This window comes from Neofelis nebulosa, chromosome 18, assembly GCF_028018385.1.
Source record: "Neofelis nebulosa isolate mNeoNeb1 chromosome 18, mNeoNeb1.pri, whole genome shotgun sequence".
NCBI classification, from domain to species: Eukaryota; Metazoa; Chordata; class Mammalia; order Carnivora; family Felidae; genus Neofelis; species Neofelis nebulosa.
The window spans coordinates 7,046,524-7,148,895 of NC_080799.1; the positions used below are offsets into that span (position 1 = coordinate 7,046,524).

Consider the following 102,372-nt stretch of genomic DNA (forward strand, 5'->3'; position numbering starts at 1 on the left):
CCTCCTCCCAGACCTTCCTCTCAAGCTCTCCAGACGCAACTTCAGCGTTGCTCGCGCGCCCCCTCGTGGTCCAAAGGCAAAGGTGCAGGCTGGCCGCGCGCACCTGGGCCGGGTCTCCTCCTGCCTAAGTACCAGGAAATGCGTTAGCTCCCTTGGAACCTAGGAAGCCAAGGTGGCTGGATGTAGATCCCCGACAGCAGGAGAGCTCCAGGAAGTGGAAATGCTTTCTACCTGAGAGGTGAACAATTGCTATCGACCATTCCTAAACGAAGAGCTGGCAGAGAGAAGAAGGAACCCCGGGTGGCCAAACTGAAAAGACCCGACTGAATGCTTCTCCTAAGCCCCGCTGGATCTGCTTCTCCCCCGTGGCTGCCCCAGAATTTCTTCATTGCTGACCCGATACTCCTAGCTCTCACCTGCTCTGGCTCAAGGGCTTGCATTTGGCTTTGAACTGCAACTCCCAGTGCCTACTTTAGGCAAAAACTCAGAATAAACTAGTGACAGAAGGAGGCTTCCTGCACAAATGTGTCATTTAGGAATGCCCCTCAGCTGCAAGGAATATTGTATTTGACTGCAGATGGCTCAAACGAGGGATTTTTCTCAGGGCACAACAGCCCCCCTTCTCTATGGGTTTGGGGTCGCCCCCTCCTGGTCACAATAATAACTGCAGCAGGTGTTAGGTGTTAGGAGACAGAAGCCTATTTCAGCTCAAAGTCAGGACTCACGGCCTTGAGATAATGGGCTAAATTCTTCCTCCCACAATTCATGCCTTTTATCACCGAGGAAAACCTTCCTAGGAAGACAGACCCACTCACCCCCAGCCGACCTCCCTTTACATCTCACCGACCAAAGTCAGTTTCATGCCACAGGCTGAGCCCCTGAGATTAAGAGTTTTCTGTCAATTCTTGTCAAAATCAGAGGGCATTTTTTAGCACAGAAGAAGGAGGAAGATTATTTGGAGGTAAGCGCCAACAGTTTCTGTTACCCTGGAAAAATATATACAATGTTAAAAAAAAAAAAAAAACACCAGCTCCCATACTTCTACGAAACATTAGCACATTCCCATTCATGTCAGGAATATCACGAATGCCTATTTCCACAATTATTCAATATTTTTCTAGAATTTCTAAGTTAATTCCTTAAGACAAGAGGAAGTGAGAAGTTCAAATATTGACAGTCATGAAATGAATGACACTTACTAGCAGAGGCTACATCTTCCTACCTAGAAAACTCAAGAAAATCAATGGCCACTTCACTAAAATAGAGTTCAAAAATGTGGGTGACAAGCAAATACATGAGATCAATAGATTTCCTACACACCAACAACAAATAGTGGGAAATAAAAAAAGAAACCCAGCCACATTAGCTTTAAACAGAATAAAAACAAAATAGCCAGGAATGAATACATGTTTTCCTGGGGGTTGAGCAGGATGTCCCAATTTATATAGCTTATTGTTTGCAGCAGAGTTTCCCACCTTTGACCTTGAATCTTGTACTTGCCACTCCTCTTTAGGAACTCTCCCAGCCCTTCTGTCTCCAGCTTTCAGGCATATCCCACATCCCATCCACACTTCCTCTCTACCCAGGCTGTGTAAGGGGTCTGGAGAACCAAACATGGGCCAGGCTGCAGTGGCCTGAGAACAATTTGTCTTTAGATATGGGCATAAGTTACTAATATAATACTAAATACCCCTCCAAAAATATATATAGACAAAACAGAGTACACTGAGTTAGTATGGCTTACTGGTTAAGCAAGCAGATTCTGGAATACAATTGAATGGTTTTGACTGGAATTTATAACTGCCATTTATAACTGTATGATCTCTCTACCTGTTTGCTTGTCTGTGAAATAGCACCAGTGTGGAAAATATCCCACTTGAAGAGGGTCAAGTGGGCTAACACAGGTAACGCTCTTTAGTAGCAGGTACATAGGAAGCATTCAAACATTATTAGCTATATTAAGTATTACTATCATGGTTGTTATTGAAAGAAAGGCATTCTTAAGCCAAGTGCTGTTCAAAACTCTATTAATTTATTCACTCCTCAAGACAACAGAAGTGTTCCATGCACTTCCCAGGTCAGGCCCTTACAGGGAAGGGGTGAGCCGTCCTCCCCCCTTTGGTCTTCCTCTTCCTGCTCCTTGGGAATGGATGTGGTACCTGGAGTTCAATCTTGGACTGTGACATTGAGAACCACACCCTGGGGATAGGAGAGCAGAAAGCTGGAAGGGATCAGGGTACCAGGTGCCAGTGGAACCACCAATCCAGCCCTGAACTTTACAAACGTGACAAAAATAATCCTCTGTCTTGCTTAAGCCGCTCTCATTTGGAATCTCATTCACTATAGTCAAACCTCATCCTGATACCGCCTACCACCGGGAGGTCTCTGCCATTTGGGACATTCTGGGTGTAGTATGAAATAAATGTGCAGGGGCGCCTGGGTGGCTCCGTCGGTTAAGCGGCCGACTTCGGCTCAGGTCGTGATCTCGTGGTCCGTGAGTTCGAGCCCCGTGTCGGGCTCTGTGCTGACGGCTCAGAGCCTGGAGCCTGTTTGGGATTCTGTGTGTCCCTCTCTCTGACCCTCCCTCGTTCATGCTCTGTCTCCCTCTGTCTCAAAAATAAATAAACGTTAAAAAAATTAAAAAAAAAAAAAAAAAGAAATGTGCAGACTTCTGAAATGACCTTTCCCTAACTGTGACAGGGCCAGTTAGAAGGAGATAAGAAGCACAAAGCACGGGGTTCCAGGCTGCCTCAGTCAGTGGAGCACACAGCTTTTGATCTCAGGGTTGTGAGTTCTAGCCTCACATTGAGTGTGGAGTGTACTAAAAACAAAATAAAAAAATAAAAAAATAAACAAGAAAGAAAGATTAAAAAAAAGAAAGAACCCCAAAGCAAAATGTTTTCCAGGTAGTTCTGTTTCTTAGGGACCACCCAGGCAGATAATTTATTCAAACTAAAGCTGCCTGGCTGGAAAATTAAATATTGATTGTTGTACATTAATAGTTGAAAGTAGGGGCACCTGGGTGGCTCAGTTAGTTGCGTCTGACTTAGACTCAGGTCATGATCTCACAGCTCATGAGTTCAAGCCTGGCATCGGCATGGGCCTCTCTGCTGACAGCTGAGAGCCTGGAACCTGCTTCCGATTCTGTGTCTCCCTCTTTCTCTGCCCCTCTCCTGCTCACGCTCTGTCTCTCTCCCTCAAAACTAAACATTAAAAAATTTTTTCGTAAAATAGTTGAAAGGAAATGTGGAACCATGAGGGTGACCCCAAAATAATTTCAATATACACACTGTTCTCATTTAACTACACCCCTTTGACCTTGCCTTTCTCCTCCATCTGTCCACGAACCATTCCTACTGTGCTCACAGGTGCCTCCTAGGCTCACAGCACTTACTGAGCGAGCAGTCAGCTTCCCTGGACCCTTGAGCACCCAGTGTTTACATGAGGATCTTAAAACAGTGTGTGAGTCAGTGTCAGATTTCCTTCAGCTAAGGGACAGAACTGCCGCCTTCAGGATTCCGAAAAACATTTCCTCCCTAGCTTGTAGGCTCAGCTGCAGTTGCACCTTATTGTCACGAGAGGACACTATGTACCATGCTAACGGATTTGGAGAGGTTCTCCCAGCAGCTTTAGGAAGTTGTAGGGGCTGGGGTCGCCTGAGTGGCTTAGTCAGTTAAGCCTCCCCACTCTTGGCTTATGCTCAGGTCATGATCTCACAGTTCGTGAGTTCGAAAGCCAGCTTGGAATTCTTTCTCTGCCCCTTCCCCGCAAGTGTGGGTGCACTCTCTCTCTCAAAATAAAAAACTGTAGGGCTGCCAGGAACCCTGGGTGGCATTTCCTTTCAACTGTGTTTGCTGATCCCTCTTATAATTATTGTGTCATCTCACACCGCTTTCACACCTGTCCCCCAGCATTTCCACCTGAATGTCCTGAAGACCCCTCAGAATCAAGAGTTCGGATTCCAGCTTGATTCCCCCCCACCCCCCGCCGACCCCATCCCCAAAGAAAACCAAAACAACCTCTCTTCCCTCTACCTCCTCTCCTTCCTTCAGATTTTTCTTTATCCTCCCAACCATCCAAAGCTAAATTATGCTCTCACTCTGGTCCTTTTCTCCACCCACATTGCTCCTGTCTAAATGTGTCTGCATCCAGTAGTGCACAGTCCTCCCAGGTCACCTGTCTTTCCAGTCATCCCTGATGCTCTGACAACACAGGTGAGATTATGCCATTTCCTTCTTTAAAGGTCAAGAAAAGTGAAATCAACCCAAGTGTTCATCCAAGCGTGAATAGATAAACGAAGTGTGGTCTATCCACACAATGCAATATTATTCAACCTTAAAAAGTAGGAAATTCTCGGGGCGCCTGGGTGGCGCAGTCGGTTAAGCGTCCGACTTCAGCCAGGTCACGGTCTCGCGGTCCGTGAGTTCGAGCCCCGCGTCAGGCTCTGGGCTGATGGCTCGGAGCCTGGAGCCTGTTTCCGATTCTGTGTCTCCCTCTCTCTCTGCCCCTCCCCCGTTCATGCTCTGTCTCTCTCTGTCCCAAAAATAAATAAAAAACGTTGAAAAAAATTAAAAAAAAAAAAAAAAAAGTAGGAAATTCTTTTTCTTTTTTTTTTTTCTTTTTTTTTTTGTAGGTAGGCTCTATGCCCAATGTGGGGCTTGAACTCACAACCTTGAAATCAAGAGTCACATGCTTTACTGACTAAGCCACCCAGGCACCCCAGAAAGGAAATTCTGACACATGCTACAACACAGATGAAGCTTGAGGTTATTATGCTAAGGGACAGGAGGGCTTGGATTCATCCAGAACTGACTGTTGGACCCAGATACTTGTATCAATAGGCCTGGCTTTTGAGACAAAATCCCAACACGTGGCAAATGGTATGACAGAGGGATCTACTTCTTTTTTTTTTTTTTTTTTTTTTTTTTTTTTTTTTTTTATTTTTGGGACAGAGAGAGACAGAGCATGAACGGGGGAGGGGCAGAGAGAGAGGGAGACACAGAACTGGAAACAGGCTCCAGGCTCCGAGCCATCAGCCCAGAGCCTGACGCGGGGCTCGAACTCACGGACCGCGAGATCGTGACCTGGCTGAAGTCGGACGCCTAACCGACTGCGCCACCCAGGCGCCCCGATCTACTTCTAACATATGAAGTAAACCTTTAAATCAGCTATTTCTTCAGTCTCTAATTTCCTTTTTTTTTCCTAAGTTTATTTTGAGAGAGAGAGAGAGAGAGAGAGAGAGAGGAGTGGGGGAGGGGCAGAGAGCAAGGGAGAGAGAATCCCAAGCAGGCCCCAAGCTGTCAGCACAGAGCCTGACACAGGGCTCAAACCCACAAACCATGAGATCTCTTGAAATCAAGAGTCAGATGCTTAACTTACTGAGCCACCCAGGCACCCCTCCAGAGCAGCCTTTCTAACATTTCTTTTGGCTTGAGTTAAACTGGAAGCATTTCCACCTTTGCTAGGATTTCTGACCAACATAAATTCTCAGATGTATAAGAAATCCTAATAAATGCCTTGGAGTTTGGCCACACTTACTACTTTCCGGAGGGTCCTGATTTGAGTGCCTCTTGTGAGACTAAACAAGATTTGGGCATTGCCTAAAATTTTTCCCAAATTAATTCCTGTCTTAGGGTTTTCCTCTAATGTGATTTTTTTTTTCTAATGTGATTATTTTTTATAGGCTCCACACCCAACATAGGGCTTGAACTCATGACTCTGAGATCAAGAGTCCCAGGCTCTACCAACTGAGACTGACAGGCATCCCTTTTGTGTGATTTTTTTTAAATAGAATAGATTCCCCTCTTTCGTTGAGGTATAATTAACATATAATACAATGTAAGTTTAAGGTGTACGGTGTGACCATTTGATACAATTACATATTGTAAAAGATTACCATAGTAGGATCAGTGTCAAACTTTCCCTTCCTTTTTAAGGTTGAATCATATTCCATAGTATGTATGTACTGTGTTTTGTTCATCCATTCATCAACGGACACTTGGCTTGCTTCTACTTTGGGGCTATCCTGAACAATGTTGCTATGAACAAACCCATACAGTATCTCTTCAGGTCCCTGCTTTAAATTCTCTGGGGTCTATACCCAGGAGTGAAATTGCTTGGATAACATGGTAATTTTCCTTTAAATTTTTTGAGGAGCTGCCATACTGTTTTCCACAGTGGCTGCACAGATTTTACATCCCCACCAGCCATGCTGGTGGACAAAGGTTCCAATTTCTCCACATCCTTTCCACCACTTGTTTGTTTTGGGTTTTTTTTTGTTAGTAGCCATTTTAACGGGTATGAGATGGTCTTCTCTGAACTCTTGCACACTCCACTTGATCGGTTTTTGACATTGTTTGAGGTTTCCTGCCATTTTGAACTCGTAGGTTTTAATTTTCAGTGTTCATTTCAGATGAGAGGGAGCCCCGGGCAATGGCAAGTGCACAGGCCACGGTGGCACAAGTCCTGGGTTCTGCCTTAAATCTGTCACCGGGAGACCCTGAGCAGGAGAGAACCTTCTCTAGGCCTCATTTCCTCCCCATCCTCCTCCCCCCCTTCCCCTCCCCCTCCTCCTCCTCCTGGGGCAGCCACCGTGATAAAGAATACACTGTGCTCCGACCCCTCAGCTGAAACTCAGGCCTGGATACAATTTAAGGGGACATTCGCTCTCACGAGTTGCTGGACTCGGTCTCCAGGTTTTTGTTGTCGTTGTTTTGTTTTGTTTTTCTTTTAATTCATTTTGCTGCCCCCGGAGTTGGGTACACGCCCTGGGAGTCCGGGTCTAGGGCATGGCGCTACCGGTACGCGTCCCGCTGGCCTAGAGAACCACCGAGAACTGGGGCCTCCTGAGTCCTAGAGAGGTCGCCTCCACAGGCCAGCTCGGGCGCACTTCCGGCCTTTGTGTGGCTGCGGGAGACGGGAGACTGCGGCCCGGGGCGGGCCGGAGCGTCAGTGCGCTCTTTACGTGACTTGGTGTTCTCCACCCCCACCCCAGGGCAGAGGCAGGGGTCACCCAGACCGCAGCGCGGCCTGTGGGGTCCGGAGAAGGCCCGGCAGTGCCCTGCGGGCACCGCGTCTCCACCTGTGCGCGCATTCGGGTCTCGCCTTCCCTTTGTGCCCCGGGCAGGCGAGGAACTTAACAAAGACTTGCGCGGGTTGGGGGGGGGGGGGGGGGGGGGGGGAGGGGGCGGTGTCCACGGTTACCCACGCACACCCACCCGTTCCGCCTGGCTGCAGAATTCAGGCCGACCGCGCTGCCTCCCAAATCCGTGTTGCTCCACAGGGAAAGTCCTTTTGAAAATGAAGTGGTGGGGGGCGCCTGGGTGGCGCAGTCGGTTAAGCGGCCGACTTCAGCCAGGTCACGATCTCGCGTCTGTGAGTTCGAGCCCCGCGTCGGGCTCTGTGCTGACAGCTCGGAGCCTGGAGCCTGTTTCCAATTCTGTGTCTCCCTCTCTCTCTGCCCCTCCCCCGTTCATGCTCTGTGTCTCTCTGTCCCAAAAATAAATAAAAAACATTGAAAAAAAAATTAAAAAAAAAAAAAAAAGAAAATGAAGTGGTGGTTGAACTGCGAAATGCGCCCCGGATCCGTCAGCTTTGCGTTTTCTTCTTCAGCGCACACAGTAACCCGAGCGCTGGGCTAGCAGTAGGGGGAGGGAGGATTCAGGCCAGATTCTCGCCTGCCCCACACGGGGACACTCGAGCAAGGTCGCTGACGGGTGTGCTCCTGACACAACGTGAGATACCCGAAGCACAGGTGAAGACCTCACCCCCCACCCCCCACCCCTCCCCGCCGGGCCCCGCCACTTGGCAGGGATCCGAACAGGGAAGACTTTGCAAGGGGGCTGCTACTGCAAGGAGGGGTAGGAGCTGGGTCTGGGGAAATGCCTACCAGCCTGGAACGTTCCAGATAGAGCTGGAGCAAAAGCACAAAGGTGAAAAGGTGGGGAGAGCTGCCGGGAGCGTGGTAAATATTTCAACACCATCCTGATAAATGTTTATTCTGTGCCGGGGTTGTGGAGATTAAAGAATTGTGTGTGACCACAGATCCCTGCCCTGGAGATTGTTTAACCACTTCTGCAAGAAATAGCCAAGCCCCTTTAAAAAAAAAAAAAAGGAAAAAAAAAAGTACAAAAAACCCTGGGTTTGTTTTCTAGAGATAATATAGCAAAATGATATCTGAATGCCACTTACCAGCTGTGTGACCTCGGGCAATTTCTTAACCTTTCTGACCCTCAGATTCTTTGTTTCTAAAGGAGGGATAATAGTAAGATTTAAAAGGGACAAGTGAATGAGGTAAAAGCACCCACCTCAATGTGTGTGGCAGGTACCACTGAGTCCTCTGAGGATAGGGTGGAATAGGTTATAGGATAGGTTAGGATGTGCAGGTATAGGATAGCGAAGTGTAGGATAGTATAGTCCCCCTGTATCTTTCTGCGCTTGATTTGAAGTGGTGTCACTCGTTACTTTTTTTTTTCTTTTGTATCGGCTCAGACATCTGGCACTTTTCTTGGTGTCTTCACTTGTCCTCAGTTTCCTCAGTTTAGATTTGTTTCTATTCTGCTTTTTAAGATTTTTGTTTGTTCCTGGGGCACCTGACTGGCTCAGTTGGTGGAACATGCGACTCTAAATCGTGGGGTTGTAAGTTCAGCCCCACGTTTGGTGTAGAGATTACTTAAAAATAAAATCTTTACAAAATAAAATAAAGCAAAATAATAGGGGGCCCCTGGCTGGCTCAGTTGGTGGAGCGTGTGACTCGTGCTATCAGGGTCATGAGTTCAAGCCCCACATTGGGCATAGAGATTACTTAAAAAAAAAACACAAAAAACTATAAGTAAATAAAAGGATAGACATACAAATGACCAACCGGTACGTGAAACGATGTTCAACAGCACTAATCATCAGGAAATGCAAATCAAAACGACAATGAGATGTCACCTCACACCTGTTAGAACGGCTGTCCTCAGAAACATAAGCAATAACAGATGCTGGTGAGGATGCGGAGAAAAGGGACCCCTTGTGCAATGTTAGTGGGAGTGTAAATCAGTGCAGCCACTATGAAGGACAGAGAAGTATGACGGTTTTCTCAAAAGACTTAAAATAGCTACCTACTTTTACTATATGATTCAGCAATTCCACTTCTGGATATTTATCTGACATTATTTACAATAGCCAAGACGCAGAAGCAACCCAGTGTCCATCTGTAGATGAATGGATGAAGAAAATGTGAGATATATAGATAATATATTTAAAATGGAATATTAATCAGCCATTAAAAAAAAAAAAAAGGAAATCCTGCCATTGGCAATAACATAGATGGACCTAGATAGAGGCATTATGCTAAATAAATCATACACAGAAAGGCAAATACCATATGATCTCACTTACATGTAAAACCCCCCAAAATCTCATAGAAACAGAGAACAGATTGGTGGTTGCCAGAGGCTTGGGATTGGGGAAAATGGGTCAAAGGTACAAACTTTCAGGTATAAGGTTAATTTCTGGGAATGTGATGTATATGTATAGTATGGTGCCTATAGTATTGTATATTTGAAAGTTGCTGAGGGCGTCAATCTTAAAAGTTCTTATCACAAGAAAAAAACTTGGGGGGCACCTGGGTGGCTCAGTCGGTCAAGCGTCTGACTCTTGCTTTTGGCTCAGGTCGTGATCTCACTATTCATGGGTTCAGATCTCTGTGCTAACAGTGCAAAGACTGCTTGGGTTTCTCTCTCCCTCTTTCTCTGTCCCTCCCTGGCTTATTCTCTTTCTCGCATTCGCTCTTGCTCTCTCGCTTTCAAAATAAATTTTAAAAATTTTTTAAAGAAAAGAAAAAAACTTGTTACTATGTATGGTGATGGATGTTAACTTATTGTGGTGACTATTTTGCAATATATACATATATCAAATCATTATGTTGTACACCTTAAACTAATACAATATGTCAATTATGTACCAATAAAACTGGGAAGACCATTTAAAGTAAAAGGAGCAGGTAGGGGATTCCTGGATGGCTGAATCGATAGACCATGTGACTCTTGATCTTGGGGTCGTGAGTTCAAGCCCACGATGGGCACAGAGCCTACTTAAAAAAAAAATTTTCTTTAAGTGTAAAATAAAAGGAGCAGGTAGCTGAGATGAAAGAGGGAGGCCTTTGAATTAGGGAAATATGGGCAAAGCACAAAGATTCAAGCCCACCGCGAAATAGCCTTTCCAAAATAAAGCCTGTAACCACCTGAGCTGCCAGAAAGAAAGAAGGGTGTTTGCTGTCCTCCAATGCCTCACAGCTCACTGAATTCAGCTTTGTTAGTGTGCTTTGCTTTGGGGGGCTGTTGCCTAGCAGCGCAAAACATTAACGTGCTGAGAAAACTTGTGTACAAAACAACGTGACTTCACATTCCAGTAATACCGTTCCCCCCGTCTACCAAGTGTCTATGCACCGTTCACACCCCAGGAACGTATTCTAGCTGAAGCAGACTATCTGGTCACCACTTTCTTCTGGACCTTTTATAACCTCTCAAGCTACATTTTTTCTTAACTTCTCAGGAGCGGGTATGATGGATAATAATTTCCACTTCTAAAGCAGAGGTGCACGGTTGTCAGAAACTGGGGAAACTTGGGGGAAAGCAGGGTGAGTGGAGGAGATTGAAGTGTATACAGTACAGGGTAATCCTTAAGTTACTAGGACCTACTTGACAAATGTTGTATAAGGACAGTAGCCAGATGCACCTGCCGCCTCCTTTCCCATCTGACCCCCAACCCCCCTTCACACACCCCTACCCCTTCCCATCCACAACCCCTGAAAGCTTTGACCAGGAAGCAGGAGTTGGGCCGGACATGTCTGAGCTGGCACGTCTTCCTCACCAACCAAGGGAAACCATGCACTCAGCACTACCCTTTTCTACCCGTCACTGCCCACCATTCAGGGGTGCCACATCAGGCAGTTCCCTCTCCATGTCCCTGCAATAGGGACATTTTTCATCACCTGGCTTTACCTTAGGAAAGTTACTGTCCTTTTCCATCTCACCCTTTTCATTCCACTTATGAGCCTAAGAACAACACTAATCATGGCTGATTTGAGTAACAGTTAATCAGAGATACAAGCATATTAAGAAAAGAAGAGACAATGGGGTGCCTGGGTGGCTCAGTCAGTTTGGAATCCGACTTCGGCTCAGGTTGTGATCTCACGGTTCATGAGTTCAAGCCCCATGTCCAGCTCTGTGCTGACAGCTCAGAGCCTGGAGCCTGCTTCGGATTCTGTGTCTCCCTCTCTCTCTGTCATTCCCCCACTCACACTCTGTCTCTCAAAATTAAATAAACATTAAAAATTTTAAAAAGAAGAAGAAGAGACAAGGCACACCTGGGTGGCTCAGCGGTTAAGTGTCCGACTTCAGCTCAGGTCATGATCTTGGAGTCCATGAGTTCAAGTCCCACGTCAGGCTGTGTGTTGACAGCTCGGAGCCTGGAGCCTGCTTCGGGTTCTGTGTCTCCCTCTCTCTCTGCCCCTCCCCCACTCATGCTCTGTGTGTGTGTCTCTCTCTCTCAAAAATAAATAAACAGGGGCGCCTGGGTGGCGCAGTCGGTTAAGCGTCCGACTTCAGCCAGGTCACGATCTCGCGGTCTGTGAGTTCGAGCCCCGCGTCAGGCTCTGGGCTGATGGCTCGGAGCCTGGAGCCTGTTTCCGATTCTGTGTCTCCCTCTCTCTCTGCCCCTCCCCCGTTCATGCTCTGTCTCTCTCTGTCCCAAAAATAAATTTTAAAAAATGTTAAAAAAATAAATAAATAAATAAATAAATAAACACTAAAAAATTAAAAAAAGGAAAAAGAGAGACCATATAACTCCCAAGTGAAATGACACGGGTGCTCACTCAGAACCTCTCCAGTTGTCTTGTTCGACTCCTCCAATACGAGACCCAAAATGAATACTGTTTCTAACCCAGCTGTATTGTTTTCCCTTTGTACTTAGATGCCAGAACTGCAATAACATCTTCTGCTATTTTCCACCGCAGGTATATGGCATTTTGGCTACATTCTGTTTTGGCTAAGCTTTTGTGAGAACATAACTGATGCTTACAGCACTGTTTCATTGGAAAAATAAGCTCCAAGTTCCCAAGAGCCAATCTATAAATGGACTATTGGAATGTATTTGTGTTGTTTATTAGAGATAACCATTTATATGTTAGTATTTTACTCTTGTAATATTTTACAGTTGTAAATAATTTTTCTGCTTCCAACCCTCATTTATTGGCTTCTTGCTAATGTTTTGAGAAATAATACTTCTTTTTTTTTAATGTTTATTTATTTATTTTGAGAGAGAGCACGCACTGCGTGGAGAGAGGCAGAGAGAAGGAGAGACAGAATCCCAAGCAGGCTCCATGCCATAAGCACAGAGCCCAACACGGGGCTGGAACTCACAAACCGTGAGACCAAGACCTGAGCTGAGATCAAGAGTCAGACTCTTAACCAACCCAGCCACCCAGGTGCCCCCGAGAAATAACACTTCTAATCACTCTGCATGGAAATCTTTCTAAAATGTATGACACTTGGGGCACCTGGGTGGCTCAGTTGGTTGAGCATCTGACTCGTTATCTCTGCTGAGGTAATGATCTCACAGTTCATAGGCTCAAGCCCCACCCCAGGCTCTGCACTAACAGCTCAGAGCCTGCTTGGGATTCTCTCTCTCTCTCTCTCTCTCTCTCAAAATAAATACATTAAAAAATGTTTAAAAAAATAAAATGTATGACACTTTCCTATGGGGATATGATTTAACTCATTTTTCCTGACTTGGTCAACATAATGAACATCCTTTACACAATGAAATGATCCTACCTAAGAAACCTCTCTTAGGTTTTCTGTACATTTCTTTTTCAAAGAAAAAGTAAACAGAAGCCTCATATACACCGATAATTTGCTCAATTAATGACATGAATCTTGCTTTCATGTCAGTTATTATAACAGTCTCTGAGGTTTTTAACATGATTTCTAAGTGACTCAAGTCTAAATTTGTTTAAAATTCCATCCTTGGAACAACCCATTCCATAGGCCATTTTAAAAACACGGTTTGACACAAATATTTACTTTGTAATGTTTAAAGAGGAACTCTAAGCCTCTTTAAAAATAAAAACAAACAAAATCTGTCCTTTGCTTGGACTAAGTCCTTATTTCTCAAACCTTATTGCAGACTACTACCCTGACATTTCTTACCCCATTTATGTAGTGATTTACAAGACTGAAGTGATTCATACACACTTGTTTTCCAATTTCTTTTTGGGCGATGGTTATACAAACATTATTTCATGGATCTACTCTGTCTCCTGTCATCACTTATCCCTCTGGTCCCACCTGGAACATTAAAATGCCCTCTTTCTGGGACCAGGTCCATAATCACAGTCTGTTTTCAACCACATGGTTTGCTGCTGTAAAGGTGGAACTGGAGGTAAAACCACTGGCAGATGATTGCTCTTTCAAGGAAGTTCACTTCCTAAGGGCTCTTTCTGTGTTAGAGCATTGCCCAATAATGCTATGCCCCAAAGGAGCCACCCCATAATACTAGCCTGATGCTGAGCTTTGGTTTGTCTGTTTTTATTATTTAAAAAAAATTTTTTTTAACGTTTATTTATTTTTGAGACAGAAAGAGACAGAGCATGAACGGGGGAGGGTCACAGAGAGGGAGACACAGAATCTGAAACAGGCTCCAGGCTCTGAGCTGTCAGCACAGAGCCTGACGCAGGGCTCGAACTCACGGACCGCGAGATCATGACCTGAGCTGAAGTCGGCCGCCCAACCGACTGAGCCACCCAGGCGCCCCATTTATTTTTTTAATGTTTATTTATTTTTGAGAGGTAGAGAACATGAGCAGGGAAGGTGCAGAGAGAGAGGGACAGAGGATCCAAAGAGCACAGAGCGTAACAAGGGGCTCGAACTCATGAACCATGAGATCATGACCTCAGCCAAAGTCAGATGCTTAACCAACTGAGCCACCCAGGCACCCCTGTCTGTCCTTAAGTAGGACATAATACTTGAAGGATCAATGAGCCAGGACAGAGGAAAGCCCTGGGAAACTATGGAACAGTAACACGTATAACAGCCACAAAGTGTCAAGCACCTGCTGGCAACCGTGGATGCTACTAGATATTTTGTATCCATGATGCCATCAATGTTTAAACTCATATCAGCTCCCCAAGTTTGGAATTACCATGCCTGAAACCTTAAGGAGGAAACAGAGGTAGAGACAGTTGCCAACGTTCGGCAGCTACAGAATGGCAGAGTCAAGTCCACTCAGGTTCAAAGCTCAGGCTCTTTTCACTAAAATCCTTCTCCAGATAGAGACTCTGCTTTTCCTCTCTGGAATGAAGACAACAGCTGTGTTTCAAGTTCTTAACCGCCAATGGATGGGACGACAGGACTAATTGGGCTTCAGCATGGCTGGCTAGAAGCACCCCAGCTCTCCCAGGCCTGCGCTTTGCATTTTATAATAGGCCCCAGGCCGACTGGAAAGCCCAGGAGCTCTGTGCATTTGGGGGAGTTTCACTACATAGTGTAAAAAAGGGAAAATAGAGTGTTTAAGACAAAGTAGTGTGATCTTGCATTCAGGGATAGCCAGAGATGGCAGAATATTCTTTACAGGAAGTTCTGTCTTCTTCCTATTACCAAATAGGTGCACGGATAACAAATGACATGGGAAACCATCAGGACTTGATTGCTTTTCCAAAACAGCCTCTTCGGGGCGCCTGGGTGGCGCAGTCGGTTGAGCGTCCGACTTCAGCCAGGTCACGATCTCGCGGTCCGTGAGTTCGAGCCCCGCGTCAGGCTTTGGGCTGATGGCTCGGAGCCTGGAGCCTGTTTCCGATTCTGTGTCTCCCTCTCTCTCTGCCCCTCCCCGTTCATGCTCTGTCTCTCTCTGTCCCAAAAATAAATAAAAAACGTTGAAAAAAAAATTAACAAAAACAAAACAGCCTCTTCAATCACCGCCTCTTCAAATGAACTAAACTGGCCTACCGTCAGGACCAAGACTTGCTCAAGGAGACCAACTATTTGCCAGCTCAACTTGTAACATGTGGAAGTTTCAGGAAAGTTCCAGATGGAGGAGTTGAAAGGGTGCAGGATGAGACACCCCAAAATGTGCCACTTTGGCATAAAGATTATTCCAAGTTAAAATTAATAAAAACCCAGCAGATGCAGAAAAAGCACTTTGCCTCCCCCATAACCGTGTAAATTCACATTGGAAAGGAAAACCTGCACTGAGCAGAGTATTAACAGCCACCCTCCCAACCTTTACCAATGGAGCTCATGTGCCCAAAAGAGCCATCTAGTTTTTCCAAACATCTCCTTTCACCTTCTTGCTGTTGACTTTTCTCCCCTTTGTGTCCTCAGACCCTTACCTCTTTCCTGAGCTCATATAAGCTTCATGTGGCCTCCCTGTCTTCAGAATTTCCTATCTGTGTGGATTCCCCATAAGTATACCTATTAAATTTGATTTTGTCTTGTTTTAAAAAAAAAATAAAACTGCCAAACAACAACAAAACAAAAAAAGGCGGTGGGGAATGGTTTAAGAAATGCAAAAGATCCTTTTCCATAGGAGCTAAAATGTCTTTTTTAGGTTTTGAGAACAGTTTGATCTATAACCTGAGGACAGCCATGTATGTTCCTCTTTAGAAAAATCCTGGAGGGGCGCCTGGGTGGCGCAGTCGGTTAAGCGTCCGACTTCAGCCAGGTCACGATCTCGCGGTCCGTAGTTCGAGCCCCGCGTCAGGCTCTGGGCTGATGGCTCAGAGCCTGGAGCCTGTTTCCGATTCTGTGTCTCCCTCTCTCTCTGACCCTCCCCCGTTCATGCTCTGTCTCTCTCTGTCCCAAAAATAAAAATAAAAAACGTTGAAAAAAAAAATTTAAAAAAAAAAAAAAAAAGAAAAATCCTGGAGCCCTTTTGGGGCACCTGGCTGGCTCAGTCAGCAGAGCATGTGACTCTTGATCTGGGGGTTGTAAGTTCAAGCATGCTGGGTGTAGAGATTATCTAAAAATAAAATCTTTTTTTTAATGTTTATTTATTTGGGGGGGGGCAGAGAGAGAGGAAGACAAAGGATCTGAAGTGGGCTCTGTGCTGAAAGCAGAGAGCCCAACACGGGGCTCAAACTCACAGACCATGAGATCATGACCTGAAACTAAGTCAGACAGTTAACCGATTGAGCCACTCAGGCACCCAAAAAATAAAATATTTTTAAGTTTTTTTTTTTAAGTTTCTGTATTTATTTTGAAGGAGAGGGAGCACAAGTGGGGGAGGAACAGAGAGAGAGAGAGAGAGAGAGAATCCCAATCAGGCTCTGCACTGTCAGCACAGAGCCCCATGCAGGGCTCGAACCCATGAACTGTGAGGCCACGACCTGAGCTGAATTCAAAAGTTGGACGCTCAACTGATTGAGCCACCTGGATGCCCCATAAAATATTTTTTTAAAAATAGGGAAAAGATAAATCCTGGAGCTCTTTCTTCTTGCTCCACAATGACCTGGCTGCTGTCCCAGCTGCCACACACCTGTCACCTCAGGACACCTGTCTCCCATCAGCAGCACCCCAGGGAGCCCTGGACCCAGACCCAGCCCCACCCCATGCTGGGTCTCCTACTGCTGCCGGATCCCATTTCTCTCTCTCTTTCTCTCTCTCATTTAATGTTTGTTTAATTTTGAGAGATAGAGACAGAGCACAAGCAGGGGAGGAGCAGAGAGAGGGGGAGACACAGAATCCGAGGCAGGCTCCAGGTTCTGAGCTGTCAGCACAGAGCCCAATGTGGGGCTCGAACTCTGGACCAGCAAGATCATGGCTCAACCCAAAGTCAGACATTTAACTGACTGAGACACCCAGGCGCCCCCCTCCCCCACCCCGGCAATTTCTCTCTTGAGTACACCTTCTTTGGCTGACACACATCCTTCCATAAACTTCCTGAGACAGTGTGCCCATAGAGTAAATATTTTGAGACTTTGCATAACTGAAACTTCCCTTTTGCTGTCCTCGTTACTCTTTCTTTAGTTTGGGTATAAAATTCTAGTTTTGATATTATTCTTCCTTGGAATTTTGTCTTCTAATTTTCAGTGTTGCAGTTAAGAAATCAGGAGCAGGGGCACCTGGGTCGCTCACTCGGTTAATCAGACTCTTGATTTTGGCTCAGGTCGTAAGATCAAGCTCTGCATGGGGCTCTGTGCTGGGTGCCTACTTGGGATTCTGAGTCTTAGTCCTTTAGATGAGACCTCTTTTGTTTGTTTCTGGATACTTTGGGGTAGTAAATTTCACATCGGTGAGGTTTTGTTTCTTTCTTTCCCAAATTCCTTCTTGCTAAGCATTCAGCAGGCTGTACGTGTTCTGTATTTCTGTGACATTTCCCTACACTCTTTTGTTGATGATTTCCCCCCACTTCACTTTCTTCTCTCTCCAAAATTCCTGAAATTCAGCTGTGGAACCTCCTGGGTTGACTTTCTAATTTCCACATGTTTTTCACTCACATTCTCAGTATATGTGCTGAAGAGAGCGCTCACTCATGTTTTCAATCTCTTTGTCTTTTTGTTCTATTTGCTGGCATATTTCCTTAACCTTCTCCCTCTCTCTTTTTTTAAGATTTTATTTTTTTATTAAAAATTTTTAATGTGTATTTATTTTTGAGAAAGACAAAGACACAGAGCGTGAGAAGAGGAGGGGCAGAGAGAGGGAGACGCAGAATCTGAGGCAGGCTCCAGGCTCCAAGCTGTCAGCACAGAGCCCAACGTGGGGCTCAAACTCATAGACCGTGAGATCATGACCTGAGCTGAAGTCGAAGGCTTAACCAACTGAGCCACCCAGGTACCCCTTAAGATTTTACTTGTAAGTAATCTCTACATACAACCTAGGGCTCAAACTCACAACCCCGAGATCAAGAGCCGCACACTCCACCGACTGAGCTAGCCAGGCGTCCCCTTAACCTTCTCTTCTAATGAACTTTTCATTTTTGCACTAACGTTATTTCCAAGATACTCTTTCTGTTTTCTGACTGTTCCTTTTTTAGAGCATCCTGCAATTTCTTCTCCTATCTCTGCAGACATTAACCGCAGAGGTTGTTTGATTAAATGTTTCCTTCTGCTCCCTCATTATCACAGGTTTCCTGGTCTTTCTCTTGCTGTGCCAGCTGTTCCATAAATAAGCTAAAGATGGCCCCTGTGTTGTTTACTTCACAGCAGGCTCAAAGCCCACCGGTGCTAAACTCAAATTCTTACACATCCTATTGCTTTAAATATAGCCCACACAAGCATATTTTTAGCCATGTAGGGCCTGCCTGCTTTGTAAAACTGCACCCAACATCAGCTAGCCATGGATGAGACAAACCCAGGGGCTATAAAAAGCCACCAGGTCAATGCTGCTCTTAGGGGATTCTGACCCAGAATCTCCCCACCATGCTGCTGAGCAATGTCACCTAGACATGCAAGTCCTCTGTCCTAGACCCCTCTCTCCTGAGTGGTCCTTTGCCTTACCCCCCCTCCGGGGGCTGCCACTGTCTCTGTAAGGCCCCTTTCATGCAATCCTGTGCAAGCTCCACCCAGTAAAACATGTGGTGCAACACTGCCACGTCTCTGTCCTGTGTTCCTTGATGGGTCCCAAAACCTGGACCTCACCACACCTAGCCTTAAGATAGGGCTTTCCTGGGGTACCTGGCTGGCTCAGTTGGAAGAGCATGCGACTCTTGATCTCAGGGTTGTGAGTTGAGCCCCATGTTGGGTGTGGAGTTTACTTAAAAATTAAACCTTTAAAAAAAGATGATAAGGGCTTCCCTCAAACATCTTGGCTCTCCATTCACACGTCAGTGCGGGACTCTGGGAAGCTCCGTGGAAGGCTCTGCACGTGGGCAGGATTTGTCCACAATGAGCTTCCCTTAGAGGGCCTGGTGGGAACTAGACTCGACTGTCAGCGTCTAGATCTTGTCTCTTGGTTAGTGTCTCCAGGGGAAAACCCTCCAGTCTCCCTCCTGAGGAGCCCAAGCCTGACTACCAGCACTCTGGAGGGGGAGGAAAGGACTTGACTTTTGAAGGGTTCGCCAGAGGAGGCCAGGTCTGACTACTCATTCACTGACCACAACCTACCTCCTCGGGTCTGAGAGCCCACACCCCTCAGGCTACCAACCAGACCTAACTGGCCCTGGGGACCCCAGGCACAACTGAGATGAGGAAGTCAATAAGTATGTACCTCCAGAATGGTGATGCCCTCCCCCCAGGCACATGCTTTTTCCTAGAACAGGAGATAGCAAACTTCTCTTTTTTTTTTTTTTCTTTTTTGGAAAGGGCCAGATGGTAAATATTTTAGGCTTTTCGGGACACATGGTTGATGTCACAACTACTCAACTCTGCCACCGTAGCACAGAAGCAACCACAGACTCTATGTAAATGAAGGCATGTGGCTGCATTCCAAAATCACTTTATTTATGGACACTCAAATTTGAATTTAACGTAATTTTCACATGTCACAAACAATTCTTCTTTTTATTTTTTTTTCCCAACAGTGTAAACACATAAAATTCTTAGATCTCTGGCTGTACAAAAGCAAGTGGCAAGCTGCGTTTGACCCAGTGGCAGAAGCGTATGGATCCCCTTCCTGGAATATGATGGTCTAGAGATGTCTGTCAAAATCCTCTGAAGCTGTCTTCCCCTTCCCCTTAGCAAAGCCTCCCAGCGCTCATTTTTGCCTGTAGGTATAAGGGCTGCAGGTCCTCTCCCTCCCTCATGCAGCCTCCAAAATGTGCCATGGAAATTTAGACACTTAGGAATTGCCTTGGAACAGAACTGTTGGTAACAGCGACTCTAGGATTTGCTGCCAGTTTCTCCCCCCCGCCCCGCGGGTGGAACAAGTTGTTGATTGTTCTCTTTCCCTGGATTTTAACCAAGGTGATAAATGAGTCCCAGAGGAAGAGACCTCGGGGAAAGGTGGCTGCTCTGAGCCAGAGCCCTGACTCCCAGGCCTTGCGCTTATCTGCGTAAGAACCTCTGTTTCCAGCAATAAAGACTGTTCTAAGTGGTCCAGTACCTGCCTAGTCTCCGCTTTCACATCAAGGAAAGAAGTCCTGCCTTTCTTAGTTGCAGGGGCTGAATGGGGGGTTGGCAAAGAGAAGACCTACTTCCCCCACGTCACATGCGTCTTGGCGATTCAGCTCTGCCAGCCGGTCTCGCTTTATCTCTAAAGTGGCGACAGTCGTTCCCACCTCACTGGGTAGTTGGGTGGACTGATAAATTAACATTACCAAAGTCTCTGTCACATCGAGGGGCTCCAGATATGGCAATTAGTATAATTCTAATTTATCCAGGCAGGAAACTCAAGAGAGGTTAAGGTATCACCATCCAGAGGGCACACAGCTCATTCATTAGGGGTGGAGACAGGAGTAGTTTGTTTCTCAACTCCCAAACTAATATTCTTTCTTCTATCCTGCACTGCTTTTTTCTTTAAAGTTTACTTATTTTGGAGGGGGGTACGAGGAGATCCGGGGAGAGAATCCCGGTGCAGAGTTCGAACTCATGAACCATGAGATCATGAGAACCTCTGAGCTGAAATCAAGAGTCAAAGGCTCAATCCACTGAGCCACCCCCATCCTGCACTGCTTTAAGAGGGGGGCTTAGTCCTTTTTATTTTTTTTTTAAGTTATTTATTTATTTATTTATTTATTTATTTTGAGAGAGCAAGAGTGAATACAAGAGGGGCAGAGAGAGAAAGAGAAAGAAAATCCCAAGCAGGCCCTGCACTGTCAGTGTGGTGCCCAAGGAGGGGCTTGAACTCACCAACTGTGAGATCATGACCTGAATTGAAATCAAGACTGAACCCGCCCAGGCTCAGTCCTTTTTTTTTTTAACCACACCTGAAATGCTACAGTAGGGAAGGTGTTGGGGCTGGGGGATATTAGCTCTGTTGCCTCCCTTAATTTCAGCCCCCGGGTTTGTGCTGCAGGTGACAGACCCTCTCCTCGGGGGGTTAGACACAGCAAAGCTGTGCCATCAAATGGCACAGGGGATGTTGTGGGCACCGCCCCTGGGCCTCCCCCAGCACCCCCGGCTCCACCCTGGCCCCCTCCCAGCGCAGGCTCCCTTCCTCTGGGCTGAGCCACTCCACTGGACAGTTACAAAGATTCTTTGTAATTTGTTTGCACTGGGAGGAGTGAGAGGAGGGCCCTGGCTATACTCAAACCACATGGGCTGCCAGCCCTGTTTACACAGAGAAGGAGCCAAGACAGATGACCCTGTGGCTTGGGGGCCCTGACTGAAAACACAGCCCAAGCCTGTGGATCAGCCTCCCTGTTTCTGGGCTACACCACACAGAAGCAGCATGGAGGCACCTCTTTACCCAGGGAGGCCTGTTTACTCGGCTGGGTGAGAGGTGTTTGCACAGGAAGGGAGGTGGCAATAGCCATCTGGCTGTTCTCTGGCTGAGCAGGAGAGCATTTGCAGGTCAGGCACTGTCTGTGTTTCAGGGCCTCTGGGGAGGCAGCCCCTGACAGTGAGCTTGCTGGGATGAGTGTCTCTTCTTTCAGAGTGAATGTGGACAATTTGGAAAAAAAAAAAACTGTTTAAAAAAAAATACTGTTATTTTTGTTTTCCTTTAATCCAGACCCACACCAAATAAATTGTCCAGGATCTTTCCCCCAGCTATAGTTTGCAAGGTAGGGAGAAATGCAGTTTTCAGCATTTAAAGAATGGTGAGGTTTGCCACTTATTAGGTACATTGTGGTTTAAAAAGCATTGCCAGGGGTGCCTCAGTTGATACAGCATGCAACTCTTAATCTTGGGGTTGTGAGTTTGAGCCCTATGTTGGGTGTAGAGATCACTTAAAAAATAAATTTAAAAAAATAATTGAGGGGCGCCTGGGTGGCTCAGTCGGTTAAGCATCCGACTTCAGCTCAGGTCATGATCTCGCGGTCTGTGAGTTTGAGCCCCGCATCGGGCTCTGTGCTGACCGATCGGAGCCTGGAGCCTGTTTCGGATTCTGTGTCTCCCTCTCTCTCTGACCCTCCCCCATTCATGCTCTGTCTCTTCTGTCTCAAAAATAAATAAATGTTAAAAAAATTTAAAAAAATAATAATAATTGATAAAGCTTGTCATATCTACCAGTCTGCATGATCCTCAAGACAGCGGAGTGGGTAGCCATGGCCAGAATCATCCCTATTTCACAGATAAGGAGTAGACGGTTTGAAAGGTCAAGTTGCTTGCACAAAACCACACACCCAGTAAGAGGCAGAAGCCAAGTGACTCCAGTTTGCATGTTCTTTTTTCATGGAGTCCCCTTACCTCCCCATCTGTCTGTAAAGAGAGATACACAGAGAGCTTATTCCAACATGTAACCACCTCACCACAGCGGCTTCTGGGAGACAGCCTTGCATCTCAGTGACGTGGCAGAAACCACAGGGGATGAGGCGCTGAGCCTCAAGGGTACTATGCAGGGACCATGGACCGGTCCCTGGGTATCCCCGATGGGGCATTCGCTGGGCTCCAGTGAATAGAGAGGCTGGGGACCAACTGCGTGAAGTCATGTGTAACATACACACTGTACTGCCACCAGTGAAGTCATGGAGGCAAGGGAGGGAGTTACAGAATCACTGAAACTTTCCTCCAAGCTCCTTCACCGCCGTCTCCTCTTGGGCTGTGGCTTGCTGCATCCAAACGGGCAATGTGTCTCCCTGAAGCCGCTGCCTGGGTTCCACCTACCATCCTCCATGCTCCTTCCTAGCTCATTAGCCTCCCTTTGATAACCCCAAACACCAACCACCCAAGTGGGCGTCATGCTCAGCTTCCCCCTTTCTCTCTTCACCTCTGTCCCTTAAGTCCTGCCCAATGCAAATTGCTGTGACCTGTGTGACTGATTAAAACTTCTCAGCTCTGTTTCCAATAACCCTTAGCCAGCTCCTGCAACTGACGGGGCCACCACACTCAACTCCTGGTCTTTTCTTTCCTGCCACGATCAAATCCTGGCTCTTCTCTCTTCTTGCCGATCTATCCTTCAGTGACCACCCTTCTATAATGACCAATGTGTTGCTGTGTTTTGCAGCAAAGTACTCTTGCATACGTACATGCTGACATACTTTCACACAGAGCCCCATTCTGAAGTTAGCTCCCCCTCCCCACCAGATCTCCGTTCATCTCCTGCCTAAACTGCGTAAACTGTTTGGTTTTCTTTTGGTCTTCGTGTCCAAGGCATCTGAAGTCTGCCTGCCATCATTCTTTCAACCAACCTGCCTTTCCTTACTTTCCTGATAAAATGCTATTTGTAAGTTTTCAAGTGTTCTTCCTATTGCAAAGTCTTCTAGAAATTCCAATTAGCCCTCTACTGTGTCCTTCCTTATCCTCTCTTGACATTCAGTGCCTATCATCGATTGTTGAAATCAGACTGTGACTCCTGGAACTGGAAGCTTAAGGACCATGTGGTTATGAATGACAGTTCACTCCATGGCCAGCCACCCCGTGCTGCCTGGACGTGTCTATACATCCACAATGTGTTTCTTTACGCTGCAATTCTCTTGCAGCGATGAGGATCCTCCTCCTTTACACACTACTCAGATGTTTAGAGGAAGCTCTGGGGTTAGTTCAGCTGCTCCCCAGGTTCTGGCCCAGCTCTGAGATCCATCTCTGTGCCATATATCTCTCTCCTCTGCCATTTGGCCTTTACCAAAGGTAATCTGGGGGAGGCACTGCTATAAATGACTCTCAATTTGCCAGTGATTGACACTCCAATGATCAGAGAAGTCTTAGTAACATGTTGTATGGTTGAGTCCCGGAATTTCAAAGAAGGTCATGCAAAATTTGCATATGAATTGGGCGAATGAAAGCAAGACCCGGGAACACAGCCCAGTGGTATCACTGTCTTCTTGACTTTGGTTCTTAAAGGGTGAGGAAGGCCACCCTGTCCTGGCTGGATGCCTGTCAGAGCCACTGGAGTTGTACCGAGCTCTCCTATATATCCCTGGCACCTTTGTGTGCTGTATGTAGACAGAGATGCCTGGGCACTGACATACAGGCAGGAAAGAGCTGGCAGGTGGGCCTACACGTGCAGCCTAGTCCAAGGATCATTCAACAGCCCAGAGCCCTGAACTCATCTTGTGTCCCATGTGAGTGAGTCCAAATATATAATCACCGTAACAATGGCATTACTAGTTAACCACAATAGTTCATGGCATGCCAGGCACCTCACCAGTGGCTTTATACCAGTCAACTCAACTAGAGCCTCTTGACCACCTGATGGAGTAGATGCTGTTATAATTAATCCCAGTTTTACAGAGAAACTGAAGCCCCAAGAGGTTACATAACTAGACTGAGAGTGCATAGTACACACAAGGTTAGAACCAAGGCCATCTGAATCCTATAGTGACCTTCCAGTGTGATCTCTGCTGAGATCCAGTGATCATATCCTTCCCTGATATGAATAGGCCTGTAAACAGGGGGGGAGTTCACTTGTAGGAGGATCATCAATGGTCCCAGCTGAGCAGAACCAAGCTGGACTTGACTTCCTCCTCCCTCTAGTCACCTTGCTACAATTCAACCACTGTTTTAAGCATAAAGACAAGAATCCCTATGTTTAAAATTTAAAACTAACTCTAAAAGATATCTACACCCCCATATTCATTTCAACATTATTTACAATAACCAAGACATGGAAATAACTTAAGTGTCCACAGGTGGATGAATGGATAAAGAAAATGTGATGAGAGAGAGACAGGCAGACAGATAGACACAGTGGAATACTATTCAGGCATTAAAAAGAATGAAATCTTGCCATTTGGGACAACATGGATGAACCTCGGGGGCATTATACTAAGTGAAATAAATCAGACAGAGAAAGACAAGTAGCATATGTATGATCTCACTTCTGTGTGGAATCTAGGGGGTGGGAAGTTCATAAGTACAGAGAACAGATTGGTGGTTGCCAGAGAGGGGCAAAGCAGGGGGTTGAGCAAAATGGGTGAAGGGGATCAATGGTACTTATGTCCCCATAAGTCATGGGGACATGATGGACAGCATGGCAACTATAATTGCACTATACTGACTATTTCAAAGGTGCTGAGAAAGTAGATCTTAAAAGTTCTCATCACAAGAAAAAAAAATTGTAACTATGGTGACAGATGTTAGACAGGCTTATTAGTGTGATCACATTGCAATATATACCTATATCAAATCATTATGTTGCACACCTGAAACTAATATAATGTCCTATGTCAATTATATCTCAAAGATTACTTAAGGACAGGGGCTGGCTCAGTTGATGGAGTGTGTGACTCTTGGTGTTGGGGTTGTAAGTTTGAGATTACTATTACTTTTTTTTAAGTTTATTTATTTATTTTGAGAGAGAGAGAGAGAGAGAGAACCAGCAGGGGAGGGGCAGAGAAAGAAGGGACAGACGATCTGAAGCATGAAGCAGGCTCTGTGCTGAAAGCAGTAAGCCTGATGCAGGGCTTGATTCACAAGCCATGAGATCATGACCTGAGCTGAAGTTGGACACTTAACCGACTGGGCCACCCAGGTGCCCCTGGGTGTAGAGATTAGTTAAAAATAAAATCTAAAAAAAAAAAAAAAAAAAATTCACTGGGTGAGCCCTAATCCAATAGGACTGGGCTCCTTAAAAGAAGAGGACATTAGGGGGTGCCTGGGTGGCTCAGTCATTTGAGCATCTGACTTCAGCTCAGGTCGTGATCTCATGGTTCGTGGGTTCAAGCCCTGTTTCAGGCTCTGTGCTGAACGTTTCCTCAGAGCCTGGAGCCTGCTTCGGATTCTGTGTCTCCCTCTCTCTCTGCCCCTCTCCCGCTCTCTCCCTCTCAGAAACAAATAAACATTAAAAAATTAAAAAAGAAAGAAAGAAAGAAGAGGACATTGGGACACAGACACACAAGGGAAGGCCATGTGAAGACAGATGGACAGGAAAGACAGAAGACAGGCATCTATAAGCCAAGGAATGAATCCTGTTGACACCTTGATCTTGGATTTCTAGTCTCCAGACTTTATATGATGCATGTCTGTTGTTGAAGCTGCCCAGTTCATGGTACTTTGTGGTGTTTTGTTTTGTCTTGTTTTGTTTACTGTTTATTTATTTATTTTTGAGAAAGAGAGAGACAGAGCACGAGTGGGGGAGGGGCAGAGAGAGAGGGAGACACAGAATCCGAAGCAGGTCCCAGACTCCGAGCTGTCAGCACAGAGCCTGATGTGGGGCTTGAGCCCATAGAACCGTGAGATCATGACCTGAGCCAAAGTTGGATGCTTAACCGACTGAGACCCAGACACCCCCACACCTACCCATGGTACTTTGTCATGGCACCCCAGCAGACTAACCCAGTCTCCCTCAGAGGCTCCCCATTCAGCCTAAGCCAACCTTGAACTTCTGGCAGAACCCTAGGGGAGAAGCTTCCATTGCCCCTTTCCTGTGTTGCTAACCCTCCTGCCCTGCACTCTGGCTTGTTCTGGTGCCCAGAAGGCAAGGCCCTGCACCCAGGTAGCCTGACCATTGTGGAGGTAGGTCACTTCATGGTCCACTTCATGTGGACCTCTCACTTCATGTTCGGACTCTGTGCTGCTGTCCACGGAGCCCAAGAGCTGCTCAACTGTTACGGAACCACATTCTTGGCTCATTTGGAGTTTACAGTCCATGGAGAGCCCCGAGCCTTGTTCACCACTATTGCTGTCAAAAAGCCACATCTTCCACATCCAGTCCTTTCTGACTTATTTTTTCCAGGCTGATGTTCCATCTTGGATGGTGGCCACAGGGATGTGTTGTAGACTTTTCCATCTGGATGCAGAACATTTGGCTCTGTTAGATTTTAACTCACCCATTCCCTATTTGGGGTGTGGGTGTAGGGCTTGCTTTTCCACCTTCAACACGCAAGTTAACACTGTTAGCCTCGGTCATACACAAATCTAACTTTCTGTCACCAACATTCCTATATATAACATTGGTAAACAGGAAACAGTTCGTATAAAGCATATATAAGAGGATCCCGTTAAATAGGAAACAGGGCGGAACCCAGTGGTAGGTGCTCTGGAGGGTGCATTCAAAGTTGCTGTGAATTTGTAAGGGGCGCCTGGGTGGCTCAGTCGGTTAAGCATCCAGCTTCAGTTCGGGTCATGATCTCATGGTTCACGAGTTTGAGCCCCGTGTCAGGCTCTGTGCTGCTGGCTCAGAGTCTGGAGCCTGCTTCAGATTCTGGGCCCCCCTCGCCTTCTTCCCCTCCCCCACTAGCACTCTCTCTCTCTCTCTCTCGAAATAAATAAAACATTGATTTAAGTTGCTGTGAATTTGCCGATATAACTTGGGTCTGGTTATTCAACCAACTAAAAACCCCATCCGATTCTGCCCTTACCTGCCTCCCATTCATTTTGCAAGCACTCACGGAGGGCTTGTCCCCTTGGAATAAGATCCATAAACACACTATCTTCTCTATAAAAGCAGAATCTCCAGGTATTTTTCCTTTGTACCCTGCTCGAGCCTCTTCATTTTAGTGTTCCGAGATGTAATCATCAACCCTGTTTTACTCCAGGCACGCCATCTATAATTTTTCAGACTTGCAAGTCTTAAATATACATCCTCCTGGACTTCCCCTTCTGGCCATATGGCAGCCAAGATGAGCAGAGAAACCCTCCCCATATAGCACACTGACAAATGATGGGTTCCATGCAAAAAAGCATCTTCTACTAACGTGTGAATGGGCTGGTGGGAAAGTAAGGGAATCCCTTGGAGGCCAGAAAAAAATGACAGAAAGCAGCAATCCAGAGGGATAAGCACACTGTAGAGTGACTTTTCCCTAGAGTGTCTGCTCATCTCTGGTGCCCAGAACATGGGTTTTAACAGGTGACACACCAGGGGGATAGGAGACAAAACCAGGGACCTGAGCCTTCTGCCTAAAGCTAGGAACCTCTAAGGACAACACCCTGAAAGGTGAATCGAGGCACCTGGGTGGCTCAGTCGGTTGAGCATCGGACTTCAGCTCAGGTCATGATCTCCTGGTTCGTGGGTTCCAGCCCCGCGTCAGGCTCCGTGCTGACAGCTCAGAACCTGGAGCCTGCTTTGGATTCTGTGTCTCCCTCTCTCTCTGCCCCTTCCCTGCTCATGCTCTGTCTCTTTCTGTCTCTCAAAAAGTAAAATAAAATGTTTAAAAAAAAAAAAAAGAGTAAAATCCACACCAAAGAAGAAAACCATGGGGATATGTGGCTATTTGGGCCTTGGAAAATTCCTCAGCACAATGCCACCCTCACAAAGATTTGGTACCTGAAATCACACTATCTGGGTGACCCAAAAGATCTCTAGCTAAAAAAAATTTTTTTTTAACGTTTATTTATTTTTGAGACAGAGAGAGACACAGCATGAATGGGGGAGGGGCAGAGAGAGAGGGAAACACAGAATTGGAAGCAGGCTCCAGGCTCTGAGCCATCAGCCCAGAGCCCGACGCGGGGCTCGAACTCGCAGACCGCGAGATCGTGACCTGAGCTGAAGTCGGACGCTTAACCGACTGAGCCACCCAGGCGCCCCTAGCTAAAAATTTTTTAATCTTTTTTTTTTAAGATTTTATTTTTAAGTAATCTCCACACCCAGTGTGGGGCTCAAACGTACAACCCCAAGATCAAAAGTTGGGTGCTCCACCAACTGAGCCAGCCAGGCATCCCGCTAGCTAAATCTAGTTTATAGTGACCCCAATGTATTAATATTCCTGGGTATAAAACTCAATCAAACAGATTCTCACTATAAACCCAGGGCACACCTGGCCCCCACAGGGACAACCCTGAGGAGCTCACGACAGGATGTCACTAGACTTTCATTTGAGGGAACACCCCCAAGGGCCCTAGTGCCTAGTGTCAGCAGCCTGTTAGGGATGCCCCCCATTAGTCTTAACCCCACCAGCTTTCACATCACAGAAGTCAACCTTGGGAGCCCACAGTTTCTGGAGAGCTCTTCAGAAACTTTTATTTGTTCAGGGCAGCCTGCCAGGCCTTAGGTACGGTATTGCTTTGTAATAGTAAATCATTACATTTAGTGGTACTTGGAGTTCTTTCAAAACCCTTGTACGGATGTCATCTGATCTCATTAGCTGAGGTCACTTGCCAACAGCAAACTTAGGGTCACCAGCACTATTTCATGTAGACCCTCTGACTATTTGTGGGCCTGGCAACTCTCATTTCTTGGAATCTGTCCTTAGGAAATAATCAGAGAGGTCTTCAATGATCATGAACAAAGATGTTTTGCCTTTCCCATAGTGCCACTGGGAAAGGGTCTTCTTGGATTATTTACTTGTCTCTTTTCCCCCATACTGATGTAAGTGCCATTATTCCCTCTTCCAGTTAAGATTATGATTAAAAGAACAATATGGGGTGCTTGGGTGGCTTAGTCGGTTAAGGGTCCGAACTTGGCTCAGGTCATGATCTCATGGTTTGTGGGTTTGAACCCCGCATTGGGCTCTGATAGCTCAGAGACTGGAGCCTGCTTCAGATTCTGCGTCTCCCTCTCTCCCTCTGCCTTCCCCCACTCATGCTCTGTCTGTCTGTCTCTCTCTCTCTCAAAAATAAAAATAAAAAAAGATAAAAATAACAGTAATCAGGATAAGCAACATGCATTGAGTGTTCACTGTGTGCCAAATGCTTTGCTATCAGACACTTACCTCCCACAGAGACGTTATGAGGTTAGTATCACCATTATCAGCTACCAGTTATTATCAATCAATAATTATCAGTTATTAACTATCATCATTTTACAGATGAAGAAACTGAAAGCTTAGAGATAGGTTATTAAGAAGCCCCAAACACATAACTAGTTAATGGTGGAGTTGAGACTTGAACTCAGCTCCATTTGACTCTAATTTGTACACGTTGAATAAGTACACTATGCCTGGTATCTGGTGAAGCTTAAGAGGAATTCAGCAGATTCTTTTTTTTTTTTAATGTTTATTTCTGAGAGAGAGCGAGAGAGAGAGAGAGAATGAACAGGGGAGAGGCAGACAGAGAGAGAGACAGAATCCAAAGCAGACTCCAGGCTCTGAGCTGTCAGCACAGAGCCTGACATGGGGCTCAAACCCATGAACCACGAGATCATGACCTGAGCCGAAGTCAGACACTTAACCCACTGAGCCACCCAGGTGCCCTGGAGTTCACCAGATTCTTCAGTCATCCCATGGATTAAACAATGTCTCAGAGAAGAGTGTCCTAGATATTTAAGGTTCATGTCCAGTGGGGCAGAACCTGTTGGTCAGTACTCAAATTTCTGCCCGTTCTGCCCTAAGGAGATCAGCTGTCCTATTTTTCTCGCTGTTGGCTACTTTTGCTCAGGTTCTTACCTTCCATACAGCTCACAGATACCATGCCCCAGGTAGTGAATCTTCATACATCTTAGCCAATCATGGTTGGCTAGTTCCATCCTCTAAGCTCTGATGGTTCTTGGCGTGGCTATGTGATTCTCTTTCTAGCTGAAGAGATGTGAAAGTCTGCTGGGAATGGGGGTGGGGGCAGAATTATGAGATTTTCTAACACGAGAGAAGGCAGCCCAGTCTTTTTTGCATCTCTGACATCTCAATTCTGTGTGGCTTCTGGGAAATGTTTTCCATATCTTTGGGAAGGAGAAAGGTTTTTCTCTTATCCACAAACCTGTCTGCATCACTCCCATAATCACACACATCTGACAGGTGCTTCTGGAAGGTTTCTCTCAGTGAAACCTGCATTCTCACAGTGCAATCCATTATTTGAATAGCAAATATTTATCAGAAGTACTTGTGGGCACTGGTGGGGGGGGATTGAGGTGGGGAGGATTGACATACATAAAGAGAAGTCGATGCTCAACGGAATAAAAACTCTGAGAGATTGTTAGGATCCTAGAAGAAAGGGGATGAAAAGAAGATTCTGGACAAAGCAGAGAACTTCAAGTGGGGATAAGCATTAGAGAGCTGGCTGGGGAATAATCCCTAATGGCTGAGATGACTGAAAATGTTAAATATTCACCTTGAGTTGATTCCAGTCTGCACTGTTATAATCTCCTTCATTTATTCAGAAACTGAAGGTTAAATCTATTGTGCACAACGATTTTATGTGTCATGGACCTTTCGTAGGTCTGGAAACTGAACAAGAGGCTGTTCCAGGCCAGAGGACCCAGCAGGCAGTGGCACTTAGGGGCAGAAGAGGTGGGGGGGGGGGGGTGGCAACAGAGCTGACCTCAGAGCAGGTTTGAGACAACTCCCTCTTCTACTAGCAGAGAGGGACCTCTCTGCAGAAGACGGACCCCTTCCTGCTTCCCTGAGAAACCTGCAATCAGGCCAGAAAAATGTGTTTATGTGCCTCTGGATTTATGCACCTTTTCACTTTGTATTTTGGTGACCCACACCTTAAGTCTAGTGTCTCCTACCGGACTTCTTGAAAAATTCTTGAAGACCAGCTCAATGTCACTTTTATATCCTCCAAAATCAAGCATAATACTTGATACATAATAGGTGATAAATGGCTATAAATAAAGTCTGCCATAAGTCTGTGGTGCGGCCCAATAAATTAAGCATGGTCAATAGAAGGGCATTTGTCATCCTTCTGGTGTAAGTAACTTAGCTGCAGAACAAAGATAAGAATTAAATCTCTTTGGGGAAAAAATATGGTAATAGATATATTTTTAAAGTTCATACCTATTAACTCAGTAAACCCACTTGTAAGAGCCCGTCGTAATTAAATAATTCAAAAGACATTTGCATAAAAATCTTCATTCAAATGTTTCTTCGACTAGCAAGACATTAGAAGTATTCTACATGTCTAGAAATAGAGAAATTCTTTTTTTTTAATTTTTTATTATTTCTTTAAAGTTTATTTTGAGAGAGAGAGAGAGATAGAGAGCAAGCCAGGGAGGGGCAGAGAGAGAGGGAGACAGAATCCCAAGCAGGCTTCGCACCCTCAGTGCAGAGCACGACACAGGGCTCAAACTCGCAAACCATGAGAGCATGACCTGAGCCAAACTCAAGAGTTGGACACTTAACAGACCGAGCCACCCAGGTGCCCCATTTTTTTTTAAAGTAAGACCTACACCCGAGATCAAGAGTTACAGGTTCTACTGACTAAGCCAGTCAGACGCCCCTAGAAATAGAAGAATTCTAAATAATTAATGGTACAGTTGCTCAATGGAATACTATATAGCTATTAAATGATAATTATCCATTCTGTGAGGCAAAATGTGAAATGTTAATGATATGATATTAAGTGTTTTTAAATAGTACACATGAGGGGCGCCTAGCTGGCTCAGTTGGTAGAACATGGCAACTCTCGATCTCCGGCTTGTGAGTTTGAGCCCCATGTTGGGCATAGAGATTACCTAATAAAAAAGATTTTAAAAAAGTAAATGGTACACATGATTTCACATCAATCAGACTGGGCTATTCCAGGTGGCAAGAAACAAAGTTGGGTTCTTTTGTTGGCAAAGGATTTATTGTAAGGACACATGGAGACGTAGGGCCACCGGGTGCACTGACCTCTGCAGCAAAGTCGAGCAATCTCAAAGACAAAATGTTGTTTGGGGCCTGAAAGTTACTCAGATTGTCACCTCATTCTGCTGTGGACCCTCAGCACTAGATGGCCCTCCTCTGTGAGCTCTGCCATGGGTGCACCAGCCCCTCATTGTCTTTGTTTCCATGACTCAGTTTTTCTCTCTATTCAAACCTCTGTTTACTCATGTCTTCTATGCTTCTATCACCTAATGGCTTCGGCTTACTGATTTCTTCTTGTGCTGATTTTTTTTTTTTTAAGTGAACACTGTGCTACACTCGCAGCATTTTTTTAAGTTTATTTTCTTTAGTAATCTCTACATCTAACATAGGACTCGAACATATGACTCTGAGATCAAGAGTCACATGCTGTTTCGACTGAGCCAGTCAGGTACCCCTTGCCCTCCTTTCCGATTGTTTCAATATGTATCTCCCATTTAAACTCCCCCAAGAAAGGGAATCCAATGCTTTACTTCCCTACTGTTCCATTAGAACTCTGAGGCCGGGCTGCCTCCATAGTTCCAGTGGTCAGAGTATATCCAAGCTCAGCTTCCATCACATGCCAGACCTGATCCATTCAATTCTGGTGCAAAAAGTGGTTACACAGCATTAATGTGGCAGGTACTTCAGGCTTCCCAGTCACCTATCCAATACAACTGTAGTTCTGAACGATGTTTAAAATAATAAATGAAAAAGGTGTACCTGGGTGGTTTAGTTGATCCAGCTCTTGATTTCTGTTCAGGTCATGATCCCAGAGTCATGAGATGGAGTCCCAAGTCAGGATCTGTGCTGACAGCACAGGGCCTGCTTAGGATTCTCTCTCTCTGTCTCTCTCTCTGTCACTCCCCCATGCACGAGCTCTCTCTCTCTCTCTCTCTGTCATTCCCCCATGCACGAGCTCTCTCTCTCTCTCTCTGTCACTTCCCCATGCACGAGCTCACTCTCTCTCTCTCTCAAAATAAATCAATAAACTTTAAAAATAATAATAAATAAAAAAGATATGATATGTATGAAAGCAGAGAGGAAAGGGATAAATTAAAGCCATCACATTCTTGTTAGGGTAGAGGGATTACAAGTGATTTTTTTTCCCTCCACTTTCCAATTTTCATTTAATGATACTGTATGCCTCTTAGTTTTCACGGGTTTTGTTTTGTTTTGTTTTGTTTTGTTGAGACAGAGAGAATGAGTGGAGGAGGGGCAGAGAGAGGAGAGAGAGAGAGAATCCTAAGCAGGCTCCATGCTGAGGTGGGAGCTGGAGACCGGGCTGGATCTCACCTCACCACCATGAAATCACGACCCGAGCCAAAATCAAGAATTAGATGCTTAATCCACTCAGCCACCCAGGCGCCCGATCAAGTTTTTTTGTTTTTGTTTTTTGTTTGTTTTTCTTTTAAGTAATCTCTCCCAAGCAATAGGAGTCGTGCAACCACTACTAAGTTCAGTCTCTGTCATGAACCTGACTTGGAATATAGAATAAAGTTACAACCATTAAAGCCTGTGGTCACCCTTACACAGAAGGCAGAGCAAGGTTGACTTTCCCAGCTAAAGGTGAAGTGAGAATTATCGTAGGTTGTGAAAGTACCCTAAAGGCAAAAGTGTCTGTTATTACTCTGAAAACTCCCCTTAAACTGCTGTAATACCATATGCCACATGAGTAAAACACAGAATCTTGTAACTACTTTAATTATGGAAATACGTCCTTTGTGCACAGGTCAAATATTGGAAAACCCCACGCACTTAATTGACTGTCATCTCCAGGGTCAGAGAGAAGCTACCATGGCAGTTTTATGAAACCAGCCACCCCTGGCTTCACTTTGATCTTCCTCTGTTTACATACCCCTGTTTCAATTCCTTGGCCACAGACATACAATTACTAAGAATTATTAGTGCTTGATAAGAACTATAATTACTACAATGACTGCCCGAAATGGAAAGGGCAGGAGAGAAATCGAATTATCATATGGACTGGTGTCTGAGCTGGGCCATTTGTGTCTCGTAAACCTGAACCCCGCCTCCGGTCCATTCCCTGAATTAACTCCCGGCGCACCCGCCGAGCGCGGTAACCTTAAGACTGGAGGCTTGAGCACCGAAGGCAGGAGCGGGATCCAGCGATTCGGGAATCGAGATGCAAATTCCTCCTGCGCTCCTAGAGAGGACCCGGAAGCGCAGCGCAGTCCCGGAAGGCGAGATGCTGACACACTTCCTGTCTTTGTGACTCATTGTGTCTGTGTCGAGGCGTCGGGAGGGCCTAGGTCCGTGTGCAGCGCCGTTCTGCCGGCCTGAGCCCCAGAGTCAGCTCCCCTTTCTCGCCCAGCGCCCCCAGGCTGCTCCCGGGGCTCACGGTGAGACTTGGGGCCGGCCTCTGGGGAGGGCGGGCGGCGCCGCAGGGTGTGTGCGTGAGGGTGGGCTCTGCAGCTGCGGCCCCGGGGTCCCTCCAGGCGGCCCGGGGGAGTGTGGAGAAAGTCCAAGCCCCTGGCCCGACGGTTGGAAGCGCCGTCCCCCGGGAGACGTCCCGCCCCGCCCCCGGGTCCAGGCGGGGAGGGGGTGAGGGTCTAGTGGCCGGGGGTACCCGGAGCCCTGGGGAGAAGCCGTCTGCGGGCCCCTTCCGGGCCCCTAGTCCGCAGTGTCGTCATCGTCCTTTGACGTTTCTGAGAACCGGGTCGCGAGCGAGCCGACCCCTGTCTGATTTTACTGCCCGTCCTTCGTCGCCATTTGCTTTGATTCCAGTGAGAGACTTTTTTTTCGGGGTCCTTCAGGACCTCGAGGTGAAAAATGAGGAAGGCCGAGTAATGGACACGTTTTGAGGTGCCGCTTACGTGTTTCCAGATCACCTGCTTCTCATCCCACTTCCACCCGCGAGCGGTGATTAAAGGATATTGGAAGCTTAGAGTGGAGAAAGACGTGGTTCGGATCTAGTAGAGATTTTGTACATCCCACTTTCTCTTTCTGCCTTATGGAATATTTTGAAGACTTTTAAAAATGATCTGTTCGGAAGATTACGTGGTTCCCCCAACCCCCTCGGTTCTGGGTAGTTAACTCTGCTTGTCTTCGAGTGGGTGAAGAGTGAAGGGAATTTGTGGAAATTGCACCAGGCCATCGGGGAGACTGGTTGCCCGAGTGACCTTGTATTAGTGACCTAATACAGGACTCTTCTCCAGCTCTCAGTTTTGTCATCAGTAAAATTAACTCGATTTTCTCAAAAGGCCTTCCCACTTTGAAATTACTTGATTTGGCCAGTGCAATCGAAAAAAATTGAGCTACAGTTTAGCCTGAAGCTGTGCCCCTCCCTTCTCTTTCCTGCTGTGCCTCCAGGACACAATAAGATACTTTCATTTTAGAGAGTGGCTGTTACATGGCCTGGGACCAAAGAAAGCATTTATTGTACAGGCCAGTGCTAGGCGGATAGGAGGTGGTCAGTAAATACTTGTTGAATTGAATTGTGGAGAATTCATTGTAACCAGATCAACAAAGTACTGTTAGTATATATGCTGGCCATATGTGGAGAAATAGCTTTATTACAAAGGGAACCATAAGGATAATTTGCCCCAGAACATATCTCCAAGTTTATATTGTCTCTGAATCACTGTGCAAGATACCCATTCATTATTTCAGGCAGTCTTCCCCAGTCTTAAAGTACCAACAAGGAAGCTAGCTACTTAATACACATAGTCTTAGCTACTTAATACACATAGTCTTTTGCTGATTGTCTACTTGATCTAAACATTAATTTTTTTTTTTCTAACTTTATATTGCATCTAAATACAGGTGAGTGCTATGTTAAATTTTACCTTTTCATTCTGGAGTAGTATTGGTATTCTTTGGGTAGCTGGCTGTCTTTTAAAGGGAGCTTTTTCATGTTAAAAAAAAAATTAGGGGCACCTGGGTAGCTCAGTCGGTTAAGCATCTGACTTCGGCTCAGGTCATGATCTTGCATTTGTGAGTTCGAGTCCCATGTCGGGCTCTGTGCTGACAGCTCAGAGCCTGGAGCCCGCTTTGGATTCTGTGTCTCTCTTTCTGCCCCTCTCCTGCTCGTGGTCTGTCTCTCAAAAATAAATAAATGTTAAAAAAAAAAAAATTAAAAAATTTAGGGCGCCTGGGTGGCTCGGTTGAACAGCTGACTCTTGATTTTAGCTCAGGTCATGACCCCAGGGTCGCGCGATCAAGCCCTGCATCGCGCCCCATATCAGGCTCCAGGCTGAGCGTGGAGCCTGCTTAAGATTCCCCTCCACCGTGCAGACGCATTTTCTTACCCTGTGTCTCTAAAAAATAAAAAAAAAATATGGAGTGCCTATGTGGCTCAGTCGGTTAAGGATCTGATTTCGGCTCAGGTCATGATCTTGAGCTTCCTGAGTTCAAGCCCCGCGTTGGGCTCTTTGATGTCAGCACAGAGCCCACTTCAGATCCTCTGTCTCCCTCTCTATGTGTCCCTCCTCTGCGTGTGTGCTCTCTCTCTCAAAAATAAACATTAAAATTAAAATAAAATAATAATAAAGTAAAATAATTTTTTAAGAAGCTTAACAAAACTTAAAATTCAAAGCTCTGTTCAAAAAAGGGAAGAGAGGGTGCCATTTGTTTAAACTTTCAAGACTATGCTCTGGAAAAGATACTGACCTGCTTAGAAAATAGCCTTTGGAATAAACCGAGCTTGTAACTCCAAGCCCTTTTTGTAAGAAAATCGTTGGTATTTGTCCTTGGTGACAACCGGTGGCTGGGGGTAATCTTATCTAAATCGGATAGGGTGTCAGAATGTTTTTCAGCTCAGAGGGACCCCAGAGGTAGTTTTCTACTCCCCTCCCCCATTTGACAGATAAGGATACCGAGTGCCAGAGAGGTTGAATAATTCACTCAGGGATGTGTAACTTATTTGTGGGAGACTAGAGTTTAGGTATTCCAACCTGTGCTGCTTTCACTGTTACAGGAATTCTGTTGCTTAATGTTTTAAGCAGGCTGAAAATTGGAAAGTACAGTCATAGCTCTTAAGTTTGTGGAAAACAAGGTACTCCTCTACCGCTTACTGAATGCCAGACACTGTTTAAAGAGCTTCATATATTGTTTTTTTTTTGGTTTTTTTGTTTTTTTTAATTTTTGGGACAGAGAGAGACATAGCATGAACGGGGGAGGGCCAGAGAGAGAGGGAGACACAGAATCGGAAACAGGCTCCAGGCTCCGAGCCATCAGCCCAGAGCCTGACGCGGGGCTCGAACTCACGGACCGCGAGACCGTGACCTGGCTGAAGTCGGACGCTTAACCGACTGCGCCACCCAGGCGCCCCAAGAGCTTCATATATGTTAACTCACGTAATCATCACGACAACTCTGTGAGGAAAATTTTTTTTATTCCCATTGCACAAATGCAGAGAGATATTAACTTACTGAAAATGATCAGCTGGTAAGTGGTAGGGTAGCTTATTGAAGCTTCTCCAAATAGCCCCTGGGGCTAATCTGAGGGCAGTACTGAGTGCTGTATGAGTGGGCAGAAAAATACCACACTGTAAATTCAGCAAGTATTTCTTTAAAACTAGGTGTTTGCAAGGAATCCTACCAAGTGGTCTAAGAGGTACAAAGAAACATTCCCTTGGGTGCCTGGCTGGCTCAGTTGGTGGAGCCTGCGACTCTTGATCTCTAGGTGGTGGGTTCGAGCTCCACGTTGGGCATAGAGCTTACTTTAAAAAATAACAATTAAAAAAAATGAAGAAACTTACTTTAGCAATTAGTCCAGTTGAGGAGGAAGGCGTGAACAATTACATTACAGAGAAAGAAATACAACTTCCATGGCAGATGCTTGGCAGAGAGCATTTGGGCCAGAAGTTTAGAGAGAGGAGAAGAGGTTGTTTGCTCAGATCATTTGAGAAACCCAAAATAAACCCAGCCCTTCCCACTGCTGTTGTGACTTTTCTCTTTGCCTAAGTAGGAGCACACATGTTGAGGGATGGGGGAGAGGGCCTCATAACTGGGGGAAGAGGGAATGTGCCTATGCCCTCATCTCTGCCCCTTTGGGTCTCACTTCCTCCTCAGAGTCTCTTCCTGTTGAGTCCCACTGACCCAATAAATATCCCACCTTCCCCCCACCCCCCAAGCAAGCTCTGTGCCCAACGTGGGCCTTTGAACTCAACAACTCCGATGTCAGGAGTCACATGCTCCACCAACTGAGCCAGTCAGGCACCCCAAGAAGTATCCCAGTCTTTAAAACTCTGGCCTAGGTGTGGGCACAAATCAAATTCCTTTCCTTTAGTCTCCTTCGTATAGCTGAGACAAGATAAAATTTTCATGAAAATATGAAAATTTTTCTGATGCTAGACTAATTTCTACACCAGTCCTGCTCAGTTGCCCCTGGTTAGATTTGAGATGATTCCTACTTGTGTCTCCTGCTGTGTCTCCTTAGCCACACAGCTCCCTGGTGAAAACAGATGGCAAATGAGGCCCATTCCTGGGTGGTGATCCTTCACAGGCACCTTCAGAAGCCTTTCCTCTGGGAAAGAACCTGTGTGCACACAGAAGCTCTTCCTAACCCCATGTGTTGGGACAGAAGGAGTTTGGCATGATGGCTAGAGCTTCAACTGAGGGTTCCTAATACCAAATCCTACCTCTGCCCTTTAATTGCTTTATGACCTTGGGTGTGTTATTTAACGTCAGTAAGCCTTAGTTTTGTCATTGTAAAGTGATATGATCATCATAGCTCCCTGCTAAGATTGTTCTGTGAAACACTTAATATCTGGTCCATGGAAAGCACTCAACGAATATGAGTTCTTATGCCCCTGAATGAATGTTCTTGAACAGTGATGAGGGGCAAGTGGCATTTTAGCTAAGCTCTAAAGGATAAGTAGGATTTGAAAAGGCCAGAAGACTGGGAGAGGAAATCCCAGACATCGACTGTGATGTGAGAATAGGATGGTCATCAGAATCCAAGGCATATTTAGGAGCTACTCCTTCTGTGGATGGAAAAGGTTCATGCCGGAGAGGGAAAGAAATTGATGCTGATGGTGAACTTGAGAGGAAACTGGGACCAGGTACTGGGGACTGGTGACTGGAAAGCTGTAGAGGTTTAGGGGTTCCTTCGGTGGCCCAGTGGCTAAGCGTCCGACTTCAGCTCAGGTCATGATCTCACAGTCTGTGGGTTCGAGCCCCATGTTGGGCTCTGTGCTGATAACTCGGAGCCTGGAGCCCGCTTGGGATTCTGTGTCTTCCTCTGTCTCTCTCTCTGCCCCTCCCCCGCTTGCCCCTCATTGGGCTGTGTGCTGACAGTGGAGAGCCCACTTTGGAACTTCTGTCTCCCTCTCTCTCTGCCTCCTCCTCTCACACTCTCACTGTCTCTCTCTCAAAAACAAACATTTTTTAAAGAGAGAAGAAAGAAAGAAAGCTATAGAGGTTTGTGAAGTAGGGGGAAGGGGAATAAAGGCAGGAAACCAAAGAGCGGAAGCCAGACCTGACAGAACTAGGTAATTACTTCTTCCTGGTGCTTGGAGACTGAATGCCTGTAAGGAGAGGAATCCAGAAAGGTGAGATTCTGAGCTTTACTGAATGAGGCATTAGTAGAATATCTGATCGCTAATTGCCACTAAAGGGAAACAAGAAGTGGCAGGGGAAATGGCAATATTTTGAGTAGCTCCTCTTTCTCCTCGGTTTAGCAGAAATAAACTGCCAGGTTCTCTAGCAGATAAGTACAAAGAAGTCAAGAGTCTTTGTCTTTCAGGGGCTTAAATTTTAGTTGGGAGGTGATGGGAACTGCAACCGAAATAACGATAATGCAAGGAGAATATATGTGGCATAACTAGGAACAGAGAAGGTATTGAGGGTGTTCAAAAGAGGAAGGTATCTTAGTTAATCTGGAACGGCAGACGTTTTACATCTGGAAGAGTACGTCAAAATTTGACCAACGAGGTTGACGTGGTCGAAACTGTTCACAGCAAAAGTGTGACGATGGGATATCCCACCCTGTGCTTGGGGAACATGAATGGCCAGAGAGGCTGAAACACAGGGCATCACGAGGAAGAAGAGCGGGGGGGGGGGGGGGGGGGAGTGGAGGGGGTGGAGAAGACTGGAAAAGTAAAGTAGGGTGTGTGCTTTGAACACTAAATTGGCAGATAGCAAAAATTCACAGGCGCTAATTGAGGAGAAAGAGATGCCCGGAAGCGTACTTTGGCAATACGGCAGTGACCTCGCTTGGTTCCTACTGGACCTGGGAGAGATCGAAGGTAGAGAGACTATGGCACTGTGGCACAGATAGGGAGCCGGCCTTAGGGTGGTGGGAAATAATTGTGGGGGCCACAGAAGGACAAGGTAGTGTTTCTTCTGAGTTTTCAGAATGAAATTGAAGAAACTAAGGCTTTTAGGAATTATTTAGCCTCCGGTTGGGAAGACGCTAGCCAAAGGAGCCATCTGTTGGACTGCCTGTCCCACTGCCTCTTCCTGTGGGGGCAGCTTTCCTAACGAGGTCTTGGCTGTTCTGATGCCCTGGCTTCAGGGCTGTCTCTTCCCAGACACGGCCTTGTTGACACACCAGTTACTTCCCTGGCTCCTCTAGTGCTGATGTTGAAACTTCCTTAGAACAGTTGGCACCTTCTGCTTTGTATTGAAATTATTTGTGTAAAAATGGGAATCCTGCTTCACATCTTTGTATCCCCCTCCGTCTAGGAAGGCACTTGGCATATTGTAGCCTTGGAGAGGGAGATGTTTAAGAATTTAGTCATAAGGACTTTACCAAGGCAGCTCTGAAGTTGTAAAACGTATTTACTGCAGCAAGGAGGGTGGGGTGCAAAACCGTTCTGAAGGAGATCAGCGGGAAGGGCTGGGGGGTGGTTTGCACTGGACTTGACCAGCTTAAAATCACAGAAAAAAAAGTGACTGAATTCCCACATTTCTGTTTATTTCTATGTCTGTAGAAAGCCTTTTTTTTTTTTTTAATTTTTTTTTTTTTCAACGTTTTTTATTTATTTTTGGGACAGAGAGAGACAGAGCATGAACTGGGGAGGGGCAGAGAGAGAGGGAGACACAGAATCGGAAACAGGCTCCAGGCTCCGAGCCATCAGCCCAGAGCCTGACGCGGGGCTCGAACTCACGGACCGCGAGATCGTGACCTGGCTGAAGTCGGACGCTTAACCGACTGCGCCACCCAGGCGCCCCAAAGCCTTTTTGAATATAACGTTCTTTGTTGTTCCTAGAGTCCGCTACTTTAATAAGGATTTTGATTTTACTAAGGACAAAAAAAGTTAAGATAGAAAAACCAACCCTGTGAGAAATCTCAGATTAAAACAGCCATCGCCAGTGCTCGCTTTGGCAGCACGTGTGGTCAAATTGGAACGATGCAGAGATCAGCATGGCCCCTGCACAGGGACAACGCAAGATGCTGAAGCGTTCGATTAAAAAAAAAAAAAAATCACCTCCCAGCTTTTTTTTGGACACATTCCTATCTGTAAAAATTATTTATAAAAATTGTATACATGTAGTATTATACCAGTATTTTATATAACAAAACAAGGATACGTTTAATTGTGCTATTCAAAAAATACTTTTGTGTTTTAATTGTACATGATCCCTTTTCTACCATAATTACCAAAAAATTTTTTAATGAGAGCCGTGTAATTAAAAATGCTTTCTAGCTTAAAGTTCTTGGCTTTGGATGATAGAGCAGTTGAATGCTCTGTCTCTAAAACTTGAATTTGATGCTGTTGAGACGAAAAAGATACCTCACAAAGATTTGCCAGTTCAGATGGAAGAAACACATTGTCAGCTCTGCTTAGTAACTATTGGTCCTATCCACCACGCAAAATTTTTGTTGTTGAAATTCAGCTAGTACATTTCCATTTTTCAGACCCTTAAATCATCTGTTCTTAAAAACTAATCAAAAGGTGGCATGCCTAGCTGGTTCAGTCAGCAGAGCATGATCTTGGGGGTTGTGAATTCAAGCCCCATGTTGTGCATAGAATCTACTTTTAAAAAAATCAAGGGGTGCCTGGGTACCTCATTCAGTTAAGCATCGGACTTGATTTCGGCTTAGGTCATGATCTCACAGTTGATGGGATTGAGCCCGTGTCGGGCTTGGTGCCACTGTTAGCATGGAGGCTCCTTGGGATTCTGTCTCTCCCACAGTGCCTCTGTCTTTCTCAAAATAAATAAATTTTAAAAAAGAATCAAAGGTGTTTTAAGTGGTTTTTTTTTTTTAGTTTTTTTTTTTTTTTAATTTATTTTGAGAGCAAGCACATGCACATATGCAAGCAGGGAGACAATGGCGGTGGGTGGGGGGGTGGGTTATCCCAAACAGGCTCCACGCTGACAGTGTTGTAGGCATCGACTTGAGGCTCAATCCCACGAACCGTGAGATCATGACCTGAGCCAAAATCAAGAGTCTGATGCTTAACGGACTGAGCCACGCAGGCACCCCTGTTTTAGGTTTTTAAAAAACAGACTTTTGGGGGCACCGGGGTGGCTCAGTCCGTTAAGCATCAGACTCTTGATTTCGGCTCAGGTCATGATATCATGATGGGATTGAGCCCTGCACTCACAGCATGGAGCCTGCTTCAGATTCTCTCCCTGTCTCTCTGCCCCTCTCCCTCTTGTGCACTCACTTGTTTGCTCTCCTCAAAGTAAATAAACATTAAAAAAAAGAAAAATCTTCTTTAAAAACACAAAAACAGACTTTTAAGATCTTAAAATTCTTCATTTGGAAGATTTTATACAGTGTAGAAAGTATAAGGTTTTTAAATATTAACAGATGATTAGGTTTGTCCAGGATACTTAGTATCATCTCTGGAAGTTACAATTACATAACAATGTCTGCCCCCCCCCATGCACTTTTTTATTTTTTTAAGCAGCTGCCCTGTCACTTATTGGTTGTTTTCTTGTTGAATTAGTTTGACATTCGTTCTTACCCACTAATCTGCGTGAGTGAAACCTCGCTGTAGGTAGAAGCTTCATCTGTGCCACTTTTTTTTTTTAATTAATTAATTAATTAATTAATTTTTTAATATATGAAATTTACTGTCAAATTGGTTTCCATACAACACCCAGTGCTCATCCCAAAAGGTGCCCTCCTCAATACCCATCACCCACCCTGCCCTCCCTCCCACCCCCCATCAACCCTCAGTTTGTTCTCAGTTTTTAACAGTCTCTTATGCTTTGGCTCTCTCCCACTCTAACCTCTTTTTTTTTTTTTTTCCCTTCCCCTCCCCCATGGGTTTCTGTTACGTTTCTCAGGATCCACATAAGAGTGAAACCATATGGTATCTGTCTTTCTCTGTATGGCTTATTTCACTTAGCATCACACTCTCCAGTTCCATCCACGTTGCTACAAAAGTGTGCCACTTTCTTAACGTGTGTTTCCACTGTTTGCGTTTCTTCGAATTGTGCTTTTTCTGTTGGAGTCTTTAAGCTGCTGGTCTTTTTTCTTCTTTTCTTTTTTCCAGATGTAATTGACATATAACATATTCCAGGTGTACAACATAATGGTTTGATATTTGGGCAAAACGATCACAACAAATCTAGTTAACATCTGTCACCACAATTACAATTTTTTTTTTCTTGTGATGAGGGTTTTTAAGGGCACTTAGCAACTTTCAAGTATGCAATACAGTGTTATTCACTGTAGTCCCCTTGTTGTACATTATGTTCCTATGACTTCTTTAAGACCTGGAAGTCTATCATTTGAGCCCTGTCACCCAGTTTGCCTGCCCCTGTACTTGTCTTTTATGAAGACAAGATTAGTTCAAGCTGGATAAAATAATCCATTATTCCACATAATTGGTCTCAGGTAAACTGGGAGATATCACAGTACCTAAAAGCGAACAAGTGAAAGGAAATTTTGGCAGCCCTCTGTGTGGGGGAGGGAGGTTCCCACTTTTTCCTTGGGACGTACCCTGTGACGTGTGCCAGTTCAACATTTAACCAAGGGCGGGTGTTAATGTCAGTTTGTAACATGCCGTCTGTAGAATGGCACTGGCGGTCGTGCCTCCCTGCTAGTGCTGTGGTATCCGGAAATAAGATGACGTGTGTACTGCTTGAAGCCTGGTACCTGGCGCCCTGCTGACACTCAGCTCTCTCTGGGACGAGCACTTAGAAGCATGGCGTCGTAACCTGCTGTCCTGGAAGTTAGGTGTTCAGACTCAGGCACACACCCTAAGGGTGTTATTGGCCTGTTGGACGTTTCTCTCTGCACGCTTCTTTTTTTTTTTTTAATTTTTTTTTTTTCAACGTTTTTTATTTATTTTTGGGACAGAGAGAGACAGAGCATGAACGGGGGAGGGGCAGAGAGAGAGGGAGACACAGAACCGGAAACAAGCTCCAGGCTCCGAGCCATCGGCCCAGAGCCTGACGCGGGGCTCGAACTCACGGACCGCGAGATTGTGACCTGGGTGAAGTCGGTTAAGTGCCTAACTCTTGATTTCAGACCAGTCTGATCTCTCGGTTCATTTGTTCAAGCCCCACCTTGGGTTCTGCATTGACAGTGTGGAGCCTGCTTGGGATATTCTCTCTCTCTCTCTCTCTCTCTCTCTCTCTCTGTCTCTGTCTCTGTCTCTGTCTCTGTCTCTCTCTCTCTCAACAAACAAACAAAAAAACTTAAAAAGAATTTATTTTTAAGTAATCTCTACACTCAACATGGGGCTCAAGCTCACAACCCCGAGATCGAGAGTGTCCCACATGCTCTACCAACTGAACCAGCCAGGCACCCCCTCTCTGTAAGCCTTAACATATAAAATGACGGTGAAAACAGTGTGACTCTGGAGGTTTTGTTTTTTCTTTTGCTTTTCAGAGGCATTTTCAGTGCCTTGATGTGCAGCCTTGTGTGAAGTGTTGACACAGGTCACTTTTCATAAAGGTACTAATAATTATGTTTACTATGTCAGGAACAATACCGAAACATATCAGAAAACATCTAGAACAGAAAGGAGAGCACAGACCCTGTTTGGATCAAGTCAGCTCCCTGAGCCTGAATGATGACTGCAGAATCCAGGGAAGCCACAGGTCTGTCCCCCCAGGCTGCCCAGGAGAAGGATGGTATCGTAATAGTGAAGGTAGAAGAGGAGGATGAAGAAGACCACATGTGGGGGCAGGATTCCAGCCTGCAGGAGACGCCGCCTCCCGACCCAGAGATTTTCCGCCAACGTTTCAGGCACTTCTGTTACCAGAACACTTTTGGGCCTCGAGAGGCTCTGAGTCGACTGAAGGAACTTTGTCATCAGTGGCTCCGACCAGAGATAAACACTAAGGAGCAGATCCTGGAGCTGCTGGTACTGGAGCAGTTCCTCTCCATCCTGCCCAAGGAGCTCCAAGTCTGGCTGCAGGAATACCGTCCTGATAGTGGGGAGGAGGCCGTGACCCTTCTGGAAGATTTAGAGCTCGATTTGTCAGGACAGCAGGTAAGAAGAAGGTGAAACCTATTCTGTGTAAGCAGCACTTGGGCTGTAAGCCTGGAGCAAAGAGAGAGTTGCAGTTTGAAGCTGGCACTGGTAGTCTTCGTGGTGGTTATTCTTCTCCGCTCAGATGCTAAGAGGTGCTCTGGCCTCCTTCGCCTGCATCCACTCGTTATACGTACCCTCTTTCTGTTCATTTAAACTCTGGTGTAAAAAATGATTTACCCATAAACCCACCATTTGTCCTCAGGTCCCAGGTCAAGTTCATGGGCCTGAGATGCTTGCCAGGGGGATGGTGCCTCTGGATCCAATGCAGGAGTCCTCAAGCTTTGACCTTCATCATGAGGCCACCCAGTCCCATTTCAAGCATTCATCTCGGAAGCCTCGCCTCTTGCAGTCACGGGGTAAGAAAGAAGCAAGATTTCATGTGGGGGAAAGCAAACTGTCCGGGGTGGGAGTGCCCTCTCTGTGTTGCTGAGGGCCTGTAATAAAAAAAATTTTTAAGCATGCTTGGTTTTTTTTTTAGTCATTACACTTTATTGTCATTATTAATAAATAAATATTGGGGGAAATGAAACTTACAGCTCAACCTCAGGAGTTAACGTTACTGAGATGGTAAATAAAATGTGCATCTTGAACTGGGGTGGACGTTACATTATTCTTGGAATGGTTAGCATTTTGGATGTCCAGATTTTTTTTTACAGGAAAGTGCTAGGAAGTGGTAATATATTTCCGGTCTGGGTTTTAAGACACTCTCGTTAATGTCCTAAGTTGCCTTGAAAAGGATCAGTTTTTAAAATTCATTTTATTTCAGATGTGTCAGAATGTTGTAGAACGTCTTTTTCTAGCTTCCAAAAATTTCAAACAGTGTGGAAAGGATGGGAAAAATATTTTGGTTTTTTGTGAGGAACATGAGGAAAAAAAATCATTTCAGGGTCATGTAAATGAAAATCAGTTTAAGTATTTTTTCCTTTGAGGGAAATATTAATGTCTTTATCCGATTTAAAAATCAAAGTAGGTATGTAGACATCTCTAAAAACAGTAACATACTTGCTATTCTGATGGTTCTCTGCCATATAGTCATTATCATCAAAAAAAAAAAAAAAAACAGTAACATACTAAAAGTCATTGTTCGAGAGGAGTTGATAAAGGAATGTTCCTTATCCAATGTGTTTATTTGTGATGGCATTTAAGGCGTGAATATTAGAGCTGCAGAAAACGTTCTCTGCGTGTTGGAGAAATCCATGTAAATCAGTGCATTGTGATGTTTGATTCACCACTGTCCATGCAGTCCCAGCCATGTCCTATCTAGGACTTGCGAGGTCTCTCTACCCTTCACGTGGGGGAAGCCAGAAAATTGAAGAGGGTATTTTTAGTTTTAAGTGCCAGATTAAGAGCTTTTTGTCCCCAGAGTTAGCAGTTTTAGAGACCCTGACACCTACCCTTGATGCTTACTAAATAGATCTCCAGGGAATTCAGCCATTTGCGTTTATCCTCAATTCCCTCTTGGCACTACCCCTCTTCCAGAGTCTTTCCTAATTCTCAGAAGGTTAAAATGCTAGATACTTGGGTCTTTTTTGCACATTTTGCTTTAGCTTCTCTTTTAACCACTTGGTCTGAAATAGTTACAGGGTTTAGTAATTCAGTTTCAAGTTCGTTTCTCTTCTGTCTTTGCAGCTCAGTAACATCATCTGTTTATCCAGTAATACTTCCAAATCTCACATTACTTGGCAAGGGAAGATTTTAATTTTGCGGTTTAGAAATTTGTGTAGTTGTTCTTACACATTGCAGTTAGTGTGATCATCTGATCGATGTCTTGTATTAGATCCATGTCAACCCACGCTTTTATATACTTGTGAATGTCTTGTCGACATCTGAAGCATGTATGCATTTTATCAGAAAACTGTGGCTGAGGGAGAAAAGTAGAAGCACAAAAAACGGCCAGAATAGATTCCCTTGTTACTCTGAGTAATGTCTCTGTTCTGAGACATTACTACGGAAGATTGTTAGCAGTCATGTTATAGTGTTCATAACTCAATGAAATTCTGATGCTCTGGCTCTTTGGACTGCGGAAAATTAAATTGTGAGCCAAACTTGAATCATGGACTGAATTAACCCATATCTGTAGCTGAGAATAGGAAGCTGGCTCTGCCATTCTTAACTGTGTGACATTAGACAAGTCATTTACCCTCTCAGGGCTTGGATTCCCCCTCATTAAACTAAAGGGATTGGACCAGGTGATTTTAAGGACCGTTTTATGACACCTTGTGACTCCCACCTAAAAGTCTTTTCTTTGTTAAGTTCTCCGTAGTTAACTATTCTGTAGTTAAGCACTGAACTTCGAACATGCTGGTGCAGGAAAGAGAGTGCCCCGGGCCCTTCTTGGAGGGGAGGCCCAGCACAGAGCTGGTTTCACTCACAGCTCCTTTCTCCTCCCTCAGCTCTCCCTGCCACCCACGTTCCTGCCCCTCATCACGAGGGGAGTCCCAGAGACCAGGCGATGGCATCTGCACTATTCACAGCAGATTCCCAGGTGAGCTGTGGGCCCCTCTGCCCTCCTGAGACCCTCGTGTCTGCCTCTCTTCCTGGAGCTCTTTTAGCTCTCTCCACCCAGGACACAATCTTGATGCCCCAACCCACAGAGTAGCCCCACTCCTCCTGATCCCATTCACCAGAGCCTTATGGTCACCTTTTCTTTCCCAGCATCCTGTAGGTTTACAGTCAATTCTGTCCCTGACTCCAGGTTTGGGTGATGGGGTTGTCCCTGAGCTTTGGGAGAACTGAGTGTGGGGCTCTCATATTATTTCAGGCAATGGTGAAGATCGAGGACATGGCCGTGTCCCTCATCCTGGAGGAATGGGGATGTCAGAACCTGGCTCGGAGGAATCTCAATAGGGACAACAGGCAGGAGAATTATGGGAACGTGTTTTCCCAGGGTAAGACTAATGCAGGATTGTTGTCTGAGATTGTTTTGCATCTTTTTTTGTTAGTTGTGGAATTTCTGATATGGTCAGCTGAGAGTTGACAAGGATTGAGAGACTACTGAGCCCCCCCCCCCTTTTTTTTTCAGACCAATTAGAGAAGGAGCACAATTACATTTACTTAGCCCCCAAAGCCTGATACTGTGATTCCCTGATTCCAAGTGGATTTTTTACCTTTCAGTAGTTTTTGCTGTTAGAAATCAGAAATACTCTTGTGTTCTGAGTCCTCACCTCTTCAACCAATCTGATCCTAGGATTCTTCTCCGGTCCCCTTGGGTTGCAATGTAGGTGCCTCTGTCGAGGAGGTAGAATCTGTATTTCCTATTAGGTCCATGTGAGACCTGATCATTGGTCTAGTCCTAACCTAGGACCACATTCCTGGAGTTACCAAGCATCCTCCCCTGGGCTTTCTGTCTTTTTCCATCCTGCGAGCACAGCTCCACAACAGCTTTATTTAATTCATGAACTTGCGCCTGTTACCTCTTTTGTGATTAGGATTCCCAGTTTCCAAACCCAGTGCTGGTCTTCTGTGGAGAGGTCTGTTCCTGAATGAGTAGTAGGAACAAAAAGAAGTTCTAAGAGACATCATCCAGATAGATAAGACAAGGTGACACAATTGACAAACATTCCCATTTGTCCCTGCAAGACCTCAAGCCTTGGAAGACAATACTGGACAGCAGCTCCCAAATCAATAGTATCATGGGGGGTTCACGGTGAGACTTCTGCCGGGGGGGTGGGGGGGGTAGGGAGGAGGGTCACTGAAGGGGACTGAAGAAGGAACCTCAGGTTTTGTCTTGAACCATAGATATAACCGGGTGATAGTTTCCTCGTTAAGCCAAGGAACTGATCTGTGTTTATGAGCTTGGTATTACCTACCCCATGATAACTTCAAAAAGCAAACAAACAAAAACTGAGTACAGTCTGGGAACTATCCAGATAACCAAGGACTTTGGCTTGGAATTCAAAAGAAGTGGACTAATGTCCTCAGTATTCATGGCGATTTCATCACTAAAATCAGAGGTTAGATACCGTTCAACTCTCTGTAATTTCTTTCAGAGGTCTGTTTGGGATAGTGCAGACCCACTTGGAAAGGGTTCTTAAAGCCCAAGTAAATAAAGAATAGGGTTGAGATATCTTGGGTCTCTCCCTAGATGATTGTAGAGATAGATAGATAGATAGATAGTCTCTACATATACACATTATAGATATATATATGTAGATATAAATAATACTGCATGGTTTTTGAGCAATTTTCAATCTCTATTTAAAAATAACGACATGCAGAATTTAGCAGTCTACAGTAAAGGTGTATTCCAGTGTTTTACCAGTGCGCTGGTTGCTACATGAGATCGTCAGCCTTGTGTTTGTAAAATTTGGGATTTTTACATTCTGTCTGTCATGGGCCATATACAGAATTGTTTTCAGTTTCTTTTCTGTTCTCCGTTATTCTCAGTGGTCTGTCAGTGAAGGTTCTAGTTACGTTTATTAATGCCCCAACCAGCTGCTTCCCCCTTGTCTCTGATACCTGAGCACTGTCAGCTCTGTGCTGCTCTCACTGGAGGAGGTAATCTCCTGTGTCTCAAAGACCTGTGTAACCTGCCAAGTCCAGAGCTCCTTGTTTTGTCCGTTAACCATGGACTTGTAAAAAGCTCACAGAATTGGAGGAGTATTCACTTTTCCTGTATTAACTATGTATATGCCTTTCTTTGTGCTAATACCACTTACTGTTTTCTAGGAGAGACCTGTCCATTCTTTTTTCAAACTCAATCTTTATTAGAAATGGAAAGTGATTTTTTTTTTTATGTTTATTTATTTTTGAGAGAGAGACAGAGTGTGAGCTGGGGAGGGACAAGAGAGACAGGGAGACACAGAATCTGAAGCAGGCTCCATCCAGGCTCTTAGCTGTCAGCACAGAGCCTGATGCAGGGCTCGAACTCACAAACCGTGAGATCATGACCTGAGCCGAAGTCGGACGCTCAACTGACTGAGCCACCCAGGCACCCCTGGGACGTGATTTTTTTAAACATATATTCCTTCAAATTAATTAGGGGGTGACCAGTCATACAACTGTGAATGATGACCTCCTGCATTCCTCATTCCTTCCTTCTCTAACTGGTCCTGCTCCCTCCGCTCTTCCCAGGTGCATGCTCCCATGCTGTCCTCCTGCTCTGTCTGCCCTCTCCTCCCCCAACTCTGCTCCCTGTTATCCCCATTTTCTTCCCCTGTTTTTCTCATATTTCATCCCTGTGGATACTGTGATGCCACTTTACAGGCATGTAGAAGCTTCCTGGAGAACAGTGTCACTTGATTGATTACCCCACAGGTTGAAAAGAAAATGTTGCTATTTGTATTTTCTGTTGTGTCAGGTTGTGAAAACAGGAATGAGAATGAGGAGTCAGCCTCAAAGGCTGAAAACGCAGAAGACTCAGCATCACGTGGGGAGACAACAGGAAGATTCCAGAAAGATTTTGCAGAGAAACGTGAACAGCAGGGCAGAATAGTAGAAAGGCAGCAAAGAAACCCTGAGGAAAAAACCGGAAGAGAAAAAAGAGATTCGGGGCCAGCTACGGTCAAGGAAAAAAAACCCACCACAGGAGAGAGAGGTCCAAGGGAGAAGGGTAAAGGATTGGGAAGAAGCTTTAGTCTGAGTTCAAACTTTAATGCCCCCGAAGAGGTGCCGACGGGAACGAAGTCCCACAGATGTGATGAATGTGGAAAATGCTTCACGAGGAGTTCAAGCCTTATTCGCCATAAAATAATCCACACTGGAGAAAAGCCCTATGAATGTAGTGAGTGTGGGAAAGCCTTCAGTCTTAACTCAAACCTTGTCCTGCATCAGAGAATCCACACCGGAGAGAAGCCTCATGAATGTAACGAGTGTGGCAAAGCCTTCAGTCACAGTTCAAATCTCATTCTCCATCAGCGGATCCACTCTGGAGAGAAACCTTATGAATGTAATGAGTGTGGGAAGGCCTTCAGCCAGAGCTCAGACCTTACTAAACATCAGCGGATCCACACGGGGGAGAAACCCTATGAATGTAGTGAGTGCGGAAAAGCTTTCAACCGAAACTCATACCTTATCTTGCACCGGAGAATTCACACACGAGAAAAGCCGTACAAATGCACCAAGTGCGGCAAGGCCTTCACCCGGAGCTCGACCCTCACTCTACACCACAGAATCCACACGAGAGAGCGAGCCCCCGAGTACAGCCCCGCCTCCCTTGATGCCTTTGGAGCATTCCTGAAAAGCTGTGTGTAAGGCAAGGAGTTGTCAACAAGCCATTTCCCCCTTCTGTTTCCAAAATTACCTTAGAGACATGTGCCCACGGAGGGGAAAAAAGGCAGCCTCAACAGATTATAAAAGTCACACTTAAGGATCCTTGTAGCTACATCAGCAGTGTTCTGCCTTTGCATAGTCTGTGGGCATGTAATCCCTCCACACAGCCCCTGCAGGGGAAAGCTAGTCACATGGAGAATCCTCACGATACTTCCGTACAAGACGAAAGCACACATCACGGCAAAACGTCAAGCTTTTCAGTAATGAGGATACCTTTTAAGGTGCTCTTGGCCCAAAAAACCACAGTACAAAATTGAAAGATTAAGATTGGCCCCGTGAAAACGATACTGAGGTTTAAAGCTGCTTGCTGCAAACAAACCCCACTTGGCCAGCATCTTGCTATCCCGTATTTCTCAAAAAGAGGAACAGTGGAAACAAAAACTGCATTGGGACATGCTGCTCAAACTAGTTCTAGAGATGATAAGTTATATATGTGATCACTGGTAGCCTGCCAAAGCTATAGAAATCTAGGACTGTGCTGATCAGTATCAAACCAAAGATTTCTGGCTCTTCCTGAACGAGGGTACGTGCACCAGTCTACAGTTCCAAAGGACTGCAACAAATGTAGATGGCTCTATCCTCATCACTGAGATAAATCCTACTGAAATGGCAACAATGATTCAAAACCCTTCTCTCCCTTCTCGAAATCCCTAAAGCACTATGGCACTCCTAAATGCATTTCTCCACAAGCTAGCACTTGATTGTATACTGTCTTTTAATCCACCATTGTTTCGTGTATGAAAGTTTTCGTCCTGCCCCCTGCCACACCCCAGCAAAGAGATGCTTCGATCTTCAGGGGATATATTTACATCCCCGTCAGCACTGGACACAGTGCTGAACACCTAAGACGCACTCATTATACCTGACTTCTAACAGGACTTTCTATGCTTATGATAAAGTCCTGTGTGAATCACGAGTACCTGAAGTATGGTAGCCTGGCCCAACTTTTGAAGAGGACCTTCGGAATCCGAGGCATGCTAAAGCTCTGGGGTCTGATGCTGTTTTTATCCTGAATATAAAAGAAGGGTGCTGGCCAGCTGCCTGCATAGACTCTTCCTAAACACAGATCTGTGAGTAAGTACCATGGAATGTCAGAAGTGACTTTATTGTCATCATCTTAAGAAAAATAGGAACATTTACTAAGGCCAGTTTTTAACATCTTTCTGTTCCAAAAGATCTTAGAATTCTCTTCAGTCAGCTGTTGAACGTGATCATTTAGGCACTTTCTGAGTCATTTGTAACTAAATATAGTTCAGAAGCTATAATTTGTGTTGCTTTTCAGAAAAAGGAAACCTGTAGAGTGCATTCCCCCCCCCCCCCACACACACACACTTTTCCAGAAGCTTTGCAAAAGCATTTGATATCGTTAGCTGGCAATTACCAAACAAGTTTGTTGCTCTGAGGAGTTCACCAACAAGCTGAGACGTGGTTGGGTGTATCATAGTTGAACTGCACAGCATCTCTTCTGTTTCTCACCCCTGAAGACTGAGGGGAGGTTCTGAAACTCATCTTTTCCATCGTCTGTGCAGGAGGAAGCAATTGGCTGCCTAGAAACTAATGGCAGACGTTTTTCAGATACACATACGGGAGACGCAGGTAGCATGGGCTACATAGGCAGTCCTCAGGGACTTGGGTAGAGATGACTCTGCTCCTGAGAGTGTGCAAATGATGGTGGACAGCCCTGCACGAACTTAGAAACAGACTAAGAGCAGACCCGAAGACTCCCCTTCCTGGGGAAACCCCACATAGAGTTTGAGGTTTTCCATCAAGAAACAAAACTATCATTGACCAGTTGTTCAGTGACCCAGCAGCTCAAGCCTGGGAGACAGCATGGCTGTATGGGGAACCAGTAAGGTGGGGACAACTGTGGCCTCAGTTCCAGACCAAACTAGAAATTCTGCACAGCAGTAATTCTTTGGCCTCTCTTTAGAGCTGGGACCGACCACAGCTCCCCTGTAGCTTCTAAACAGTCCTGTCAGTGTTGGCTGAGGAAACTTCAAGGAAGTCTGCAGGTGACCAGACTATTTCTGTCCGTCCAGTTTCAGACCAACAGAAGAGATAGTCCAGAAGAATATGCCTACATAGCTTTTTATAGTCCGTGAAGGTGGAAGAAGTGCTTTTAAGGTTTTTTTCAGAGAGGACGCCGCGGTGGAGGCTTCACGGCTGGTGCTCATCAGCAAAGACTTGCCACTGGGGAGCACCAGGAGCAGCAGGCCGCTTAACCCCAGGCACTGATCAAAGCACTGACTGTTCTGGAGAGGGAACGAACTTGGGTTGGTTCCACATTGGTCCTATTTTGTTGTTGTTGTTGTTGTTGTTGTTTTTAGCCATAACTCCATGCTGACATTAATTCAGCCATCGTTTTGGGGTTTTTTGTTTTGTTTTTGTTTTTGTTGTTTTGTTTTGAAAAGGAAAGTTCAGTCCAGCCTGTGCCCTCCTATTTCTCTTCCTTGCTGACCATGGGGGAGCCACAGCGGTTGCCTCAGATCTTCAGCAGATGCACTTCTGAAAGCAGCCATTTGAAAATGCGTTTTCTGGGGGCCGGGGGGGACAGGCTATGGCTGTTCACGAAAACCTTTCACATTGGTCCATTTATCAGCTGCTCAGTGTAGAGTGTAATTGGGTCACGGTCAGAAAGGCTCACCACATCTCATTAGTGTGTCAGGACACTCAGAAGTTCTTGACTGGCCGAAGTCTATTAACAAACAGTTTAAGTACTCCATAGTTAACCATTAGCATGCTAGTTGACCTGATGGAAATTTTTGAAGGGTTTTTAAAGGATATACCTTAAATACACCTGCCAGGAAGATAAGTAAAATTCTTCAGATTGTGGGGGGGATTTGTCTGTATTCCAGCCTGGCAGGCAAGGCTCCAGCCTGAAAAGACAGATCTCTGAGGCATCTTGATATGTAAGACACTTCGTGTTTGATCAAAGGCATAAAAGTGAAACTGTGCTAAATGTGTACAGACAGCTCGCTGCATTTGATACGTGAGACCATTGACATCTTACATACATCAGAAAACTCATTCCAGGAAAGAACCTCGAGAATACGATAAATACGGCAAAGCCTTTCATCACATCTCAGCCCTTGGCATCCAAAAGCTTACACTGTAAATAAACTTTATTAATATTGTATGTGAGGAAAACTTTCACGTATACCACTCGTTGCTTTGGACAGAAAATGAATTCCGTCAGTATGTTCCAATCATGTAATGAATTTCAGAAACACTGCAGAGGAAGCTTGATCCACTCCAGAGGATCCACAGAAGAAAAAAAATGTGGGGAAATGCTAAAAAGAAGGCAAAAATTGTTAAAAAATTGTTCATGTTGGGTACTTCTATATATTTTGTATGACCCACAATGTCAATGTCTGTGTTTTGTACCTTCAACCCCGGTTGTGATTCTGTGTATTCCCTGTAAACAGATAATGTATTTTATTTTAATCTATTTGACAGAACACATCACTCCAAAAGAGCAAAACTTCTGGAGTGAGTAGTGAAGGAGTTGATGTGGGTATAGACAAAAAGTCGGTTTACAGAACGGAGGAGGGGGAAGAGGAGAGAAAACCTTTAGAGTTTGGTGCTCACCAAATCGGAAGAGATTAGTAGATTCCTTAGGAGAGACAGGTCAATAGGCCTCTAAAATGGAACAGTTCCTATAAACATCTGCAGCTTCCTGCGCGTTTTCTCTTCAAAGCCAGGAAGTGGACCTCTTAGCTGCCAGCTCACCATTTCAGGCAAAGAAAATGGGTTCTCTGAGCTTGCAAGGTGGGGGAAGAGGGGCTTCTCCAGGAATCAAGAGTAGGGAGTGCACTGGAAAGGCCCATTGGGACCCATTAACCTGACCAGGTCATATAAACTATGGCCCTGCTTCCCCCACTAACTCTGTTCTCTATGCTTAGGCAATTTGGGTTAGCAGAACGCCAGGATGGGCCCTTTCCTGGAAAACCGGCATCCAGTTCCTGGCATGGCAGGAAGTTTTTCTGATAAGGCTTGAGAAGCGTTTTGCAGTATTTGCTTTGGCTGTTCTCCTGTGTAGCTTCCCTGCTCCCACTTACTTCCCGTGATTATTAGAAGGCTTGTGAAGATTCATAGCTGTGAAGGAATTTTTTTCTTCCTTTTTATCCTAGAGTTGATCACCTTTTATTCCAGGGTCTGGTCACCCTGATGTCCTCATCTGAAGCTAGCTAACCAGGTTCATCCTACCATCCACATGGAAGATTCGTTATGTGAATTGGAGTAACAGTATTAAAATGTAGTCAAACGGTGACAGCACTACTTGCCAGAGGAGCCATATGTTTGTGTGTCCAACTCTGAGCAACTTCTCAGAAATCTTTATGAGGGGGCTGGGTTCCCCATCTGGGAAACCAAATGAAGGTCTGCAGGTTGTGAAATGAAACGTAGAGTCAGAAGAAGAAACTAAGTGGTATAAATAGATCTTTTCATAGAAGTTAGAGTAGATTTTTTATTTCAACTACCACTGGAGAGTTTAATAAAAAGCATTATTTGCAGAGTTTTCCTAACCTAGGTTTAGATTTTGTTTTTAGAATGGACACACTACTGTACATTTAAAAGCAGTTACTTATTTTGCTATTCAAATTAATTTTTTATTATATCTGAAGATGAAATTATCTGTTTTACTTTTCAAAGCTTTGTAAAACAAACTTGAAGTTACAGGGAGGCTAAGCCATCTCCAATTCTGCAGGTCAAATAAAAGTTGGAGAAATAACTTTGGGCATATCATACAACAGAATGTGTCAATGTGAGAACTTAGTTTCATATTGTTCTGTTTGACAGTGGATGGCACAAACCTCATGTTTTCCTCTTATCCTGAAACAGTGGAAGGTAAGGAGAGGCATGAGGTTTGGCTTCTAAACACTGTTATTTTAACAGCTTTTTTTTTTTTTTTTAATGTTTTGAGATTTCTCCCCTCTGTTTACTTAAAGAATTATGGCCCACTTAGAATTACATGGTAATTAGCAAAGCTCATTGGTCTTCAAGTTCAACTTTCTCCCTTCAGCAAGCACTCATGAAGCAGTGAGGCCGAGTGAGTGTCTTAAGAAATAAAAAAATGAGACCTGCAAGTGATTGAAAGGTGGTAATAAAACTCAGATTTCATTCCAGTTTCAGATTTGGGTTTTAAGTTTCTTGAGTCCAGGGAAGGGACTAGGCAAGCGCAGTCGCCGCGACTCAGGTGTGTGTGTTACTGCTTGCTCGCCTTCCTCCTCACCTCAGCCGCTGACCAGTGTAAGTAAGGTTTCTTTCTGCCCTAGCAGGGACAAAGCACGTTAGGCTCCAACCAGCTTCTGCCAGTAGCAGGGGTTACATGAAAACAAATAATTGGGGGGAGGGGGGATGGGGGGGAGAAGGCGGATGGTGATTGTGCAGAAAAATCTTGTTCTAAAACAAAACGAGTGTGAGGGTAAGGGTGGGGAGGGTTACAAGCAAAATCAGCGATTATTTTAAAATGAACATATTGTATTTTTATTAACTTGTAGTTAAATATAGGTTATTACAACCAGGTCAACATGATAAGCCTAAATCTATATAGAGAGCTAACTCAGGCATTGTCTTGTTTATCTGTAGACTGGATAAGACAAACCTTTCCTGTTCTGTCAGTCCCTAGTTTCTTAGTTTAGAATAAGTTAGATTGAAAGAAGAAAGTGTGTCTTTGTAATACCCGCAGAATTAAGTTCTTGCTGTTGAAACCTGGCTTCTCATTTCACTAGTCTTAGGAGAGTCCAGACGCTTGGTAGATGTTCAAGAAGTGATTTTTAAATTGCATTTGTTCCTTTAAAATCCTCATTAACCTTTCTAGGAAGGCTTCTTTGAATAAATAATGGGATCTTAGAGGAAAAGTGGTTTGTTTTTTTAAAAGCTAGGGAACTCCTCTATTGAAAATCATTTGAAAACTTGATTGAGGACTAAAGTTTCCATTATGAGAAATGGCAGCAAAATGACACTTACATGCATTTATAGTCAATGGTCCATTGTAGGCGGCCGGTGGTGTCTGATGAATGTTAGAGCAGTGAGGTTGGGGAAGGAGATTGTGGGGAATTGTAATAAATATCTCTATGTTGTTTCTCTTCTGGGTCATGGTAAAACAATAAATTCTCACCTCTAGGTGGCAGTGTTGGTGGCGTTTGCTTTTTGTCCTCCTCCGTTGCATAAATACACATTTTGGGTGAAGGAAAAAGTATAATTTCAAAGTTAAAAACAACGGCACCCCTACAGACCATCTTCGCAGCCGTGAACGTGCTGTAAGTAACTTCACAGGAGCACGTTCCAGGCGGCCTTTCGAAGGCAACCAATGAAAACCTGTGGTGTAAAGTAGCTCTTCCCGATACCCCAAAACCCGATTTTCTCAGAAGACGGAACCATTAAAACAACCTTTGACCAATTTATGACACTCCAAAAAAAACCTGAACATCCTGACGGTTGGTGCAGCAGGTGATCTGTTCAGATCTTCACACTGTGACTTCTCCCCTGATAACCTGGTTCTGTTATTGTGCAATGTAGTGAAACAGACTCCATTTGATTTTTTTTTTTCTTTGTCTCATTTAAATGCTTTATACACCCTATTTAGAAACCAGAATCGAGGCGTGAAACATTCTATCTGCTTCCGTTTCAGGGTTCTTAAGGACTACTAACTCCTGCCCTGCCTGCTCTAGTGGAACATGCAAACTCTTTTTAAAGTAAATAAAAGAAGTAAAAGGTGGCACATGTGAAAAAAAAACAAAACAAAACAAGTTTTTTATGCATTGATCTTCACAATAAAATCCCTATTTAGGGGAACTTTGCCCTGTCCAAGGGTCTTAGCACCCGCTCCCCCCACTGCCCAGAGAGCAGAACCTGAGCTGAGGGCTTGTATGCAGATGATTTATTTGGAGAAGTGATTCCAAAGAACTGAAGTGAGGGACGGGGTAGGCCGAAATGGGAAGAAATCCAATCTGTTATTGAACTTGGTCACTGCCGTGGAGGATGGACCCTATGGCAAATTCCGGCCCTGAGCTAATAAAATCGGCCTTGGGTAAGCAGGGGACCGGAACCTTACCGCACCCCCTCCCCCCCCCCCCCCCAGGGCAAACTGGAGCTCCAAGAGCCAAGGGTCAGGGTTTCTTCCGGAAGCTTCTCAACTTTTTACTCTGCAGTCCAGTTCAAACCCTGGTGGCTGCCTTGCCTTCCTCTCTTCACAGCCGCAGGAGGGAAAGGTGGATGAGGCCACCTTCCTTCCACCCTTACCTTGGTGGACAACCCTATTTGCTGCCAGAGTCTTGGGTTCCCAGTGCAGGTGTCTTCTGCTCTCCAGTCCCCTGTGCTAGTCACAGCTTCACTTCACCCTTTCTCAGCAGATGTCCCTCAGTATTCTTTCCCAAGGGCCCAAGTCCACCAGGACGTGCCTCACTGCCTGGTCCTTCCTGCTCCCTGGAGCCCCTGGCCTTGCTCTCTGGTGCTTCCATGCCCCTCACCCGTCAACACCTGTTCTATGTTTAAATAAACACACCTATAGTTACAAGGAGCAAAAGCAAATTCTGAAAACCTTTGGACTTTGTCCTTTCCTTTTGGGCTACCAAATTCCTCTCTCAAGTGGACCATGACCACTCTTCTCTTAGGTGCTGATCTCCCTCCTGTACCTCAGCTCTTTCCCAACCGTTTAAATGGAAGATCACAGGGGCGCCTGGGTGGCGGTTAAGCGTCCGACTTCAGCTCAGGTCACGATCTCGCGGTCCGTGAGTTCGAGCCCCGCGTCAGGCTCTGGGCTGATGGCTCAGAGCCTGGAGCCTGCTTCTGATTCTGTGTCTTCCTCTCTCTCTGCCCCTCCCCCATTCATGCTCTGTCTCTCTCTGTCCCAAAAATAAATAAACGTTAAAGAAAAAAAAATTTAAATGGAAGATCACAGGTGTTCTTGACAGAGCATTTTCCCTTGTCTTCATTCTCCCTTATCTAGAGCATTTGGCCATTTCCTTGAAACTCCGTCAGTGGCTTGTATTATGCTATCCTTTGGCGGCTCTCTCTTCACTCATGAATAATAAATATCAATTTTTTCTAATCCACACATCAATTTTCCAAAAAAACCAGTTGACTCAAAAGTGCAGAAACAGGCCTAGAAAATGAAGTGACTTACCCAGTAAATGGGAGAGCAGGATTTTATTTCTAAATTTTTATTTTGAGAGAGAGCATGAGCAGGGGAGGGAGAGAGAGAATCCCAAGCAAGCTCTGCACTGTCGATGCAGAGCCCGACTTGGGGCTCAATCTCATGAACAGCAAGATCATGACCTGGGCTGCAATCAAGAGCCCTAAGCTTAACTGACTGAGCCACCCAGGTGCCCCCACTTTATTTTTTTTTTAATTTATTTACTTCCTTTTTTTAAATTTTTTATTTATTTTTGAGAGAGAGCGTGTGAGCAGGGGAGGAGCAGAGAGAGAGGGAAACAGAATTCAAAGCAGGCTTTGAGCTGTCAGCACAGAACCTGATGCAGGGCTTGAACTCACGAACTGTGAGATCATGACCTGAGTTGAAGTTGGACACTCAACTGACTGAGCCACCCAGGTGCCCCTGTTTACTTCCTTGTTTTTAAGTAACCTCTCTACCCAACATGGGGCTTGCACTCAACTCTGAGTCGCATGCTCTTCTGATTGAGCCAGCCAGGTGTCCCCAGAACTAGATTTTAAAACCAGGTGTGTGACTCTAGCAACCGTTCTGTTATGAGCTCAATTCTCCCTCCTTCATAAATCACTTACATGATCCCACAACTATGTTTATGGAACAGCCTCGCACAATGGTTAAACGTACACAGGCCTTGGAGGGAGCCAGTTTGCCTAGGATCAAACCCTTCATCCACCACTTACTTGCTGTGTCTTAGTTACCTCATGTGCAAAATGGGCAGAGAGTTCCTATAAGCATTAAATGAGCCATTACATGTAAGTCATGTGCAACAGTGCCTGACATAAGTGTTCCAAAAATAGGTCACCTGTTATTTCCTCCATGGGCCTCTCGATCTCTCCTGAATATTTAGTTAGCCCTCACAAAAGTCACTTTTTTTAAGTGAAACATCCTGGCATGTCCTCCATTCCATGAGTCCCTAAAACACATAACCCTGAAATCAGCTCCTTGTGAAACTGGGGACCCTGGCTCTGGGCCCATTTCAGTCCCAAATGTTATGTGCAAAAATTTCACAAGGCCTCTGTGATTAAAGTTGCCTCACTCCTTCAGCTGATGCAAGTCCCTTTGCAATCTCAAATCCTCCAGTGAACCAGAATTTCCCCTGGAGGAGTGAAAATTGCTTCCCAGGCTTAAAGGAGCCCTTCCTTGCTTGTCCCAAACTACCCATGTCCCTTTGCCAGTGGACTTACTGCCTCCAAGTCTTCAGCGTGGCCTCTACTCCGGATGCTTGAACACAGGAGGTGGTAGTCTGACTCTACCCTACCTGGGTTAAGTTTGTCGTGTGCCCTACATTTAGTTCTGGATTGCACATTTTAAAAGAGAAACGGTCCAAGTGCTGGATAATAAAAGCAACACCACCTCGTGTGTACAATAAAGGGTTTTTTTTTTTTTCTTGGTGAAGAGAAAACTCACGGGGAACTTGGTCTCTTCCCTCAAATACCTAAAGGCCTGTCATGATAAAAGAGGGATTTGATTTGTTCTGCGTGACTCCCAAGACAGAGAACCCAAAAGCCTTTGCGACAAACACTGACAGGCCATGTGCTAGGAATAAGAGAAGGAAAGAGTGACAGCAGTGAGTAAGGCAGATGAGTGAAGGGGCTCTGCCTGGCTGCTACCAGGACAAATGAGAAAAAGGCACCCCTTCCTCAAGACACTTAGTTGACTGCCTTCTGCCGGCAAGTTGTGATAACCACACAACCTACTGATAACTCCCAGATAATAAGGTGAATGGTGGCCCCTGGGGTGGTGCGGGGTACAAGTTGCATAACTGGAGTAGCCCTTGTGGAAGCCACTGGGAGAAGAAAGAACCTTGTTGCAGGGCCAGCCAGAGCTGTAAGAATTCAGGCACTCAGGTATGGCTGGGGGACTCTTAGAGGCAGGGGGCAGGCAGAAAGGGATTTTGCATTGGGGAGGGCTGGGCCAGATGCCCTTTGTGATCTCCTTCTGTTCTGACATGATGCACATTTTTTTCTGGATTCTTCCAGAAACTAGGGGAACAACTTGCAACCTGCTCTTGTAAAAGTCTTGGCAGGAAACTTCACCTTCTCTTATTAGGGAGAAGGCAGGTGGCTCCTTCCAGAGAGGGCAGAATTGAAAAAAGTGCCTGTGATGGGTAGAGCCATATCTGTCCCTGGGGAAGGGGGCATGGAGGCTAACATTAGACCAGAGAGGGGATCAGAAATAATATTGTAGCCAAGAACACTTAGTGATAGAGAACAAACTATAGGTTGATGGAGGAGGTGGGTGGGAGATGGGCTGGATGGGTGATGGGTACTAAGGAGGCCACTTGTTATGATGATCACTGGGTGTTGTATGTAAGTGAATTCAGAATCACTGAATTCTACTCCTGGCACCAATATAGCACTGTCTGTTAACTAACTAAAATTTTAAAAATAAATAAAATGATCAGGTTAAAAAAATAATACTGTTACCAAATAAACATTTTACATTTTTAAATATTTTCTTAAAGTTTATTTTTTTGAGAGAGAACAAGAGCTCCAATGAGCATTGGGGAGAGGCAGAGAGAGGAGAGAGAGAATCCCAAGCAGGCTCTGTGCTGTCACCACAAAACCCAGCACAGGACTTGATCTCATGAACTATGAGATCTTGACCTGAGCCGAATCAAGAGTCAGATGCTAAACCTACTAAGCCACCCAGGCACCACCCAAATAAACGTGTTTTTTTTTGAAAATTTTTACGTTTCAACGTTTTTTTTGTTGTTTTGTTTTTGTTTTGTTTTTTTTGGGGACAGAGAGAGACAGAGCATGAACGGGGGAGGGGCAGAGAGAGAGGGAGACACAGAATCGGAAACAGGCTCCAGGCTCCGAGCCATCAGCCCAGAGCCTGACGCGGGGCTCTAACTCACGGACCGCGAGATCGTGACCTGGCTGAAGTCGGACGCTTAACCGACTGCGCCACCCAGGCGCCCCTTTTTTTTGAAAATTTTAATGTTTTATTTATTTTTGAGACAGAGAGAGACAGAGCATGAATGGGGGAGGGTCAGAGAGAGAGGGAGACATAGAATCTGAAGCAGGCTCCAGGCTCTGAGCTGTCAGCACAGAGCCCGACGTGGGGCTCGAACCCACGGACCGTGAGATCATGACCTGAGCCGAAGTCGGATGCTTAACCGACTGAGCCACCCAGGCGCCCCCCAAATAAACATTTTAAATGATTAAAAAAATATATTGTAGCCAAAAGTGATGAAGACTAGAAGTCTCACTGTTGGTATAGTCAGTTACAAAGCCAGTGCACTTTTGTGTGATCCAAACACTTGAAGTTGTCAGAGAAGGTGGGGCACCTGGCTGGCTCAGTCAGTAGAGTGTAGGACTCTTGATCTCAGGGTTGTGAGTTTGAGCCCCACACTGGGTGTAGAGACTACTTAAAGTTGTCAGAGAAGGTACTATTATGCCTATTTTCCTGATAATCAAATTGCAGATCTAAATCTCCCAAGGCTCATTGGCAACGGGGCTCCAGCTTCAAGCTGTGAGGTTGTCTAACTACATCACTCTGCTTTTATTCTCTTTTCCTTTCATTTATTTTTTCTTTCTTTTTTAAAATATACATATTTAAAGTTATCTCTACACCCAATGTGGAGCTCAAACTCAGGACCCCAAGATCAAGTCACAAGCTCTACTGACTGAGCCACCCAGGCACCCATCCTTTCATTTTCTTTAGCTGAATGAATGTTTTTGCAGCTCCCCAACATGCTGTACGTGTGGACCCCTTCCAGGAAGAAAAAAAAGGAAGTTTTCACAGTTGGAATGGGACAGAAGTTCACTGAGCCCTGTTTTAGGAGAAATCAAGATTTGATCGCCCTCTACTGGCTAAGCTAGTGATGGCAGCAAGAAGAAGCCGTGGTGAGAATGAGCAAGGAAGATCCAGAGAGTCACCATTTTAGGGACAAACTTGACCACCATGCTGCTGGTAGGGAAGGGAGGAAGCTAGAACCTACAGTAACCAGTGGTAGCTTTTCCCCTTCTGGACTTCTGCTACAAGGAGAGGGAATGCTTTTTCTTTTTCAGGCCAAATAATCTTTCAAGCAAAAAAGAACTGGATAATGTAGAGAAAATGGGAGAGTATGGAGGTCATTTAGGAACCATGGACCTTCAGAGGGCCCTCGGTCAGTTCAGACATTTTACATTCCAAGATTCAGAAGCAACTTTCAGATCATGGAACTGTTGTGAGTGATCGCTAGGACATGATAGATTTTAAATATTTTGAAGGGCTGGCAAGAAGAACAACTACATTTTGTGAGATAAAAGGACCAATCAAAACCAGGGTTGAAATTGTAGGAAAACAGATTTTTGCTTTAATGTAAAGAAATTTCAGCAATTAGAACGTCCCAAAAGGAGGGAACTGTTCTCTAAATGAGTAAGCTCCCTGCCATGTAAATGGTTAGAAGCAGAGGGCTGCTCACAGAAAGAGTGTTCGCACGTTAACAAGAGGCTAGTCTGTGGTTGCCTACGATGCCTTATTCAGGCACCATTTATTGGTCTCATCTCTATTTTCATTGACCACATCTGAAATTATTTGCTTACATATCTACCAAGAACTGTATTTTTCATTTTTTCCTTGTGCTTTAATACAATGGCTGACACATTCTTGGTATTTGTCAAATGAATTCACTGGAAAAGTATGAGGTTCTTGGAAATCAAAACTGTTCTGAAGAGGAAATGCAGGTGACACACCACAGTGAGCCACCAGTCAAGTTGGCTAACTTTTCCTTTGCTCTCTTGTGGTTGTGCTATAGTTATTTTAATGGAAGAAAATAATGACTCACCCTAAGTTAATTTGCTTTAATAAAGTATGATTTGCATGGATAGCCTGTTGATCTTCCTAATGCTTTTTAAAAAAAAATTTTTTTAATTTATTTAGTTTGAGAGAGATAGAGTACGTGTGTGTCAGAGAGGGACGTAAAGAAGGAAAGAGAGAGAATCCCAAGCAGGCTTAAGTCAGTCCAAAGCCCAGCTCGGGCTTACTCTCATGAACCATGAGATCATGACCCGAGCCGAGATCAAGAGTCAGACACTTAACCTACTGAGCCACCCAGGCAGCTCTATCATCCTAATGCTGTTTTGAAAAACCTGTTGAGATAGGGGCACCTGGGTGGCTCAGTGGTTGAGCATCCAACTTCTGCTTGGGTCATGATCTCATCGTTCATGAGTTCGAGCCCTGCATTGGGCGCACCGCTGTCAGCACAGAGCCTGCTTTGGATCCTCTGTCCCCCTCTCTCTCTGCCACTCCCCCACTCCCCCTCTCTCTCAAAAAGGAGAGAGAGAGATTAATAATAAACATTAAAAAAAAAACTTTTGAGATATAGTAAGGACACAGGATTGAATTAGAGAATCTGTATTCTACTCTCAGCTCCACTACCAACTAGCTCACTAGTGTGGCTTGGATATGATTTCTCCAGGCATTGGTGTTTTGTTTTATTTTTGGTGGTTTTTTTTTTTTTTTTTTTTAACATTTATAGAGGGAGATAAAGAATCCAAAGCAGGCTCCAGGCTCCAAACTGTCAGTGCAGAGCCTGATGCAGGGCTCAAAGTCATAAACTGTGAGATCATGACCTGAGCCAAAGTCAGACACTTAGCTGACTGAGCCACCCAGGTGCCCCAGCATTAGTTTCTTCATCTGAAAACAAGAGCATAACCAGATTATCCTTAAGGTCTATTTTGGCATTAATATTTTCCAACTCTGGGCCCCTTTGCTTTAGACAGAGCAACAGGCTTGGAATTGGAAGGGTTTCCTTCAGGCCCCAACATCACAGCTCACTGGTTGCATGGCTAGGCAAAGATCCTTTTGACTAAGAGACTGGATTGAGCACGACCAAGACATCAACATGCATGTGGCTCATGGAATTGTGCAGGTTTCCTGGTTTTCCTCTAGTGATTCTGTTCCCTTCAACCATCTCTTATTCCTCCAGTCTAATTCAGAGGCAGTAGAGTATTTATTTTTTTTTTTAATTTTTTTTTCAACGTTTTTTTTTTTTTTTTAATTTATTTTTGGGACAGAGAGAGACAGAGCATGAACGGGGGAGGTGCAGAGAGAGGGAGACACAGAATCGGAAACAGGCTCCAGGCTCCGAGCCATCAGCCCAGAGCCTGACGCGGGGCTCGAACTCACAGACCGCGAGATCGTGACCTGGCTGAAGTCGGACGCTTAACCGACTGCGCCACCCAGGCGCCCCGAGGCAGTAGAGTATTTAAAAGCACAGGCTTTGGAGAAAAGAGCCAAGTGTGAATCTTGACTTTCCAGCAGATCACTTGTATGACACTGGTCAAGGTACTTACTTTTCTGAGCCCCAGTTTCCTGATCTGTAAAACAGACATTTCAATATTTCACAGGGATAAGTATTCTCAGGTCTATAATATTTCATAGGATTGATATAATGAAGATAAATGTGTATAGTAGATTGTTCCCCAAAATAGTCACATTATCTCCCATCCCACATACTCTTTCACAATGAAATAGAGAAATTTCTTTCACCAAGGAATAAAGTCTGTCTTCTTCCCCTTGAATCTGGCCCAGTGGCCTGTTTAATTTTTTTAAATGACTTATTTATTTTTGAGAGAGAGAGAGAGAGAGAGAGAGAAAACAGAGGAGGGGCAGAGAGAGAGGGAGACACAAAATCTGAAGCAGGCTCCAAGCTCTGAGCTGTCATCACAGAGACTTATGTGGGGCTTGAACTAACAAACTGCTAGATTATGGCCTGAGCCAAAGTCAGACACAACCGACTGAGCCACCCAGGTGCCCCTGCACACAGTGGCCTGTTTAAACAATCTAATATGGTAGAAATGATGCTGTGTAACTTCCAAGGCTGGGCTCTAAACATCTGCAAGTTCCACCCTGACTTCTTAAAATGCTCCTCTTGGGGAAGCCAGCAGTCATGTCATGAGGAAGCCCGAGCAGCCATGCGGAGACACTCACATGGAGGAGCACGGAACCCCCAGGCCAACATCCCAGCTGAGCTTCCAGTCTGTGGGCCGGCCCCAACCACCAGCCATCCCAGTCCCTTAGGACACCACAGGAAGCAGAAGAACCCAGCCAATTCACAGATTTGTGAGATCAAATGAGAAATGATAACTGTTGTGTTAAGTCACTAAGTTTTGAAGTAGTTTTTAATGCAGCAATAAAGAAGTGAAACCAAGTGCTTAACAGTACCTTGCCCATAGTAAGTACTCTAAGGAGGTGTATGGAGGGGATGGTAATGGTAAATGTTGTGAAAGGGTTTGACATTAAGGGAAAAACTAACAGGAGTATGAAGCAAGCTGTATGAAGGTATTAAAGGTGTTCTCCACATTCCTAGGGGCTCCCCCACCTCTTCAAAACAGCACAAGATGATACAGGAAGTGGCCATCCTTACATTGAACTTTTCTATCATTTCCATTCATTGATCTTAGTTCTGAATTCCGGGGTCCCCTAAGACAAATTTCTTTTGGAAATGACAACTCTTTGTATTTGAAAACTACGACTACTTTGTCCCTCATTCTCCCCTCCTCTTCTCCTACCTAAAGTAAGGAAGGAAAAATTCTTCAGATTCTCTCTGGTCACATTAGGTATGGTGTTCAGACCTCACACCCTCTGATTTGTTCATTTCTGGATGACCATTGGCTTTTGGTGCCTGTTACAGGTGGTGTCGAGAACCCACCCATCTTAGATGTCTGACCAATGCATGTGGGAAGGAATGAATGAAACAAGACTGACCATGGGATAACTGTTGACACTGGCCAGTTGGTACATGAAGGCCCACTGTCATCCTCTCTACTTTTGTCTTTGAAAATTAAATTTTTTTAATGATCCTAGAAAAATAGGGGGAAACATAGTCATGTTTCTGTGAAGTTACGGTGCCTTTAATCAGGGATTTCGTGTTCAGGGATGTTGCTGTCCTTCAGTATGTGTACCTTTTGAGGAATCAGGCAAAAGCAAAATCAATGGGGGCTGGGAAGGGGGTGCCGAAAGAAACATTGAGAATCAAGCCTGAAATCTGCGGGAGCAGCGAGAGAAAAAGGTAGGCAGAAACTTCTTTAACCAGTCCTGCAGCATCAGGAGCACTTAGAGGGCAACCTCCGAGATTTCTGCCCAGGAAATTTAGAATCCGCAAAAGCCCCAAAGGCACGGCGACTTAGATTGATGCCACCGTGACCCAGGTCCGAGATTGATCACTGAATCTCTGACTTCGTGGGCCAAGCGTGCGGGTCCGTGTCCATAAACGTGGGCCGCGTTCTCACGAGACGACGGGCTCAGGTCTCGGGCGAACGGGTTCTGAAGTCCACGAAGGGACCGAGGTCGCTGCGCCGAGCCCGCGCCTTTCCCTGGACCGGGACTACAGAGATTGGGTGCGAGAACCCGCGAAGCCTTCACCTGGCTGGCACTTCCTTGGTTTAAAAGGTGGGGGGGGGGGGGGGGGTAGTGGCGGCTGGGGAACGAGGTTCCTGCTAGTTCACGTAGTGGAGCGACCTCGCCCGTCCCCAAGACGCCAAAACCCCCGACTAACCAAGACACCGAGAGGCAGAGACGACCTCCCCCCGGTCCTAGAGGGACCGCTACGGCCCCGGACAACTCCCGCGGGGGGGCGGGGTTCTGACGAACTTCCGGCTGCGCCGGCCGCGGGGTGCGTCGAGGCACCAGCGCTTCCAGCGGCCCCAAATCCGGTGAGTCTTTGGATTCCTGGTTCGCGTAGCTGCGGGAGAGGGAACCTTGGGTGAAAGGGTTCGGAGAGGGAAGAGGGGTTGAGCAGCTGTGGCCTCTGGAGAACCCCCCCCAGACCGGTCCTGGGAGGGCTGTGGGGAGGAGCTCCGTGCTCCTACCCAGCTAAGCTGGTGGAGGCTCGTCCTCGCCTTTTCCTGCCCTCCCCGGCGGTTTCTCAGATAAACTGCTTCTTTCGCGTTCCAGAGCAGATTTTCTGTGCTCTCCCTGAGACGGGCCCTTAGTCCGTCGGACCCAGACTGCCTTCTCTTTTTTCCTTGCTCTTAACAGTAAGTCCGAACTCGGGGCTAGTTGATGAGAACATGTCTGAGGGGTTTGGGGACCTGCGGTGGGAAACCGAGCCTCTTCAGAAGTCCCGGGTAGCTATTGATCCAAGAGGGAATAGTTCCGTTGGGCTTTGTTCAGATTAGAAAGCACATACACAATAAGGATCTGCTCGAGTTTGGAAACACATTTCTAGGTTACCATTCATAAATAGTTTCTCGAGAGGAAGGCGATCTGGTGGGTGAGGTCCTTGGAAACCTATGTTATATAAAGGAAGAGTTGAAAGAACTGTGAAGGAAAGAGTCAAGAGGCAAAACAATTGTTTTCAGGGATTGGGGAGCTGCTATGCAGAAAGTTAAGTACTGTACAGTAGAATTCCGTGCCTCAAGAATTAACCAAATTTGCTTGCCTGCGAGTTTTCAGGTACACAATGTGTGTGTTAAAAGCATTCTAGCAATAGTTGGTAAGTACCATTAAATTGTTACCATCTATTTTAATTTGGTTTATTTATGCCTCATCTTGTTCCGGAATGGGTTTGGGGCACTTCTATAAGAGAGTATAAGTTTTGGGAAATTGGCATAAAAGAGGGGGAAAAAACCACCTGGGAACAAGAACAGTTCCCTTCTGGTTATAGTAGACCATAAACTTTTGCTTGATGAGCCTCTTGTGCTACACATTCTAGATAGTCTAAAGAAAGTAGTTCACCGTGGTTGAAGACAATCTGAATTAGTAATGAAACCTCCTCTTTTCTACCCACATGCTTTCTTTATTTTATAAATACTGTATTAAGAAAAACTCAGAAGCCAGGGCACCTGGCTGGCTCAGCCAGTGTAGCACGGGACTCTTGATCTCAGGGTTGTGAGTTCAATCCCCACATTGGGCATAGAGCTTATGATACATAGATAGATAGATAGATAGATAGATAGATACGCAGGCATAGAGTTTACAATAAATAAATAGATTAATTAATTAATTAAAAAGAAAAATTCAGAAGCCATGACCTGGAGGGCATCCCGAGATGAAACTTTAGGCAAACTCAGCATGACCAAATGTGAAATAACTGGCTTTGCTCAAGGGAAAAAAAAAAAAAAATTACAACAGAGCATTACCAGGTTTTTAAAAAGTCTTTGCTAGTCCAATAGATGGAAGCATTTCATTGCAGCTTTAATTTCCATTTATTCTGTTGTAAATAAGGTGAAGCATCTTTTCATGGATTGATTACTAAGCTGAGATTTGAAAGACAAAAAGAAGTTTGTCTGAGAATTGGGCATTATCAGTGCATTGGGAATGAGCAGGGAAGCAATGAGACAGAATGAAGAGGCAGAGGCCATGTTGTGACTTTTTTTTTTTTTTTTTTTTTTTTTTTTTTTCAACATTTTTTATTTATTTTTGGGACAGAGAGAGACAGAGCATGAACGGGGGAGGGGCAGAGAGAGAGGGAGACACAGAATCGGAAACAGGCTCCAGGCTCCGAGCCATCGGCCCAGAGCCTGACGCGGGGCTCGAACTCACGGACCGCGAGATCGTGACCTGGCTGAAGTCGGACGCTTAACCGACTGCGCCACCCAGGCGCCCCCACGTTGTGACTTTTGTCTGCCATACAGAGAAGTTAATAAAATGGTTGTAAAGAGCAGGGTCATATGTGCAGATCTGTATTCTAAACCTCTGCTGGTACTAGACTTTTAATGTGTGAAACTTGATTTTTAGAGGAGGCATCGTCAGGGGTCAAGGGCAGGATTCCGCAAGATGGGGCACTTTAACTTTAGCACAAACATTATTTTGAGTTAAAAGCAATTGAAACCCAGCAGATTCAGGAAAGGCTCTTTACCTTCCCCCTCAAGTGCCTGCCTACACCAGGAAGAGAGCTATTAATGAGATTGCTTTTTACCTAAGAAACCTGCATAAAAGGGCACCGTTTGTTTTCCTAACATCTCCTCTCACCTCTCTTTTGGTCTTCCTCATCTTTGTATCCTCAGACCCCTTTCCTTAGCTCAGGTTGTTATTTAAGGCTCCATGTTGCCTCACTGCCTTTGGGATTTCATATCTATGTGGATTCCCTGTACACACAAAACTAAATTTGATGGGGGCGCCTGGGTGGCTCAGTCGGTTAAGTGGCCAACTTCGGCTCAGGTCATGATCTCACGGTCCGTGAGTTCGAGCCCCGTGTCGGGCTCTGTGCCGACAGCTCAGAGCCTGGAGCCTGTTTCAGATTCTGTGTCTCCCTCTCTCTGACCCTCCCCCGTTCATGCTCTGTCTCTCTCTGTCTCAAAAATAAATAAATGTTAAAAAAAAAAAAACAAAACTAAATTTGATATTCTCCTGTTAAAAAAAAAATTTTAAGGTAAGCTCTACACCCATCATGGGGCTCAAACTCACATTACCGAGATCCTCTTCCTACTGAGCCAGCCAAGTGCCCCTCGATTTTTCTTTAAACAAACACACAAACACGCCTCTGCTGGTAGCCTTTGAGCCTGTGGAATTGGAGTTGCCAAACTGGAAAATGGCCTGTGCAATTTCAAAGGAGGAAAAGACTGTTGTAACATCAACTAGTCAAAAGTGTTTGATGTGGGGAATGAGTTTAAGAATTCTCTATGCTTGCACCAATGGGTTAGCAAGGCTTAGGGTGGAAAGCCACCAGAGGGGGAAAGTGCCCAAAGCCAGTCATTAAGTAAGACAAAGCATAGAGGCAGAAAGCCCTGGGTGAAAGAGTCTAAAGTTAGCTGTGCTGAAGAGTGCCTTGTTAACCCTGAGGTTGCAAGCTCAAGCAATCTTAAACTTTGGAGATAACAGCTAATTGGCTAAATCACCTACAGAAAAAATTTTCCATCTGCCACCAGTATATCACTGTGTTTTGATCTCAACTTCAAAACGCAGCTTGCCCCCCAAACCCTTTGCTTCTTACACAAGTTAATGGTCACTATCTGATCATTTCCTTCCGCACGTTTACCACATATGTAAAATCTTGAGAGCTCAATACATACAGAGGTGAAACCCCTGTTCTGGGCTCTTGTCTCCTCTCTGACATTAGCCTCTCGTATTCATTTCTGTGTCTGCTCTCTTGCTGGACAAGAGAGAGCTCCAGACTCAAAAGTCTGTGACAGTTTGATAAAAGTAAAAGTAAGCTTTGTGATATGTTTAAAATAGATCTGCTAGAAACTTTATTTCATTAAGCCAATATTCTAATAATTGTTGAATGAGAGTCAGAAATTAATTATTGCTCCTAGAGACAAAGCAGGTACCTTTTAAAAAGAAATCATAAAAAGGCTTCATAACTTTTTAAAAGTATCTAAGAATGGTCTGCTTCAACATCGTAAGTATTAAAGTTAACAGCTGTGCTTCTCTCCCCCCCCCCATATTTTTAATTTAAATGTTTTATTTTATTTTTAAGTAATCTCTATACCCATCATGGGGCTTGAACTCACAAACCCCAAGATCAAGAGTCACATGCTGCACTGACTGAGCCAGCCAGGTGTCCCTTAAATGTTTTTAGAATAGTTTTAGATCTATAGAAAAGCTCAAAGATAGTACAGAATTCCCATATACCTTTTCTCCAGTTATTGTTAACCCCTTGCATTACTGGGTACATTTGTCACAACTAAGGAACCAACACTGATATATTACTATTAATTAAGCTCCGCACTTTATTTGAAGGTGAGAATCATGAATGGTGAGATTATGACCTGAGCCGAAGTGAGACACTTAACTGACTAAGCCACCCAGGCACCCCTGTACTGATATTTTTTTTAAGCCTGATTTTACAGCTTTTATTCCATGAGTACACCCAAAGATCCATATATCACATTCATTCTTCCCACAGATATTTGAGTACCTGCAAAATACCAGGTGTATTGTAGATGTTTGGAATATAGCAGCGAAGAAAACGGATGAAAGTCTCTGCCCTCAGGAGTTGGTATTCAAGAAGGAAACAGGCGGTTTAAAAAAAAAAAAAAAGGTAAAATATGTGGTATATGTATGGAGGTAAGTGATGTGGAGGAGAGTAAATTAGCATAAGGAGTTCTGGGGTGAGCAAGAGTTGTGTGCAGTTTAAAATATGGGGTCAGGGGGGTGCCTGGGTGGCGCAGTCGGTTAAGCGTCCGACTTCGGCTCAGGTCACGATCTCGCGGTCCGTGAGTTCGAGCCCCGCGTCAGGCTCTGGGCTGATGGCTCGGAGCCTGGAGCCTGTTTCCGATTCTGTGTCTCCCTCTCTCTCTGCCCCTCCCCCGTTCATGCTCTGTCTCTCTCTGTCCCAAAAATAAATAAAAAACGTTGAAAAAAAAAATTAAAAAAAAATAAATAAATAAAATATGGGGTCAGGGATGCCTTGGCGAGAACATAGTACAGACCTGAAGGAGCCAGCCATATATAATCTGGAGGAAGCATTCGGCAGAGGGAACGCCATGCTCTGAGGGGGGAAGCTTGCCCCACATGTTCAAGGGACAATGTGGTTGGGGGTCAATGAACAAGAGAGAAGTAGAAGATGAAGTCAGACGGGCAACAGAGCTGAGACCTCATGAGGCCTTGCTGGCCATTGTGATGACCTTGCCCTTTACTCTAGGAGACACTGCCTCGAAAGGCGTGAGCAGAATGGTATGACCTGACTTGTATGTTAACAGGGTTGCTCTGGCTGCTTGTTGGCACTAGACCCAGGGGCAGGGGTGGAAGCACTTAGCAGGCTCTTGCAATACTCCAGGCAAGTAGGGGAGGGGCTGGGATGCAGTACTGGAGGTAGTGCGAATTGGTTGAACATTGGATCTTTTGGACGTAGAGCTCACAGGATTCGCTTATGAATTGTATGTAGAATGAGAAGGAGTCTGGGATAACCAGGTTTTTTGTTCCAAGAAAACAGAATGATTTAGTCGCCATTAACCGTCAAGTAGGTAGTTGGTCACATGAGTCTAGAGTTCAAAAGAGAGCTCTGGGCTGGAGATTAATTGGTGGTTGGGAGTACGTGGATGGTAATTAGAGCCATGTGACTGGATGAAATCTCTGGGGAGAATGAATGCAGCAGGGATGAAGTGGTCCAAGCACCTATCCCTCCACTCATTTGAGGTCTTGCAAAGACACGGATTTGAGTTGTGGGCAGCATCCAAGGGAAACTTTTTCTTCTTAAGAATTTTTTTTTTTGTTTTTAACATAATCTCCACATACAATGTGGGTCTCAAGCTCACAACCCCGAGGTCAAGAGTCGCATGCTCTACCAGCAGAGCCAACTAGGCACTCCACCTTTTTTTCTTTAAATGTACTATGTACATGCTTTGCAGAGGTAGTTATGTGATCTGTGAGATTGGATATGCCATTCTGGGAACAGATCCACATGAATCTGATACAGGTCACTTCCTGTTGAATGCCACCTGTGCTAAGTAATTCCTCCCTTGTGCCTTGCTGAGTTTCCCAGGCTTGATCCCAGAAGCTGAGCAACCCAAACAGATTCCAGTGTCTTTCCTATTCTAGGTATGCACTTCTGTGAGTGGAGTGTGAAATTTTGTAACCAGTTATGAGAAGGTATTTCAGCACTGCAGAGATCTACTTTTAAGCATTTCAAATGAATGCTCCCAGCACTATTCCATCTGTTATTTTAAGGTCATTTTAGCCTTTTGTGCTAGTGCCTTTATTTAGGAAACTAGATGGTGTGCTTCTCTCCTGGCTGTTTTCAAGTTATTCTGAACTTGGGAGCTCCAGAAGTGTATTGGATGTGCAGAGCAGTGTGAGGGAGTACGTGCTGCTGATTTGGGTCCACCCTGTCAAGACACCTGTTGATATCTCCTAGGATGCTTCAGATTTGGGGTACAGTGGAGAGGAATCCCAAGTACCGGCATCCCTAGAAGTCTCAACTAATTAGTAGCTGATAATTATTGAAATTTTCATAAAAAGTTATTTATTGAGGTTCTAGTCATAGGATCCCATTTTATATTTTTTAGAATTACTAGAATTAAAAATAAATAAAAAATAAAATTATCAGAATTGGTCACAAAATCAGTGGAGAGCAGTCATAGAAAATGTATGTTTTTAATGTGTGTTTATTAAATGTGTGAAAGTAAATACTTAAGTAACATACTAGGGACACCTGGCTGACTTAGCTGGAGCGTGCAACTTGATCTCAGGGTTATGAGTTCGAGCCCCACGTTGGGGGTAGGGATTAGTAAAATAAAAAACTTAAAAAACAAAAGCTGTTGACATAGATGTGCATTTGTTGGGGGCGTTCTGCATGGTCTGTGATTGCTTTTTTGTTTGTTTGTTTGTTTGTTTGGAAGTCCATGAAGTTGTTGGATTAGTAGTAAAACCAATTTGGTTTGCCCTTAAAGATTTTCTGATATAAAAGTAATAATACCCATTGTAGAAAATTTAGAAAATGAAAAAAAGAATTTAAAAATTGAATTCATCTATAACCCAGCAATATCACTGTTTGTGTTTTATCCTTTTTCCTTTGTTGTGATTATGGGGATGTATGTGAGACTTGCCACTTAGAGTGACTTCAGGCCAGAGGTGGATGTGCATGTCAGCCATCAGCATACTCAAGTTTTTATTTTCGTTTTTATTTTTTTCATACCGAAGTTTTCAAATGCCTTAGATTTAGGTTATCTTTGACGCCTCTATTTTCCCATCTTCTGCAAGCTATTTGTACATCCTTTTTATGGTCTCTATCCTTGTTACCATTATCATTTCATGTAACAAAAACCTGTGTAGATTTTTATCCGTTTGGCTCTTCACTGAGACTGCTGGAGTTGTCCTGCTCTCAGTTGTCCAAACCCAGAATGGGACGTCTACATGACCTGACAGATGCTGCCTGAAGTTTGGAAACATGCTTAGGAAGGCCAGCCACAAGCATGTAAGGTTAATTCATGCAGGTTTCTTTCAGAGTATACTTCATGAATGCCACTAATTGTATAGTCTGATTCTGTTGTCTGTTTACTCCTATACTTTCCATCTCCCCCACAGACTTGAAAGCCCTGTGGGGGTGAGAGCACATCTGTCTTACTCATCACTGCAGTCCCAGCTCAAAGCCCGTGGCAGGTATTCAAGTCAATGCTGAGTGAAGGGACTTCATTTTTTGGGCAAGTGAGGGAAAAAGAAGTAATTATATTTACTACAGATGTTTTTGGTGTTCTAATGTATCGACTGACACATAATTAGAATATTTAGTATTTAAAAGAAAAATACTTTAAGCATTTTTTTGTATCATTTGCTATGACTTAATTTTTACCTATTCTCAACAATACATATCTCATCAAAATAAATACCTCTGTAAGAATATAGGTTACTTTTAGTTTAATTTGCCATTCACTTATCTTTTTTAAGTAGGCTCTACGCCCAACATGGGGCCCTAAGTCATGACCCTGAGACCGAGTCACATGCTCCACCGGCTGAGCCAGCCAGGTGCCCTTGACTAACAAGTTTTTAATGTTGAATCTCAAAGTCTTAGATTTAGACAGGCTGCAGTTGGCCTGTAGGTATCCTGTTGAAATCTCAGGAGTTGTAAGATTCTGAAACAGGTCTTAGAGCAAAGTTAATTTAAATTTAATTTTAGGGGTCCCTGGGTGGCTCAGTTGGTTGAGCATCCCACTGTTGATCTCAGCTGAGCTAACACATGATCCCAGTGTTGTGGGATCCAGCCCCACATTGGGCTCCACACTGAGCATGGAGCCTGCTTGAGATTCTCTCTCCCTCTGTTCCTCTCCCCACTGTGTTCAGTGTCTCTCTCTCTCTCTCTCTCTCAAATTAAAAAAAAAATTATGTACAAATTAAAATTTTAAAAAATAATAAATTTAATTTTTAAATTATGCCATAGTGTACTTTTTATCAGAGTGGAGACAGTAAAATTGAAGTAGGATATCCTGAGCTGACTCTTGAATGATTTTGGACAATTATTTTTGTGTGATAGTTCTGTGGTGGCCATAATTTCCACAATTTGTTGTGCTGACAGTGTGGCTGTAAAGACCTAAAAAGCATCCTTTTTTTCTTTTTGTAATTTATGGTAACCATATTTTCTCAGGTTTAACGTGTAGCCCTAAGGATCCAGAAACCCAAAGGAACCACTATTCCTGCTCCACACAGTCCCATCCGTAGTGAGGCTGTTTCTGGAATCTGTGTGATGACCAAGGTTTTAGGCATGGCTGCACTTCGGGTTCCTCGGCCTCCACGGGAGAGGGGGCCTGTGGTGGTTAAAGATGAGGAAGAGGAAGGGAAGTGCCTTCCTAGCCTGGAGGTGTTCCGCCAGCGCTTCCGGCAGTTTGGGTACCATGACACACCTGGCCCCCGGGAGGCCCTGAGCCAGCTCCGGGTGCTCTGCTGTGAGTGGCTGAGGCCCGAGATCCACACCAAGGAGCAGATCCTGGAGCTGCTGGTGCTGGAGCAGTTCCTGAGCATCCTGCCCCAGGAGCTCCAGGCCTGGGTGCAGGAGCACTGCCCGGAGAGCGCTGAAGAGGCCGTCACTCTCCTAGAAGATCTGGAGCGAGAACTGGACGAGCCAGGGCAGCAGGTAGGCTGGGGAGACCTTTTCTGCTATGAGATTGAGAGCATAGCATTCGGGGCAGGCTAGGTTTGTCCATCCAATGAGAGTAGCTGAATGGAAGTTTCTGCTGACTTACACTGTGTTTCCTCCTGTATTTCTTCTACCGTCCAGTATTGATCTTTAGCTTTGGGAGTTGAATGAGATGGATGGGTTTCCTTTTTTGTTCCCTTAGAGGTTGTACGTTAGCTCTCCTGGTGTTCTTTCATTCTGCAGTTGACCCTTGAACCACACAGAGGTTAGGGGTGTCAGCCCTGCCTCCCCAGGACATGTGCATTTGAGGATCCCAATATAACTTTGGATTCCCCTGAAACTTCTAAATAGTCTACTGTTGACCAGAAGCCTTACCAATAACACAAATGGTCAATTAACACTTACTTTGTATGTTATATGTATTCTATGCTACATTCTTGTAATAAAGTAAGCTAGAGAAAGGAAAGCCTTAAGAAAATCATAAGAGACACATTTACTATATTGTATGTCTCAAAAAAGAGATGCATGTTTAAGTGGACCTGGGTAGTTCAGACCCATTGTAGTTCCAAGGTGAGCTGTGCATAAACTCCATCATTCCTCATTGTCTCTAGGCCTCACCGCCTCCAAATGAGCAGAAACAGATGTGGGAGAAGAGATCCTCTTCAGGAACGGCAAAGTTTCCAAGCAGTGTGCAGCCCCAGTCTGTGGAGACCAGTCACAGATGCGAAGCTTGGGAGCCCTTGTACATTCAGGAGACTGGGGAAGAGCAGGATTTCACTCCAGAGATGAAACAGAGTCAAGGTAGGGGCTGTCTGTCATGCCACCTGCTTGGTGCCCCGGGCCTTTGTGGTGAAAGAAACAGAATAATTCTAATTCCCGGTTGCAAGGCAGTGCCCTAGACTGACTTGCCTGGTCTGGCTGCAGAGGCAGAATGAGTGCCTGAGTGTCTTTCATCCCTAGGTGCATCTCAGCCAGAGTCCTAGCAAGGGAACATGACATCCTCTTCTCTTGAAAGGGTGGGTTGAAGTGAGTTTAAAAAAGGGACTGTTCGGGGCCCCTGGGTGGCTCAGTCTGTCCCCCACTCTTGATTTTACCTCAGGTCGTGATTTCATGATTCATGCCCCATGTTGGACTCTGTGGTGGCAGTGAGGAGCCTGCTTGGGATTCTCTCTCTCTGCCTCTCCCCAGTAGTGCTCGCTCTCTCTCTCTCTCTCTCAAAATAAATAAACATTTTAAAAATGTAAAACAGGAGACTGTTCACAGAGGTGTGACAGGTTGAATGAACCAGTAAGAGATGATGCTTGTTTATTTGTTAATATTGTTAATAATTGGGTGAACCTGTTAACGTCAGCATTGGATTATGCAGAAATGGTCCCTGGTAAATTCTTTTCAGCTTCCAGTTCATAAGGCTATTTAAAATTTTTAGCTTAGAGGCACGTGGGTGGCTCATTTGGTTAAGCATCTGACTCTTGATTTCAGCTCAGGTCATGGTCTCACACTTCATGAGATCGAGCCCTGCATCAGGCTCTGTGCTAACAGCATGGAGCTTGCTTGGGTTTCTTTCCTTCTGTCTCAAAATAAGTAAATAAACTTAAAAAAATTTTTTTTAGCTTATGTATTAAGTTACTTATTTCCCACACATAGTACATGGCAACTTCAGGGAAAATCTGTACATGTAGCCAAGTGTGACTGCTCATCACAGAGAATGAAAGGGACTTTTATCTACTGCTGCTGGGGTCCCCAGCAGACAGGAAGTAGGGGGTGAACGTGGAAGGAAATAGATGGGTCGAGTGGAGAGAGAGAGCCAGGGACCAGGGAAGGGGCTGAGAGGAAAGTACCTTGTTGATTGAGGCTCTTGTACTCACGGGGGGGCTGACAGTTCTCAGAGGGAGCCCGTGGTTCAGTGTGGATTTCTCTTAGTCCCCTTTTCCATGTATGTGGACAGATTAGATGGACTTGTAAGTGTTGCTGCCTAGTGCAGTGCTCTAAAGAAGATATATTGCTTCAATATAATTTCAGGAGTATTAACTTTAGAAATAAAAGAATTGTAAGACATAGCCACTGTAGGTTACATGATGAGAGTCAAACTCTAATGGGAAGTTAGCACTTTCATTTAAATGAATAATGAGGGATGCCTGGGTGGCTCAGTCAGTTGAGCGGCCGACTTCGGCTCAGGTCATGATCTCACGGTCCGTGAGTTCGAGCCCCGCGTCGGGCTCTGTGCTGACAGCTCGGAGCCTGGAGCCTGTTTCAGATTCTGTGACTCCCTCTCTCTGACCCTCCCCATTCATCCTCTGTCTCTCTCTGTCTCAAAAATAAATAAACGTTAAAAAAAAAAATTTTTTTTTAATAAATAAATGAATAATGATCTGGGACTAGAATGATCGAATATGGACCGAATGTCCTCTTTTGTTGCTTTACCACTTCTGTGAGAAGGGGAGTTTGCCACTAGCCTGGTCTCCTTTATTACCCTTTTTATTTTCCTTAATCAACTTCAACCATTCAGTAATATTTCTTACTTGTTTCTTTCTGCCTGGGCATCACCATGGCCTTTGTTGCTGTCCCAGCAGCCTGGTTTTGCCTTACTGCCCTCTTTATGTGAAGATCTTCTCCTGGCAGAGAAGGCTGTGTACTCATTATATCCTAACAACTGCTAGTCGTGGCCTTGTGTGAAAGCCTGGTACTGTATACTAGATCTGATGGTGACTTTGTGTATCTGTGATACTGTGACCTCTCACAGAGCGATACTTGGTCACCCTTTAAAACCCATCCACATCATGTGACATTTCAATTTCTCCTTTAACAGTTGCTTCTCAGAACACAACACAACTGACATGTTCTTTTTCTTATTGTTTCAGATCATAAATCGAACACCCAGAATGAGGAATCAACAGAGAAGCAGAAAAGTTCTGAAGAATCTCAAGAATTCAAAAGGGATATTATTCCTGTGATTATTGCCAGTAAATGTGAGTCCAGGTTAGAAAGGCAGTGGGTAAACCTTGAAAAGGAAAGAGGAACAAAAACTCCTCTCCTAGACAAAGGTTCTAAGAAAGGCAGAGAATTGATTCCCACTAAACCTACCCCAGGAGAGAGGCGTTACATTTGTGCCGAGTGTGGAAAGGCCTTTAGTAATAGCTCAAATCTTACTAAACACCGGAGAACACACACTGGGGAGAAACCATATGTGTGCACCAAATGTGGGAAAGCTTTCAGCCACAGTTCAAACCTCACCCTTCATTACAGAACACACTTGGTGGACCGGCCCTATGACTGTAAGTGTGGGAAAGCCTTTGGTCAGAGCTCAGACCTCCTTAAACATCAGCGAATGCACACTGAAGAGGCACCATATCAGTGTAAAGATTGTGGGAAAGCTTTCAGTGGTAAAGGCAGCCTCATTCGACACTACCGGATACACACTGGGGAGAAACCTTACCAGTGTAACGAGTGCGGGAAGAGCTTTAGTCAGCACGCAGGTCTTAGTTCACACCAGAGACTCCACACTGGAGAGAAGCCATATAAATGTAAGGAGTGTGGGAAAGCCTTCAACCACAGCTCAAATTTTAATAAACATCATAGAATCCATACTGGGGAGAAGCCCTATTGGTGTAATCATTGTGGAAAAACCTTCTGTAGTAAGTCCAATCTTTCCAAACATCAGAGGGTCCACACTGGAGAGGGAGAAGTGCTTTAAGTGTTGAGCATGCTCTCTGAGTGGTTTTTGATTTTTCAAGTTTTAGCATACGGATCCTAGGGAGAAGCCTAGTAATTGCGCTATAAACTCTAGTGGTAGATTTTGTTTCACTCAACGTCAAGGGTGCCTGAGGAATGAGTGCTTGGGTGTTGGCACAGTGGGAAGGAGGTCCTGGAGGGCATCAGGGTACTCACTGCCCACTGGCCAGCTCGCTGGGACGGGGTCCCCCACCACACTTTGGGTCTCCTGAACCAGGCCGGCATTGCCTTTTGTATAGTTAAGCTGAGTATATCCAATATAATTAAGGAAGAAACACTGAAACTGTTTAACTGTTTTAACATATATTCAAGAAGTATGATTTGTAAAGAATTGAGCCACCTGAGCACAATTTAATCTGATTTGGAATAAACTTGTAACATCTTGTAATGCCTCAGGACTGTTCAAATAAATGGTATGTCGGTTATTGAACACTATTCTAGAGAGAGGAAACTGTTCCTGCCTGGTTGTAGCTCTTGGAAAATTTGGATTTGAGGTCATTGGAACTTTGAGTGCTTGTGATGGTGCGTATTGGGAAGTCAGGGTAGAGCAGCTAGAGTACCTTGGGCTGTGTTGCGCTTAATTTTGTTTTCTGCACACTGGACACATTTTTTCATCATTGGAAACGTTCATTAGCCTCGTGTGCATTTTGATTGTGTATATATATTCTGCCTCTACCAAAGTCTGAAAATCTGACTCTGAAACTTCCTTCTAAACTCTGCAAGTCAATAATATACAACAGGATTCCTTCTAGCCCATACTGTCTGTTCCCTGACTGTCGGCAGGTGAGATTTTTGCACAGTCTCCAAGCACAAAGAAGCTACTCTCTTACAGCAGGGGGTAAGGGAGATGTGTCTGTTAGGCTGGAGGGTTCTGGGGAATTTGGGGTTTGAGGTCCTCAGACACACCTACCCAGATGTCCCATGCATCAGGATCTGAATCTTTCCCAATCAGGGCCCAGAATTTTGGCATAAATGACTTGGCAAGGTTTTGCATTTAGCTTTCTTTGGAGTTCTGACCCCCTCACAATAAACCGTGTGCCTGGTTTTCAGGCCAGTCTGCTCTCGCTGCAGATGGGATCACTGATCCCTCCCATGGGTGACTTTGGCTTCCACAACATGCCCTGAAGTGATAGTTGGCTGAACTAAGCCTATAATTTTCTTTCTTCAAAGCTTGAGAAACTCCGCGGTCCTAATAATTGCCACTATCCCAGTAATGTTCAAGTTCTGGGACTATTCCAGAAGCTAATGCTTCCCCTTCTACCTGTACCTCATCTCTTGCTAGAACTAGTGAGAATCTCGGTAACTCCATGGTGTAGCATGCCAGGGTTATCACTACTGCACTCGTTACCAGGCTCCTCTTACTAACCATCTGACCAGTGAGTGACCTGTCCCAAAGTCTCATCCTGATGGCTCGGTTTCAAGGGCCACTTCCAGCACTGACTGTTAACAGTTTGGATTTCCCTAAAACAGTCTGATACAAGGACTTGAAGGCCTAGAGTTTATTTAGGGAGGTGATTCAAGAAAGCCAGGTGTGGGGCGCCTGGGTGGCGCAGTCGGTTAAGCGTCCGACTTCAGCCAGGTCACGATCTCGCGGTCCGTGAGTTCGAGCCCCGCGTCAGGCTCTGGGCTGATGGCTCAGAGCCTGGAGCCTGTTTCCGATTCTGTGTCTCCCTCTCTCTCTGCCCCTCCCCCGTTCATGCTCTGTCTCTCTCTGTCCCAAAAAGAAATAAAAAACGTTGAAAAAAAAAAATTAAAAAAAAAAAAAAGAAAGCCAGGTGTGAGGGAGCAGGAAGGGAAGGGGAGAGAAAAGCCAATAATGGGCTTCTGTAGGGAACTACAGCTCAAATCTACTGAACAGAACAAGCTAACAAATGGGAGAAACTGGGAATACGGGAGCTCTGCTCGAGTCTCAGTGCCCACCTGTGGTTAGGTGGAGTGCCTGCTTGGCTCTAGGAGAGTGGTTGAATCCTGGTGGGCCAGGAAGAACACTGCCCCCAGGGGGCTTTGAGACTGTCTTGGTCTGAAGATGCTTGTGAGCATGCCGCCCCCCATATCACACAGATAAACTTATAGGACTTACATTTGGATTCTAGATAAATAACATTTGGGGCATACTTCTACTAAAAAATTTATTCAGTGTGTATCTGAAATTCAAATTTCCCCGGGCATCCTGCATCTTACCTGGCAGTCTTACCCCTGGCATTTGTGGGCAGCAGTCCTTCCAACCCTTTGTCTCCCCAAGCACGATGATCTGATGAATCGAGGGGACTCAGTTACACCAATAGAATGTATATATGCTGATGAGGTGTCAGCTTTGTGCATCCCAGGAAACACGTTGTGACTTTATCCATTGTTCTAGAATAATCTCTTAAGGGCTAGCCTGGAATCAGGGCAGCAGCTCTTGCAGCCCTTCTCTTTGGTGGAGACTGTCCACTACTAGGAGAGAGAAAGGTGATACCTATCTTGAGATAGGAAATAACACAGTGGTCTCCACATTTCTATGTAATGGCTTAATTTCACCCCAGCTAGTCTACCTACAGTGACTTAAAATACAGTTCAAGTATATGATACAAAGGGCACCTGGGTGGCTGGCGCAGTTGGTTAAACGTCAGGTCATGATCTTACGGTTCATTAATTCAAGCCCTGCATGGGTCTCTGTGCTGACAGCTCAGAGCCTGGAGCCTGCTTCGGATTCTGTGTCTCCCCCTGTCTGCCCCTCCCCCACTCACGCTCTATTGCTCTCTTAAAAATAAACATTAAAAAAAATTAATAAAGTGTATGATACAAAAACATGATTTTAGATGAATAAGCCAATTTTGACTCTAATACTACATTTGTGATATCAGCCAATACACACATTTCAATCATTTTTTCCAACTTTTTAAAGTTGTAAAATACACAAAATTTACCATGTTACATACCTTAAATATATAACTTATTAAAGGTATATATATATATATATATATATATATATATATATATATATAAACTTTAAATTTATATCAAGCTAATAGAAAATATCTCATTTTAATTTTTAAAATGCGTAATGGTGGGGCGCCTGGGTGGCTTGGTCCGTTAAGCGGCCGACATCGGCTCAGGTCATGATCTCACAGCCCGTGAGTTCGAGCCCCACGTCAGGCTCTGTGCTGACCGCTCAGAGCCCGGAGCCTGTTTCAGATTCTGTGTCTCCCCCTCTCTCTCTGCCCCTCCCCTGTTCTGCTCTGTCTCTCTCTGTCTCAAAAATAAATAAACGTTAAAAAAAAAAAAATTAAAAAAATAAATAAAATGTGTGATGGTGAACATGTGTTTTTCTTATCTTTATTGGCCAGTTGCTTTTCTTTCTGTGAAATGTCTCCTTGTATTCTTTGTCTTGTTTCTGTTGAGTTGTTCGTCTTTGTCTTCTTGATTTATGAAAGCTCTTTATATGTTAAAAACCTTAGGACCTTTTCTGTCATGTGTTAGAATATTTCTAAAAATTTTTTTTTGATAGCAAGTGCGAGCAGGGGAGGGGCAGAGAGAAAGGGAGAGAGAGAATCTCAATCAGGCTCCACACCCAGCACAGAGCCTGACACAGGGCTTGGTCCCATGACCATGAGATCATGACCTGAGTCAAAATCAAGAGTCAGAAGCTTAATCGACTGAGCCACCCACGTGCCCCTCAAATTTTGTATATATACTTTTCATAGTATTTTCCCAGTACTTTATTTTTAATGGCATTTATTTAAATAATAACAAATCAGGGGCTCCTGAGTGGCTCGGTCGGTTAAGCATCCAACTCCTGATTTCCACTCAGGTCGTGATCTCGAGATGAGCGGGATCGAGCCCCAGGGGCTCTGCGCTGATGGGGGGGGGGGGGCCTGCTTGAGTTTCTCTCTTTGTCCCTCTCTCTCTGCCCCTCCCCTGCTCACCATGCATGTGTGTACAGGTGCCTGCACTCAAACATTTTTATTTTTTATTTAAAAAAAAATTTTTTTTTCAACGTTTTTTATTTCTTTTTGGGACAGAGAGAGACAGAGCATGAACGGGGGAGGGGCAGAGAGAGAGAGGGAGACACAGAATCGGAAACAGGCTCCAGGCTCCGAGCCATCGGCCCAGAGCCCAACGCGGGGCTCGAACTCACGGACCGCGAGATCGTGACCTGGCTGAAGTCGGACACTTAACCGACTGCGCCACCCAGGCGCCCCTCGAACATTTTTAAAGAATGAAGATGGTATTCCAGGAACAGGTAAAGGCAGGAGTATAGTTGTGGAATTAAGAATTTAAGTAAAACTGGATTGGCAGTATGAACATTAACTCATTTCTTTACAATAAGAAAAATTTAATATCTATCTTTTTAAATTTCTGTCCATGAGCAACTACCCAGAAATAATGGGAACCCCGAGATGAATATTTTTCTTTTCCCTTAACCCTGCACCAGTGTTCCTTGGAGAAATAGCTAGTTTTACAAAGAGAAAAATAAGGTGAGCCTGCCGATTTTGTTGTACCAAAAGCTTTCATATTTAATGAGGTTATATTGAAATGACATAAGGATCAACCTAAAATGAGTTCACATTGGCCAAAATAGTGACAATTTGAGCATCAAAGAGAATATTGGCTGAGGTTGATTGTCATATATTTAGTCTAAAAAGCCAGAGTCTACAATGATTAACAAAAATAAAAAAGTTGGTATCAAGTGTTCTAAAAGCATGGCCATTGGAGGGGCACCTGGGTGGCTCAGTCAGTTGGCTATGTGTCTGACTTCACCTCAGGTCATGAACTCAAGATCATAAGTTCAAGCCCCACGTCCTGACAGCCTGGAGCCTGCTTCGGATTCTGTGTGTCTTCTCTGCCCCTCCCTGACTCACCTTCTGTCTGTCTGTCTGTGTCTCTCAAAAATAAACAGTAAAACTAATAATAATAAAAGAATGGCCATTGGAATCTCTTCCAGAATGAGAAGTAGTTCTGTTGATTCTTGTTATTCAAACACATTGGTATTATGGACTACTTTACAATATTGATGAGGATAGAAATTAATAATTTAAAATAATCGATGAGGAAGTATTTTCTGACTCAAAGGAAACAGCAAAAAGACCGTAAGTTTCAATCTTGAGTTAGGCAAAGCCATGCAAAATAGGCAAATACAAATTTAAGTCTCCTTAAGAACTTCATGGTTTTACTAACATGAAAGAATGGAAGATCCCATAAGGTCCCAAAGTCACTAAAGTTACATTTCTTAGGATCCTGTCAAATTAAAGAATTAGGGGAAAGAAGTGTACCTACTTATTCCCGCGGGAGCTGCAGAATTCTATTAAAGAAGAATGTGAACACATGTATAACGAATTCAGGGAAGTGAGCTAAATAGCACTCCCCTTGATTTCAACAAGTACAGTTTCAGTGGAGATGGGGTTGCCGGATTAAATGCAGGGTGACCTGTTAAATTTGAGTTTCAGGTGAGCAACAAATAATTTTTAATGTAATAATAATAATGTCTCATGCAATATCTGGGGCATAGTTTATATATATTTGAGGGCATATTGGAAGGAAACAAAGAATTCCATAAATATTTACTTCCTTATTTGTTAGTTGTTGCACAGTTGTTGTTGAACACCTGCTAAGTGTCAGGCAGTTCTAGATTTTGGAGGATTACCGTGCCAGATGAGACGGTCAGTGTCCCTGCTCTCAGAGACTCTGGTGAGGGCTGAAGGAGAGGGAATACTGATAATGAGAAGTAGACAGATACACAAAATAATTCCAGCCACTAATAGTGGAATATTTTTAAATAGATTAGAAATTGTATTTTCAAGTGTTTTCTGCGTGCATATTTAAGAGGCTTTATGGGGGACAGTTATTTTGTTATTGTTGATTGAAGTATAACATACAAATAGCAAGTGCACAAACCTGAAGTATACACCCCATATATAGTGAGATAAAGTCTTTTATGTATATTCATGCCTCTGATTGCAGATGCAAAAGTTGACTGAAACAAAAAATTAAAATTGTATTCAAAATTCATAAAACTAAAGTATAGAAATTTAAACTCTTTTAGCCTCTGGTATAGATCTAATCACCAATTTATAGGAAACATAAGGGCCTGAAGAACATGTTATAGGACAATGCAGTAAGACAGGTGACTTCAGACAGTGGGAAACTGCAGGATAAATCATCCTTTTTATTAAATCGCAAGGAAGAAAAATAAGATGAAAAGAGAATTCATAGATTAAAAGAAACTTAAGATCCATATCATCTGATCTCAACATTGACCTTATTTGGATCACAATTCAAACAGGATTATAAAAAATTAAAAATTTTGAGGCAATGAGGGAAACTTGATCACTGGCTCCATATATAATATTTTAAAAGTTATTAAATATTTTAGATGTGGTAATGGTATCAGTTATTTTTCCAAGAGTCCTTATATAGGCAATTATACCAAAATATTTACAGATAAACTTATGTCTGGGGTTTGCTTCAAAATAATCAGGAGGAGCATGTGTGGGATTGTAGATGAAATAAGGTCAGTATTTTATTGATAACTGATTAACATAATTTGCTGCAGAAAATTAAATATAAACAAATTTAATTAATACTGGATTTTGTATGAATGCAAGGCTTTAAAATTTTCTCCTGGTTTGGGTTATCATTATAACTATTACTTCACAATTGAGAAAAATATAAACATATAACAAATCTGATCTATGATTAATAAACAAAAAGTTATGTTTATTAGAATTTACCCCACTGAGATTGAGGGAACTGTCTTGCTTTTCTCAATAGATGGGCATTACCTACTACTAGAATAAAGTATTAAATCTGTTCCTACTTTTGCTTTTTCTTTTTAAAATTTTCTTCCTTTTTAAAGCTTTTTTTTTTTTTTTTAAAGACCAGCATGGGGCTTGAACGCACAACTGCACAACCAGAGATCAAGAGTTGCATACTCTAGAGACTGAACCAGCCAGGCACCACCCCCTACTTTTGCTTTTATAGACGTAAATATTGGGAATCCTGCCCACATAGATGAGATGAGTGGCAAAAGGAATATAGTTATAGCAGTGTTGATTTTACATGGCAAAATCACACTGTGATTCACAACAGAAATGGTTTTGTCCTCTCCTTTTACTGGAGGGAAGTTATGGGAAATAGGTTTAAAAATTCTCTATGCTTACACAAATGGGTTAAAAAGGCATAGGGTGGAAAGCCGCCTTAACAGGACCAAAGCATCTGAGAACAGCTAATGATATACAGGCCATAATGGAATCTTGAGTAGCTTATGGTTCTCAGGATAGCATGCTCCATTTATCTTAGTCCTTAGAAAAGACAGATAACCAGATGCAGGGCCTGCAGGAAATGGCCATCTGTGTGGCACCGAGAGGTTATGTTTGGACCCTAACCTCTAACAACGTGTGTCCCTGAGATCCTTTATCTCTCACACACAAGTTAATGATTACTGTTTTACTTTCTGCACGTCCATCACATATCTAAGCTTTCAAGATCCTAATAAATATGGAGAAAGGACCCTTACTCAGGGCTCTTGTCTCCCCATAGACATTAGCCTCTTTAATTCTGCACCCGCTTTCTTGCTGGACAAGAGAACTCCAGACTCATAGTCTGAGACAGGAAATAATAGGAAACCACTTGAATCACAAAGGATTTGTTCACCTAATCCTTACTGGCAGCAGTATTTCAAGTGAATCCTTTTGCTTGGTACCCCAAAAGGTTTGACACCCCAGATCAATATATCACTGTAAGATTTGGGGGTAAAGAAGCCTAGCTATCTTCTACCAGGAGGGAAGATGACTGTGAAGGAGGGCACCCTGGCCATAGGGATGTTTTCCAAGGGAGCAATTTTAAAGATGTACAGATAGAAAATGTAAGACTCTGGGGGCACCTGGGTGGCTCAGTCAGTTAAGCGTCCGACTTCGGCTCAGGTCATAATCTTGCGGTTCGTGAGTTCAAGCCCTGCGTCAGGCTCTGTGCTGATGGCTCAGAGCCTGGAGCCTGCTTTCGATTCTGTGTCTCCCTCTCTCTCTGACCCTCCCCCGTTCATGCTCTGTCTCTCTCTGTCTCAAAAATAAATAAACGTTAAAAAAAAAATTAAAAAAAAAAAAAAAGAAAATGTAAGACTCTGGAAATTGAATCTGTCAAAACTAGCTGTCTACACACACTCTCTGAGAATATTTGTGTTCTCCATCCCCCATCCCTACCTGCCAGGTTGCTCATATCCTTGTCTGAAGACTGGTATAGTCTGACACGAAACCCCCCAGTGAGGCCACTAGTGCATGCCCTCCTATTGACTTTTGGGAAGGCTTACCTTTTTACTCCATTTTTTCTCTTTGTTTTAGGTAAAAGCTTTACAAAATTCAGCTACTTTCTTTCCCACCTTGGTGGACTGCTTTGAGAGTCCTTTAGGTGATTCATGGCACTATAGAGATCATGGACTCAGAAGAATAATCATTAAGAGTGTAGCATTTGAGAACTAGCTGAGAATTACCCAAGTGGCTGGGCTCTGGGGCAAATGCCCACGTAAATTACAAATTGACTTCTGAGCCCCAGAGTAATAGAGCTGATTGCATTGAAGGTGCTGGGAGTCTAAGAGCTGTTCCCCTTGGATTGGCATTAGGAGACCTTTTACAGAACAATCCCATTTTGAAGAGACTCCCTCTATTTCCACCCTTCCCTGTTCTGCTTGCCACTGCCTCCTTCCATAGCTCTTGAACTTCTTGTCCCTGAGGTTAGGAGTGGAAGAAAACAGAATGAAGAGATTAAAAAAAACAAAAAACAGGGGTTGTGTGTGTTTGTTTTGTTTTGGTGGGGGGTGTGGGTGGGTATTGAGTTTACTGAGTGGCTTGGATATGCCAAGTATTTGCTCAAAATCTCACTGTGGTCTAGAAGGACTGGGTATGGGCCCCACCCTTCTCAGGCCACGCACAAATTACATGCGTTACTAGTACAGTGTTCTGTCCTGCCTCCAGGCCTTTTCCCTGGCTGTTCCCTCTGTCTGTTGCACCTCCCTTCCCCTCCAGGGCCTGCAAACACTTCTGGAAAGTCTCCTTTCCCTAGCACTTATCATGTTTTCCTGCAATTGGTTATTTAAATTATGGCTCTTACACTGCAAGTCAGTGGAGAGTAAGTTCTGTTGCAATCGCAGAGCTGAACATGGGCACCATAAATACTGGATGCAGTGAAAGCTGGGATCAAATGGGAGGCAGGGCTACAAGGGGAGCCAGGAGGGCCCTCGTTGCGCAGGATATCACAAGGTCTCGTTTTTGTAAGGATTTGATTCCGGACACTTACAGGGATCCTCCAGTGAAGGCAAGGCATAAAAGTGAGGGAAACGGGAAGCCTCCCCCTAATTCCTTCAAGCATTGCACACATTTGGTACCTGCAGGGGGGCTTCGCCTGTTTTGTTTTCTTCGGATGCATCCATCGGTAACTTCCCCGACTTTTCTCTCCCATCAGCTTGTGCAGGTTTTGTCTTTACGGTAACTCTCTGACGGGCTGCAATGGCTTCTTCAGATTTTAGTAATTTAAAGGGGGCATTTTTACATGAAACAAACACAAAACTTGGTTTTTGAAACATAAACTTGGTTTATTTGGGAATTTAAAATAAAGGTGATTTTTTTTTTTTTTTCTATTGATGAATCCTTCGAAAGTCTTGCTTTTTGCAGCGGGTCGGCTTGGGACCCCGGTCGCTGGGGCAAGGTGCGCTCTCCCCTGCCCTCGGCAGCTCGTGGGAGACCCCGGCCACCCCCGCCGCCTGCTCGCGGTCAGCGGCACCCGAGCACGCGCTCAGAGGCCGAGGTACGCGGCTCTTCGCCTGGCCCAGCCAACAGGGGGCGCGGCGGCGGGCCGGAAAGCCAGGGCCGGTATGGGCGAGGGCGCCAAACCACCGAGAGGAGAACACCTCCCATGTTCCTAGAGAGAACAAGTGGGCGCGGAGGGGCCTCGGGGGATAGCGTGGGCGGTGAAAAGCGCCGACCCGGAAGCGAAACAGAGAGAACTTCCGTTCTTTGTTCTGTCCCGGTGTGTGGGTCTGTGACAGGGTCCGACACGGCCTGCCCCGTGTCCGGCTCCCCAGATCTCCCGTCCTTGCCCCCAGGGTGAGTCCGGCCGCCCCCGGGGCTCGCGGTGAGACGGAGACTGTGGTCGCCGGGGAAGGGGGTGGTGTCCGCGCCGCTGCGGCCCGCGGGGCCCCCAGGCCCGCCCGGAGCAGGGCGCCGGGACGCGCCGCTCCGTCCCCCGCAGCCGGTCCTGGACTCCGCTTCCCCCGGGGCTTCCTTCCTCCAAACGGGGCCCTGCCAGGACGGGAGGAAAGGGGCTCTGGTTCTGGTTTTGTGACTTTGCCCAGTTGGAGCACTTAAAAGTTCCAGTATGGCTGTAAACGGGTCCCTCTCTTTAGAACAGCTGATGACAGCGCCCCTAACTTGGTAATTCTCCCAGACGCTTTTATTTATTGTTGACGCGGTTGTTCGCGCCAGCGGCAGGGGAAGTCTATTTTTACTTAGACGGGTCTGAGGATCTGAGGAGTTCAACGAAGTATTCGCAGTTAGAACTTGGTCTGGAATGGGGCGAAGGAGCGGAGTGTGCAAACTCAGATCCCGGGAATAATCCTACGGGCGTTCAATAAATCGAGTCTCTTACGGGGAATGGTACAGCTGTGTCTGGCTCCCATTTTCAGTTGTGTTAGATCCCTGATTTGATCGGCTTTTGAAGTGGGATTGAACGCAGAAGGATGTTTACGTTCTGAATGGCATTTGTAGACTCCAGGGGAGGATAAGCAGGATGATGAACCTGAAATCTATGGAATGAGAGGAGCTAAAGGTATTTATCCCCAAGAAGAGAAGTTTGTAGAGAGTGGGCATCAGTGTGGTTTACAAGTGTTTGATCAACAGTTGCCTGGAAAGAAAAGATTCTATTCTTGAAGCTCCATAGGGTACTAGGCCTCTGTGAGGTGAAGGTCCACGGGGATAGATTTTCAGCTCTAGCGGAAGACCTCTGATGGCTGAGCTGTGCAGCCATGAAACAGACTCCTTGCTGAATTTGAGAGTTTCTTGCACGTTAGCTGTCAGAATACTGGGAACTTGAGAAGGTCTTTTCTTTCTTTTCTTTATTTCCTTTCTTTCGTGGGGTTTGAACTCACAACCCTGAGATCAAGAGTTGCATGCTTTACTGACTGAGCCAGCCAGGCAGCCATTTCTTACACTGGGTGGAAGGTTGACCTGGAGAAATTTCAGTTGCCTTTCACCTCTCTAGGGGTTCAACCCAAGTACCAGTTGTAGTCTTAATTATATTGATTAGTATATGTTCTCTCTCTTTTTTTTTTTCTTCTTTGTCTGAGTAGAAATGAAGTTTATGAATATTTAAAAAAATTTTTTTTCCTTAATCACATAGCAGCATTGGCATCAACTAAAGTTAGAATTCCCAGGAACTTGAACAGAGGCTTCCAAATTCCCGGTAATTGCTACTCTAGCAACTAACTCCAAAGAAGGAAAGATTCCAGCAGGTAAAGCTTTTCATGACTCGTTCTCACTGCCAGGTCATCTTTCTCGGTCCCCAGGAGCAGCTTCAGGGAGAGGTGTTGGCAGCAGAGCAAGGAAGGGCCCTGCCTGGACCTGACGCTGTGGGGGCACAATGGAGATTTTTCTTCCCACGAGAAACACTGTGTACTGATCCAGACACTGGGGACTTGTTCTCAACAATATGCCTTTGAGTTCCAGCTTTGGTTAACCCAGCTGTGAGGAGGGAGGCTTACTTTTTTTCCTCTGGAGTCAGAGCCTCTGATTTTCCTTTAAAGAGAGTTTGGACTAAGAGCTGATTAGTTGGAGGGGTCTGCTTATAAACAGTCCTGGAAATTGTAAAGTTGGTTGATAGGAACAAAAGATGGCTGGCTCTGAGACAGAGTTGAAGGGACCCAGTGAGGAGAGCTCTGGTGGCAGTAGGGTGTGTCACCTTGATTGCCCTTGGGCCTGGCCCGTGCCTCATTCAGTGCCTTTCTCTGTGTAAAGACTTTGGTGGTGGGCATTCTGTACCTCCTTGGTGCCCAAAGACAAGAGTTCTGTGAGCTCTGAGTGACTCTCTGGGCCCCGCCCCTTTTTATGCCTTCTGTGAATGCAGCGGTCTATAATGAGGAAGCAGATACCGCTTACGTTCCTGTGCTTTTACTCCTTTCAGTAGGGCCTTGCAGTGTAGTACACTCAACAGTTGTTTGTTAAACGAACAAATATGTAAAGAGGGAGGTAGATGAAATCCAGGTGTTTTTTTTTTTTCTATTCTCTTGCCTAAGTGCAAGGAAGCTCTGGTAGCTGCTGCGCCTTTCCTGGGTCTGTTGGTTCTTGTCACAGCATTCAAGAGGGCAGTAGAAACTTCCACTTGAGATCCAAACCTCGGTCTAGATACTGACGTTTCATTTTATTCACTCGAGCCACAAAGAACAGATCTCTTTTGCTGGTCATAGCAACTGAGCAGTGGGACATCAGCAGGGAGTAATAAGTAAGCTTATGTTTCTTAACAAAGTATTGGTCCCTGCGTCAGGGATTTAGATTCTTCTCCAAGGAGATATATTAGGAGAAAGGGGAGATAGAAAGAAGGCTGGCTGCTGCCTTCTCGGTGATGGGGACCAGGCCTGCAGATCTGGTGTATACATACACCTGCTCCCTGTGATGACACTGCACGAGGACCACAGAAGGAGCCCCTGTCCCTCAGTGGCATCCTGCCTTTGGCTGAGACTGGAAGCAGACAACCATCTTAGGAGAGGAAGGATTTATCTTATTTAATTAATCTGAGCTGTTTGCCCTAGTTCTGGGCATCAGGTGTTATTTCCCCAGGGTTTTTTAAATGGGAGCCAGAAAACTCATGAAAAGTTTTTCCAATCTCTGCTATTTAGGTGCTGTTTCGTGGCCCCTTATCCTCAAAATTTGGTACAATAGCTAGAAGCGTAATAAAGTAAAATTTTTTTTTCCTAGTTCTACTGTCTGTGAGGGTTTTTTTTAAAAAATCTGCAAAGGGGTGCCTGGGTGGCTCAGTCAGTTAAGCGTCCGATTTCTGCTCAGGTCATGATCTCGTGGCTCCTAAGTTCGAGCCCTGCATCAGGCTCCGTGCTAACAGCTCAGAACCTGCTTTGGATTCTGTGTCTCCCTCTCTCTGCCCCTCCCCTGCTCCCGCTCCCGCTCCCGCTCCCGCTCCCTCTCCCTCTCCCTCTCCCTCTCCCTCTCCCTCTCCCTCTCCCTCTCCCTCTCCCCTCCCCCTCCCCCTCCCCCTCCCTCTCCCTCTCTCCCTCCCCCTCTCTCCCCCTCTCCCCTCCTCCCTCCCTCTCTCTCCCTCTCTCTCGCTCTCTCTCTCCCCCTCTCCCCTCCTCCCTCTCTCTCTCTCTCTCTCTCTCCCTCTCTCTCTCCCTCCCTCTCTCCCTCTCTCTCTCTCTCTCCCTCTCTCTCTCCCTCCCTCTCTCCCTCCCTCCCTCTCTCTCTCCCCCCTCCCTCTCCCTCCCTCTCTCTCACTCTCTTCCCCTCTCCCCTCCTCCCTCTCTCTCTCTCTCTCTCCCCCTCTCCCCTCCTCCCTCCCTCCCTCCCTCCCTCCCTCCCTCTCTCTTGATAGATAGATAGAAAGAAAGAAAGAAAGAAAGAAAAAGAATCTGTAAATGTTTAGCTTTATGCACTATCCTAAACATCCTTAAAAGTTGATACAACACATACACGTTTTGTAAATATATGTGTGCACACTTTTTCATTTTCTTCTGTTTTTTATTTCAGTCGTTGCTTAGTGTTTCATTCTGTTAGTGTCATTATTTGACACCAGTATTCCACATCTTTTGTCGTTACAAATATGACTCAGTACATTGTGGGAGCCAGAGGTGGGATGTTGTCTAGGAATGGGGCCCTTTCTGTGGTGCCCGTGCAGGTTCATCACAGGGAGCAGGTGTATGTATTTACCAGGATCTGGAAGGCTGGTCCCAGTTTCTGTGTTTTTCTCTTGCTAGTCTTCGGGACTACCTGAAATACTAGCTCCCAGGAGGTTTTTTTTTTGTTGTTCATCTGTTTTGTTTTTTTTTTTAACCATTGCACCTTGAACTTTGCTTCTGCAGTGCTTCCGCCTTCTCATTCAAAACCTTCTTCCTGCTGAGTCTGCGGATAGTAGACCAGAGACCCAGAGCTTCTGGCCCTACCGATGGAAACTCAGGCTGATTGCGTATCTCAGGAACCTCAGCCCCTGCTTGAGAGTGGTAAGCAACAAGGATTCATTTGTTCTTGCATTCAGACATTCCCCATTGCATTCTCTTATTCACCAGGCGCTGGGCCAGCTACTGGAATCCACATGTAGCGGAGACACAGTCCTTCCCTTTCGGTAGCTAATCATTTAGGTCAGTAGCTAATAGTCTGGAGGGAAGGCTGACTAAAGACGATAATGATGTACAACTTACCAGGTTTTATAGCTCAGGCATTTTTGAAGTGCTGTTGGTACCTCATGCGGAATTAAGAAAACCGTTATAATCACAGACTTCCAGGTGCTTGGTAGCTGCCAACTTCGTAGTCCTCGTTTGTGTACTTTAGGAGCTTGCACTTGAGGGGGCTCTTGGCTTTGTAGGTCACAGGCAAAAGGATAAAATGAGTAGAAGCCATTAAAGTGTTTGTATTTTGCTTCCATCTACTGTGCCACTGACTTAGAGCCAATTACAGTCCTAAAGGGTATGCTTATCAGGAAGAAGCACGTAAGGAACTCTGTAGGTTATTGTACACAATCCAGTGTCTCTAGGGGTTTAGAGTCTCTAAGGGGCAAATATGTTAACTTAAGGATTAAAGAAGAGGCACCTGGCTAGCTCGGTCAGTTAAGCATCCGACTCTTAATCTCAGCTCAGGTCTTGATTTCAGGGTCGTGAGTTCAAGCTCCGTATTGGGCTCTGCACTGAGCGTGAAGCCTACTTATAAAAAAAAAAAAAAAAATAGAATTACAGAAGAAGATACGTGATCAAGCACAGAAACAGGAAACATGTAGTATTTAGATATGATCTTGGGGATGAAGAGAAAGAATAATGGGCATTATCTGTTCAGTCAGGCTACTGGTTTCCTCTGGTCTAAGAGACCTTCATGCATGAGTTTGAGTTGAGAAATGCAGAGAGGGGTGGAAGGGACGTGAGCAGGAATGTCTGCGTTTCTATCCAAGCTTGGGAGAAAGGACAAGAAGGTGCTGATCACTAATGGGAGGACTGGGCCTGCTTCCCTGAGAAGCAGCGACTGGACAGAAAGGAAGGGACCTGGGGCAGATGGAGAGCAGCATCAACAGGGCTTTGGACATCCCTCCTCTGGAGGAGGGATGCACACTGAATGTGCCTGTGTAAGCACCTTTCACAGCCACTGGGGAATGAAACTTAGATGTGTAAGAGGGAGTGGGCCCTAGATTGTTCCAGGACCCCGTGAGTTTACTGTGGGTTCGGAGGCCAGAGAGCAGATGACTTCACTCACGGACCCTTTTATTGTCTTTCAGCTCTTCCTTCCTCAAAAGTTCCTGCGTATTCTGACAAGGACAGCCTGGGGGATGAGATGTTGGCAGCTGCACTGCTAAAGGCCAAGTCCCAGGTGAGCTGTGGTTTCCTTTATCCTTCTTTTTTTCCTTACCATTTTGTGGAAACGTTTGTGCAGTGACATCCATTTGGTGCCCAAAACTGTGATTCGCTGTATCAGGGACATGGTCCTTTCCTGCTGAATAACGGACTCCTCTCTTCCTGCACCATAACCTCCTCCCCCCCACCTCGTAGATACGCATCATTCGGCCTCATCCCGTTACTTACTTACTTACTTACTTACTTACTTACTTACTTACTTAAATTTATTTATTTGGTGCTGCCAGTCCCATCCCTCACCCTGAAATTGCATGCAAGACCGTGTTGTTTCAGGAGCTGGTGACATTTGAGGATGTAGCTGTGTACTTCATCCGAAAGGAGTGGAAGCGTTTGGAGCCTGCTCAGAGGGACCTCTATAGGGATGTGATGCTGGAGAATTATGGAAATGTGTTCTCGCTGGGTAAGGAGTTTGCTTTCTCAGTAAAAGTCCCGTGGCATTTTTCTGTTTCCTTGTTTGGTAGTAATAGTCGAATCACAAAATGATCAGCTAAGGATTGACTTAATCTTAGAAAGTTCTAACAACAATCATGATAGTAACTCCTGTTTGTGTAGTAAGTTGGAGTTTGTAAAGAGGTTTTGTATACATTCTCTCTACCTCTCAGTAACACAGTGATGGAGGCCGCTGGTAGTCTCCTCATGTTACAGGCGAGGAAAGAGAAGTCAGAGGTCTTCAGTGCTTTACATGTGCTTTATGTGTAGCTAGCAAGTAGCAGGACTTGAACCTAGTCTTTCGGCTCTAAATCTGGTGCTTTTCTCCCTGTGATTCTTAATGTATATTTGAGAGCCTTTTCCAAAAGATTAGCCTGTTGGGATCCCTAAACATGGAGGCCCTGCTCTGTGCCCAAGGGCACATCTGGAACTCTCCTTCTCTTCTCTGTTGTACTACCTTGGGGGATCTGTTGCTTTGTTCAGGGCCAAGTGCAGCAGCTCTGGTAGAGATCTCTGCTTGTTTCGGGGAGCAGCTGGCTTCTTTAACCTTTAGTCTGTGGACTGAATTCCTTGTCTGTCATTCGCTTCCAGTGAGAACATTCTCTGGGCGGTGCCAGGGGGTCTCCCTGACTCCCGCTGGAGACCCCTGTACATTTCCTTTCAGGCCCCTGCAAGCCCTGGGTCTGGAATTGAGCCCTGGGACTGCTTGACATGACCTTATCCCATGTCTTCCCCCACGGCGGGATTTCCATTTCTGGATTTTGACACAATCTTTGGGCTGCATTGAGAGGAAGAGTGGAGAGTCCTGGGTTTGAAGGGAGCTGAGAACAAGGAGGTCCTGAGAGGTGCCTATTCAGATGAGGGAGAAACAGCTGTTTCTGTCGCTGACATCGTCCTATCTTTACTTTTTAAAACATTGACAGAGTAAAAATGCTGACTATCTAAATCCTTCTCATTCATCCTCTGTCCCTGAAACTCCCTTTGAAAACCCCAAAGTAGTGAAAACTGAGAAGTCAAATGAGTCAAATCCTTACATCCTAGCACAGCCTCCTAGGCCTAGGGCCCAGAGATGGACTGAACTCTATCTTTTGCCTGTTCCCATGGGTTTGGCATGTGTGGCCTCCCCCTTGTCGCTTCTTCCTGCTCTGCTGCTGTTTCCCATCAGCCTTCTGTGCTTGCTTGCTTGTATTTGTTCTCCCCTATTTTTTGAAAGCCACCATCTCCCCACTTGTATTTGCAGTCTCTGACCTCTGTGGGGACTTTGTCACTTCATTGAACAGCATGTCCTTTCTCTTCTGTTTTTGGTTCCCTGCCTCTGCCTGGTCTGTCTTCCTCTCCTCCCATCTCCAGCCTTCTCCTTACTTCTAACTCTTTTTGCTTTGATTTTGCTTCCTGCCTTTCTCCTTCACTGTTTCCTCAAGGCAATTATCTTAGCATGCCTCGGCTGCCCCCAGCCTGGGCAGGTCTGCACGCAGGTAAGAGGCATGTGCTTTTAGCCCTATGAACATTCTTCTCGTAATTATCCTGCCCTCTGGTTTTGATTCTTTCTTCCACAAGGGACAAGTGATGTTTGTATTTTGTATTGTGCCAGATGGTGAGACCAGAACTGAGCACGATCAAGAAATTTCTGAAGATACAGGATCACGTGGGGTGCTGTTGGGAAGATTCCAAAAGGATATTTCTCAGGGTCTTAAGTTTGAAGAAGCCTATGAACAAAAAGTCAGTCTAAAGAGGCAAATGGGGAACTCCTCTGGAGAAAGATTGAATAGGAAGATAGAAGATTTTGGTCAAGTGACAGTTGAGGAAAAGCTAAGCCCTGCAGGAGAGAGAAGTGAGAAGTATAATGATTTTGGGAACAGCTTCACTGTGAGTCCTAACCTCATTTCGCATCAGAGACTTCCTATGGGAGACAGACCCCATAAGTGTGATGAATGTAGCAAGAGCTTTAATAGAACTTCAGACCTTATTCAACATCAGAGAATCCACACGGGGGAGAAACCCTACGAATGTAGTGAGTGTGGGAAGGCCTTCAGCCAGAGCTCACACCTTATTCAGCATCAGAGAATCCACACCGGAGAGAAACCTTACGAATGTAATGATTGTGGGAAGACCTTTAGTTGTAGCTCTGCCCTCATTCTGCATCGGAGGATCCATACCGGGGAGAAGCCCTATGAATGTAACGAATGTGGGAAAACCTTTAGCTGGAGCTCTACCCTCACTCATCATCAGAGAATCCACACTGGAGAGAAACCGTATGCTTGTAATGAATGCGGGAAGGCTTTTAGTAGGAGCTCCACCCTCATCCATCACCAGAGAATCCACACTGGAGAGAAGCCCTATGAATGTAACGAGTGTGGGAAGGCCTTCAGCCAGAGCTCACACCTCTATCAGCACCAGAGAATCCACACTGGAGAGAAGCCCTATGAATGTATGGAATGTGGAGGAAAGTTTACCTATAGTTCAGGCCTTATTCAGCATCAAAGAATCCACACAGGGGAGAATCCCTATGAATGTAGTGAGTGTGGGAAAGCCTTTAGGTATAGCTCAGCCCTTGTTCGCCATCAGAGAATTCACACTGGAGAGAAGCCTTTGAATGTGATGGGAATGAGCAAAAGTTCTCTCAGAGTTACTGCTGAATTAAATATCCAAGAGTCTACATGAAAGACAGCCACACACCTGTTTTCCTCACTTCCTCTGAGTCTAAAGAGCTCCTGCCTTACTATATGAGTATGAATAACTTAGAATGTATCCCTTCCGACTCAACCCTTTCACTTTAGAGAATGGGGCAAATTGGGCAAATCATCCTGGCACAGTGATGAAGCTACCTAGTCTGTTTCCCCAAGAATGACACCAGGTGGCGAGCGGCAGGTTAAGTGCTGTGAATAAGAGGGAGGCTCTGGGACTTATCACCTTCCATTCTGGAAGGGAGTTTGCACTAGACCATTTCTTTCACACCAGAGGAGCCTTTCTTTCCAAGGTGGGGAATGGAAGCACAGTAGGAATAAAATTCCAAGGATTCCTGTAGTCGGAGTCAGTATAGTCAGCACAGAAGGCAGTGGAAAGAATGTTCTGAGTCCTATTTGATAAGAAGGGGAAATGGAGGCTGTATTTCAAAGCCACTGTTCCTAATCCAGCTTTAAGTTTTGATAAGGAATGTGCTATTTTTTTGTTGTCTCATGACTTCATTAATTATGGAAAAACTTGGTGCTGAGGGATGTGTTATTTTATTGGGGGCGGGGGAACCCCAAGAGGTTTTCTGTGATAACTATTTTGCAGGGCTCTTGGAGTAGCAAGCCCAGGTTTCCAAGAGCAGCAAGGCAGGCAGTTTTGTTGGAGAACTCCTTGTACTTCCCTCCTGTGATAGATATGGCTGCGAAATCCATCCGAATACCAGTAAGTCTAACGGAGAGGAGCAGAAGCGTTTGGCATTGGCCTGGTTTCCCTCCTGCTCTCTCCCTGTTCTCTCCCCACTCCTGTGTTGGAAAGTGATTTAATCCAAACCCCCAGTTACTAGGAATGCTTTTATGGAGCTCACTCAGCCAGCTTGCCCTGCCCTCTGTCCCCTGTGACCTATGACACCTGGCCCCAGCAGCCGGATCCCTCCTGACCCCACTTCTGACTTCAGCAGCCAAGTATGAGTGCAAAGAAAAAGCAAAGCCCAGAGAAGGGAGTCTCTGGCCTGACTGGGCCGCGTTGCTGGGTTAGGATGGAGCTCCCGAGTTTCCCAGCTGAAGGGATGATCTTTGGTTCTGTCTTCCCAATCCTGCTCATCCTGTAGCATAAATGAAGTGCACTATTAAACAGAATAGTTTCTTAGAAGGAGAGATTGAGTGTGTTTTTGTGCAGGAGCACAAATTTATTTCAGTTAAAATAGGAAACAGTGACTATAACTGGAATCTTTAAAGATGAATCTTTAAAATTTTTTACAGACAACTATTTTTCTTTCAGTCACAAACACATGACCTCTTTCTCTCAAGACTCCAGGTACTGCCACAGACTCCCATTTACACAGCTGCTCCCATCTCATACCCACACGTCGGATTTTGTGTGCCGTGTGCTCTTGACTTAAGACCAGCAACCAAAACTAGAAAGGTGTTACCGGGTGTGGGGCCCCTGACAAGTGTGTACATTGTTGGGTAGCAATGGGCATATGTAGACTTCTTGTTTGGGCGCTTGGTGGGAGGGTGTTGCAGTCACGAGAAGGAAGGTTGAGATGAAAGTCTTATGCAAAAGATGAGGAAGTGTCTGGAACTGGCCTCTAAAAAACTTGGGAGCGTATATTGTGAACACCTGATATGTTTTTAATTTCTTAAAGCTATAATGAAACTCATTCTTTTGGCTCTTCTTTGACAGTCACCACATACTTGCAGGTTGATTTTGTTCCTCAAAGTGTAGACCATGAACTATCCATATTAGAATCATTAGGCTGCTTATTAGTAATGTAGGTTTCCGAGCCCCCCAAGTCAGACCTATAAAATAATTTCTGAGGATGGAGCCTAAACATATACACTGAAGAGGATGAACCAGTAATGGAAAAGAGAAAATTTCTGGGAAGAGATAAAGTTGAGCAAGATCTTGTAAAACATTGTATGTTTTAGAGAGGAGGTTCCAGGCAGGACGGTTTGGGGTGGGCCGAGCATGTTCACTTACGTGGAGAGTCCTGTTGCAGAGCTCTGGAAAAGACCCCTGAACGGGCAGAGCTGCTAGCTGATGAATGGTCCCTGCACATGATCGACCACTGCTCTGCCCACACGCGGAACTCCCCCGCCACGCAAAGACCTCATGATTCCCTCCTTCAGGGCATCTCAGACCTGGGACTGATCTGGACCACTGCATGAAATTGGGTTTATTTTTTAAATGTCTTTTTAAAAATTATTATTTTTTTAATGTTTGAGAGCAGGAGC

General features: G+C 45.0%; 1 protein-coding gene, 2 long non-coding RNA genes and 1 other non-coding gene across 5 annotated transcripts; 3 read left to right on the forward strand and 1 right to left on the reverse strand.

Annotated features, from left to right (window-relative positions):
- Positions 1-2,010: 2,010 nt before the first annotated feature.
- On the reverse strand, positions 2,011-31,090 carry LOC131500911 (uncharacterized). The gene is made up of 2 exons (XR_009256525.1): positions 30,280-31,090; positions 2,011-2,199 (listed from the first exon to the last, which is right to left on the reverse strand). It is a non-coding gene; the product is annotated as an uncharacterized LOC131500911 (long non-coding RNA).
- On the forward strand, positions 7,550-20,018 carry LOC131500915 (uncharacterized). Of its 2 annotated transcripts, none has more exons than XR_009256531.1 (2): positions 7,550-7,753; positions 19,501-20,018. It is a non-coding gene; the product is annotated as an uncharacterized LOC131500915 (long non-coding RNA). The 2 variants fall into 2 exon arrangements; XR_009256530.1 differs by lacking the exon at positions 7,550-7,753 and adding an exon at positions 15,902-17,813.
- A 3,133-nt stretch (positions 31,091-34,223) lies between the features above and the next one.
- On the forward strand, positions 34,224-101,798 carry ZKSCAN1 (zinc finger with KRAB and SCAN domains 1). The gene is made up of 17 exons (XM_058711886.1): positions 34,224-34,793; positions 45,287-45,799; positions 46,044-46,197; positions 48,235-48,326; positions 48,603-48,729; positions 51,141-52,031; positions 56,909-56,956; positions 77,240-77,721; positions 78,336-78,525; positions 80,583-81,413; positions 82,237-82,291; positions 91,098-91,529; positions 92,966-93,092; positions 95,560-95,644; positions 96,904-96,995; positions 97,313-97,439; positions 99,060-101,798. The coding sequence occupies exons 2-17, from the start codon at positions 45,374-45,376 to the stop codon at positions 100,127-100,129; spliced, it is 5,229 nt and encodes a 1,742-aa protein (XP_058567869.1). The 5' UTR covers positions 34,224-34,793; positions 45,287-45,373; the 3' UTR covers positions 100,130-101,798.
- LOC131501758 (U6 spliceosomal RNA) lies at positions 41,712-41,813 on the forward strand. Its single transcript, XR_009256885.1, has one exon. It is a non-coding gene; the product is annotated as a U6 spliceosomal RNA (small nuclear RNA).
- Positions 101,799-102,372: the final 574 nt, after the last annotated feature.

Coding starts and splice junctions, on each gene's coding strand:
- ZKSCAN1 (XM_058711886.1), top strand. CDS start 45,374: ATGATGACTGCAGAATCCAGGGAAGCCACAGGTCTGTCCCCCCAGGCT. Junction 52,032..56,908: donor ATTCCTGAAAAGCTGTGTGT/AAGGCAAGGAGT, acceptor TCTGTTTGACAG/TGGATGGCACAAACCTCATG. Junction 81,414..82,236: donor TGGAGAGGGAGAAGTGCTTT/AAGTGTTGAGCA, acceptor GACTGTCGGCAG/GTGAGATTTTTGCACAGTCT.